Source organism: Sesamum indicum, linkage group LG8 (assembly GCF_026168435.1).
Source record: "Sesamum indicum cultivar Baizhima isolate 11 linkage group LG8, ASM2616843v1, whole genome shotgun sequence".
In the NCBI taxonomy this organism is placed as follows: domain Eukaryota; kingdom Viridiplantae; phylum Streptophyta; class Magnoliopsida; order Lamiales; family Pedaliaceae; genus Sesamum; species Sesamum indicum.
In genome coordinates, this window is record NC_142664.1 from 25528559 (window position 1) to 25657465 (window position 128907).

Sequence of the window (128907 nt, forward strand, 5' to 3'; positions counted from 1 at the left end):
AGCTTAATGGACAATGCATTAGGTTGGTGCATTTGTTGTTTTTAGTTTGATGTAATGTATCATTTTAATTGCTTTGTTCTTATGGTTGTAATAATTCTGATATTTACTGAGTATGCTATGTGCAGTTTTGACATGTGACAATCATGTTAGTTGAAATATTGCAGTAATGCTTTGGATTTTTTTGAGTTTAAAGTTGTTTAACTTGTTGGTTGTTGTTCGACGCTTTGAACGAAGCCTGCCTATAGGCATCAAGAAGAGCTTAACTATTATTGCTCTTTTGAACCAATGCTATTATTGGAGCAAAGAAGGTTGCAGCATTTCCAAATATCTTTTATATATGTAATTGTATTAGGGCAATGATTTTGTGATTAACATTATCCAGTTTCTGGATCAACCTTTCTGAAAATCATGATCTGGTGTAGCAGGTTTCTGATGAGATCATGATGTTAAGGAATATAATTTATATGTTCTAATCAGGTACTACATTTCTTTTTCAATTTTATCGACCACAAATTTGAGAAGTTTTGCTGAATGATCCCCCTTCTTGTTCCGGCTTTTCCATTTCCTTATCTATGCGTCTTTTTTTTTGTGTATGTGTGTGGTGTGTGTGTGTGTGTGTATGTGTGTATGTGCTTGTGGTGTGTGTGTGTGTGGCGTGTGTGTGTATGTGGGGTGTGTGTGTGTGGGGTGTGTGTGTGTTTGTGTAGTGTGTGTGTGTGTGTATGTTTGTGTGTGTGTGTGTGTTGGTGTGTGTGTGTTTGTGTAGTGTGTGTGTGTGTGGGGTGTGTGTGTGTGTTTGACTAGGGTGTGTGTGTGTGTGTGGTGTGTGTGTGTGTTTGTGTAGGGTGTGTATGTGTGTGGGTATGTGTGTGTCACGTTAAGACATGTTTTACTTCTATTTTAAACATAGAAGAAGAGAGGTGTTGCATTTATCTTCTACACCAACGAATACCATCTACATCTTGTTATATTTACCGTTCTCCTTTAATATCTAAGTATTCATTTCTATCTACACAACCCTTTTTTTCTCGTGTAGGATGTTATCTTAGTTTTCCAATATGTTATGTTCATTATGGGTATTGTGTGTCTTTGTGGTATATTTATGGCCTTTGTAATATTTTGTATGCTTGCATAGATGTGTATTCTCATTTTTATTTACGTGATAGGAAAGAGTATTTATTGAAACGAAGAGCAATAACAGGACAGGAGAGAGTGCATTGTCCCTCTTTTTTTTTTTCCTTTCAATATATCTCGTTAGCAAGAGTGTTTTTGGATTGATTACTTTACTAGAGAGGATATAGTGAGAGAAAATGAGTGGAGGATTGATAAAATCTGATAAATGTCTTGGGTGGTTATGATCTGCTAACCAATTCTTGAATTGGTTGCCAGCGGCCACTACAAAATGTTGTAGTTTTGAACCCTGACTTTGGTGTGTTGAGCCATTTTGATTTCCTTCCTGCTATAACGGTCTCTATAATTTTCACCTTTGAATCACATGGTAGTTTCTGTAGCATCACCTTGATTTTTGCGTACTCGCATGGAAGAATGAAAATGGTCCTTTTGCTCAGGAACAATTAATCAGTTATGTATGTTGTAGTTGATGGTTGACACATGTTTGTGCTTACATGTGGCTTACTGTTTATCAGGTAAAGAACTAATCATTCACCTGTCCAAGTTTTTGTTATTTTTCTGCCATCATGTACTTATAGACAGTTTCATACATATTTGAATGGTAACGTTTTAGCTTAATGGAGAATGCATTAGGTTGGTGCATTTGTTGTTTTTAGTTTGATGTAAATGCATCATTTTAATTGCTTTGTTCTTATGGTTGTAATAATTCTGATATTTACTGAGTATGCTATGTGCAGTTTTGACATGTGACAGTCCTGTTAGTTGAAATATTGCAGTAATTCTTTGGAATTTTATTGAGTTTAAAGTTGTTTAACTTGTTGGTTGTTGTTCGACGCTTTGGGCGAAGCTTGCCTGTGGGCATTAAGAAGAGCTTAACTATTGTTGCTCTTTTGAACCAATGCTATTATTGGAGCAAAGAAGGTTGCAGCATTTCCAAGTCTCTTTTATATATGTAATGTTATTAGGGCAATGATTTTGTGATTAACACTATCCAGTTTCTGGATCAACCTTTCTGAAAATAATGATCTGGTGTAGCAGGTTTCTGATGAAATCATGATGTTAAGGAATATAATTTATATGTTCTAATCAGGTACTACATTTCTTTTTCAATTTTATCGACCACAAATTTGAGAAGTTTTGTTGAATGATCCCCCTTCTTGTTCCGACTTTTCCATTTCCTTATCTGTGCGTCTTTTTTTTTTGTGTATGTGTGTGGTGTGTGTTTGTGTGTATGTGTGTATGTGCTTGTGGTGTGTGTGTGTGGTGTGTGTGTGTGTGTGTGTTGGTGTGTGTGTGTTTGTGTAGTGTGTGTGTGTGTGTGTGTGTGTGTGTGTGTTTTTGTGTGTCACGGTAAGACATGTTTTACTTCTATTTTAAACATAGAAGAAGAGAGGTGTTGCATTTATCTTCTACGCCAACGAATACCATCTACATCTTGTTATATTTACCGTTCTCCTTTAATATCTAAGTCTTCATTTCTATCTACACAACCCTTTTTTTCTCGTGTAGGATGTTATCTTAGTTTTCCAATATGTTATGTTCATTATGGATATTGTGTGTCTTTGTGGTATATTTATGGCCTTTGTAATATTTTTGTGTGCTTGCATAGATGTGTATTCTCATTTTTATTTACGTGATAGGAAAGAGTATTTATTGAAACGAAGAGCAATAACAGGACAGGAGAGAGTGCATTGTCCCTCTTTTTTTTTTCCTTTCAATATATATCGTTAGCAAGAGTGTTCTTGGATTGATTACTTTACTAGAGAGGATATAGTGAGAGAAAATGAGTGGAGGATTGATAAAATCTGATAAATGTCTTGGGTGGTTATGATCTGCTAACCAATTCTTGAATTGGTTGCCAGCGGCCACTACAAAATGTTGTAGTTTTGAACCCTGACTTTGGTTGTGTTGAGCCATTTTGATTTCCTTCCTACTAATACCGGTCTCTATAATTTTCACCTTTGAATCACATGGTAGTTTCTGTAGCATCACCTTGATTTTTGCGTACTCGCATGGAAGAGTGAAAATGGTCCTTTTGCTCAGGAACAATTAATCAGTTATGTATGTTGTAGTTGATGGTTGACACATGTTTGTGCTTACATGTGGCTTACTGTTTATCAGGTAAAGAACTAATCATTCACCTGCCCAAGTTTTTGTTATTTTTCTGCCATCATGTACTTATAGACAGTTTCATACATATTTGAATGGTAACATTTTAGCTTAATGGACAATGCATTAGGTTGGTGCATTTGTTGTTTTTAGTTTGATATAATGCATCATTTTAATTGCTTTGTTCTTATGGTTGTAATAATTCTGATATTTACTGAGTATGCTATGTGCAGTTTTGACATGTGACAATCATGTTAGTTGAAATATTGCAGTAATGCTTTGGAATTTTATTGAGTTTAAAGTTGTTTAACTTGTTGGTTGTTGTTCGACGCTTTGGGCGAAGCTTGCCTGTGGGCATTAAGAAGAGCTTAACTATTGTTGCTCTTTTGAACCAATACTATTATTGGAGCAAAGAAGGTTGCAGCATTTTCAAGTATCTTATATATATGTAATGTTATTAGGGCAATGATTTTGTGATTAACACTATCCAGTTTCTGGATCAACCTTTCTGAAAATCATGATCTGGTGTAGCAGGTTTCTGATGAAATCATGATGTTAAGGAATATAATTTAAATGTTCTAATCAGGTACTACATTTCTTTTTCAATTTTATCGACCACAAATTTGAGAAGTTTTGCTGAATGATCCCCCTTTTTGTACCGACTTTTCCATTTCCTTATCTGTGCGTCTTTTTTTTTGTGTATGTGTGTGGTGTATGTGTGTGTGTGTATGTGTGTATGTGCTTGTGGTGTGTGTGTGTGTGGCGTGTGTGTGTGTGTGTAGTGTGTGTGTGTGTGTGTTTGTGTGTTTGTGGGGTGTGTGTGTGTGTGTGTGTTTGAGTAGGGTGTGTGTGTGTGTGTGTGTGTGGTGTGTGTGTGTGGTGTGTGTGTGTGTTTGTGTAGGGTGTGTATGTGTGTGGGTGGGTGTGTGTGTCACGGTAAGACATGTTTTACTTCTATTTTAAACATAGAAGAAGAGAGGTGTTGCATTTATCTTCTACGCCAACGAATACCATCTACATCTTGTTATATTTACCGTTCTCCTTTAATATCTAAGTCTTCATTTCTATCTACACAACCCTTTTTTTCTCGTGTAGGATGTTATCTTAGTTTTCCAATATGTTATGTTCATTATGGATATTGTGTGTCTTTGTGGTATATTTATGGCCTTTGTAATATTTTTGTGTGCTTGCATAGATGTGTATTCTCATTTTTATTTACGTGATAGGAAAGAGTATTTATTGAAACGAAGAGCAATAACAGGACAGGAGAGAGTGCATTGTCCCTCTTTTTTTTTTCCTTTCAATATATCTCGTTAGCAAGAGTGTTCTTGGATTGATTACTTTACTAGAGAGGATATAGTGAGAGAAAATGAGTGGAGGATTGATAAAATCTGATAAATGTCTTGGGTGGTTATGATCTGCTAACCAATTCTTGAATTGGTTGCCAGCGGCCACTACAAAATGTTGTAGTTTTGAACCCTGACTTTGGTTGTGTTGAGCCATTTTGATTTCCTTCCTGCTAATACCGGTCTCTATAATTTTCACCTTTGAATCACATGGTAGTTTCTGTAGCATCACCTTGATTTTTGCGTACTCGCATGGAAGAGTGAAAATGGTCCTTTTGCTCAGGAACAATTAATCAGTTATGTATGTTGTAGTTGATGGTTGACACATGTTTGTGCTTACATGTGGCTTACTGTTTATCAGGTAAAGAACTAATCATTCACCTGCCCAAGTTTTTGTTATTTTTCTGCCATCATGTACTTATAGACAGTTTCATACATATTTGAATGGTAACATTTTAGCTTAATGGACAATGCATTAGGTTGGTGCATTTGTTGTTTTTAGTTTGATGTAATGTATCATTTTAATTGCTTTGTTCTTATGGTTGTAATAATTCTGATATTTACTGAGTATGCTATGTGCAGTTTTGACATGTGACAATCATGTTAGTTGAAATATTGCAGTAATGCTTTGGAATTTTATTGAGTTTAAAGTTGTTTAACTTGTTGGTTGTTGTTCGACGCTTTGGGCGAAGCTTGCCTGTGGGCATTAAGAAGAGCTTAACTATTGTTGCTCTTTTGAACCAATACTATTATTGGAGCAAAGAAGGTTGCAGCATTTTCAAGTATCTTTTATATATGTAATGTTATTAGGGCAATGATTTTGTGATTAACACTATCCAGTTTCTGGATCAACCTTTCTGAAAATCATGATCTGGTGTAGCAGGTTTCTGATGAAATCATGATGTTAAGGAATATAATTTAAATGTTCTAATCAGGTACTACATTTCTTTTTCAATTTTATCGACCACAAATTTGAGAAGTTTTGCTGAATGATCCCCCTTCTTGTTCCGGCTTTTCCATTTCCTTATCTATCCGTCTTTTTTTTTGTGTATGTGTGTGGTGTGTGTGTGTGTGTGTATGTGTGTATGTGCTTGTGGTGTGTGTGTGTGTGGCGTGTGTGTGTATGTGGGGTGTGTGTGTGTGGGGTGTGTGTGTGTTTGTGTAGTGTGTGTGTGTGTATGTTTGTGTGTGTGTGTGTGTTGGTGTGTGTGTGTTTGTGTAGTGTGTGTGTGTGTGGGGTGTGTGTGTGTGTTTGACTAGGGTGTGTGTGTGTGTGTGGTGTGTGTGTGTGTTTGTGTAGGGTGTGTATGTGTGTGGGTATGTGTGTGTCACGTTAAGACATGTTTTACTTCTATTTTAAACATAGAAGAAGAGAGGTGTTGCATTTATCTTCTACACCAACGAATACCATCTACATCTTGTTATATTTACCGTTCTCCTTTAATATCTAAGTATTCATTTCTATCTACACAACCCTTTTTTTCTCGTGTAGGATGTTATCTTAGTTTTCCAATATGTTATGTTCATTATGGGTATTGTGTGTCTTTGTGGTATATTTATGGCCTTTGTAATATTTTGTATGCTTGCATAGATGTGTATTCTCATTTTTATTTACGTGATAGGAAAGAGTATTTATTGAAACGAAGAGCAATAACAGGACAGGAGAGAGTGCATTGTCCCTCTTTTTTTTTTTCCTTTCAATATATCTCGTTAGCAAGAGTGTTTTTGGATTGATTACTTTACTAGAGAGGATATAGTGAGAGAAAATGAGTGGAGGATTGATAAAATCTGATAAATGTCTTGGGTGGTTATGATCTGCTAACCAATTCTTGAATTGGTTGCCAGCGGCCACTACAAAATGTTGTAGTTTTGAACCCTGACTTTGGTTGTGTTGAGCCATTTTGATTTCCTTCCTGCTAATACCGGTCTCTATAATTTTCACCTTTGAATCACATGGTAGTTTCTGTAGCATCACCTTGATTTTTGCGTACTCGCATGGAAGAGTGAAAATGGTCCTTTTGCTCAGGAACAATTAATCAGTTATGTATGTTGTAGTTGATGGTTGACACATGTTTGTGCTTACATGTGGCTTACTGTTTATCAGGTAAAGAACTAATCATTCACCTGCCCAAGTTTTTGTTATTTTTCTGCCATCATGTACTTATAGACAGTTTCATACATATTTGAATGGTAACATTTTAGCTTAATGGACAATGCATTAGGTTGGTGCATTTGTTGTTTTTAGTTTGATGTAATGTATCATTTTAATTGCTTTGTTCTTATGGTTGTAATAATTCTGATATTTACTGAGTATGCTATGTGCAGTTTTGACATGTGACAATCATGTTAGTTGAAATATTGCAGTAATGCTTTGGATTTTTTTGAGTTTAAAGTTGTTTAACTTGTTGGTTGTTGTTCGACGCTTTGAACGAAGCCTGCCTATAGGCATCAAGAAGAGCTTAACTATTATTGCTCTTTTGAACCAATGCTATTATTGGAGCAAAGAAGGTTGCAGTATTTCCAAATATCTTTTATATATGTAATTGTATTAGGGCAATGATTTTGTGATTAACATTATCCAGTTTCTGGATCAACCTTTCTGAAAATCATGATCTGGTGTAGCAGGTTTCTGATGAGATCATGATGTTAAGGAATATAATTTATATGTTCTAATCAGGTACTACATTTCTTTTTCAATTTTATCGACCACAAATTTGAGAAGTTTTGCTGAATGATCCCCCTTCTTGTTCCGGCTTTTCCATTTCCTTATCTGTGCGTCTTTTTTTTTGTGTATGTGTGTGGTGTGTGTGTGTGTGTGGGGTATGTGTGTATATGTGCTTGTGGGGTGTGTGTGTGTGGGGTGTGTGTGTGTGTTTGTGTAGGGTGTGTGTGTGTGTGTGTGGGGTGTGTGTGTGTGTGTGGTGTGTGTGTGTGTGTGTTTGTGTAGGGTGTGTGTGTGTGTGTGTGTGTGGTGTGTTTGTGTGTGTTTGTGTAGGGTGTGTGTGTGTAGGGTGTGTATGTGTGTGTGTGTGTGTGTCTGTCACGGTAAGACATGTTTTACTTCCATTTTAAACATAGAAGAAGAGAGGTGTTGCCTTTATCTTCTGCGCCAACGAATACCATCTACATCTTGTTATATTTACCGTTCTCCTTTAATATCTAAGTATTCATTTCTATCTACACAACCCTTTTTTTCTCGTGTAGGATGTTATCTTAGTTTTCCAATATGTTATGTTCATTATGGGTATTGTGTGTCTTTGTGGTATATTTATGGCCTTTGTAATATTTTGTATGCTTGCATAGATGTGTATTCTCATTTTTATTTACGTGATAGGAAAGAGTATTTATTGAAACGAAGAGCAATAACAGGACAGGAGAGAGTGCATTGTCCCTCTTTTTTTTTTTTCCTTTCAATATATCTCGTTAGCAAGAGTGTTTTTGGATTGATTACTTTACTAGAGAGGATATAGTGAGAGAAAATGAGTGGAGGATTGATAAAATCTGATAAATGTCTTGGGTGGTTATGATCTGCTAACCAATTCTTGAATTGGTTGCCAACGGCCACTACAAAATGTTGTATTTTGAACCCTGACTTTGGTGTGTATAGCCATTTTGATTTCCTTCCTACTAATAGCGGTCTCTATAATTTTCACCTTTGAATCACATGGTAGTTTCTGTAGCATCACCTTGATTTTTGCGTACTCGCATGGAAGAGGGAAAATAGTCCTTTTGCTTAGGAACAATTAATCAGTTATGTATGTTGTAGCTGATGGTTGACTGATACTTGTGCTTACATGTGGCTTACTGTTTATCAGGTAAAGAACTAATCATTCACATGGCCAAGTTTCTGTTATTTTTCTGCCTTCAAGTACTTATAGGCAGTTTCATACGTATTTGAGTGGTAACAGTTTCCTAGTAATGTGGTTTTGGTATTGTTGAAACCAGGATATTAGACCTATAAGTTGTTGAATCTGTGGTGTTGCTTGATAAATGACACAGTTGTTCCTGTGGCTCTTTTTTGTATAATGAATGATTCCTTTACTGAATTGAGATACTAATTTTAACTTTTTGGAAGAGAGGTAAGTTTTATGAAGTAATCAAAATCCATTACAAGTTTTTGTGCTAACTATGTTAATGGTTGAGGCTCTTGTGTGATTTATATTTTTTTTACGCTTGGGCTTTTGCTGAGATGTCTTAGTAAATACAAAGCTAACCAGTACTAATTGCTTTCTGTTAACCATCCCATACATTCATAGCATTTTGGATTTTGGTTTCTGATCTCATGTTGGTTTTGAGCAGTATGGGTAGTTGGATTACCTTAAAAGTACTTTTCTATTTATTTTTTATTTTTCTTTTTAAGGAATTGAAGGCACTTTTCTGAATCCGGTAAATTGCAGGAATTGAAGCGCAAGCGAAGAAAGAGGAAGTGTAGGAAGGAGAAGAGGAAGAGGAGGAGTCACCATCATTCAGATGATGATTGTTCTAATGATTTTGCTGATCTGCGGCATAAAAGGAGGAGCAGGAAGGCATATTCACACTTTGATTCTGACGTCAGTGCTTCAGATGATTCGCGAGTGGGTAGGGGCAAGAAGCGGTCTGAGAAGATGAGTAGGAAACATCGCCATGAAGAGGACTAGCTTCTACAATAGGTGATATGTCTTGTGCTTTTAAGGTTCCTCTAAACTGCTGCTAAGTGTGCTTTATTCAATCTTTAATCTGGTGGTTGACGAACTTTTCATGAAACCCACTTTACCTTAGTGGATAATGCATTAGTTTGGTGCATTTGTTGTTTTTAGTTTGATGTAATGTATCATTTTAATTGCTTTGTTCTTCTGGTTGTAAGAATTATGATATTTACTGAGTATGCTATGTGCGGTTTTGACATGTGATCAGTCATGTTAGTTGAAATATTGCATTAATGCTTTGGAATTTTATTGAGTTTAAAGTTGTTTGACTTGTTGGTTGCTATTCGACGCTTTGGGTGAAGCCTGCCTGTGCGCATCAAGAAGAGCTTAACTATTACTACTATTTTGAACCCAATGCTATTATTGGAGCAAAGAAAGTTGCAACATTTCCAAGTATCTTTTATATATGTAATTGTATTAGGGCAATGATTTTGTGATTAATATTATCCAGTTTTTGGATCAACCTCTCTGAAAATCATGATCTAGTGTAGCAGGTTTCTGTTGAGATCATGATGTCAAGGAATATAATTTATATGTTCTAATCAGCTACTATATTTCTTTTTCAATTTTATCGATCACAAATTTGAGAAGTTTTGCTGAATGATTCCCCTCCTTGTTCCGGCTTTTCTATTTCCTTATCTGTGCGTCTTTTTTTTTTATGTATGTGTGTGGTGTGTGTGGGGTGTGTGTGTCTGTTTGTGTGTGTGTGTAGGGTGAATAAATTTACCAAATTAAACCACAAACACCAACTTGATATAATGACAATTTCGTAATTATTACTTAATATTTTGTTACTAATATTATACTTTTCTGTAGTGAATGGAATGTATATAAATTGATTAAAACACAAAAAGCATAGTTACTTTGCATGATAAAAGAAGAGATAAAGAGGGATGTATAGTATGGATCCCTTCTGCCAACATTTTAAATAATTAGGGGTATTATGAAATAATTGAAATTTTATGTGAAGTTGATGTAACTTTTTTATTATAACCTTTTCGTGTTTAAATATTGGGTACTCAAGGTGCACAATAGCCCAGGACCCAAAAAGGGCCAGTTCAAAAAAGCCCAGTCTAGGATCAGTCCACTGCTATTCATGGCGGGTTTTGGAGTCATCATGAGCCCCATAATTGGATCTATTTTTAAATCTAGATTTAGCTCATGGATCGGCTCGATTAAGGCCCAGATCAAGCCCACATCAAGTCCGAATGTGCTTATTTTATTATTTTTGTTAATAATATTGAGGTTTTCTTATAAAAAATTACTAAAATTATAATCTTCTTATGAAATAAATAATTAATAAATTAAATCATACGAAAATGTATATACAAAAAATAATAGTTAAGAATATATAATAAATTTAAATAATAATTTGACTGACAAGCTTACAATAATAAATTAAAAAGGACTTGAAGTAAATTCTGAAAAGAAAAATAAAAAGTATTAATGAATTAAAGTATTATAAATTTCAAAGTAGAACCATAAAATAAAAGTTTTTAAAGTTTCAAAAGTGTAAAAGCACTATTAGAATAGTCAACTTAAAAAAATAAAATAAAATAAAAATTATATGTCATACATTATTAAAAAAACACCCCGGCTCAGGACCGATTCAGAACTAAATGGTTTTGGGCAATTGGAGTGAGTTAATCTCAGAAATTAATTCGTAGGACCGGTTCAGTTTCAAGCAGTCATGGGCTGAACAAGTCCATTTCTTTTATTAGTTCACGCTGATCTTAGGGTTGGATTAGCCCGACCCACCCACTGTGCATGGGTACTAAAAATACAAATCGGGTCGGTCAACTTAGTCCGGCTAGTTTGACCCGTTTCTGTTTCGGTTGGCATTGGCCATAGTTATTTTCGTTATTCAAGTGAGAGAAATCCACTTGAAAAACAGGCTAAAACCCTGCAGAGGCAAAACCCTAGTTCCCCTCTTTCAGAAGCGAAACTGAACGGTATCGAAGGTGAGTTTTCTTGCTGTTTTTGGATCAATTTGATGTTCTGAATTCCTACTTACTCGCCGTCGATTGGGAACATGAAGTGGAATTTTGTGAAAGAAAATTGATGTATGTTAGTTACTGGACAAATATGCAGCTGAAGAGTGTAAATTAGTATGCTTTTTGGTTGCACTTGACGCAAGATCTATGCTTGGATGTTGTGATATGTGGTGAACGAATTAGTCATGGATAATAGCATGTTATAACAATTTTTCTGATATATTGCTTTGAATTGATCAGTTTGGTTGTTTGTGGCGGAGTTACTTCACTTTTGTCTCAGAGATGAATGCGCCATCTCCAAACGTTGACGAGGATAATGGAGAAGAGGCTTTTCTGGATGAGAGCGACATAATTAATGAGTATGATGTTGATGAAGAAGGTATACACATGTCGTGGTAGAAAAGTTTATGCCATGGCAGTTATAAGTTACTCTCTTTTCTGATTAATTGTGGCTATTATGATTTAATTTTGCCTGATGGTGATGAAATATGTTCAAGACTTGTATGGTCTTTAGTGATAATGATTTATTTGATGATCCCTTCCTGTTTGTAAATGGGTTGCCGGAACTGATCTGATGTTTTGTTATTTGTTCGCAACAGGCTGCCTTAATTGATATTTGTGTTATATAGGAAAATGTAGATTAGGTTTATAATGTCTAAGACTGTAAAAGTAGTGATTGATTTTTAATTACCAGCAGAGGTGGGATGGAGTCTGAATTCTCTTAATTTGTCTAATCAGATACTGTACGCTGTTGTACCTTTTCTCAGAAATATCTATTCAGAGTATATGTCTATCTGTTTGTGCTTTTCTGTATGTTTTATTGAATGATTGTGGCTACAGACCTCCCAGATGCAGATGAGGAAGGAGGCTCCGATGGAGAAGAAGAATTTGGTGCGTCAATTTATTGCAATTTTCTTTCACCGATGATAAAGTAATAATGTTTTTATTTCTCATTGTTTTATATATGTGAATTATATATATAAGATACATACGAACACGATATGCATCTGCTGCTTAATTGCTGATTTTCTTACATAATCAAATCTGTAAAATTAATGGACAAAAGAATGGGAGATGAAACTCCTTGCATGTGATAGCAGCGATGATAAGCTGATTCAGAGACTTGCAGTTTCAATATAAATGTTAAATTGTTTCAAACAAGTATGATTTCTTTTTTAATCTTTTTGTTGTTGTCGTTGTTGTAATATATTTTGTGAGGACATCTGGGATATTGCAAAATGTGAGTGCACTCAATGTAACACTCAGTTATTTCATGTAAAATTGAACATCATGGTTCAAAAATACATTTAACAACTGGAAACTTTGTACTCTTGAATGAGAGAGGAGAATTGATGGCAGTCTTACATGGACATCAATTATTGTAAGCATGGATTTTGAGGCATTTAGTCTACCTCAATAGTGTCAAGTAACTGGGATTTGACTAAATTGTAAGTTCTCTATGGTGGTAAAGTAACTTGCTTCCACCACTGATTCTTCATTAGCAAATTGGATGAAATTGGATATTGTCACATGAGTTTCTCTATCAGTTTGGTTGGTGTAATTGGATGGAAGATTTACTCTAGAGTCTAGCGCAGGAATTCATGCAAGAAAAGAAAAAACTATGTCTGTGGTCTTACCCTGTTATGACTGATGATTGCAGGTGGGGTTGATGATTCAATACATATATTCACTGGTCATACAGGTGAGGACTGTATCTCTCTAACCAAGCTTATGTTTCATTACACCTTTTATTTTAGCTTAAATATATACTGATTGTTGTTGGGGTCTACAAAGATGTGTAACTTAATATAAGAACTTGATCTATATATTTAATTGGGGAAGGTGATACTGGAGGAAAGATTAATGAAGTTGCATTTTTAATGGTTCTTTGTGGAACCAATAGAGAGATAAATACTGGTTAAGTTGATGAGATTTTTTCTCCTTTGCATCATTTTGGTAGTAAATTTATGGGGGGATGTTTTGGAAATTGCCTTCATAGAATATGTTTGTTGATTATTTTCATTTCTTCACTTCGTCGCTGAATATCCCAATAGTTATTCTGAGTCAAGATTAATTCTTTGGGGTCCCTCCATACTCTATAGTTTGTTTCCTTTTTAGTTGTGTTTTTCTCAGAGGATTGTGGATTACTTCCTGAATGAAAATAAATGCCTTACATAACTTCTGGTGCTATATCACTCCATAGATGTTAAAAATGTGAATGACAGTAATTACATTCGTGGGAACATATTATATTATGAATAATCTTAAAAGCGGCATCCTTTGCCTTGTATAGTCAAGTGCGTCGTCTTTTTGGTTATAAATATTACTGCTGTTAATAAGACCACCCGCATGGTTGATCCTGCAAATTTTTTCCTCTGCTTTATGCTGCTAAGAATGATGCTTACATTATTGCTTTGTATCTAGGTGAACTATATACTGCTGCGTGTAGTCCAACAGATGCTACATTAGTGGCAACTGGAGGTGGAGATGATAAAGGATTCTTATGGAGGATAAGTCAAGGAGACTGGGCTTTTGAGTTGCAAGGTATGGAATTGACCTTTTGTTCATAGTTTCTGAAATGCAGAAAGAAAAATTGTAGTTCTTGATTCTAAGATCAATCCGAGGAATCTGAATTGTTCTATATCTTTCATGTTCTGAATATTTGGACTTCAGAATGCAATATAAGAACTTGATGACACAAGACATCTTTGTTTATTAAACAGAAGTTTTGATGAAAGAACTCCTATGAGATATTGTCGCCTTTATAACCTAAAAGTTGAACGATAATACATAGGCCAATTACTGGAGTTTGTTGGTGCAGTGGAATGAGTTTGATCTTATAAGAACTTATTGTTTAGCAAATATATTTTATCTTCCTATTGTAATTTTCTGTGAAAACAGAATATAGAACAATCTCTGAAACATCAGTACTTTACAGTTGTTGTAGCTGTAATAAGACAGTAGTATCTATCCCACAGTATTAAGGCCCAAAGGAGATTTTGGTTATACCTAATATGTAGTAATAGTTTACTCCCCATTTTGTTTTATTAAAAGTTACCAGTTGAAAAATTACCTTGTGACCTGTTATTTGAGTACATTTTTTTCACATTTTGCATATTCTTCCGACTGCAGGTCACCAGGACTCTGTGTCCAGTTTGTCTTTCAGTGCAGATGGACAATTGCTTGCATCTGGAAGCTTGGATGGAGTTGTTAAAGTATGGGACATAACTAGAGGAGAGTTAAAATGCACTCTTGATGGTCCTTCTGGCGGCATTGAGGTGATCTTTGAGATATTTGGTTAATCTTCTTCTAGTTTATACTATCTAAAACAGTAAGTTTCTCAGTGGGTCAGGTGGCATCCCAAAGGACATTTGCTCTTGGCTGGTTCAGAGGATTCCTCTGTTTGGATGTGGAATGCTGACAGAGCTGCTTTTCTTCAAGTTTTCTCTGGTCATGGGAGTAGCGTAACCTGCGGTGATTTCACGCCTGATGGTACTTACTTTCTTTCATGAGGAAGATCTGATGTTCAACTTTGCACTATTATTTTGTACTTATGCAGAATCGTTATCTGTTATGATTTTCTCTTTTTGAAGGTAGAACTATCTGTAGCGGCTCTGATGATGCAACTTTGAGAATTTGGAACCCTAAAACGGCAGAGATTATCCATGTTGTCAGAGGTATGTTTTGCTTCAGTTTTTGGTTATTTCCAGGATTTCGTTGGCTCTACTGAATACTGAAAAAAAAAAAAATGTACTTTGTATTGCAAGGTCATCCTTATCACACTGAAGGACTTACATGCTTGACAATCAACTCGGACTCTAGTCTTGCACTTACTGGATCCAACGATGGTTCTGTTCATGTTGTTAATATATCAACTGGGAAGGTTTATTTGCTTTTTCCTTGTTTAATACTTATATTGGGTTGCTGTGGATTCTTTCTACTGCTGGCATAGAAAGGCAGTTTTCCTAAGGTGTGAACAATCTTATATTGTGGCAATCAACAGGTCGTTAGTTCTTTAAGTGCACATTCTGATTCTGTCGAGTGTGCTGCTTTTGAAGCAAGGTTTGGCCACTTTGTCCTCTTCATCTTCTATTTATTAGAATGTCTCTTATATTTTCTTCTAGCTTTCAAGATATCTGAAACCCTATTGGTGTAAAATGTACTTGCAGCTCTCGACGGGATGGTTGGAGAGCCGCAACAGGAAGCATGGATAAGAAGCTTATAATCTGGGATCAGCATTCATCACCTCGTTGCATATGCGACCATGAGGTTCACCGAATTACTCTTTTTCTTTTTTGTTTTTGATAATACAAGTATTCATGATTGCAAATTCTGATTTCCTGGAGATTTAGACCAGTGTAAACAGTCCCGAAGGAGGCTGTGCTGGCCTGTTAAATAGGTAAAGGACTTAATGTTAAAATGCAAGACCAGAGAGCTTCAGCCTCCATGAAGCAAGCTAAATTTCTAGCATTTCACGAGTTTCAGTACTTTCAAATTGAGTACTTTTCTGAGACTAAAGTGCTGGCAGTAGAGCAGAAATAGCTGAAATTATGAAATGAGCTCTTGATGGATAAAGTTAAAGTCAAAAGCCTTATGTGAAAGTTGGAAATATTGAAGTGAAAGACTTTAGAAACAGTCTAGTTTTAGGAGGTTATATATCCTTTGGAGTTCTCATTGATGGCCTCTGTGTTCGTGAGAATTGTTCCATAGACAAATCGGTATAGTTGTTACTTGGACGACTGATTAGACTAGTGACAACTTCTGTTTTTAATAGTTTACTTTTTTTTTTTATTATGTCTGTGAAATTAATTGAAATCATATTAAATCTGTTCCTATTTGGTGGGGTATGGGCAACAGCAGCAGCAAGTTCCACAGCTGCCATTTGGATCTCTTAACGATAGAAACTCGGAGGGTTTTTGTAGTCTCATCGACTATATATTCCTACTAATGTAATTTCCATTACTAAGGGGCAGATATAGTTTTATCTGCCGAACTGTTGAATGCTGGAATTAGACCAACAACCCAAGGCAGTTGGTGATATCAAGTTATGAAGAGGTTATATCTTTTTTAACAACAATACAGATACACTTGAGCTGCTATCTTACCTCAAATTAGGAATTATGGACGCCAACTTGCAACTAAGATTTTGATACATCTAGTCCTCAAGCCACCGAGTATTCCATTTCAATCATGTGTATTCTTAGCATACTTAATGTCAAAAATCTTTGGCAGGAGGGAGTCACATGTCTGCAATGGCTTGCCGGTTCTAGATATATAGCCACCGGCTGTCTTGACGGAAAGGTGCGAGTTTGGGATAGTCTCTCTGGAGATTGCGCAAAAATATTTAGTGGACACTCTGATGCAATTCAGTCTATCGCCATATCCGCCAACGGAGACTTTCTAGTATCTGTTTCACTTGATGGAACAGGTCGGGTGTTTGAGATTGCAGAATTCAGATAAAATCAGAAGCAGCTCAGCCATAAGTTGTGAGTTTTCTTTGATGCTCCTTTTGAGATGTCTTTAATTTATTCCAAGTTATGAGGTTCTCTCATGGTTTGGTATAAAAAGAGAGTCCTCTTACAAGTACTTGTTGATTGATGGGATGAGAGTATTGAACATACTTTGATCCATACATCATAATATCTGTATTATGGCAACTTTTAATGTCAGCAAACATAACTTTAAGTTTTACATCTGGTCATGCAGCCGACCAATTTTTTTCCTCATAAATCATAATTAATTCTCACTTGAGTCATCCGTGACTTCGTTCTTGCCACTCTGCTAAATATATGTACGGAAGGGTTGCCCTCATCATACACAACCCATTTCTTTCCTAAGGCCATGTTTACCGTCTGGGATGGGATAAACATGTGATAAATCACATCAAGATAAAATTGCGATATGTTGGGACAGAATCAACAATATGTTTACTACTCCAAGACAAATTGCTTGATTATTTTATTATCATAGCAGACAAATGGGATTAAAATGCGAAGTTACTTTTGTACTAATAAACAAAGAATTATGTCAAATGTCACCTCAAATTTTACTTCTCATTACTGAGCACATTTCTAAGTTATATCCGGCACCAAAATCTCAAAAGCATCAACCCTTTCTCCCTATTCCTGTCCATGGCATTCTCTTTATTCCTGAGCCTTATGGCCTAGACATCCAAGGAGAGATGTCTGCAGCAAAAGCTCTTAAGGCCGATTAAGGTGAAATGTGGCCATTGCGAATGTTTCGGGAAACTAGCCTCAGAATTTGCATGGTAGACATCCAAAATTATGTGAGATTTATTTTAGTGTGCTTTTGTCGCTAGTTAATATAATGTTTGTGGAGGGAATGCAGTTCACATGCAACGAATAATCACATATGATAGGCATGTATGAAATTGTTATAAATTATGGGGCTGTTGGATCAACATTTCCGCAACGGAGAGAGATAAAAATAAGAGTAAATTTACATTGACATTTCTTTAAATTAGGTTTAATTACACATAATTTATTTTTAATACAAATTTATGTAACACATTTGAACATTGTAGTTGCAATTATAAATACATTTTCTATTAAATGATGAAGATTTACACAAATACCTCTTAAAATATATTAGACGAACAATACCTCATAGAGTTACTTATTTTTGCAACGGATAGTCAGTGTGTGGAAAGTAAAACCCGCAAGGTCCATTCGGGCTTTCTGCATTTATATACCAGTGAAGCCGGCAAGTGCAAGTTTTTCCATGTCATGAATAGTTCCAGAAATGGAGAGGCGGAAATAGTATCCGCAATTCAGTTTCATCCATTTCAAATGTGTGTTCGCTCCTGTTTACTGGTCCCCACCATCGGCATCCAGTACCAATATGTCTGCATTAAAGGTTGTATTTACGATCTTCTTCTACATGTTCCCAATTGAAGTTGTAAAACTGGTTCAATTAAGGTACCTTACTTTCACTTATAATGGAAAAGTCCCTGCTTCCATAACCAAATTATGGAATCTTCATTAGTTGATTACCCGTCAACATCTAAGGATCCTATCTTCTGCGGCTCGTTGCTCTTATCCGTCCATTGAGATATGGAATATGCAAGAATTGAGGCATCTCCAAGTCATGAGAAAGGAAGTAACAATTCTTACTTCGGATAATGCTAGCTTGCCAAACCTCTTAACACTTTTAGGTGTTAGTGCTCACAGTTGTACCAAAGAGGTCCTCGAAAGAATCCCAAATCTGAAAAAACTAGAAATTCAAACTGAATTAGCATGAGATGTTGTTGAACCACTATGTTGCTTTGATCAACTTTGGCATCTCCACACACTTGAATCACTCAAATATGTCATTGTGAATCCTAACCTCTCAGCTCTCAGTTGTCACCCCTGAACCGCCTGCTGCATCAATTTTTCCATCAGGTACTAAAAAGTTAACTTCAAGTGTGGTTTGGATTGCCTTGGGAACACATGGGCAGTATTGCTGAATTGTGGAATCTTGAAGTGCTCAAATTGCAATGCTATGCTTGGGAAACTTAAGAGGACAATTTGCCAAGACTTAAGTTTCTGCTACTTGAAGACACTGATATGGAGTGTTGGAACGTAGATTTTACAGCTTCCAAAGGCTCGAGCATCTAATCATTCAGCACTGCAACATATTCAAAGAGACCCTCTGCTCAATTCGATACAACAGCTATCTTAAAATGATCGAGCTAGTTGATTGCGATCCTTCTCTTCTGGCTTCTGCCAAGGAAATAGTAGAGTATCACATGCGCTCTGGAAATTATTTGTTTCAACTTTGTGTCAAGTCTTCAGAGGATGATGCGAACCTCAAGTCATGAGTATCAAATTGGCTCAAAAGGCAAGTCATTTTCAGTTTTAGTTAGTTATTCAGAAGACAATATCTCATGTATGTGTGCATATTTGTGTGAATAAACTACATTGGAAGAACTACAAAAACCAATAAAACTTTATACTTCCTTAGGGGTATAACTACCTGAAAGGCCTTTGGGAAGTCCCGCCTCAAACGCTAGTACAAACAAGTTTAATATTTTGCCCCTGTTGGATCTGTCATTGAGAAGATGTCATCCCAGTGGATCTGTGAATCAAGTAAACGAGAAAACAAGTTTGATACAAACAGTTTTCAGACCATGTTCTTTAACACGGCCAGGACGTGTTCTTCCCGACTCAACCGTGTAATTTTTGTATCCTTTCCCATGTAATACACGACCGTGTTCTTTGGCTCACAGTTATTTTTAACACTTTTTTTAACAGTTGGACACAAAACATAAAAACAAAAAACAAAAAAAAACAGGGGTAAAGATTAAGGATCAAAATTGCGGCAAGGGAACATTAGAAACCAAAAGCGAGTAAGGGGCTATATATAGGGACACAATATGTAATTAGCCTCATTTTAAATCCACATTTGTCTCATTCATTTGTATTTCTGCCTAATTTCTCTTTCTCTCTTGGTCGACAACAGGCACTAGCTATCAAAAGCAGACTAATGTTTGCTTCAAGAGTGTCCCCATAACTTGGCTAGTTGACTGGAACTGGGAAATGCAAACGGAAATCCCATTCTTCCTAATCCTCTACCAAGCATAAGGTCAAAATGACAGGCCAAATTCACCTGCATAGGAACAAGAAACATGAACAAAAGCCTAGTAGTTGGGTAGCGTCTACACAACGTACTAGAATAGGAGTTGCATTTGAGACGTCGAACTCTTACGCTGCCCGCTTTATGCCCACAGAACAAGTGAGGAGCTCATATAAGTCATGCAGATATGTTTAGCAGTGGCCTGAAGAGAACCGGAACACCTTATAGTGCAACATACTCCTTGTGCATGTTTGTAGTAGTACACCAATCAGGAAATATTGCACAGTAGCTACTATCCAGTTTCCACAGCTTGTATTATGCCCTTCTGTCACCTCTCTATCTTAGTAGTGGGGAAGTAAAACTATATACCTCAGACATGTTATCTGCTACTCCGAAAGCTAAGACATAAAATTAAGACAAGCACCAAAATGTCCTTTCACAAAATTTACAGATTTATAGAGTTAACATTTCACTATTACTAATTTATACGATAAGGTAAGATATCCTCAACAGCACCTAGAAACTTCAGAAACAAGTAGTCAGCTTTCCATTTGCTCAAATATATGCAGCCAAAAATGAATCGTAAAAAAGGAAAAACCTTCCACTTCGTTGAGTAAATTTACAAGGTATAAGCATTATACCTCAAATGTATAATAATCTATTGAACAGTATAACAACAGTCAAGAAACTCGCAACAAAGGCTACACATGGATCAATTTTCTAAAACAGTAAGTACCTATAAGAAACCACCCGACAAGAGCGAAAATGAAGATCGCCAAATAAGCGAGAAAGATCTCCCCTCCAAAGACAAGCCCCAGGCCAAGTACAACAAGAAATGGTACATAGGTCCGAAGAAGTGCTAATGTACTAACATACTGTCCCTTGATGAAAATAAGAAGAGCCAAGTTTACTACATTCCAATTGCCACCCTGAAACTTCAACTTGTTCAAAGAATTGGCCACAAAAGAATGGCAGTTGCAAGTTAAGATGTTGTAGGACTCATGTTGGTACTCCTGTGTGCTTTTACGTAAGGCATCATCCCAGGTCCTAATATCTCTTATCTCACTATTTTGCATCAACTCATCTTCGCTGTCGTGTGCAGAGGAGTCAACAAAAGTCCAGCACTGCACAATTTAGATGAACATAGATCAGCAAAAAAATCATGGCAAAACGCACCAGTAAGCTATTCTTTCAACAGAATTATCAAAGTAGTTAACACATTAGTAAGTTTAACCAATCTATGAAATCAGACTAGTGCCCTTGTGTAAATGATGTTCACAGGTTAGACCACATACTTTTGCAAAAATCATAGCATAAGCATCGATAAGCCTTTTTGCCTGAAGTACACAAGTGATCTAATCAACAAAATAGTAAGACTCATCATAACAACAAAATTGGATCGGTGCCTTTCAAGTAAACAATGTTTTCATGGGGCATCAAAATCAAATTGGAGTTTGCATTAATCAACTCTACCTGATCTTTGCTCAGTTGAATATATCGGGTTGGCGCACCAAAAGTAAAATTATCAACGCAAACGAAGTTCGGCCCAGCGAAATCCAAGATAACTCCATCCTGCCTGCATATCCCAATATGACCAATGCAAGGAAAAAACCATGACAGCAAAGGAAGAGGACTCCACACAATGCAGCACGGAAATCGGCTTCTTTTTGGATCAATTTGCGTTGAATCAACCTCAGTTTCTCCAATCATCAAACTATGCTCTTCATTTGATCCCATTGCCTAATCTGTACAATGCTGATAAATATCCCACGATCAGAGAAAACATCTATTTGAATTAGCAATATTTTTCACATCAACGCATATACAAATGTAATGAAATCCGGAACTGCATACGAACGTCAGAGGAAAGAAGATAGCATCAACGATTCAGCTCTATGACAAATCAAAAAATAATTTTTCAAACCCTAATCTTCTTCCAAACTTAGAAATCGAAAAATTGATTTCGAATCGAGAGGGGGAAATACCTTAGGCGGAAGCGGAAGGACGGCGGAGTGCCTAGGGCGTTGGATCAGCTGAAACTCGGAATTCAGGGGTTGTTGGAATCAGCAGGAATGGGGAGAAGAACTTTCTGAATTTTCTTAGCTCTGATTTGCCTGGAAGTAGCAAAAAGGTACTGATCATATGGTCAGAAATTACATTATTTAATATTTTCCCTTTTTCACCCCATCACCATCACCAAAATACAATTAACAAATAATCAAAAATTTACTATCAATTTAAAAAAAAAATAAAAATCAACTAACATAATATACCTAAATTACAGCTATCTCTCATAATATTTGATATAATTATAAATATCCCATCATTATTTAAAAAATTATAAATTTTCTCCTCAAATAAAAAATAAACATGTAACGACAAGATCAAAATTACCACTTTACCCTTACTTTTCCCCACCCTCCGTTTGAATAAATATAACAAAATCTTTGGGTAGATAAAGTAAATAATTCATCGAGAATATTAGTCCATACAATATTTTAAAAAATATAAAAATTATAATCTATAATACAAAAAAATATTTTGAACGGCTTAATAGAAAAAATTGAATGAAAATAATAAAGGCTGATAGAATAAAGTGGTTGTTAGACGAATTTTAGTATTTAGAAAGTATTTATAATTTTTCAAATATTTATTATGATATCAAATATTAGAGAGGTGATGGTAATTTACCTTTAAATAAATGATCAAATTTTCAATGGTTAGTTAGATGCAATTACAAGAGTGCCCTTGGAAAGACCTTTCAACATTAAGAAACAAAGCCTAAGAGGCATCTGCATTGAACAAGCTCAACTTGGCATACGACCCGATCCAATAGGGTATGACCCATTTAACAACTTTGATGACCCAAAATTCTAATTTTTTAGGATTTTTTATTTAATGTATGCCAACTACTTTTTGAAAAACATTCTATTCATTCCTCATAAAGTTATTACTTTTTTTATTTTATTGACATCATACTGATTTGATAGTTGGAGCACTCGTTTTTGTTTTATAAATTTTTCGATATTTTCTGTATCAATCTTGTATTAATCTCAACACTATATTTTCTCTTTTTAAAAACTCGTAAACACCATCGTCAATTTCACTTCATAGAGGATTATGGGTCCGTTTGTCTAACAGCCCCGACCATCTAATCCCATTTCCCAATGGATTGCGATCTAAATTGTTCTGATATTGGCTCGACTATCCAAGTGTTAATTACTTTATTTTAAATATTTCTTATTATTTTCTACATCAACCTTGTTATTCCTCAAACAACGGTGCTCCAAAAATGCCAAACATCAATAAGTAATAATCAAATTTTATGCAAGGTCTTTGCAAAAAATCAACAGTTAAGGATGTCCAACGTTACTTTCCTATTTAAATATCTCATAGTAAATATTGAGAATTATAGTGCGATGTGGACTCTAATTACTTACACGACATGATTTTTACTACTTGATCTGAAAATAGTATAGCGTTCGGAAAACACTCAACATGTGTGTAAAGTAACGACCAAAAATAAATATTACAGTATTCAAATACAATTATATAACTTTTATTTATACACATTATTTGAATAAATAAGTTCAACAATAACCAAGAATTTAGAGAGGTACAATATATTTGCAGCTAACAAAATAAATAATTAGCCAATATATTTTTGCTAAATTAATACTTTTGATTTCATGTCATTTTTTTTGAAAAAAAACTAACTGCATCTCAAAAACTATAGAACTTTCCAAATATATACATATCTATATATATAAATATATATCATTATTACTAGCAGATGTAAAGGTAAAAGTCCACTCAAAACTTGCATAAAATATAACATTAATTAGATACTAAAATGAAACTTTTGATTGCAAATCTTGTACTGTGATTTTCTTCTAAAATTGAGGGGTGTTAGCAAAAAGTTATGCTTTACAAAAGTGGATAAGTGATTAAGATATAAATATTAAAAATATTTAAAAATAATAGTTATGAGTAGAAAAGAATTCGAGTGGAAATATTTGGTATTTCACCAGTTTATTTATAAAATTACGAATTATGTTAGTAGGTGGGTAGATTTTAGTCATTATTGAGATGGGACGGTTTTAGAATGTACAAAAGATAATTATGTCAATAAAATCATAAAAAAATTAAGTTTATTTACAAAAAAAAAAAATGACTAAAGTTGTAATAAGCATCTTCTCATTATCTTACAGTTTGCTGCTTAATTTAAATTATAAGCAAAGTACTTAATTTAAGTATATAATTTGAAAAGCATAAGCAGAAGTACTTATTTTTAGGTTTGTGAATTAAGAAAACATAAGTAAAATTTATTTTTTAGACCACTTCAAAAAAGAAAATAAGAGAAAGTAAAAAAGCAAAATATTAAAAGATCCTGTGACGATATTGTCTTTTGTTGGTGATATATATATATAATATAAAAATAAAAAATATAAAAAATAATAATATTTTTAATAAATTTATATATAATATTTTTAAATCAAAATAATTATATAAATATATCATCTTTAGATAATAATTTCAAGAGAAAATTGCACTTTTAGTCCCACACGATAAGATATGTTGCATTTTTAGTCCCATAATTTACAGGCTTAGCATATTAGTCTCATAAAATAAATATTGTAGTATTTTTAGTCCTACAAAATAAAAATTTAACACATTTGATCTCATATGATAAAAAATATAACATATTTATGGTCCCATAGGAAATAAATTTTATATCTTGTGGAACCAAATGTGCTACAACTTTATATACTTGAGATCAAATGTGCTATAATTTTTATCCAATAAAATCAAAATACTATATTATTTTTTATGAAACTAAATATACTCAACCCATAAATTATGGAATTAAAATGTAACACACGCTATTTTATTAGACCAAAAATACGAATTTCCCTAATTCCAAGCAATTACTCCATCAATGTTCAAGTAGAAGTGTAGAACACCGCCCCCCCCCCCCCCCCCCACCCTTCCCTTTGGGGGCCCCATATCTTGACAAATCCGATGTCTCTTCTCATGTAAGTTATTCTTCTCTCTCTCTCTCTCTCTCTCACTCTCTCTCTGTCCACCTTCTTTGTAAAGAGTGTGTGGCCCCAGCAGATCCAGAAACTCCAATCTCCTCTCTCTCTCTCTCTCTCACACTAAGGGCCTTTTCTCCTTTTCTTTAAGCCTTTGCTTGTTGACAAATTTAAGCCTCCTTTCATGGCTTCCTTTCCCTTTTTCCAAACCACTGAATAGGCCTCCACCTGCTGCTTTTCTTTCTCTAAGTGTCAGCTTTCTCAAAGTCCCTCAGCTCATTTCTGTTTTCTTCATAATGGGTTCTCTACGCTTCTCTCCTTTTCGGCCTGGTTTTCTCCGATGCTTTTCTTTCTTTCCCATATCCTTTTCTCCGCTTTTAATGTGAGTGGGTCTCCTGAATTTTGAATGCTAAACGACAAGTTTTTGGAGTTGTGTGGATTATCAGTGGATTGTGTAACTGGATTCTTGAAGCAGTGGATTTGAGTGAGCTTTTATTTGTCTCTTGCCTGAGGTAAAATTTTCTGATAATCTGAGTGGGTTTTGATCTTGTGTCCGTTAGCTCATCTGGGCTGTTCTCTGTGTCAAAATGTGTCTGTGTCAGTGTCGTCTGTGCGTGTGTGTGTTTTCCTTTGGATTTTTTGGTCTGTAAGAGTTTGAGATTTGGATGGTGGGCTGATAGACATAATGCTGCGATCCACGCATTGTCAGAAGATTTTGGTTTTCTTTCTTCTTTTTGAGGCTTTTTCAAATGTAACTTTCTTGAATATTTCTCCCCTTTTCATATTGTGTCTCTTTAATGTTTCTCTTTTCTTTGTAAGTTTTCAGAACATTTAATCTGGTGTTTACCATCTCCTCATCTTATTACAACCTGATTGTCTGATAAAGTTTTCGGCCTAATGCATGTACAAAGAATCTTATTAATTAATGGTTTCTCTTGCTTTCCGAACTTCTTTATCCTGCTTAGCTGGAAAATTTGCATTTTGATCTTATCCGGGGAGAAAAGACATTCATGAAAACTGTTTGTTAGGATTGATGGATATGCATTTTGCTAAAGATGCTTTGTAGATTTTCCACAATCCTTAAGAATCTTGGACTGTTTTCTTATCATATTATCTTCTCCCAAACATGTTGATCTTTCTACTACCATCTAAGGTTTGAACTGAATGTATGTCTAACTTGAGTAAGTCTAATCATTTTATCTTCTGACTATGTAGTTTCAGAATTTGATCTGGTTGTTCTTTAACTTCTCATCTTTTCTCCAATTTCTTAGTATTCCTTTTAGATGCATACTTAAGTGATTAAAGTTGAACACACCTTTGCAATTGATTGATCTGCTTAAGTGTTTTCTCAACAGGTAATCATTATATAACTATAAATAGGTTTAAATTACTTAGGCATGATTCCGGTTGGAAAAGAGAGAAGATTTTATGAAGAAATAGAAAAGAACGTGAATATCCACTATTCAATACAATCTCTCTGCATTCTTTGCTTAGGTACATATAATTACATGTGCTTTTGACTTGTTAGATGTTGTAAGATTTCTTGTTAGCGTAGCAACTGCTTCTCCATCTATTGAACAGCATTTAAGGGTTTAAAGGACCAACTAATCATGCAACTTTGGCATTGTATAATTCGAAAGATATAGTCAGTATCAGGATCAAAGTGAATTTCACTATTTTCTAAAATCAGTTTTATGTACTCTTTTCATTGATGAATCCTATCTCTTAGTCAAGAATTTGACTGTGCCTGATCATGGATAATACTGAAAATCATACGTTCCCGTTTCAGGTAACGTGGAGCAAATATGCAGTGTACGAGCTACATCCCTGTATATTACCATGCGAGGGATCTTAATGTAGGTTCAAGTGGCTTTTCTTGGCCCCCATTTAATAGTAATCCTAGCTATGGAGAAGAAAGAGGCTTCCACAGTTCTTTGACACCATGTACTATGGACCAGTACTTAGGTTATGACAAGGAGGTGCTGAGGCAGATAATACAGTATCATGAAGCCACATTTAGATATCAGGTATCTACCATCTGACCATTCAACTTTTTTGGAACAGGTGAACGAAACACTACGTTTGCAGGAATTATGTTCTTCATTTTGTTTAGCATGGATGAAAAAAGGTCATGTCTCTCTCGATAGACTTGATCTCCATGCTGCAATTTTTTGCTATACAGCTTTGATATAATTATAATCATCAATGGAATTTGGGTGGAATATTTTGGGCACTTTCAACTAGTATTATGTGTCATCACTTTTTTTCCAAATTAAATTTGACCTTATTGCTAACTGGATGTTTTGAGTTTTACATCAATCTTCTTTTAGATAGATTTGGCACTTGTACTTGGTCTGAACATCTGTCACAGGGTTTAATTACTTTACGTTTTCTGTTTCTCTCAAAGGTCCATGAACTGCATCGAGTATACAGAAGACAAAGGGAGTTGATGGATGAAATGAGAGTGAGAGCAATCTTTGCACAGCATTTACCATCACAAACTTCAGAATCAGTTTATTGTTCATCTCATGCCTGGTCTGATGTTTCTCAAAGTAAGTCACGTGCAACAAGCTGGCTTCTTGGAGATCATTCACATTGTAAGTTGCCTGAGCTAACAGCACACAACATTCAACGACCACCAACTTTTGCAGCAGAGAACTTTCAAGAACACGCAACAGTGTGTCCTGGTCCTTCCATCAGAAAAAACAGTTATATTGAAGTCAAATTTCCAGCATCCAGCAACCAAGGAAATGAAAAGAGAATTTTGGATCTTGAACTTCCAGCTGATATGTACCATGAAGAAGGAGGCAAGCAGTTTAAAGAGGGAAATCTTTCTGAAGCACCTGAAATAACACGTAATACTCCTAAGAAACTCTCCAACATTCAGCCTAAGAGTGATTCAGAAATTGATTCTGATGAAGCAGGGGATTTGTCTAGTTTTCATTTAAATAGCCGGAAAACAAATTGTTTTATTGATTTGAATGAACCCATTCAGCTTGAACCACAACCTTCAATGTCCACTGGTCCTTTTGAAACTTACACCTGCCCTATGGAGGTTATGCACAATGGTCCGTACGTTTCTGGAGAAGTAACACCAGAATCTGTAGTTCCCAAAAATGCTGCACTTCTAAGCAGTGATGACAGTTTGAATGGTATAACTTTCTCAGTGGATATTGATTTGAATTCTATGCCTGACAGCTGTTTTTCAGAGACAGAAAGTATTCTTGAAAATCTCCGGACCATAAATAAAGAAACTACATTAGTTCCCGGGTGTAGCTCTGTCTATGATCATGCAAGGAGGAAAGCGGATGGTGTTGAAGGGAATCCTGTTGCAGACACTGGTGACAAGTTCTTGAAGACAAAAACTTGCACTGACTTGAACACTGGCACAATTGTCCATGAGCCTTCTCCACAACCATCAAATACAATTGTCCTGATTAAATCTGCCGACTTGGAGGGTCCAGTGAGCCCAGAGAACGAGGAGTGTTCTCCTCCGAGAGGCAAGTCTGAGGATATTCAACTGGAGACGCCTCCTCTTTTATCTGAACAAAGGGAGGGAGAACAGTCCATGAAACTTGATACCATTGCTGCACAGACTTTAGTGACAATTTCTTGTTGTAGAGTCCAAGAATATATGAAGGCTGCAATCCCAGAGCCACTGGAAAGCTTCAGAAACCATCTCTATTGGTTTGCTGAAATTGTTTCTTCCACCAGAGATGATCTAGAGAATAAGGTTACGAAACTCCAGAACAACACAACTGATACTGCTGTAAATCTCTCTCATGTTGTCAAAAAAGAGAAAGAAACAGGTGATTTATCCAGTCGGTCTATGAAGGGCCATCCTAGGGGGACAAGGCAACAGAAGGACATCCGAACAGAAGTCCTACCTTCCCTTTCTTCTCTCTCCAAAGGTCTTCACACAATTGAAGGATGTCCACGAATAGGGTCGTCCAAGAGAAAAAATTCAGGCAAAAAAACTCATGCAAAACCAAGAAAATATTCCAAGTTATCGACGAGCTCCATTATGAAGCAGCATGCTACTCAGACTAGAGAAGGTGTTCTGCAGGGTTGGGGAAACATAAGGAAACGGCAAGGAGGTCGTAGACGTAGGACTAGTAAATTTCCCGTTATTAGCTCAGCTCAGTTCGTGGGAGCAAAGTAAGTAATTTTTCTTTGTATCCTTGTGCGGGATCTTTCATACAGTAGCATATTACGTTGTCCCAATCAGTTTGTGGAGCTGTTTGTGATTATGAACATTCTTGCATACATAAAATTGATCTTGTTCCAAAGTTTGTCCAGATCTCCATAAACTGTTGGCTTTTACATCCAGATGCTCTATGGCTTCTTTTTTCTTTTTAAAGAAAAAAAAAGGGCAATGGATTAATTTATGATCGTTGCCCAGCTGAGCAACACGAAGTCCTGCATGAAGAAACTTTTTAGGAATATCTATACTCTGCAAGAAATCCTGCAAACTGTTTCAAATTTAATTAAAAGGTCTTACACATTAATATTGAGGATTAATTTGCTTACCTTTCTGATTATTAATTATTAAATTACCAACTATTTTCTCCCTCGTTTAGTTAAATCAAATTTTCTGCAAAAAGATTCAGAGGGGAGACAGAAGTTGATTGCCTTAGGTGCAACTTAAAAAAGAAGTCAAAAAGTATAGTTAATTTACTTAATTGGTTAATATTAATATATTTGGGAATGAGCATATATTTCTAAAGTTAATAATCTATATTTAGTAAAACCATTATTTTCTATTCAATAATAGTTTCCAAAAAGTTTAATAGTAAAAGTATTATGCATAACTTGTCAATATTAAGAAAATTGTTCACAAAGATAATTGGTTTTGTTACTAATGATAATTACCAACACATAATACTGATAATAAAAATTATCAAAACAGTTTGTAATAATATTTGCATTTCATGTTATTACTAATTACTAATTCTCACATAACAACCTCGGCACATTTATTGTTATAGTTACCAACAACTTGTTGGTTCAATAATAAGCGAACTGAACTTTACGGTGAATTCTTGTCGATAAGTAGGATTTGAAAACTCAGAGTCACATTTGTTATGAAGTTTAACTTTCTTCCTCCCGACACAGAATTAGTTTCATCTTCAATGTGGGATGAAGACACTTCTATGAAATATATATATATTGTGACCATGAAATTTGTGAAATATTATTAATCATTTAGAGTCTATTATTAATGGCAATTTTAATATTAATACTTGATATTTTGTTATTCACGTTATCTTTTTGCTGCACTCGCTGTGGCTAGATTGGAAAAAATAAGACGACATGCACATGTATTTGAGCTCTAATACATATACGAACTTATTGAAACAGTTGCAACAACTTGATTTATTTTATATATTTTACTATGTGAATAGGTAACACTTTAACTAAATGAAAAAACAAATAGATGATATCATATTGTTACATTACATGCTTATCATAATGCACCAAAAGTTTAAAATGTCTTTCAATGCATGCTCGAACACATATCGAATAAGCAATTTACGTGTTTGAAAATTGAAAAGAAATGCACAAAGTCCGACATGGGAAGTACAAAACTGATGATGTGTTCGACATATTTTAAATATAATAATTTATATTTTTTATATTTATGTACTAAGGGCTATACAAGTTAAATATTTCTTAGAATTAATCAAAAAGTTCATATTACCCCCATTTGATTTAATTTTACCCTATTTTCTTTTCATTTCTTTAAAACTGTGTTGTTTATTTTTCTTTCAATAATATTATAATCTATAAATAATATTTGCTTACATCTATCACCGCAACTAAAGTGAACATACTTCTCATGATAGTTGCATCTATATTCTTATAAATTATATACTAATTAGAAATCGTACTTATACACATCTGCATACTTATAATTACGTATAAAATTTATAGAATAATTATGTCGAAATCATACCACATCCCAAAATTTTTATATTAGGTATGATCACGTTCATATCAGATCACATCCATATCACCGTGTCTATATCCATACGCTATAGCTTATCATAGTATACACTAAAAGTAGGAATCTTGCAAGAAACCCCAAATTCCCTTTCTTGTTTTTTATTGGCCTTCCTTAATTTCCTCCACATCTCCTTTTCTTTAGATAATACTAACAACTGTTCCTTCCTCCACTTAAAATATGGTGTCAATTTCCATCATTTTAGCATTGACATTCAATTGATAAGAAATAATTGTAGGGAGGGAGATTTGTGTTCCACCATTTTCTGCCAATTCTTGTCTTTGAAAGGTAAAATTCTTTGCTAACTCATCATTTTGTAAATGCTTTTCTGAATGTTATTGTTTTGGCAGGTTGAAGGGTGAGTTGAGGGTAAGAAGAAGTAATAAAGGAATAGAGAGGATATCAAGAAAGAGGTATTGTTTTCTGCAAATTCCTCTCCTTAGAATTTTCTTATTTGAGAAAACAACACGTACAAGAACGCCCCTTTCACTATATAAACATATCAAATTCATCCCTTCTCAAATATAACATTACAAATACATCTAGGGGCATATTGAATGTTTAATAAATTTAAGATAAACTACAACAAACTCTCCTAAGGCTTGGCATAATTACGAATACTCCATCGTTGTTTGAAAAATTACCAATATCCCCTAATTTAAACGATCGTCTAATAATCAGCCCAATCCGTTAGGTGTTCATCTATTTTTTGTGGTGAACTGACCAAAATGTCTTTGTAGATTAAAAATCATAATTTTATTTATTTTTTTGAAAAATACTTTTTTAGGACTAAGTGGATAATTTTTTGTAATTTTTAAATTTTTCCATCCATCCCGTTCGATTTTTTTATAAGTTCTTAATTTTTTTAAAAAAAACAGAAAAATACAGTAAGAGCCAAATTGATATTTCATACCTTGGATGGCTTATATAATTTCATCAAACATCATAGAGGTTATTTGTAATTTTTCAAAGGATGAAGGGATATTCATAGTTATGTCAAATTTCAGGGTAGGTTATTGTAATTTACCCATAAATTTATTATTCAATTATTAATTCTAATTTCTTTAAATCAAGACTAAAATAAAATTTTCACCAGTTCCGTTAGAATTTACAAATGGAGCATTCTAAGTATAATTTTTCAAGGTTTAAGGTGATAAAGTGTAATTATGCTATTTTAAGAGGGTCTAAATGCATTTAGCCCTTTGACATTACAATCATTCAAAAATGAAGAGTTGGGAGGGTATTTGAATAGATTTAATCTTTAGCCCCCTCATCTTCATCTGCAGCTTTACAAGTTGTGATTGTTGCACAACAATGGCTAAGCTGTCCATCAATATCCCAGTAAACTTGCAAAAAATCGGGGCGAAAGGCAGCCCTCTAAGAAGAAACTCAACAGGCAACTCAAGCCTCCAAACAAATTATCTCAGAGCCTCAATAGGTTCTTGCCATGATTTCTGCAAGTACGGCATCAAACGCAGTTTTCCAGCCAAGTCAAGGCCTCCTCTCAGTCCAAAACAAAATAACAATGTAGGCATCGTTCTTGGGAAGAGATCACAGGAAAATAACAGAGGAAAAAAGGCGTTAAACTATGCTAAATTAGTGTCTACTTCTGCAAGAAAACAGCCTACCGAGTTGAAACCCAAACCTTGTGCAAGATGTCATAAGGCAGTAACGAAACAACCCAACGGAACGTTCTTGAAAAGCTCAAGTTATATAAGAACAAGTCGGAATAATGCAAGTAAGGAGATAAGAACATCAAAGGTAATCAAGAAAAGCAGTTATCTTTCTCCTACTAATTCATCTTCTCAGCGATCGGCTGTCAAGGTTCCAACTGCAAAGAGTAGAACTCGCAAGAGCTTACCGAAGAAGGTCACTAAGTCCAAGTCTGAGACTGAGAAAACCAGCTATGAAAACATTCCAGAGAAGATAATACATGTTATTGAACCAAAGGAGGAAAAACAAACTCAGGGTCTGGCTGAGGAAGACTCCCCTTGCACTGCTCCCACTCCCAGTTCAAATTCAAATCAGAATGCGAAACCAGATTCAGCTGCAGAAATCAAGAGCAGGCCTATAAGGATTAAAAGAGTTGTCCAAGAAGAAAAGGATTCTTCTCCCAGAAAGCTCAAGTTCAGGAGAGCAAGAGTTGTTGAAATCCAAAATGGAAATGCTGCTTCCTTTGAGAAAAGCATAAGGAGACTAATTTCTGATGGGGAGTTCATGCATAGAAGAAATGATCCCGTCAGAGGTGCTTTTCATCGTCAGGCTGCGGAACAGAAAAATAAGAACCCGGGCTTGATGAATTCTGTAATTGAAGAGACTGCAAGCAAACTGGTTCAGATGAGGCAGAGTAAGGTGAAGGCCTTGGTTGGTGCTTTTGAATGTGTGATTAACATTCAAGATTCAGAAAGTCCAAGAAACATCTAAGACAGCCTGATATACATGTGTCTGTGTGTATATAAATGTATATGTGTATATATACGTAGAGGTCTGCCAAAGTTATTCAGTTGTATAAGGTTCTTGGCCTCTGTATAGAGCTGAATGCTTTAGGCCAGACATTTTATATAAAACAGAATGTACATTGGTGAGTAGCATGGAAGAAAAGGAAGACCTTTAGGGAAGATTAGAGCATATCTGTAAATATTCAAGGGGGGACACAAGTGGCCTAAGGCCAAGGAGACGTGAAGCACAAAAGAGCTTGCTTATTATGTATTTCTGATATCAATAACATACAAATACAGTATTCAAGAGATGAATTGTACAAATTTGAGCACATAATCACAAAGAAATTCTAATTAGTTACGGCATTTACTTGCAAAAATTCCTTGGTTGCAGCAAATTCATAGAGTATTTCCCAGACTTTTAGCAAGTTAAAGTTTCAGGAAATTCCACTCACTCATTACTTAATTATAGAAGACCTATGAAAATATCACTTAATTACAGAATCTTGCAAAGCAATTTACCTTCCGAGATAGGGAGCAAATTATTTCATTTTAATTAACACAAAGGGATAAATTGCTATATTTTTCCAAAAGAATAATTTACTCATTTACAATATCACACGGGTTAAATTACATTAAACTCGTTGTTCTTATAACCAACAATAGCATTGTTTCTAAGTCAAAAGATAAAGTAGATATTTTTCAAGGCCCCACTTTATTCCTTAAGGAAGCATTCAGATTTGACAGATGAAATTGGAGAAAAAGTTCCAAATAACTTAATTGGAAATGAATGTCAAGTCCATCAATATTAAACAAAAATAAAATTCGAAATTATAATTAAAAAATTTGAAATTATCTAAACAATTTTTTTAAAAAATTAAACATTTGAAATTCATAAATTCAAAATTTTGAATCCAAATGCAATCGGAAGGATTTCATGAATTTACAGTGATTCAACAAATGGGATTGAAACTGCCAATCATCAACTTATCCACAACCATGTGTATACTAAATATCACTGATTCATAATGCTTAGACTGTCAACAGCAAGTGGACCATCCCATGCAGCAATTTGAGCTACATTTCAAATGTCACATTAAATATATATTCCCATAACATTGCATCTCACTATTATATATATATAGTTATCCAACTTGTTTTAGCACCAATCATTCACTACTCTCCTTCCCTTTCTCCCAAAACTATGGAACTCTCATGGGAGTCTAGTGTCACTGATTCCATCAATGCCATTTATCTACTCTTTTCAGCTTATTTAGTCTTTGTCATGCAACTAGGGTTTGCAATGTTGTGCGCGGGCTCCGTTCGGGCCAAGAATGCCATGAACATTATGCTCACCAATGTGGTGGACGCTGTTGTTGGTAGCCTATCTTATTACTTATTCGGATTTGCTTTCGCCTTTGGGGAAGGCCCGAATGAGAACCCATTCATCGGGACGAGTTACTTTGCTTTGAAGGACGTTCCCACGAGTTCTTATGATTATAGCTTCTTTCTTTACCAGTGGGCTTTTGCTATTGCTGTTGCTGGGATTACTAGTGGATCCATTGCTGAGAGGACCCAATTTAGTGCCTATTTGATCTTCTCATTTTTCTTGTCTGGGTTTGTTTACCCCATTGTGGCTCATTGGGTTTGGTCCTCTAGTGGGTGGTTAAGCCCGAGTTCGGGCTCATTGTTGTTCGGGTCGGGTGCCATTGATTTTGCTGGGAGCGGGGTGGTTCACTTGGTGGGTGGCGTTGCCGGGCTTTGGGGCTCACTTATAGAAGGCCCAAGAGTAGGCCGATTCGATGCCTTCGGAAATCCCGTGGCAATGCGTGGACATAATGCAACTTTAGTGGTTCTTGGCACATTTTTGTTATGGTTTGGATGGTTTGGTTTCAATCCTGGATCCTTTAACAAAATTCTTGTACCCTATCCCAACACGACAGACCAAGGGAACTGGACTGCAATTGGTCGGACAGCCGTCACGACCACGCTAGCCGGTTCTACTTCAGGAATCGTCACTCTATTTAGTCGGCGATTACTCGTGGGCCACTGGGATGGCCTAGACGTTTGTAACGGACTACTTGGTGGATTTGTTGCGATTACCTCTGGATGCTCCGTGGTAGAACCCTGGGCTGCAATAGTTTGTGGATTCTTCGCTGCCTGGGTCCTCATCGGACTCAACATCTTGGCCCTAAAGCTCAAACTGGACGACCCACTAGAAGCGGCTCAATTGCACGGCGGATGTGGAGCTTGGGGCCTAATCTTTACCGGGCTATTCGCTAAAGAGGAATTTGTGGTCCAAGCATATGATGCGGGGCAAATCGGGGTACACCGATCATACGGGCTCTTGATGGGAGGTGGGTGGGGACTTATAGGGGCCCAATTAGTTGAACTTTTGGTGATATTGGCGTGGGTTAGCCTTACCATGGGGCCATTGTTTTACTTGCTTCATTGGCTCAGAATTTTGAGGATATCTCCGGATGAGGAAGTAGCAGGGCTTGATATATCCAGCCATGGAGGTTATGCCTACACTGCTCCTCCAGAGGAAACTGGTCCTCAATTTTATGCAGAATATATGAGAATGCAGATTAATTCATAGTCTTCACATTATATTTCTTACTTTAAATTGTTTACAAATTTGTAATCCCAATTTATCAATTTCGGTTGTGTGTATATTATGAATCATCATATCTTTGTAAATTAGCATTCAGAGAACAATTTTCTCTTTCTTGGGGGGTGGGGGAGTGGGTTAACAAAATTGATATCTGTGACTAATTTAGGCTAGAAAAAAATGATTTTCAAATTACGAATAGTTTAAAAACTACAATTTAGTGAATAAATATTTTTAATCTAGTGGCAAATCAAAATCTCCCAATACGCAAAAATAAAATCCCAACACTCCATAATTGAATTTAAGCTCCACCTACCACTACCAGCATCCACATTTATCCAAATATCCAAATATATTGTTAATTAATATCCAAATATCATTATGTACTCAGCTGGCTAACTCCAACAGTTTGAAATAATTAAAAAATAAAAAACTACAATTTGAATAGTTCTTGGAAAAATGGTGAGTCAATAACTCATAATGAATCCAATAGGGGTCCGGATTTCCCTATTAATCATAATAAACTAAAATAATACTAGTCTAAGTTCTCAAAAAAAAAATTTAATTTCTTTTTGAGTTAATTACATTTTGTCATTCAAACTATGACAATTTTACACTTTGGCATCTAAACTTTTTTTGTGTCAATTTATCATCTCAACTTTTATGAAATTTTGCATTTTACCATTTATAACTGCTTTCGACCAAGTTTTTTATCGAAAAACCACCACATGCAATGCATATGTAATATTTAAAGGTTATGTGATGTGATATTTTTCGCGTATTCGCATGTGAAGTTTTTTCTACAAAAAAATCAACAAAAAGACGATCGTATATGGCAAAGTGCGAATTTCGCAAAATTAAAATGGTAAGTTGATGAAAAAAAAGTTTCAGTGACAAAGTGCAAAAACAGACATAGTCCAATGGCAAAATGTAATTCATCGTTTCTTTTTTTTTTCGGTCAAGAAACTTCAGCTCCGTTCAGCATCACATGCTAGGGCATGCTCTTGAAATCATAGATTACTTATGAGTGTATTTACATATAACCCACCAATATAGTTTTCGTAGCAAAGATGGGACCTACAACCACCGAATTGGATCCGCTCATTCTTATCAACTGAGTCAACCAATGCAAATCTAAACTGTCAATTTAGCACTACCAACTTAACTAAAAGCAAATTTTTTGCCTTGGTCTTACCTTCATAATTTTCCACCACGAAACTTATCAACACTTACAAATTGCCCTTTTCTTCCGAATGCCTGCAGACATAAATGCAAACACCACAGGTGCTCTCTTCTTCATCATACAACTCATATACCAAGGTAAGATCAATGCCAAGTAGTTCTATCAACAACACCTGAAAAGCTTTCTTTCAGGATTTTGAGATATTAAAGGGCACATCTATAGCATCAATAGAGGGACGTAATGGGAGGAAAACATGCATACTTCAACTTCCTTAACACTAACACTTCCAGTTTCCCCCTGCATATGTAGGCAGAATAACTCTTCTTGTCCCAGAACACTGCAAACAGCTATAGAAATTGCCTGCATAGATCCTTTTGGCACCTCAACTTGCAGGTGATTAGCGACTGCAGTTTAAAAATGTAGCCAATTACTGGCCAGTCAAATATATTTGAGGTCAATATTTCTAGAAGCATAACTACAAGTCGGAAATATCAACTAATATTTGATTTGCACCAAAACACAGTTTGAATAAAACCCATTTATTGAAATGCATCTAACACAATTTTAGTAGGGAAAGCTAAACTGGGGTTTCTCAAAAACAATGTTCAACCCAAGTTCAAAATCAGAATCTATTAATTGAAGACAAGCTCTGATAGGTAGCCATATGAGAAGCCAGGGAGGTCGTGCATATCAAACAAATGTGACATAATGTATACTGCAAAATTCAATAAGCAAACCAGCATAACCAAAAAGGTGCAGAACTCTAAATGTCATCCAATATTTGCAGCAGTATTATATTTCTTTAATTAATACAGCAACAAAACATGAACTGTGATGGTCAACAGCCGTAAATTAACAAACCGCATAATGTCACCACAGCACCTGGATTGGCTAGTGAGAAGCTCAAACTTTCATGCAAAGCTTCATAAACACCAGTAGCACCAGGTTAACGAGTAGAGAAAACCCCATGCTCATATACAGTGAAATACTCGTAACCCCTGATATTATGGTATTTGGCCACAAGAATGCTTGAGTGGATAAGAATTCTCCAAAGAAATGTACTGCAGAAAAACTTGTCTGAATCACCAAAATTTAATGAAGTGTAGCGATTTATGTTATATTCATATAGGAATCCACCAACTGGTAGGTATGCATTGAATGTCGAATTTAATTTAAGATTTTCACTTTCATGTGGTAGGCAAAACTAGATCTATTTGTACAAATTTTCTTTATATGCAGGATCTGACCACCCTATTTCTAAGAGACATCCATTTCATATAAGAGAATTAATCAATTGAATTTAAACAAAAATATCAATCGTGCATTATAGTACCAAAATGCAACATATTATTACTCTGTCCACTCCATAAAGGATGTTAGAGTTGACATTTTCTACGAAACAGTAAATTCAGCTTTGTAACATTACTTTCAAGTTTACCCTTCGATATATTATACTTGACCAGAAAAGAATAGTGAATTAGCATAATATCTGAACCTTGGTTAATTTGAGAAAAACTGTACCTCTTAATTAACATTATTAACACCTAACAATAAGAAGAGAAATAGGAATCCGCGTTATCAAAGGATTTCCTGCGATTATTTCTAGTATGGAATGAGTCAATCATCCGCTTTGGTATCTTATTGAACAAAAAGGGTGTTCCTCCATTGATCAAGAATTTCGATTTTCGGGAAGTATCATGATCATCCAATAAGAAGGGTTTCCATTTTTTCAAATGAACAATTTGAAGACCTATTGATTCTAACAACTGATTGCAGAGTTGATCATTCGGACCTTTCAATTCAGAGATGTAGATCTCGGACCTATGAATGGGGATATTCCTGAAACTCACACAGAAAAAAGGAAGTGAGTTAGACAAAAAGAAAAGCAACTTGAACAAAAAAAGAAGTGACTTGGACAAAAAGAAACGAAGTGGCTTAGACAAATCCTTATATTTCAGAAAATTAGTTTCACTTAGAGAAGCCATCATCGAGTTTCTAATGTGTCAAATATAAACATTTACTACTCAAATGCACTATGGCAAGAATTATTTGTTTTCCATTGCACAAATGTTAGTTTAGGATATAACTCGGCTATTTAAGACAAAATTGCTTCTATTTAAGGTATAGAGGACAGATTTTGGGACAAATAAAAATAGACAGGTAGACATTCTTTGTGGGAAGAATGGAGTACAGACTTACTCAATACTTATTACTAATTATGCTTTTGCTGATTACACTGGTTTTCACAAGAAAAGAAACCGTATCCCTCATTTCACAAACTAGCCACAAGGAATACTAATAGTACTTCCCTATAGCATAGAAGTTTCTGTTAAATTTTGTTCATATATCTTTTTAACATGTCATTTAGAATAAGATTTCTAAATCTGACCAAGCAAATCATCTTGCCTTGTCATCCTTGCTCCAATGAGATAAACGTTGAAACCATTGCAGTGCCAACTTTAATATTATCTTGTGCTCACATGAGGAATGAACAGAATTGGTCCTTAATACTAAAAAATTATCAGGATGAGATTTTTAAAACTATCATGTAAATAATACATGACAAGGATAATGTGAACCATGGAAAAAGCAATATAAAGGTCAAGCAGGATCTTGTAAATCGACATACCAGATTTAACTACTTCCGGTCACAACCAAATTGTGTTTTCTTACTTCCATAGAGATCTTCCACTTCAGAATCACATTTAAGGGAACCAAAATTCATCTTGGGGAGGTGCTTTGCATGCAAATGAAGCATCTATGGCACCCATTATCATCATTCTCCTTTTCATCTGCAAAACATATGTATTTTATCTGTTTCTCCAATCTCAGATAATGAAAATTCTCAGTTATTAGAAATCCATTTGTCTTTAGCAACTACATCACTCTTTCTCATATAAAGGTCAATGCACAGTCCACCAGCTGCTGTACAAGTCCGGTACAGGAGCTTCCTCATCAGCAAAGATGACACAGAGAATATTTTATATCTTAAGTTTTCAGCACACATTCTGAAGGAGTCAAAGATAAACTAGAACCTAACATGCAAATGACTTGTTATAGCAATAAAAGTGTCCTCTGTCCTGCCAACATGTTGCCATTAACCCCGACAGGGCAACTCCATCTCTAAAATGACAAATACAGTTGATATCTCAAACACAATTTCCCTTGATATAATATATGTATGTGGCAGAATTTTAGATATGAGAAGAGAGAAACAAAATAAGGAGATTTCCATGGTTCGGTAAGAGACAAATGCCTAAAGAACAAAATTATGTTATTCTCTCTTAATTTGAGGATATAACTTTTGCCTATATAAATAGGTGAATTACAAATGTCGACATAGGAAATGGAAGTAATGTCTCCAAAATCAAATCATATAAGTATCACAAGAATCACGTAATATTGTAGTTCTCTTGTGATTTTACAAGTATTTCGATAATAAATTCATGATTCTCGTTGACAACCTAGCATTGCTTATGATATTTGGCGAATCAATTCATGATAGGGTAAATCTGTAATTTTCAAACGAGGGAATATTCATAATTATGCCAAACCTCAGGAGAGGTCATTGTAATTTACTGTTCATAATATTCTTTTTCAACAACTACTCGGCTTATTAAGTGATGATATAACGCCACTTACTTTCAACCACTACTTTTGAGGCATAATATAAGACACAAAAATGTATATTTTCAACTCTCATCTAAAACTCTTCACCGCATCAAATGAAGTAATTTTTCTTCAATTCAGTACTATTTAATAATTTCTACTTATAAATATAAATAATGCTAGGTTTTCATTGAGAATCATTAATTGATTCTCCAAATAATTGTAAAATCACAATAATATCTAAGTGATTCATGTGTTATTTATATGTTTTGATTTTGGAGAGATTTCCTCCATTTTCCATTATAAGTATATGTAATTACCTACATAAATAGGTGAAGGTTATATCCTCAAATTAAGAGAGAATGACATAAATTAGCCCTTTGAGCATTTTGGTATCTATCTCGTGGATGTAGGCCATATGGGCGAACCACGTAAGTCTTCGCCTTGTGTTTCTCACTTCTCATATCTAAAATTCTGACACGAGATCAGGCTCCTTAAAAATAAAACAAAATGTGTCTCAGTCTCGCTTTCTTGCTTTTGATAGGATAAACCTTCCACTATTGATGAAGTTCTACACCTAAACTATATGCAGGTCTCCTTTTTTGATCGAGTAAGTGCGTAAGTACCTTCTACAGGTGTTTTGCACCTAAAACAGGTTGTTTTACACTACTCTAGATGTGTGTCCATGGAATCCCCTGACTAACCCAAGAGTGCAGAAATTTTCTATTCAAGAGCATGTGCGACATGGGCTTGACCTCTGGTCATCTCCCCCAATGCCGCACCGACAATGTGTCTATTTCTACAATTTACTTTAACTTCTATTGTTAACATTCCAATCAGGATGAATCAAAAGAAAAACTCAACTGAAACTAAAAGCAGAATAAAAACTTAACACCACGCATACATGCACTACTTAGTTTTAGGAAGTAAGATTTTTATTCACCAAATCATAAGCAAGCATTAAAAAAGCAAAAAGGATTCTTCACTGGTTCTCCATTTTCAGCCAAAATACAGGGTCAAACTGGATCATTAGTTTTGACTCAATCATGTCGGTTCTTTAAACTGGTTGAGTCAGCCAGTCAGGTACGATTTTGAAAACATGCTTTCTCCACTAAATCCAGTATTCAAATGGAAATGCAAGAAAATTGGAAAAAAGGAGAACAGGGATATTGGATTAGAGCAGCAGTAAACAACAACAGAATATTGGACGAGTGCAGCAATAAACAATAAAGGCCAAATACAAACCATTTGGAGCCTGGCCGGATTTCTATCAGTAGATGTCTCACGTCAGGTCAGCAGAACCAACCAGTGACAAAGATTCAGATTTTTACTTCCTGGGTCTCTCGCTCTTTCCTCCAACAAGGCCAAGTTCTTTGAATCTTTTTGGACTCTGGTCTTAAATGTCCCCTCAAATCCAGGAAGAACATTATAGCAGGCTTCTCTTTTGACATTTTGCAGAGGAACTCTGGTCACAGCACCTGTGTTGCTTGAGCCAGAAATCCATCCCACCACCGGAGTCATTCCTAAAGTTCATATGTTCTTCTCTAAGAGTTTCATGTCGAACTGGAACTTCCATCTTTCCCACATTAACCCCACTTAGCAAGTCCATATCCATATGGACCTCCTGGTGATCATCCCCCTGATTGCAGCCATAATTGGCGTTGAGCGAAGGCATCAATGAGAATTTGGCTCCCCTATTACCCAGGCAGGCAGTAGAATCTTGTTTAAGACGATGAAATACTCCCCAAAGGAAGTACTTCCCCTCCCAACCTGTAGAACATTCAAAAATCCAAAATTAAAGCCATAAACATTGAAGTTCTTGAACATTTGATAATCACAACAAATATTACATGAGAGACCAGAATGGAAACAATAAAATACAATATGATAGTCACTGTAAGGGGAAAACAGCTAGATAGATCATATTATCAGTATGTGTGAGAATCAACCATTTTTGGCACATTCATTTCCAACAAAGCAAATATAGTACTCTTTCATCTGAAGACAAAAGGAGTATGAAACAAAGACCATACACGAAATAAAAGAGAAACCTTTTTAAAATTTTAATTCTCTCCTTCTCATGTTAATCCACAACATTCTTGCCTCCAGGATACCATATAAGACCAAGGACCAGAGAAAGAGAATGAATATAGAAACAACAAGAATGGCATACATATCTAGAGACACAAAAACTCACGTTGACAATCCACAGGCAGAAGTTTGGATGTAAAAACAAGAAGCTCCACGTCATCAAATTGTTTCCTCAATGCCAAATTTTCCACACTAATAGTCTCCAGCAATGAGATATAATCATCAGACCTAAGGAACACAAATCAAATAGTATGTTATATTAGTATAAAAAAGTGAAATCACGAGTTGGAGAGGAAGTGTCTGCTCTAAGCCATGAAGGAAAACAGAGGCACACCTCTCTCTGTCACTTGAAAAGAAATACAGTCCAATGTCTCTTCCATCTGGTAAATACTCCTGGAAAAAAATCTTCCAGAAAATTTTGCAAGAAACCAATTCAAAATGAAGTACTTCAGGCATTTGCTTTGAGAATCTGTAGACCTTTCTACGAACTTGGGAGGGAGAATGACCTTCAATCTGAAGGTTCAGTTCTGCATGTTTAAGATCATCATGGATGCAGAAACTTCCCCTAGTAAAGAGGAAAAGTTAGTTGGTGTTGAATATTTATATAATATGAACTAGAAATGATGCAGACGACAACATACTATTGTATTGCAGGAATGAAATTAACATGGCCGGGTATTTGAAAGCAATTATGGTTGACAATTTTTGTATTTAAATTCAGAACAAGTCGACTATCTCTTGGAAGTCAGAGATAAAGAATACTATATCCAAAAACCACTAATAAAGGTCAACCATGATGCCAAAGGCTTGCACATTGGTCTCATAGCATAAGAACAAATAAATTTTTTCTAGTCAACAGTAAGGCTCTTGAGGATGCATGCTTAAATGTACAAGGCCCAGAGATAAAAGACCCCTCGCTAATTCTGTTTCCATCAGAAATTGGTTGAGAAGGGGGAAATATAAGGTTAAGGCCTATAGCTCAAAAAACTCTCAGTGTTCTTATTTATGGCCCTTGTCCATGAAATACACGACTTTCTGCTGAAATAACTGTGAATGTAAAACACAAAAAACTAATTTTCCTTTCATAACTCTTTTATTGTACTAAAGAAGAGGATGTACATATATACTTCCTTCTGGATCGTACCAACAAACTTCAGACAAAAGCACTATGCTTCCCCCATGTAGGGTAAGTTATGCTCTCTCCCTTCCCCTTTTCCTTCCTCTATTCACTCATTGAACCAAACAAAGTCTTAGACGACTCAAGATTCCTGCACATGTTTTCCCAAAATCAGTTCTTTTCTACACTTGATTCTTACACCTATTTCCTTCCCCTTGCTGATGAAAACATGACATGATAATGTGTTCATTATTGTTGGAAAAAGGTGACAAGTAACATAAGTAAAAGAAAGTACTGCTAGGTTCTGTTTGCTACTGCTAATAAGTCTCCAGTCGAAAGTAAGTCTGATAGTTGACAGAAGAATAAGAAACTTACTTCCATGAAGTGCTCAAAGCAGGAGTCCATGAGTGTCTTTCAAAATCAGACCTTAGCTGCACAGGAGTACATCCATTACCACCTAAAACCAAGATATACAGTAAGTATGCAGCATTATGAAAATCATAGATTCATAATTCAGTTCCTTTAAATACATTCAACCAAACTCAAGCAGCTTAAACTGTAGAGTTGTGAAATGAAGGCATGAAATTATGCAGGTGTAGATCACAATATTTTTTCTCCTTTTCTGGTAATTTTATTTATCTTGCCACATCTCATGTGCGCTTGTTCATGGAAACTTTGACTTTTTTTCCATATCAAACTAGAAGGCATTACTCTTCTGTGAAGCAACAATACTTGAAGTTAATACAATATTAGTTAGACAAGTTTATTCTTTAACTTTCATCATAAAGTTCAGTTGTTAATGAAATCTTATTTCTACATCTGTTAAGAAGAGAAGAACTAATATTTTTCATAATATAGTTTCTTCCAAGTTCTATTTGAAGGATTCGCAACTTTTTTATGCAGCCTTAATTGAAAACATGACAATCACTAAGCATCATATTGCATGCAATAAAATTCTTAGTATTTATCCCAGGGACCATAATATGACCCCTTGCAAAAAACATATGGAGTCCAATTAGTATTCATAAATTCAAAAGTCTCTCTCATTAACTCATAAAATTATAACCGACAGGGATTCCTTAACAGGATTATTCAGAAAAATGGTATTCCATATCACATCATAAAATTAATATTCAGACAGAACTCCCTATTAAACTGCAAAATGAAACTAACTCCAGTTCATGCATAGAACAAATATATAAAAAACTTCAAGCAAACAGAATTAAGAAGTGAATGGCCAAATGATCAATCATATAATGGTAACTGGTGGAACATCGGGTCATGGAGAAGATGCATAATCAGGCTTCTTTGTCACTCTCTTGCTTTTGTTTGGGGAATTTATGTTCTCCAGCATTCTCGTTCAGCATATGTATATTTATGGGACTAGAGCCATTTGGAGACGGTTCACCCCCACCAGACTTGCACTTTTGGTGGAACCACGTAGAAGTTCACAAATATTTACTATATTCTAAGACATGATACGCAACTGAAGCACTAGACCAAAATTCATAGGAACTTTTCTGAAATATATAACAAAGCAACAAATTCCATGTATAAATGTGGGTAGTTGTCATATACTTATATTTATACATTTATTTGCATATATATATGATGGTAATGAAGATTTTCCATCGAGACACAACCAAGGCGCTTCTCGAGTCCCTATAAAATGTATTTATTTTTATTTTACTTCATTAGGTTTTATATGTTGGCACAAGCAAAAGAGGTTGCTCCAATGGAAGGAAGCAAGAGTAAAAGGAAGCTAAGGCAAAGTGCCAAAAGATAAGAATATCAAACCTAATATTCATGCATATCTATTTACAAATTGCTTATGGCTTCAAAAGCATCAGAAATAAGTTAACAAAGAATCTGTGTATCATCAAATATACTGAAATACAACACAATTATAAACTAAGCATCTCTAGTGTCCTCATTCTTTTATATATTGCACTACCTATCTGTGCATTATGCATGGGTATAGTGCTAGTTGCACAATAACTGATGGATGATGGAATCCCGTAATTGATATTTTCATTAAGCTCATCTCAAACAGCAGTTAGCAGGCTTTAAAACAAGATAAATCAAGTGAAACAAACCCTGAACCCTATTTGTTTCAGAAAGGAAACAAAATGACTATCTCAATTGCATCATGAGATAAAGGTAACAATAAGCTGCTATTCTTTTAATATTGAAATCCCCTCCTAAAGCTTTTTCCAGAAACAGAGAAATAATACTGTGGAGAAGGATGCAAGTATTATCTTTTCCACCCCCTACATCCAATAGTTTATGTAAATGTGTAATCACCTGTGAGTTTTTTGGATTGTTGCTTTTGTAGTTGACAGATCTCCGTATTGCCAAGTCTTTGAGTCTTTAATTTTAGAGAAGCTCTCTTATAAAGATCCTGCTGGGAGAAACTTATATGTTCAGTTAGGGGCCTGATAGAAGATCTACGGGATCTATTTCCCCCCTTAGGTTGCAGGAGGCTTGAGCGTTGAGAAACCTTCAAATTGGACAAAGATTTCATAGCTCCTGATGAGAGTTTGATGGCTTCTTCAGCCAAGATGTATTTAGTCTTCCCAGTTGCCACCTTCTTTTCCCAATCGGAAGAAACCTTCCTTGACTCATTCAGCCATTTTTTAGCCCGGGCATGCAGTATAGCACCATCATTCACTTCCACAGAGTTGGCCAACTTTGATAGGCTAGGCAACTCTCTGGACAGAGTGGATGCTGCAGACCTTGGTTTAGAGACAGATTCACAATCTTCACAAAGCCAGTCATCGCAGTGCTCCTCAAGAAGGATTTTCATACAATACCTAAGATGAAGATTATTAATTATGCTGTGGAAAACAAATAAGAAACTGAAACCGACAAAAGGAAAAAATTGACATAACACAAATACACCAGATAACCCAATACAAGCAAACAGATTTCGCACCCATGCCAGCATGCTACCCAAGACATCTCTGCTTCTATATCGACCTAATAAATTAACATGCCAAAGCAGACATAACCCCACAAACAGATATCCAGCTAGCAACGGACAGAGGGAAGGAGAGGCACTGAGGAGGGAGGGTGTAGATGCAAGAGAGACATAAAGTAACAGACAGAGTGGAAAATCTCACATATGCTCAGTACTACTTTTACACTGAGAGCAGGTAATTATGGCTTCTTGTACACCAATGTCACCACATACGTCACAGTATTTTTCCTGCAGATATAAGATTTGGCATCAAGCTCCTTATAAGTGAGTTAACTTTATACATTATTTATAAAGACAAATGACTATAGGAAGCTAGTTATTTGCATCGACTGTTGTGCGACTATTGGATAGATCAGAAAGCAATAAACAAACTCTTCTGCATCATCTAAAATTATCAGACACAGAACTCCATCACTGCAAGAACTAATCAGGAAAACAAAAGGAACTAATTTACTGCGTAAGAGAATTACCAAACATGAAAAAGGTAAATGCAATGACTGGCAAAACCTAAGGTAATAATTATGATGATGAAGTAGAAATTGCAAAAGGGAAAGAAATTTGATGCCTTGTTCATATAGTATAGCACGGACAAATGTATCAGATGATGAAACCTAGTGACATCCTGTAAGATGTGGAATCTAGTGCACAAATTAACCAACCCAAAATCAGCACTTATAGTAAGCAATAACTTGAATGGACTATTGTTGTCATTTGCAGTCATGAATGTAAAACTTAAGCTAAATCCTTTTCAACTCTCTAAGTTACAAAAAGCTGAGTCCTAGACAGTTGTGGACAACCAGTTGGTGAGGCAAGGGAAGAGTTGTTGACAAATCAATAAATACTTTTGGAATCAAATTAACATCGCCCGAGTGCAGAATCACAAAAGGATGTAAAGGTCCTTCACAAAAGTGGATTACTGATCCATCCCTTTCAGAAGATATCTCTTCAGGACCAAAGCATCTATAGTTACTCACAATATGAAGAGCCAAGCATCCTAAATCAAAAATAATCTAAATTCTTGTTCTTCCCAATGCTTTCCTTTAGATAAAATAAAATGTCAGATCACTTCAGATAGGACATGAAACAGAAGATATAGACATTGTAAGAAGCACACAACAACGTGATTATCTCACTTTCCCTCCCCACTTCAGATGGAGGAAGCAACTCTTGGATGGCTGCACTCAGAAAAATGGGCATAACAACCTGAAAGCTGCAGTACAAATAACTGATGGGTGGGAAGGATCTCCCCCTTTCATTTTTTATGAAGCCTTCAACGGAGGAGAAGTGAAGCAAAATTGCAAAAGAGATAGTTCACCAGGTAAGCCTTTAGTTACAGAGCAAGAAAAAAATGTGGACTTGCACATTATAAAATGTACAATAGTGTCAAATGTTCTTTGATAAAAAGGATAAAACACACCTTGTTTGGCAGTAAATGCAGACACAAGTTGATTTGCCTACTCTAGGTTCTGTTTTAACTTCTACTCATTAACCATAAGTGATTTAATATCACATCCACAATCGATTTGATCATGTGGTGTGCATCTAGAATCATTTTAAGCAAGTACATTAGCTAAGTTTCACAAGCATAACTCATTGAATTTTTAGTATAGTTCTAAACAGATTGTAGGAAGCATGCGAAACCTTTTAACATTTACTACATGCACATAAACAATAAGAAAGAAGAGGGGGAGGAGGGAGGCGAAAGAAGGATGAAACCGCACCATGCAGCCAAGACAGACATACAAGTCATTAAAAGAATAAGTGCCAACTGTCAAAGCACTTCTGTAGCTTCAATGCATGTGTTTACATTCGAAGTGTAATTAAGAACAATAACCAGCAAAGAGTCTTGCCTATACCAGTTATGTCGAAGTGGTTGGTAGTCAAACTCATGGGAAAGGTCAGCGAAGATATACATTTAGGACCCGTGCATTTGGCATGTTTTACGAGATTCTAATTACAAAATTTCATATTATTTTGTTTCGTAATATTACTTCAAATTTGGGAAAGGAAATATATTCCTATAAGTTGGGACAATTCAACCAAAGTCCGGGAATATAAATCCTAATATTTTTGTGCATTCTTATTCCTAGTCCTTGGGATAATACTAATATAGACTTTTTTCTTAATTTTCTTTATCATTTTATTTCTTTAATCACAATTTGTATTTGTATTATATTTTACATTTTATCTGTTATATTTATATAATTCAAAATATGTTTGTGTAGGTACATCCAATCTAAGATAGATATTTATTTATATTTTGTATGCAAATATGCATTCAATATATTTTAGATTATTTTGATAATATTATATATTAATATTTGCATAAATGCATATACATATAGATATATATTATTTGTATACATAAATATGTATGACAAGGATATTTTTCTCTACTTATCTAAATATAATTCTCGTTCCCTTGTCATAAATGGTGTACCAAACATTTCTAAGAATTTTAATTTATACCAAATCCAAACACTTGAAATGGAATAATAAGATGCTTAACAATCAAATTTCTGAAATTAAATTTTTTGTATGAGATTCCATTCCCCTAAACAAACGTGTTGTTTTAATATTAAGTTGGCATCACCTATTGCACTACATAGTTGATGAATAGTAACATGAAGTCTGCAAACCAAGTTTAACCCATATACGTTGCACTTGGCCTACGGCTCTATAGAACCATGAAATGATTTTGATTTCCTGAATGTGGATGTACAAATTTGTTTTAAAGTATGAAATATTTGAACAACACTTGAGATTAGCATTCGACATGGAATTTAGGTAAGAAAGACCAATATTAAAAATTCCTCAAGGTAAACCATAATCATGCATTTAGTTAAATCCACTCTACAGTATGTGCTTTGTGCACAGAATGCATGAATAATTGTAATACCCCTCATTTTCAGAAATCAGGATATCTGTCAACCATCAAATTACCTAGTCTCACTAACATTTGGTGTAACATTTATAAGACCGTATCCACATGCATATTGCCAAAACAAAGAAAGAAAATTTGACAAGTGCTAAAGGATATGAACATTGAAAGAAGTACATTTTGACTTGCAAAAAACATTGTCTATCTAGAAAAAGAAAAACCGAAACAAAAGAAAACTAATATTAATAAACATGTTAGTGAAGGTTGAAACATCCAAAAGTGGCTTGCAATCCGCCACATCATGTCCATTTTGAAAAATTACAAAGCCAAGAAAGTACAAGGATTAACACATACTGATACTCTTTTTCCTTCCAAAATCACATACTGATATTACCCATTTGCTTATTAGGTTATGTTTCTCAAGCATGAACATTATCTATCAACAATTCCAGAAATGCGCAAATAAATATCAGAAGGAGAAGTAATGAAATTATACAACAACTGAATAATTAGTCCATTTTGTTTTCAAGAATCAATCATTTCAATACTTTGTAAATCAAGGTGCAAAATAAAGTCATTTCTTCATAAGTTATTATAAATTTCTTCAACATAATAATTAACAATTATTTACAGAACCTTTAGGTCCCACCCAACCCAGTAACTTGCTCAAAAGAGAGAGAATATATAGCAAGAGTGTGCATTCGATATTATCATACTAAACAATTATCTGATTGAATTCCCAGTGAGGTTCAATACGTTAATTAATCAAATTAAATGAATGTAAGAAAAAAAATAACCGTAAAAGTGTTATACTTTTAAAAAGTGTTAAACATGTATTACCACTTTCTTAAAGCGTAAAACTACAGTACTAAGTATTATCTATACCTTATTATTATGTGAGAGCACTATTTTGGTGTCTCAATTTTTTGGTCTGCTAATTTATATAATTTTTAATATTTAATTTTATTATTTACTTGTTAACTTTCCACCCTCCCACTATTCTACACCCCCAAACCATTCTTCTAAACCCCCCACATTGCTCACTCTTTTCAACTTCCACTAACTCTTTATAACTCTTTTTTTTAAATTTAAATATTTTTAATTTCTTCAATTAAAATATATTTTTAAAAAATATAAATTACTTTTTAAAATTTTTATTTAATTATGCACAAGCTTTTGAAATACACTAGTGTATATATATATAAAGAAACAATTTGACATTTCGATTCGATTAACTGGTAACCGAATTCAAAATCGAACAAAATGTCAAAATTTGAAAAACTTCTACTGATAACAAATCAATCACAATTTCGTATTCGGACAAAAATCGAAATTTTTCGATATCAACAACCCCCGAAAACCCATCTCATTATCTATTTCACTTTGCATCCAGAAGGCAAGAAAAGAAGATGACACAAACTAGCAATATAACCGCACTATTTACCAATACTAATTATGTTTTGGATCTTTAATTTATTAATAACTATTTTTTAAATTAATGTTTTTATTTATATTCTACAACTCCCATTTTTCTTTTGGTTCTCTCTCTTCAACTCCTCCTACATGTTATCCCTTGTCATAAAAATTTGTTTCTCCTCCAGTTATGTCAAGTAATATCTCTCTCTTCTTCTTCATTTTTAAAAGAGTAAATACATAAAATACAAGTTTGTGTAAAACAGTAATTAATATTTTTTAAGTTTTGTATAATTCATGCATATTATTCATGGGTGCCACACCTTAATCTATACTATTCAGGGTCTATTGGTATGTGTTTTAATACATTGGCAGAATTACCCCTATTTAAAAAAATAATATCAAATTAGTTTTTGTCTCTCTCTTCTTTTTATTCTTTTCCTTTTTTCACCAACCTCAGTGTTTGTTTATTTTGTCCTCCTTTATCTCTCATCTCACTTTTATTCTCAAATTTTTTTATTTTTTATTTTCAATTATTTACTTTATTTTATTTTTACTTATTCTTTATTTCACTTATATAATTCAATAAATATTTAAATAACTTTTAAGAAAATTATCCAATAACAAATTTTAATCAATTTTCATAATGTTAAAATTTAAAATTAAATAGACGCACACATCCAGTGTACAGATGATGCTAGTATATATAATTAAATAAACATACATCTACATATCTACAAGCATGCCACCGTATTCAGTGAGATCCATATATAGCAATCAGTTAAATAGTAAGGTCATGATTGGTATGAATGCGGTGGGAATGAAATTGGCATTCCCAACTCCATCCCTATACATATGATTGGTATATCTAAGGAAAGGAATTGGTGATTCCATAGGAATCCTTATTCCCTTAGGAAATGGAATAGCGATTCCATCCATACACCATGGTATTATCTATTCCTATTATGTTGGGAATGGAATTATTTTTCCCTTGATAAAATTATCCGTATAAACCAAAACAAAACCTACCTCTTTTTCATCTTTCACTTTCTCTCATTGTCTTCTTCGTGTTCCAGTTTCTCTCACCATCTTCTTCTTCTTTCGATTTCTCTCATCATGTTTTTCAAGTTATAATTATCAAAATTATCAAGTAAATTTTATTGGCTTTCACTTTTTGGTATTTATTTTAATTGTTAAATTATTTATTTGATCAAATATTGAGACAATATAGTAGATCGTTGTAATTATATTTTACACATTAATTAATTTGGTTGTTCAAATCAATATAATACCTTTTTGCAGAAAAATATTGTTTATATGTTCTAAGTAAATAAATAATTTTTCCCATAGATTTTTTATTCACATATTAGATGTTTTATAAATGTATTCAATGTTCCCAAAACAAAAATATATTAAACGGGTAAATTTGATTACCAATCATGTGAATGGAATTAACTAAAGAAAGATCATTCAATTGCCTTATATTTCTTATTTACCAATTATAAAAATGCTATTTAAATATGATTCATTTCTCAACCTTATTCCATTCCTAACTTCATACCGTTCCTACTCAATTCCATTGTTGCATAACAATCATGCCGTCAGGGAAACAAATCTAAACTTTCAACAACCCCACCACATTACTTTTCTAATGGCGGATAATAGAAAACCCGTCAAAACACAAACTACATTTGTGTGTGTATATATATAAGCAAACTAGGGCTTCTTTAGGGTTTTCTCACCTTGATGTGGGCCTGAGACATTGAAAGCGAAAGTGTGTGGCGCCGGCTTTCTCTGAAAATGTGTGGCGTCCAAGCCCCCTCAAATCTACTAATTAATAATTCTTCAGCATCAGTGACTGCATGTTCGTGAATATGTCTGTGACTGTGTTGTGCGCGCGCGCGCGAGAGAGAGAGAAAGAGAGACTGAGAGTGGGGTAAGTCTGAGCTGTATACGCCGAAAAGGACAAGACTCCCACCCTCTCCGAGTACAGACAATTTGTTTTTGTTTTTTTATATAATTACATAAATTCAATCTATACATCAATATAAATTAAAAATAAATAATATAAACACTCAAATTAAGTGGAATAAATTCTTATACGATATTCGAACTCATAATTTTAAACTTGTTCATTAGGCTTCAACCTTAATTTTATCACTGGACTGACATCATTAGTAGACAAATTGTTTTTTTTTAATCGACTTTTGTATATATTTAGTAAAGGCCGAATGTCCCTAATTACACAAATACTATATCGATATTTTAAAATTAATCAACATAGAGTTAGAATATTTAGTATTCAATATATCATGAGTTATAAATTAATCAACAATCTCAAAATAAACAAATACTACAATTAATAACAGATTAAATACCCACATTAGTATGACTTAAACTTACGACTTCACGGTGTTCTTTATAAATCACAAATACCATTATGTAGAAAGTGTCGGTGTAAGTTATCAAATAAAGTGTACATGTAAACCAATAAAGTGTATGATATAATCCACATACTATATCCCCTGTAAAATTAGTAAATTATGGTCCACTCTCTTCGCTTTATTTTTCTCTCCTCCAATGTGTTTTATTTCTTATGTAGAATTAATAATGGACGAGAAGTCGGATTCGACACACGCAATTTTTTATCAAACTTTTATGAAAAAATAATGAGAGAAATCAAATTCGACCAATTTTAAAATAAAATCCACCCAACCTAAACAACAGGTATTAAATTTAAATTAATGATATAGTTAAGGGACTAAATGTGAAATTACCCCATATTCCTCACTATTATTTATAAATAATAATGTTATTATTAGTATTGGCCCAAGAATGTCGTTGATGGGCCAAAACATACTTATAAAAAAATTGCTGATTTCCCACGCGCTGCCCGCTGCCCGATGTCAAATGCCCAAACAGGATCTCTGCGCCGTAAACAGAATAATATAAAGTAATCATTTTTTTCAAGTGCTTAGTGCCTTTGCTTTAATAGATTCTGTTGACCTGTCAGTATTAAGTGCCCACTTAAACATCCGTACATAATTAATTCTACATTTTACTTTCATTTTTATCTATACCTATATTAATCTATACTTACCAATACAAAAGGAAAGTAGCTTTCGTACTCATAAAATAACTAATATATTTATTTTTTCAAATTTTATATTAATAAAGAAATTATTTTTTAAATATAATGTATTGATTTATATATTTTATTTTTATATATAATATATTTTAGAGCGTTAAAAAAAATTTATTATACGGACTCAAAAGCAACGTTCCAAAACAGCTAATTAGTATAAAAAAGAAAGTCCCACCACACTTACAAATTACGATTAATAATATTGTCGCAGCACTTTTTTTTTTTTTTTTTGAAGCAAAAAACGTCCTTCAATTGATAACATAACAAACACATTAATTTTTTTAAATTTGACATTAATTGATTAATTAATCTTATTTTCTTCATTTCATTTTTTTTATTGCAATGTATTATTTTATATATTTTATTTTTATTTGTAATATATTTTAAAAAATAATAAAATATTTAATATATGCACATAGGGACGGCTTTCCATAACGATTAATATTTTTAAAAGAATATATATATATATATTAATTGAATAAATAAAAATATGTAAGTATTCAAATTTGGTTTTTGAAGTTCAATTAAAGAGTAAGTATTAATTTATCTTTACTAATTGCTATGAGTTATTAATTAACAATTGTTGACTCCTTGTGGTATGATATCTTAATACAAATATTTGACATGGAAACATTATTGAAAAATTATCGTCATAACCAAATTCACTTGTAACGAAGAGTCATCTTTTGAATACATAACCAAACTTTGACCTATCAAAATGAGAGAATCTCAATTAGATTAAATATCAAATTTAATTCTTTAATGTAATGAAAAGAGAAAATCTATCCCCAAACATACCCTCAATTATTGTGGTAGAAGATTACGTTAGGAACTAATTGAATGGATAGCACAAATAAATTGAAGACGCACTAACATAGGACTGAGGCATAATAGATGTTACAACATAGTTATGGTAACATAAAGCCAAGTTGCAAGCATTATGGTCCTAAAGACAAGACCCCAGTACTGACCTGACAAACATCCACTACATTACAAATTCAAAAAGAATCAAGAAGCCCATCATCTTCCACTATGAGAGGGTTGAAAGAAGAGAACAAAAAACAAAGGTTGTCTCAAGATCATGATCATTTTCCTCAACATCATCATCTTTTGACATGAATCTTGAAACAGCCAAGCCAACCACAAGTTCCATCCATCCCTTTCAAGCTCACCAGAAATGAAGGGATGATAAAGTGAGGATCATGGAGGAGAAGAGGAGGATGTTGGTCGGGAGCCGAATGCCTCCTTCGCTCATGTCGTTGTTCATTCCCGATGGGCCTAGGCCGTTGTTAGCACCTCCTAGAACACCTGTGTTAGGGGTGTTAACGATGGGGGAACCGCCTTGCACGGTGGTGGTGGGCGTTCCGGAGACTGTGGTGGTTGGTGTTGTCGTTCCTGGAGTCGTGGTTGTAGCACTGGAATAATCAAGAAAGAGTTAGGGATTGATCGTTTAGTGTTATGCCGTGATGTTATGGAATGGGGCTCGAAAATATTTAAGTTATATTATAATTATAATTTTCATGTGATTTATCTGATCCAATCAATGTTGATTTGGGAAACCTTTTGTAAAGGAACTACTAAGCTTATTTGCTAGAAATTTTAATTTTGTGATGTAAAACTCAAGTGTGAATAAGTACTATGTTGACACAAGGGGAATGGAGGGGCTACAAAATTCTATTAAATTTTCGCTAAGACCCTTTAAGAAAAAAAAACTCAAATAGGGGAGGGGTAGGAGTACATTTGTCCTCTCATCACTCATTCTCTCTCTCCATGTTCCCCTAAAGGTGGGTCCATCACACATCCCCAAGTACCCCTTTTACCTATTAAGCCCAATATGACACCCTTTATCAATTAAACCTAGTTGTCTCCTACCCTTTAACAACCATCTAAAATGACCATTTTACCCCTAACCTTTCAAATGTTAAACAGCCAAGCAGACAACATTTCCTTGGGCAACATATAAACAACAGTTTCCAGTGTCATTCTCAAGAGATCCTAAGACTTTGAGCCTAAGACAATCACAACCATTCATGTACGATGAATATATCATACACTAATAATTGTAATTGTCCAATATCCCAAATCTGAAAACCTGCTAAGAGTTACTCAACATTTCATCTATTACAAGTGAAATCCATTATCTAGCAAGTAATTATTACAATAAGTTCTAGTGCCTGCAAAGACCCTGTTTGGCTCCCTCTATGTGGAAAAGAAAGATAGGCCTAATTGTCATTCCCAATAAGTCTTCAAATATCCATCACAACTTTTTGACCTTAGGAACCATTAAAGTACTCTAAAGTGTGAAAAGGGTCATAAATAAAGTAGCTAAATAGAGAAAAGTACAATGGTATCTTTCCATAAAGTGGTAGATTCAAATTTCAAAAACCTAAGTTATTCCCACAAATTTACCCCTGGCAATGAACAAGAAAGAGTTAAAAGATAACATTGGATCCTCTCCATGCCAATTATGCATTTGCACCATCTTTTAAAGATTGTGCAAAATATGGATATTTGGTTGCAATTATTTAGCCAAAGACAAAGTGAAAGACATGCATTGTGTTTGGATTTGTAATTTGAGTGTTTTGTTTTGTGTTTTGGAGATAGAGAGAAAAAAATAGAGATAAATAACTGTGTGTTGAAAATAAATGATATGTTTGGGTTTGTGTTTTGGGGTAATTTAAAATATTTTAAAATAAGTGGTGTAGGTTTGATATAGGTATTTGGGAGACAAAAATCACTGTTCATTGTCAAATTATATATATTTTTATATATAAATATTCTATGTTTACTATTGTATTTTTGGAAGATAATAATTATTGTTTATTGTTAAATCATGTTTATTTTATATTATGTATGTATATATTATATATAGAAAGTTGAAAAACAGAAAAACAGGCAGATAAGGTATAAAAACACAAAAACAAACATTGAGTGTGTTTTATCTTATTTCGAAAAATGCAAAAATACAAATCCAAACACAGCCGATGAGGTCCTTGTTTCCTCTATGTAAAAGTTCAAGATGAAATTTCACTTCGTTTTTTGGATAAGAATTTTCCCAATCGAGAATAAAAACTTTAAGCAAAGAGATAATGACTAAATCCAGAAGATTGAAAGATTTCTTGTATGATTACTGTGAATGGCAAGACATCACCAAAACTAAGGACAAAAAGGAAATCCCATTGATGATATCAAAAGTGATAAAAGACACTTCGTGTATATTGATAATGCTATGCAACTCAATGAGGTAAAGAAATCACAATGAGGATGCGACTGAAATCCTTCACAAAGCCAATCTTTATGAAGGATATTTGGCTCATATCATGCTCTCCCAACTAAGATATGCTAGCAGAAAATGCCTATCAGAACAAGAATCTAACATAAAAAAAAACACATAAAGCAGCTAACAGTCTAACACAATAATCTTAAACATTGTATAGAAAACTAGAAGGAAAACGAGTAATAAGAAATGATATCTTTACAAGTAAAGTTTTAATATAGCAGTTGCTGACAATGTTGGTGAAACCAACACATTAACTGTCAGTGATCCACGTCAACTGTATGTTTAAAACCATTTTTTATACACACCACACGTATATACAGATTGCAACACGAGATGCAGCAACTAATTTGCAACAGAAGATCCGGGACTGCTCTGTTATGGGTCCCGTTTCCTAAAACATGAGTTACCCATTTCTCCATTCAAAAACACTGTTTCACTTAGAGTAAACGTGCAACCAACATAGCAACTCTCCTTGGTCACTACACTACTTTAAGGGGTAAAAGTGCAAAAGCACCACAAACTGTCTCATTCAAGATGAGGAATTCAAATTTGAAACTCCAAAGTGAATGTGGTGAAACTTAGAAGACAGAGAAAGCCAGTTGATAAATGTAGTCTTGGTAAAACTTCAGACATTAAAGATTGAAATTTGAAATGAGGTGGGCCATTTTGGACCACAGCTGGAGGGCAACATTGGTATGACAAGAAAAGGGTCTCAGAACCAACAGTGAAATGTCATATTCACGGATTGATATACCATTAATTCACTGCTCATGCTACAGGTAAAAAAGTAAAACTTTTTTTTAACCATTGCCAATTTGCAAGCCAAATTATATACAAAAAGTTCTTACCTTGCAGATGCAGGATACATACAACCAGCTGTGCCTGTAAATCAACCACATAAAGAAACAAAAACAGAATTAGAAACTATGAACCAGATCTACAAGTGTACAGATTTCAAGATTTTCAGTGGGAAAAAAGAAATGAAGTATGGAGAAAAGACTCACTGGGATCAGAAGTAACAATGGTGGCAGTGCCAGCGAAATCACAGGCAGTAGGTTGTTGGCGGTTTCTCTGGAAATAACTGTTGACAGCATAGTTGCAGTGAGCCTTGACGGTATTCGGGTTGAAACAGGGTCCGTTTTGATGGATCGGGTTGCAGTCCGCCCCAGCTCCACATGCATAGTCCAGAGTCTTTTGCAGGGTTGTGTCACTCAAACCCTCCTTGCAAATACACCATGTGGCACCTATTCACATCATAAATAAAAGAAATATTTCCAAGACTTCATTTTTTAATCCTTTGTTGAGAAACAAAAGCTATAAACATTTGAGAAAACAACAAGAAAACTTAAAACTAAATCCCAGAGACTAAATCCTAGACGAAAGCGACCAATCCAGAAATGCAGAAAGAAATGTAGCTCTGATGTGAAAGACGAGCTAGTCAGGCCATGATTAGCTGATTTCAGCTGAAACAGTTAATCAAACGCAAGAACAAGCTCTTATCTTGAAAGCCCACAATCTTTTTCTTGAAAACAAAGAGTGTGAAAAATGTCGGATAAGACTCAAAATGCAAAATATAAGCAAAAATCTTGCAGCTTTGAGCTGAAACAAGAAAGGAAATGAGAAAAGGGAGAAATGGGCAGTGAAAAAGCTTACTTGAGTGACCAGCCATGGCCAAAAGGAGCACCACAAACACCAAAGCAGCCATTGAGAAAGAGGGAAAGACTGAAATGGGATCAAGCAGAAGAAGACTCAAGAAAATGGCACTGCACAAAAATGATAAGGCCTGGAGCAGCAGCCGAACAGCAGAAGATAATTGGAAGTGGAGAGAGTGAGTATAAGTGAGTGAGAGAAGTTCCTTTCGGTGAGTGAGTGCGAGAGAGAGAGAGAGTGAGAGAGAGGAAAAGCAATTGGTAGAGAATGTATGTGTAGAGTGGGTGTGGAGATGAAAGTGGCCCAGGCTGGTGAGTTGGTGTCGGCTTGTGAGTGAGGAGTACTTTTTTGGGGTGTGTGTTTCCTTTTTTTTAACCCTTTGTCTGTTTTTCTGGTTGCGCTTTTCATGAATTACAGTGCTTTGATTTCCTGTGTGTTTTTTGATAAGTACAGTGCTTTGATTTAAATTTAACTCTTTTTGTTTGGTTGTGAAAACATGTGTTGGAGAGTTTTGATGAGAAGATGCTTCTAGGTTTTGTTTGAGAATTAGAGCTAAATGTATGTGTGATGGGAGTAATGCTATATATTACAATTTCTATAGTGATGGATTTCCCTTCTCCTTTTATTTGAAATTAAACTATTGAGTAAAAAATTTAAAAAATTTCTTTGGGGCATAATGGCTATATGTACCATTAGTATAGTAATTTGATGGTTAAGTTTCTAGTTCTCGATTAAAACATCATAACTTTGAATTTTATTAAAAAAATAAATTGATCACTTTATATTAGTCCATTATAAATTGATCATAATTAATTTATAATATTTAAAAAGTGACGGTTAGACTTAGTATATCTAGTGTCTCACTGGTGCTATGGTGATCAAATTAGGTAATATATCCCAATGAGTTCTTGCAAAGGTATAGTTTGCACAATTAAATTCCCCTTATTCAAAACCCAATCTATCTTTCATTTACCAAGACAAAATGTATATTGTATGGTGATTAGATTTTCTTAATGGGCATACATTCATCCTTAAAAGATTAATTATTGAGGAGAATGAATGTCACACTATATAAAAACGTTCAGGATCCCTTTCCTAACGAATGTGGGATGCTAATTGTTATGTTCTCCATCACCTAGTTCATACATACTTTGTGCAGTATAAGAATTAAAGGGTAGTGGTTGAAATAAAAAAATAAATAAATGCTTCTGAAATAAACTTAAATAATGAAGGATTATTTTGTCTCTATGTGTTGAAATAATACTAATTTTTGCTTAATATTTACACTTATTATTTGTTAATATAATTATATTGTTATTTATATTAATAAATTATTGCATATTTATGCCTATTGCAATTAGTTTTTCAAGTTAATAAATAAATAAGTCATAATTCAAATTAAGGAGTCATGTCCCATTCGCTCAGCCTAACAGAGCCAATCCCTACTGAACCAAGTACATTTAACAGACCATAATAGTATCCAACCCAATCCAGTTGTCTTCCTAACGAGGTAATGCCCAAAAACAGTCATATCAGTAGACTAGTATCGAACAACAAGCCTGCCATGTCAGTCGTATTCTACACATCATAAGTCAATCACCATAAAAAGTGTTGGTAGGTTGTTTTAGCCATTTTGGATTTGAGTGATGGAAGCCATATGTAACTAACCCCCTATATTATCAGTTAACTTGGTAGATCTCTTGCTCGAAAACTCCAACAGTTGGATTAGCATCATCCTTAAAAGCTAAGCATCCTAAAGATTTTGAGAATATCTTAAACGTCTCCAACCAAATCTCGAATCTTTCAAAATCTTTTTATATAAATAAAGGTCTATGTAAGTCAACAAGTTAACCAAACTAATTAGACTTCTCAAACAGCAAGGTTGCTCGAATTCTCTAAATTTTTCACACCTTCCACATGAATTTTCACACTTTCAGCACTCCATCCCCGAGTTTACAATTCATTTCATCACAATCTCATGTTCAAATAAGATCAAAGCGACAATTAATTTTCAACCACAATTAATCAATATCTATCCTTAAATAGCTATAATAAAAAAATTATTGTTACGATTTTTATCTATGATTCTTGTTTGGGTCACGTCTATAAAAATCATAACTAGTAGCCATTGTGCAATCATAGTTAAAAGTATTACTCATAATTTTTACTTTTAATTATAATAATTAATCGATATTTCTTATGTGATTCTTATAAATTATTTGTCAAATTAATTGTTGGAGGGAGATCTGTTGACGTTTCGTCGGCATATGGGTTTGATGAACGCCCGTTTCTTCTGTCTGACGATATAGGATTAATAAAATAGAGCTCAACTATGAAACAAGAGCGCCCATGGCCTAATGGATAAGGCGTCTGACTTCTAATCAGGCGATTGTGGGTTCGAGTCCCACTGGGCGTGAATGCTGTGATTTGAATTTTTTACTCTTCATACTGTATTATTATTTATGTGTGCAAGCATCTTTATATCTATGAAAAATAAAATTAAATTATTATCTCAAGTTAGATAAATGAATCATTCCAAAAAATTTGTCTCACAATATAGCCCCTAATTTTGCTTTTGGTCGTGTATGGTGTTCTTATTGAATTATTTTTTAAATTTGAAGAACATAAAAATACGTGCATTTGAATTTGAGGGGGGATTTCAAGAAATAATTTTAAATTACTCGAGCTGAAAAAAAATTTGAAATCCATCAATATTGAACAAAACATAATTCAAATCAGAATAAAAAGATTGTAAACCCTTGAAATTTAGACTTATCCAAATAAATTTAAAAGATTGCTTTAAGAATTTGAAATTCATAATTTCAAATCTGTCAACATCGCTTCGTATTAAATCTATATTTATATAATTACAACTTCAAATTGGCATTTAATTTTGTTAAGTGAGTACATAAATCATGAAAATAATACATACAATATGGAGGTAAAATATATCATTACAATTATACAAATAATAATATTTTTTTAATAATTATGTCAAACTATTGTATTTAACTAAGCAATTATTTGAAAGGAGTGGAAGTCCTCTAGCAAGATGCCATGAAAATCAAACGTTGCTTGCTGGTGGAATTGATGGTGTTCTTGCCACATTGGATAAGCAATCATAAGAACAGACTTATTTCCTAAAAAAAATAAAATAAACTCCACCATAAGAATAGACTTTTTAATATTTGGATAAAAATGGCTTCACCATTTTGTTCACCAAAGTAATTAAAAAAAAATGCCCTTCTCATTATCAAAACTTGGATACTTTTTTTAATTAAATGCTGATATAAATATATATAACTGAAAAGTCATATTTGTATACGAATATATAACATTCAATATGTATAAACTTGATTTATCACGTACTTTTAATATTTTGTATCGATCTCTTTTGACTGTGGTGGCTAGTATTAATTTATGTAAAAATAAAATAGAAAATTTAAAAAGAAAAAAGAAAAAAGAAAAAAGGGGTTATGTAAAAAGGATTAAAAAGCTTCTGCGGCCAAATAAGTCTCTTGTTTTTCTCTTATAAGTGGAGAATCAAAGGCAGGTAAAATGTATATTGCTAGTGGTTCTTTTTTTCTTCTTTGTCTTCATCATATGTGAAGATTCTTTGGTCTTTTGATTTAATCAAAAGTCAAGATTCTTTTTCATATATTTTCAATAAATGTTCTATATTGTTGATGTTTTATATTTCGGGTACATGCTTTATTCGTGTAACTGTTAATAAACTAATCACTATGAGTTATATGAAAATAGCCCAAGATTAGATTGGACATAATTTACATAAAAAGGTTGCGGTTTAATCTCGGCTTACTTGGCTATTCGGATAGCCCCTTACGAACCAATTCGTCCTTATTGTTACTGTTTATTTTAGGTTGTATTTGGATTTATATATTTAAAATTTATAGATTTTTAAAATTCTTAATAACAAATTATTCGAATTTGTTTGGATAATTCTAAATTTAAAGGATTTCAAATTCTTCGATTCTAAATTTTTAAACTATATTTTGTTGCATGTCCATAAATTTAAATTCTTTTTAAATGAAGTCATTTAAAATCCACCCATTGAATCCAAATCGTCAAACCAAATGCACCATTAGAGAATTAAGTTTTATTTTCTGCTGGCTGTCTTAGATGGTGATGTTTCAAATTCATCTTGCTACTTGTAACGGCGTCAATGTTGAGGAACATAAGAAGATTTTATTAATATTGTAGTCAGAGTAATAACAATTATCGACGACTAAAATTGAAAAGCATATATCTTAAATCTTTCATTCAAATTCATGGGTAAATTATATTGGTATTCTATGATATTAGGTCAAATTGTACAAAGGCCTTATGTATTTTGAATGATTACAGTTACACTCCTTGAGGGGTGTTAGTGTAATGTTTTCAATGAGTATTTGTGTAAGTTTTATATTGAAATAGGGGTTGTAGTTGCAATTACAACTATAACTTTATGGATATAGTTATAATTTTATAAAAGACATAGTATATTTATGTCGTAAGGGGAAGGAAAAAGAGAAAAGTTTTACGTCTTTTTGTCATTATGAATGATAAATATTTTTTGAATTAGAGCAATAATAAAATTGAAAATAGAGAATAAAGATAGACACACTATCATTATGTTTGGATTTGTGTTTTAGTTGTTTTGTTTTTGTGTTTTGAAAATAGAGAGAGAAAAATAGAGATAAGTGAGTGTGTGTTGAAAATAGATGATATGTTTGGATTTGTGTTTTGGGAAAATTTAAAATATTTTAAAATAAGTGATGTAGGTTTGATATTGGGGTTTGGGAGACAAAAATTACTGTTCATTGTCAAATCATATATTTTTATATATATATAAATATTTTATGTTTAATGTTGTACTTTTGGGAGACAAAAATTACTGTTTGTTGTCACATCATGTCTGTTTTATATTATGTATATATATAAATGTGTATATATATATTATATATAGAAAGTTGAAAAACAGAAAAATACGCAGATAAGGTGTAAAAACACAAAAACAAACATTGAATGTGTTTTATCTTGTTTCGGGAAATGCGAAAACACAAAACCAAACAAAGCCTATACTTTTTGGATCTACACAGATAAAAAATAAAATTCTATGAAAATAGCTTAGTATAGATACAGATCGGGTCGAATTTTTTGTTGTAAAGTCTATTTCATCTTCTACTACATTCAATATATACACGCATATATTTAAAAGTATTTCCCTAAATAAAACATACAATGCTATATTTATACACGTGGCATGTATATGTTGAATGGAATAAAAGTTGAATAAAATTTACAACAAAAAATCCAATCTGAATATCGAGCCCGTGAATATCAGTTATACTCTATTCATTATTAAAACATTGAATTCTGTAAGGACCCGTTTCTTCTCTGAGATGGGATTAAAATGTGATTTGATAACTTTTGTGATATGTACGAATATGATAATATTGTATCATATTTTAGACTGGATAATATTGCAAGTGTTTGAATAGAATAAGGATTTTAATTGGGAAATTAATAAAAATGGATCATTACAAGGTCTCTTGGGTCCCCAGTGGATTATTACAGTGGCTGTGTTTTGAAGCATATATTTATACAAGACAAGATCCAAGCTTCATTTGAGGTTGACAGCAAGTGCCTTAACCAGGGTATTATCGTATTTTCATTCGTTTATCATTATATTAGCATGCCATATTTTTTGTCAGTATTCAATAAAAATATAATTTAAATATAGAATTAAATATTTTTAAATACTTTGAATTTAAAATGATTCAAACAAATTAGAATAATTTTACTATTAGGAATTTTAAAGCCAATCGATCCAAACGTGATCTTAATTTCGAATAAGTCCACTGGGCCGAATCACAAGATCCATATGCCCAAACCCGCTTCACAAATCTATAAGTACAAAACCCCACAACACTCGGAACAGTCTTACCATTTCTTGGTCTGCACACACACGCCCAAATTATACCAAACATGTTGCTGGAGCTTCCGCGGTTAACCAATTCTCTTCGGCTACCTTTTGATGCTGATCAAGCCTATCTCAACCGGAAATCCTACCTGCGAAACCTCAGTCGCCATAGGTATGTATATGCATATGTAAATGCTGATGAAAATTAGAGTATTTGATCTTTTTTTATTTTTTATGGTTGGAGAGGTGATCGTTCCGATACTTGATTGACGTTTGAGTAATGTTTGGTGCATTAGCTCTGCAGCTTCTCCGGGAGAATGGGAGCTCGCTCGTAAGATTATTTATCGATGGGATGAAGGTAGTACTGCACTCTCTTGAGCTGTATATGATGAGTGTCTACTTATTTAGACGGTTTTGGGAATTTAAATGGATTTTTGTTGTTGCTGTTGGTTAACTGTTATTTATACCTCGTGGATGAGGTTAAGATATGAGTTTTAGCATGTCATCTTTTTTGTCTATTTGTATTAGTTATGTATATGTCATGTATATTGTTCTGCAGCTACTGTAGAGGTGCGGCAGTTGTACAAGCAATTTATTGCAGCAGTTGTCGAGTTGATGGGTGGTGAGGTGGTGTCCGAGGAGTTTCAAGAAGTGGCATTGAATGTTTATAGACTGTTTAGTGCGGCTTATGGATCTGAAGAGGATGACGGTGACAAGAGAGTTTTGGCAAAACGGTAAAGTCATCTTAATTCTCTGTTGATAGAAAAATTCAAAGTTGACAATGCAGCATATGATATGTTTTTCTTTAGGATATAATGATAAGAGAATCAGCATCCATAGATATTCTGTTATGGTCCTCAGTTATGACAATGCAGTTATGTCATACAGGTGACATGGTTCCCATGCATTGCTACTTTTTCAGGGTCATTCAGATTTTTCCTAACTAAAACTTTAGGACTTTCAAGTGGCTTCTAGGTTTAGTGAACTATGTCTGGAAGAAGAAAAAGAGCGAAATGAATGGTATTATTTGAACACAGACTAAAACTTGATATTCAAAGTTGAGATTCGTCAATCACGTTATTTGGTGGTATGTTTGTTGAGTCATTTGCAATGCCACTTTAATCCTTGTGCTCGCAATATACTTATACATGGTTCAAATCCTGTTTGGGCATTTCTATAGAACTTTGAGTATTATAATAGTGATGTCTATAATACATATGTAGAATTTTCATGTGATTCAGGTTTGAGCTGCAAAAACTCATTGGTCATACTATTCCTGATGCAAACATATTGAAAGTTGCATCATTGGTGGAGAGGCTTTCTGCTTTACAGAAAAATGAGCATGGGACTGTTTACTTACCAGAATTGGTGAGTGAAGGTAGTGAGGACTTGGAATTTGGAGCAGACCTTGTATTCCGACCTCCTGCTCGCTTTCTAGTTGAGATTTCTTTGGAAGATGCAGAGAATTTGGTGGAGGAAACTAGCACATCATCCTCTAATCATGACAGATGGTCTGATTATGGTGCCTCTGCAAATTTCCATCCTTCCGATTGCGAAGGGAATTTTGACCTAGAGTGGTTGCGGGATACATGTGACAGAATTATCAGGGCAAGTAGTTCACAGCTTCCTCGTGATGAATTAGCAATGACCATTTGCCGGATTCTTGATTCAGAAAAACCTGGTGATGAGGTACACCTACCATATTGATTATAATTTGCTCTCATCTCTCAGCTGTGCTGCCTTTTTAACATATGAGTCACCGGGTTCTTACTTAATTATGATTTAAATATGGAAGATTGCTGGAGATTTGCTGGATCTTGTTGGTGATAGCTCGTTCGAAACTGTTCAAGACCTTGTCATGGTATGGATAATGATATAAAAATTGCTCGCTTACTTGAATTATCTTTTCTTCTTTGGCGATATCCCAGTTCCTTTCAGACTGACCTTTCAAAAAGTAATAGGAATCTGAGAACTTATTGTGTCAATGCTTCTAGTTTCTGGGAATGCAAGAATTTATTTTGTCAATGCTTGTAATTTTACTTCAAAAACATTGGACTTGATATCCTATTGATACAATTTCCACCACAATAAATTTCATCTCTATAGTCATAAAGATCATTAAGCAATCTGGTGCAAGATATAATCCATGTAATATATGCTAGTAAAATGGTATAAAGTAATCAATTGAATATAGTAGTTCATGCTGCTTTAGGGAAGATTGATATTTTGTTTTATTTTCTGACACCCCCCTCCCTCTCTTGTGGTACTTTCAGCATAGAAAGGACCTTGTTGAGAGTATCCATCGTGGACTACTCGTACTCAAATCTGATAAATCAACATCAAACACGCAAGTGCGGTTGCCCAGTTATGCTACTCAGGTAATAAAGTATTTCCTATTGTTTGTTGCTTTTGAACTTTGATCTTCCATGGTGATTGCAATATTCAATTAGACATGTAGAATTAGTTTTCCATGTATTCAGGTAACTGTTCAAACGGAGTCTGAGCGGCAAATTGATAAACTTCGGCGCAAGGAGGAAAAGAAGCATAGACGTGGAACTGATCATGGGATTGAGAATGAATTGTCTTCTTTGTCTTTTAGTTCCTTACTTCAAGCAAGTGAGAAGAAAAATTTCCTTGATGACATTGTGGGGCATGGAGATGGGACCCAGTTTGCTGCCACAGCCCTTCCTCAGGGCACTGTGAGGAAGCATTACAAGGGATATGAAGAAGTCACTGTTCCTCCTACACCAACGGCACCAATGAAACCTGGGGAGAAGCTGGTATGTCTAATCAATAGTTATGCAGTAGAATATTTTCACTAGAAGGGTGATGGATTCTCATCTAGTGGTAATTGAAATGAATGTTATTTCATGCTTGTTGTGCTTTTCTTTTGCTTCCTTCTTTATTCCAGACTGTAGGGGCATATGCTTGCTTCACAAGTGTACATATGCACTACATGCATACATATATACATATATGCAAACCTATATATATATATATTATATTGTATATAATTGTATTGTGTACATATATTTGGTCCCGTGTGAATCTTTTTCTCTTGTTGTATAAATTTTAGAGACATGTGCATGCAGACATTTATCTATCTGCAATGTCTACTTGTTAACATGATTCAGCTTAAATATATAGTTTTCCTATTGGACGATTGCTTGTTTAGATATGGTGCTCAAGTCTCTGGTTTAATTTAAATTCACTTTCTAATCCTGAAAAAGATGACATGTGGTGGAGGTTTCAATGTAATGGTTCAATCATTTAGTTTCTATATATTGATGACAGATTGAGATAAAGGAGCTAGATGACATTGCACAAGCTGCTTTTCATGGTTACAAGTCTTTGAACCGGATTCAGAGCAGAATATTCCAAACAACTTACTATAGTAACGAAAACATACTGGTGAAGCAATCTCCATGTTATATGCTTTACTTAAATTATTCCAGCACAGTAGAGCCTTTTATATCTCAGGAATAAAAAATCATTTGCTTTCAGGTATGTGCACCAACTGGGGCTGGAAAAACAAATATAGCTATGATTTCTATTCTACACGAGGTACACACAGTAGTTCTTCCTTTCTCCTCTCCTGTGATATATGCCTTTTGTTTGAAAGGTACTTTTATCCTTTATGACTTCTACACAATTAGGGGGAGGGGTGAGGGGGAAGGAAATGGGGTGAGTGAAATGTTCCTTAACGGAAGCAGATAAATGATATCAGACAGTAGATTGATTAAATACCAATAGTCCACAAGAGAAAATGAAGGACAAAATTATATGGTGCAGCTCAACAAGGCTTCTGTAAATGAGAAAATGCTGAAGTATAATTAATATCTGGGCTTGATTGACTTCTTCTAGTTGTCTAATTGATTATAAATAAGCGGGAATTCTTTGGTGCCTTAGTAACTTAAATTGACTTCGATTTAAGCAATTTTTCTCTCTGCTAGTTGACTTCCATGTGTCTTGGAGTGCTTGTCAGCCTCGCATCTGCTATTCTGGATTATGTGCCTTCTTTTGTCACTTAAAGGCCTAAGGGAGAAGAAAGCTACTGGCTAAACATACACCATTCAAACGAATACTCTTCTTTTCTTGTTCCTTATGTACATGGGATTTTTCCTGTATCTTTGGCTCGCTCCTCATATATAATCAAATATGATTTTCCACTTTTTTGCACTTGGATGACTTAGGCGAAGCGAGTTCCACAAGCCTACTTGTATTTGATCTTTGCTTGATAAATTTGCTCCTCAAAAAAATTGCCTTTGATAAAAAATGTGAACAGATTGGACAACACTTCAGAGATGGCTATCTGCATAAAGATGAATTCAAGATAGTTTATGTTGCTCCTATGAAGGTAAAGTTTTTCATATTTTTTATCAGAATCTTCTATAATTGCTAATATTTGGTCGGTCCTTTCTAGGCATTAGCTGCAGAGGTTACATCAACCTTCAGCCATCGATTATCCCCTTTAAATGTAACTGTGAGAGAACTTACTGGTGATATGCAACTCTCCAAGAATGAACTCGAAGAAACTCAGGTTGTATGTTATTCATGTGAATGCATGTGTGATTATATATATATATATATATATATTGGCAATCATAAGTAAAAAACGTTGTATAATTTTGCTTGAATAATCTGTAGGGTGCACTCATATACTTCTCGCATTTCTTTTTCTTTTAATGAGTCAGATGATTGTTACAACTCCTGAAAAGTGGGATGTAATTACTCGTAAAAGCAGTGATATGTCACTCTCAATGCTTGTGAAGCTCCTGATCATTGATGAAGTACATTTGTTGAACGATGATAGAGGTCCTGTAATAGAAGCATTAGTAGCTCGCACTCTTCGTCAGGTAAGGCATGGTATATCAGTTGGATTTTGTTAAAATTGTTGTAAACTATAACTGATGTCCCGATTCCTTCCTGCATTAAACCAAAAAAATTGCTACCATGAAGCAGAAATTTCTTACATATTCCTATAAAAGACAATGTGTCCTTTTAAGAACTTAGAGAATTTCGGTAATAAACATTCTGCTTTTCTTATTATGAGCCAAGAAGGTAAACTATATTGTCCTTTAACTCTAAGTTCCTATGGTCTTTTCTCGAGTGTGGTTATAACTTAAACCCAGTTGTATTCTTAGATCAACATAGATAAGACTCTTTGTATTTGCTGGATTTCGAGGCTTTATTGATATAATCAAGTTTTTTGTTTGATGATCAAGGGATTAGGAGTTCCAAGTTTTTTCTCCTCTTATTGTCACAATTCGTGTTAAAGTTACACAAGTGTCACATTTGGAGAATAATCATATAGACATTTTCATGTAATTTGCTTTTCCTATATTGAGAATAATCCGATGATTATTGAATTTTGAGCCCCTACATTGCCTAAACTATTCAGAGGGGTATTGTTAGAAACAGTGGTCAGTTATATTTGTTTTTTCGAGTTTGTTAATATTTGTTCTCATTAATGCATATGTTTACATATTTTTCTACCCTAACTTTTTGCATCTGACCTGGATGTGGGATTAGCAATTACTGATCAACAAGATATAAAGTTGTAGGACGATGGACCTTATTTGTGTACAAGATGTTACCAACTTTGTTTGGAGTCCTAAAATTGAAGATAACCTTTTGATATTAATAGTAATGTGGAAAGCTCAAAGGTTGCAGGGTTTGCTAATTCTAAAGCAGAAATTATCTCAATATTTGCCCCAAGATAAGACTTTCTAGAAAGTTACTAAACATAGCCACCTTATGATGCAGAATAAAATTTTCTGAGGAAACGCCTTGCTTTCAATCATTTGGACAAAGTCGAGTTGGCAGTTTAACACATATATGGTCCTACTATTTCCTGGATAGTTGAGATCATACTGACAGTATTATTATAAGGACAGTTCTGTCTGTGCACAGACTCTTTTTGTAATTTCTATCTTCTCTAGGTAGTTCATTCTATTTCTAAGTTATTTCAACTACTTAGTTTCAGAAATGTAATCAGGTATATTGCCCTTATTGTCTCTCGTAAAACCATGGTTTTGCACCAGTGCCAGCCACATATGCTCCTGTTAACCAGATGATGCACTCTGTGGATAGTCGAGAACATATCCAGTCAAATAAAATCCTACCAGGAAAACAAACCACTTTGACTGCCAAACTACAGGAAACGAAACTTCTTGGCAAACATATAAGAAAAGGAAAAGACAGCAACATTACAACTTTCAGGTTTCCAAACTAGTTGAAGAGAAGGGAATTTTAAACTTACAAAATTTATTAAAACATAATCAATGATAAATATTTTATCTATGTTTGTGCTGTCGTATTTTGTGTTAAGTTAATTTATTTTACTATTTTTCACTACAGAAAAACTATACGAGTTCAGTACTTACAAAGAATATTTTGGACAATTAAAACACAATCTTTTCTTATGTCAAAACCGATTAACAAGAACTATCTATAATTATCACAGACTAGATTTTCCCTAATCACATTTAGATACTAGAAACAATATGTTAATGATCACAATTCACAACTTAAAATAACAAGTAATCTTTTAAATAAAATATACTCATATGATGATCAATGTGAATGTAGATTAAATTTGTTGGGCGTATGAACTCCATCAGAACCCAAAATCCAAATCAATACATCATTATCTCGCCACACTTTTTGTTGGATCCTGAAATCTTATGCTACTTGTATCATGTAAAATTGTCGCCCCAAGCACCATAAATTACATTGTGTCTCTGTGACAATATTTGTCATTCCTAGATTTGTAGCTGTGTCAGATTGATCATTGGAACCTTTTCATTTGATTCCATATCCCCATGTCTCCTTTTCTCTTTGGACTCTTTTTTCCTCTGAACTCTTCCACAACACATTAACTACTGAACTAAATATCTGCAAATAAGTAAATATGAATATCTTCAACATTTCATGATTAAAAAACTGCAAATTTGGTTTGTATATGTATCTTCGAAAGCTTCACATCGGAGCATCCTCTTTCGAGGTTCAGTTTTCATATTACACATTGATAACACATAAGGGTGGTTATCAAACTCTACTATCTCTAGATATCTTATTTGGTCCATCATGCATATATAAAATAAGTGGTTTCATATGTTTGCTTTCAGATACTTGCTAGTCTCCTTAAATAACACTACTGTTTGTGTTTCGTGCAGGTTGAATCCACACAAAGTATGATACGCATTGTTGGCCTTTCTGCCACTCTACCCAATTATTTGGAGGTAGCATGCTTCGGCTTAGTGTAATTATTATTTAAGAACAACCATTTGGTAGAATAAAATTGCAAGTTGTTTTCCACTTATATGGATTAATACTGTCCTTCCTCATGATCTTTATATATATACACTTTTGCAAAAGTTAGGTTGCACAGTTTCTGAGGGTAAATCCAGAAACAGGCCTATTCTTCTTTGATTCAAGCTATCGCCCAGTACCACTTGAGCAGCATTACATCGGGATTTCTGAGCACAATTTTTTAGCTCGTAATGAGTTGATGAATGAAATATGCTACAATAAGGTTGGATTTACATGATGAATTGCTAATTTGCAATGTAATAGCTGGTAGCAGGTGTATCACTAGTGTTGTACTTTTTCTTCCAGGTTGTTGATTCACTAAGGCGAGGACATCAGGTCATGGTTTTTGTTCATTCACGGAAAGACACGGGGAAAACAGCTGACAAACTGGTACATAACATTGTTTCTCATAAATTCTTTGAAAATGTCATGCTAGTTTTGGAACTTGGATTTACTGAATGGAACAATCAGAAGCTTTTTTTTTTTCTTTTTTTCATATTTGAATTTGAAGAAAATTAGAAGGAGATACTGATCATGGAAGTCATTTGTTGATTGATATATATTTCATTTCTCTTTTTGTGATACTTCCGTTTAATAAGTTTTGTGGTTTGACAATTCTGCCCAGAACATGAAATCTAGTTCTGATGCTTTTCCTTTCCCATTCAATTCCTAAATCAACACGGAGCTTCAGTTTTAAGTAGTCCTTGATGTGGGCAAAATGGTTGGAGAAAAAAAGAATGAAAAGGATTCATTTGGTTGGAGGATCTATGTCATTAGAGTTGAGAAATTCCACTGCCTTAAGAAATTTTAGGAAGTTTAAAGTGAGAAAATAAAAGAACTTGAGAATACATTTCTCAGCCAAAAATCGCTTGTGAACTTCATTAAGGGGCTTTGCTCAGAAGTGCCTGTCATTTTGGATTTGCAGATAAAATGAAATGAGGTAATTCACTAATGGTATTATAAAACCACCCTTTACGGGAAGGCACATGCATGTAGGGCAATAAAGGTTACTGTTGAAGAATGATATGGTCGAGACATAAAGGTTACTGTTGAAGAATAGTCCTTCGGGTCCACAACTAAAGGCGCCTCTTTCCTTTCTGATAGCATGGACAGTGTCTTAAATTTCAAAGTAGCAATTCGTTTCAAAATGTATCCTAATTTACAGTGACTGCCTTTTAGTTTCAGCCATAGTAGTTAGTGGCGTACGGCGCATAATGGCGCCAAGGGCTCCTGGAGCCATGCCGCATGGCGTGGCGCCCGCCTTTTCGAAGGATGGTGCAAATATGAGAAATAATATATATATTTATATAATTAGTATTATGTTGACTAGTTTAATTTATAAAGAGTTAAATAAGACATATAAAACAACAAATTCAACATAACAAAACTTCATAAACTAAACAATACATACAGCCTTATAGTTGAATTACTGAAAGTGTGAAACTGAAATTTCATAGCATACTTATATCATTAAAACATATGAAAAACTGGTGATTTTAATTTATATGTATACTTAATTAAAGAAGTAAATAACATAATCATAGACTACTAGTCTACAAACAATTACATAATTAAATCAAAACAGTAATAGTCTAAAGTTCTAAATAGAGAGAAAAAAAACCGGAGGTCCAGTCACGCAGCAGCAGCTCAACTCAACAGTGAACAGCAGCGGCAGTGGCAGACTACTATGGAAGAGCAGAACTGAAGAAGAAGATGCAGCCGCAGAGGAAGAAGAGAACCGAAGAAAGAAGAGGCGCGAATGAACAGACTCATGCATGCAGAATATTTATATCTGCTGAAATCCCCTTATTTATTAGAGTTTTTTTTTTTTTGATGGGCCCAGGTCGCCCAACCAGCCGCCCAGGTGCGCGCCATGGCCGCGAATGGCGCGAGGGCTGCGCCTCGTGCCATGGCGCGCGCCGTAACTACTATGGTTTCAACCACTAACTTGGGAAAAACTTTGAAGATCCATGTGAATCTTGTATTTGAACTCTTGTAAAACTCATTCCAAATTAAGACTTCGAATATCCAATTTAGGAGAATTATTAGTCAACAACTTCTTGGAGATGAATGCAATGGAGGCTCTGTCTTGTCTTTATACAATGCGTCAAGGTGGGCGTCAAAACAGAAAAGAAATTCCCTTGTCGTCCAATATCACGTTTTTGGCAACTTATTGAACAATGTATTTGCAGCTACCTAAAAAGATTGTGTTTGGTTCCATTTCCCGAGTGTTTTGTTTTGTGTTTTGGAGATAGAGAGAGAAAAATAGAGATAAATAAGTATGTGTTGAAGATAGATTCTATATTTGGATTTTTTTTAGAGGTAATTTAAAATATTTTAAAATAAGTGGTGCAGGTTTGATGTTGGGAATTGAGAGGCAAAAATCACTGTTCATTGTCATATCATATTTCTTTTATATATAAATGTGTATATATATAAATATTGTATGTCTAATGTTGTATTTTTGGGAGACAAAAATCATTGTTCGTTGTCATATCATGTCTCTTTTATATTATATTTATATATATAAGTGTGTATATATATATATTATACATAGAAACTTCGAAAACAAAAAAACACACAGAGGTGTGTCTTGTCTTGTCTCAAGAATTGCCCAAAATTGAAACTGAACATTATGTTATGTTGTGAGCCTTGTTTTCCCAAATTGGCCACTGTTATTATGTTACTGTGATGTCTTGTCATTTTTATTATAAGGCTTGGACCGGAAAGAATTGGTTTGTCAGGTCAGAAGACAACTCTCAACATTGTGAAATCACTTTTGCAAGAAGCATACAGTAAACATTTAATAAATGATCAAAATCCATTGAATCAAGGTGGCAGCTTCTATTATTCCAAGATGTAGACAGAGGTAGTTGGAAGTTAGTGATTAGTGGGATCAGATTAACACACTCAACTTTAATGAGATGGGCAAAAGCAAATCTTAGCAAAAAGAAATCTCTGCATCTGTTTTAACAGAACTCAAGAAAATTTACAAAAAATAAAAATTGCAAGGTCAGCAGGGTTATCTCAACTAAGAAATTGAACTGTGAGTACTAAACACTATCTTTACATGCATAATCCAACAAACATCTAGCCTCTTTACGTGAAAATGAGATAAAAATAAATGGTAGACTAGTTATAGAAATGAGTAGAGTATGGGACATTGCAATTACTGCACTATATTTCAATTAGTCTTGGATCATAAAAGACAATGTATCTATTCAAATGGTCCTTTTCAGCTTTAATAGGCTAGATTTTGTGTGGAACTTGTGTACTGGTTTGAACTGTTCCTAGGTTGAATTAAATTCCCAGAATCAGGAACTAGAAAATTAACTGGAGGTACATCACGGAAATGATCACTGAGTTAATATTCCAACTATGCTAGCCGATTTTGGATGTTATATGAAAAGTAAGATGCTGTAGGTTTTGATGAAAAGTACATCTGACTTCTTTGCCGATTATACATCTGCATTCTTAGCTGTTAACATTACTTTGAGGTTTCTCCACTGTGTTGGATCAGGGGTACAATTGTAAAGTTCTAGTGGAACCTAGTGAGCAAAAGTCGTCCTGCTTTTATAAAGAATTTTTTTTTCATGTAGCTATAGCTGATTATCAAACCCATTCCTGATGAGTTTAAATAGTTTTGGACATAATCTTAAAGATTCAACTGGACCTTGCATATTACAAATAAAAATTAAAAGAAGTTTGTAAATGATGATATCATTTTTTTTTCCATACAAACATACAAGTTTATGTATGTAAGTGAGCAATTTGTTATATATTATTTGGAAGGACACCGTAATTAATATATAGATATGCTGTTTTATGAGCTCCTTGCATGGCATATTGTCATATAGGTCATAGATTGCTTCTGCTTTATAATCTTATCGCGTGGCATGATGCACAGGTTGAAATGGCTAAAAGACATGAGGACTTTGATCTTTTCACAAATGCTTCACATCCTCAGCAGGGACTTATGAAGGCAGGGGACTTTCATTGTTTTGTTCCATATGAAATCCTTCCTATGTAAAGTAAATGTTTCTGTTCTAATATTCATCCTTCTGAATGAATTCGTGCTATTCAGAAGGAAGTTTTGAAGTCCAGAAATAAGGAGCTCGTCCAACTTTTTGAATATGCTGTTGGCATTCATCATGCTGGAATGCTACGTTCTGACAGAGGCCTCACTGAACGACTCTTCTCCGAGGGGCTTTTAAGGGTATGTTGCTCACATTTCAACTATCTTCTTACAATTTATAATTTTCTTCATCTAAAGTACATTTTTTTTGTTGTTAGGTGCTTGTTTGCACTGCAACTTTGGCATGGGGAGTGAATCTGCCAGCTCACACTGTGGTGATTAAGGTTGTTCCACTTTGAATTTTACTTTACTGATATGTTTGCTGCTATCTAACCTGGTTATAGACGAGAGTATAGCACTTCTGCCTGCAGTCTAGGTAGACTGATATTTCGCTTCTTATCATAGTCTCTTGCCTAGTTTCGTCCTCTTTCTCTCTCTTGGTGGTTTCATGGAGGAACTGTTTTCTTGGTTCCATGAAATGCTTGTCCAGTCCCCTTGAAAATTAAGTTTTGGCATGCATCGTTTTCACTTCATGTGTTGTAGACTAATTTTTCCCCTTTGAACTTCACCAAAACGATCAATCACTTCTGCTAGAGTTGAACACGTCTTTTGTAATGACTCAAATTTTAGTTTATTGTGGAGCCCTCAGCCCTTTACTGGTGTTTATGCTTGTTTTATACCAGGGAACTCAAATATATGACCCAAAGGCTGGTGGGTGGCGAGATCTAGGCATGCTTGACGTTATGCAGGTAGGATCTACCTGATGTTGCTTTACAGATGTTTTTTCAAATACTGCGATATGCTCTTCTGAGGTTAAAAACCCTTCTATAGATATTTGGGCGTGCTGGAAGGCCACAATTTGACAAAAGTGGTGAAGGCATCATAATTACTAGTCATGACAAATTAGCCTATTATTTGCGACTTTTGACAAGTCAACTTCCTATTGAGTCTCAGGTAAATGACTGCTTGTGTCTCTCCTTTACTCTGAGATTTTCATTTGTTAGTAATGTCAATCCTGAACTTTAAACCTGTGAAGCTGCAAATCAATAACATTTGAATAAAAACACTTTCACTTAATTCAACAAAATAAAGAAGGGACTGATATATTCATAGAAATTCCAATTTATATTCTGCTATTTCAGTATAACTGAGCCTAGTTCATGAAGTGGAAATTACACTTTTGTACCCACTATTAGGTTAATTAATCATAATTTAAGAAATTTAATGGTAGAATGAATTGAAGACCATGTTGATAAGATAATGATTCGCCTTTTAGGGGATATCCACTTAGCTGATGGGATCCACAAGCTCTCATTGAAATCATGGTTGAGTCCAAATAGTTTCATATCCCTGACTAATCAAAAGGGGTAATAACAAGGAGTTCAGAGAATGATTTATTTCCTATAATCAAAAGGGGTGATAACAAGGAGTTCTCAGAATGATTTATTTCCTATAATCAAAAGGGGTGATAACAAGGAGTTCTCAGCTGGTTTGTTCATGCTAGATTATTTATTTTATTTCCTAGTTCTAAGAATCAAACCCAGCAGTTTTGCATCATAGTTCTAAAGATGCAGGATGAAATTAATTGCTTCAAGGAACCTTGCATAATCAGTTACTGATCAATAGATTCATCATATCATTGATTGAACTTCTGCTGTCATAAGGAAAATAAGATAAACGGATACTCTTCTCTTTTCATCTATAAAGTTGGACATGGCTTCATTTAGCAAAACCAAGGGTTGGTAGCCCTTTCTAAAGGTGATTGCTCATCGTAGATGTACTATCATTAAGATTGTTCTCATCCAATCTATGATCAAGGATTTACTTCCTAGTCTGTTGACCAGATTCTCCATCCCCTCAAAATGAGACAAGTGAATGAGAAACTGCCAGACATCATTTTGTGTAAGACGGAGTATTTTGATTAATAGAGGTTGCTTAAGATATAATTTGACCTCCTAGACCTATAGACTTTGCAAAGGCTGTTATTACCAGATTGCCATGCCTTTTATAAAGTCAGATCTATCATATGTAATAGCTATATATATTTTATCTTTTCATCTTGTCATAAGACACTGGAAACATTCAATACAATTTGGAGCAAGAAAACAGGTGAGGGACTAGGTTGATAAGTGAGAAGCTCACGTGACGTTCGGAGGTTTTATTTGTTATAGTTATTATCCTCTAGTCCAGTAATTATTGATAAAATTCTGTTTCTTATTATTTTGAAACATTAGTCCTCTGATTCCTTTGGTTCATGTAAAATGGACCAAGTGGCCAACCAGTGCACAAAACTTTATTTGAATTATATTTGATGTAACATTTTCCTAATTCCTACATCTTATTCCACAGTTCATCAACTCCTTGAAAGACAACTTGAATGCTGAAGTGGCATTGGGCACTGTGACAAATGTTAAAGAAGCTTGTGCTTGGCTAGGTTACACATATCTTTTCATAAGGATGAAAATGAATCCGCTGGCATATGGCATTGGATGGGATGAGGTATATTCCAGTTTCATATATTTTTTTTATTATTATAATTAAACATACTTGTGTGCTGTCCTTGTGATTGTTCATCTCTGCTCTCCTCCCTTGGAGGCCATTCTTCCCGTCCCTCAAAGGCAAAAGGACAAGAGGCCAAAAAGAAGAAAGGCGATTGGAAAGCCAGTGATATTAGTCCTTAATCAGATAATTTGTGTGTATATCATCGAGCGGTGCAAGTTAGTGATTTCAGTTCTCTTAAATTATGTGCAAACAACATAAGATCTGGTATAATCATGCTAAAGTTTGGTATTACTGCTACCTTGAAAAGGATGAGATTTGATTTCACTTCACTATGATATTCGCTTATTGCTGGAGGCTTACACGAGCCACATTAAAAGATCTCCTTCTAATTTTCCAGATTTTCTTTGCTTCATTAACAAGCTTAATGTTTTTGCTAGAAATATCCTTCTGTTCTCAAATTGGTTTCATTAGCCCCTAACTCCAGGCCTATGATCATATCTTCATGCACCTTATCCATTTGTAAGGGGTAGGTTTTGATTAATTGATGATTTGTTCTATTGTAACTAGTTTGGGAATAAATTGCTGCTTGGTTCCAAACAATGAGGATTAGTTCTTAACTGAGGTTCTCCAACGGCTAGAGTTGACTTTTACTTTAGATTTCTCTTCCATGTGCTAGTGATATGTTAGCCCCAGTGCTAGCAGTAAGTGCTCCAAAATTGGCCTGCTTGTTTGCTTAAATGTTTGGCTGCATTCCAAACTAGTGTTTCACACTTGAAATATCATAGAATATTACCCATAAAACTCAATAAAGCATGTAAAAAAGCTGATCAATAAATGCAAACAGCTTTAGGATTGCAACCTCTTGGCATGTTGAGTATATTAAATAATAGGCTATTATAAACATCAAATGACATATCATGTGATCCTAGAGAGTGCCTTTTCTTACTATATCCCTCTTAAGCTTGATACTGTTCATGCTACTCCTGAATCAGTTGGCCTTTACAATTTCTCAATTTCTTTACCACATGGAGTGCCATTCCGTCATGCTATCTATATAGTGTTATAGAACTTTTGCCATCTCACTTCAAATGGGAACAGGAAAATTCCTATTTTCATTGTTTCAGGATTACAAATATCTATATAAACATTAGAAAATTTGGATCATGATTTCATAATTATCGCGAAGGGTAAGCATATGGTATTTAAGTTTGCTCCATGGAACCTCTGTGTCTCCATCTGTATTGATTAAATTAAATTACGAATATGGCAGGTCATTGCAGATCCTTCATTGAGCCTGAAACAAAGAGCTCTGGTATCAGATGCTGCGCGTGCTCTCGACAAGGCAAAGATGATGCGCTTTGATGAGAAAAGTGGAAACTTTTATTGTACTGAGCTTGGTCGTATTGCTAGCCACTTTTACATTCAATATTCTAGTGTTGAGACTTACAATGAAATGTTGAGACGCCATATGAATGATAGTGAGGTAATTCATCACCTTGTCTGGCTTTTTATGCATCATTCTATGGCCAAGAAGTTAATGAACCATTTATCAACTTGCTCCTTTATTACGTAAACTTTCTATAATTATTTTATCTGGTACTTCTGTATTTTTCCTGAATTTGTCATATACTGTGTTTGTAGACTCTTTTCTGTTTCTTTTCAAGGTGTGAAAATACTGGGATGAAAGATCAGTTAGCCCTTATTAGTGTAGTTTTACACTGTGCTGGCCTTCAAAAATAAGCTAGAAGGGTCTCATATGAAATTGGGGTTATGGAGACACATTGGAGAATATATTGAATTTGAGTATTAACTTCAGACGCCCTCTTGCTAACATTTCTTCTTTTATGTGAAAATATGCTTAAAAGTAACTGTCATTCTAAAATTGTAGACATGCTGTATAGTGTAAAATGTATTTTTGTCTTTACACATCCTTCAAAGAATTTCAATGAGCTTATCTTTTTCTGGAAGTTGATTATCATCGGTGCTTATACCTAGTTTTGAAATGCCTATGTAATTGATTCAAATATAAAGATTACATTATGGTTGTTTATGTTCAAAATTTTTTGAAATGCTGGACGCAAAAGGCAAAAAATTGTTTTGGATGTTTACAGCTTTGAACAAGTCCTGGAAATTTTCACCATTTAAGCTAGATCTTATTTTTCTTATTTTGCCCGTTCAAATGTAAACTTAGCTGTAGAACTGTGTAGGGTGATGGGATCTTTTTCTCTGCACTCGAATTAACAGCTGGCTTGATTGGTCAGAATTACAACGATAGAGAAAATTAGACAAGCAATGGCAGTCTTGTGATGAGAATGTTCGAATGATCTTGGCTCAATTGTCGTATCACATTTCTTTCTTTTCTTCAGCTAAGCAGAGTTGCTGTTGGCAAGCATTGCATCCCAACGGATGCCACTGCTTTATGGATTATTTCTTTGATCAAAGTGTATCATTTTGGATAACCCAAGTGGTTAATTTTTCTTGCTTGGTAGGTGATTGACATGGTTGCCCATTCTTCTGAATTTGAAAATATTGTTGTTCGAGAGGAGGAACAAAATGAGCTGGAAACATTGACTCGTACATGCCCCTTAGAAGTTAAGGGTGGTCCATCAAGTAAACATGGAAAAGTGTCGATTCTTATTCAGGTTGGTGGCCCTTACTACCTGATAAAACATGTACTTGAAGAAAAAGAGACCCTTATACTATGATTATGAATTAAATTTTTTCTTGCAGTTGTACATATCCAGGGGTTCAATTGATACTTTTTCACTAGTTTCTGATGCATCATATATTAGTTCAAGCTTGGCTAGAATTATGCGGGCCTTATTTGAGATTTGTCTGCGGAGAGGATGGAGTGAGATGTCTTCCTTCATGCTGGAGTACTGCAAAGCTGTGGATCGTCAAGTTTGGCCCCACCAACATCCGCTCAGACAATTTGACAGAGAAATTTCAACAGAAGTTTGAACATCACCTCTCTTACTTTAGGGTAATTTAGGTAAAATTTTCTGAAAAAGCTCTTATTTTACATTCCGTTTCAGGTACTGAGGAAGCTTGAAGAAAGAGGTGTGGACTTAGATCGCCTATATGAGATGGAGGAGAAAGACATTGGAGCTTTGATTCGCTATGCACCTGGAGGAAAGGTGCTTTTGTTACTGACTTGGATTAGATTTCCTTTTTGTGTCAATTTATTGAGCACAAATTTTGACTTCCCTTTACATTGTAGTTGGTCAAGCAATACTTGGCGTATTTCCCAATGGTCCAGTTATTTGCTACAGTAAGTCCAATCACAAGGACTGTTCTAAAGGTAATAACAAGCTGGTAACATTTTGAATTTTTTTTTCAGAGATCAAATATTTTGTAAACCCTTAAATTGTCAAACTAAGCAACAATACTGCTTCATGTTAGGTTGATTTGACTATTACTCCTGAGTTCGTCTGGAAGGATCGGTTCCATGGTACTGCACAGCGCTGGTGGATTTTAGTTGAGGTGCTTCCTTGCTAATTGGATACTTTTTATACTACGGTTACTTATCTCATTGTATTTCTATTACGATAGTTAGATACTTTTTTAAAGTATGCCTTTTATATTTGATTTTATTTCATGGTCTTTTCTCCTATTAGTTTGTAACATCTTTTTTTTTTTTTTTTTTACAAATTTGTAATATTGCTCTCGGTCTCCCCAATCAATGACTCTTATTTTCTTTTCGGGATGCCCAACATCCCAATGTAAAGCTCCATTCCTAAAAAATGAAACCTTCTTCCCCAAAGCTATCCTTCTATTTAAAATAATATGTGGGACTACTAACTCTTTAGGACCAATACCATAAAGATTACAGAACTTTTACCTTTTCAACTCTCATCTAAAACTTTGTGCTGACGCAAACAGAGTGATAATATTGGAAAGAAGGGAGCACGTCAACTTTTAAAAATATGAAAATTTGACAGTTACGGGGCGTAATGTCTCATGTTACGCCTCAAGTTTATGAAACCCTACCCTCCTGATGCTTTATGAAACACTGTTTGCGCTTCTTGTAGTTTAATGATGTGTTGCATGGGAATTAGATACTCTCTCCGTGAACATCAATTTATTAATTGATGTTTTAATAAATTTTCATATATAATTAAATTAATTTAATGAAAATTTAAGTAATTTTATCTATAAATTTAATTAATTAAATCAATATAAATAGCCAACATTTTCTATTTGATTATTTGTCAGCTAAGAATGGCGTTAATCCTTATTTTATCTCTCTATGTAGGCATGCTTTCACTTAGTCCATTGGTTATCAATTTTTTAAGTTAGGGTTGTGCAAGGATGAGATAGAAAATCATTTGACCATATTGTTATGCCATCGTCAATAAAAAGAGTTACTAGGTAACAGAAGCATATAGCACAATGACATTAATTTAAGGAAGCGGTGTTAGTCTAGTTGTCAAATCTGTTCTCAGGGAGCTAGGTAACAATGGAGAACTATATATGAAATATTTGGCAAAATGTGGATCCTTTAAATTTTGTAAAAGATTGAGAAATGAATAATATTTAAAAAAACACTTCTCAAATATGGTGCGTTTGCAAGATTGGAGCAGCTTGACATGTTTTAGTTGACATAGAAAGGAGAGGCGTTGTCAAGATAAGTACTTATTTAGGGTAAATTACACTTTACCATCCGAACTATGCCGTTTTGTGTCAACTTACCATCTCAACTTTGTGAAATTTGCATTTTGTCATATATGATTGTTCTTTTATTAATTTTTCTGTCACACAAACATCACATGTTGTGCATATATGAAAAATATCACATCACATGACCCTTAAATATTCACGTGTGCATTGCATGTGATTTTTTTTGAAAAAAAAAAACTTTAAGAGTTATGAATGGCAAAGTGCAAAATTTTATAAAGTGAAATGGTAAGTTGACCAAAAAAAAAAAAAAGTTTTGCTTGCCAAAGTGTAAAACGGTCATAGTTTGGATGGCAAAGTGTAATTAACCCACTTATTTATCTTTTTTGGAGATAGAGTTGTCTGTTCATGCGGTTTGTTTGAGATTTCAGTTCATTGTCTGATATAGCTCATGGCATCACAGGCTTTTGGCAGTGATTGTGTTTTGTTTTTGAACTGATGATTTCTGATCAATTTTGTTTAGTCTCACGCCTAGTTTACATATTAGCACGGGAAAATGGTGATAGATAAAACTGGGATTAAAGTAGGGATAGGATGGATTTATGATTTGGTTTTTTATATGATGATAAAAATTGTGATTGGAACAATTTCATTTCTACCATTTTGGATAAAAAATTTGGTTGCAATAATTTCATGTTTACCATTTTGGATAAAACATGTGGCAGTTCCCCCTATTACCAAAATGCCCTCACATGGGAAAAAAATTGCACGTCAAATCAGCATTAATTTTACGAGAAAGGTGTCTTGAAATTTTAGCATTCACGAGGGCATTCAAGTCTTTGGCGCTCTTATGTATGAATTTTGCCCAAGGCAAATTGGGACCTTTGCCCTCACTTGGCTGGATTCTAATTCCCCCAAAATGTCCTGGATTACGATCACACAATATCCTGATTTCACATGAACAGGATCAGTCTTTGCTTACAATCATGGGATGACACTTGACACATTAAAAAGTAACCTTCCATTGTCCGGGATTGGGCCTGGTTCAGTCCAATCCACCTCAATGCATAAAATATTGTTTATCTTGGAACATGTCTTGGTGCATTTTCCTTGAAGTTCATATGCCTACATGTCAATTTTTTAACTGTAACATGTCGGTTATATTTGTTAAAATTTTTAGTTGATAATAGCATTCTTTCCAAGGAACTGAACTAATGACTGGTCATTTACTGCTTTAGGATTCTGAGAATGACCATATATACCACTCAGAGCTCTTTACGTTAACAAAGAAGATGGCCAAAGGGGAGCCTCAGAAGCTATCCTTCACTGTTCCAATATTTGAGCCACATCCTCCTCAGTACTTTATTCGTGCAATTTCAGACTCGTGGTTGCATGCAGAGTCTTTCTACACAATATCATTGCAGAACCTTGCACTCCCAGAGGTGGTCTTGCAGATTCACTTGTATTTTCATTGAAGTGTGTATAAAGATTCTTGCCATCAGGCTTTCTTAAATACTAAACATGATCCTTCAGGCACATACAACTCATACTGAACTCCTTGATCTGAAACCACTTCCTGTGACTGCACTTGGAAATGAAACTTATGAAGCATTGTATAGCTTTACACACTTCAACCCCATACAGACACAGGTTTTGCTTAAACTTGCCTTTTCTTTTTATAGTCTTTTTTCTTGTTTTTTTTTTTTTTCGTTTATTTCTTACATGATTCCCTGTTACAGGCTTTTCATGTACTATATCATACAGACCAAAATGTTCTTCTAGGAGCTCCAACAGGAAGTGGTAAAACTATATCAGCTGAGCTTGCCATGCTTCATCTGTTTAATACTCAGCCGGATATGAAGGTATTCCTTCCTCTAACTCTTGGTCTCTGTACCTTCTTTTCTCTCGCCCTTGTCAATTTCTGAAAATTCTCTTTGGTGAAATACTGTCATTGTCAATCTTAAATTATTAAAGCATTAGGTATCAGTTCCCAGCCTGTAGGACAGCATCAGAATGTAGGAAACTATTCTGGAACAATGACTTTAGTTTGCAGTAAAGTTGGAGTTTTTTTTAATGTAACCCACGACAGCACAAGGTGATTATGCTATACGAAGACAAGAGGTTTAATACGTCTGATTGGTAACTTAGATGTTTAAGGAGTGAAGCAATGTGTATTTTGGCTAAAAAAAAAGAAGCTTTAGAGCTTGATCCATTATATAACTTCTGAAAGGGTTTTTCTACAAAACCAGCCACTTTTCTTTGTGAAAACGCCGTTTTGTTATGTTGAGGGATTGTTAATAGATCCATAGTTACTGTTGACCCAAATCGCATTCCTGATTTCTTATATATGTTGCTTTATCAATTGGCTATTGTTGGTCTACTTGTCTGATTTGCACTGCCAACTTTACTGAGAACTTTTACAATAGGGTGTTCCTTGTTTTATCATCTCTTCTACTGTCAAAACTTAGATTTGTATCATCCAATATAAGTGTGCCAGAAGTTAACACAGTGCAGAAAGTGCTTTCTTCCCTTTTTTTTCTTTTTCTTTTTTTCTTTCCTTTTGGAGTAGGGTTGTGGGGACTCTTCATGACAGATCACTGTTAGGGTATCAATCTTGTTGGTGAGGTACCAAAAGCTACAGCAATTTGTGAGCAAGATACAAACTTTACTCTATGAGGTTTCATCTTCTGGGCGTACACTGAATTAATTCTGAGATGCAATCCCCTTTCATTTCTTCCTTCTCTCTGGGTCTCAGTCCTGCCTGCTAGAGCCCTATTCAGAAATCTAACATATACAGTAAAGACTAAGTCACTGTTCTATGGAAGAGGCACCCGTGCCCAAACACATTTGACATGCCCACCACACACACAAGCAAATAATAAGTTACTTGCGAGTCATTGATGTAGTGGAGCTATATGTGCCTGGTCCAAACCTTCCCATTACATCATGTAATACTAAATTTTTGGATTAAAACTGACCTCTTGTGTACTTATTTCACTAGATGCATCATTCTTTCTTTTGATATTATTGACAATCGAATTCTTGCATTAGTGCAGGTCATTTACATTGCACCTTTAAAGGCTCTTGTGCGAGAAAGGATGAATGATTGGAGGAAACGTCTTGTTTCCCGGCTTGGGAAACATATGGTACTTACATTTTCCTCTTTGTCTGTGCACAATTGTGCGAAGTATAACTAGTCTAATGCGACTTCATTATTAGGTGGAGCTGACAGGTGATTATACTCCAGATCTGACGGCTCTATTAGAAGCTGACATTATAATTTCTACTCCAGAAAAATGGGATGGTATCAGTCGTAATTGGCATACTAGAGGCTATGTTAAGAAGGTTAACTATATTTTCTGCATCACTTCAGTTGGCTAGAGATGTTTCCCTTTTTTGCTTGTCTTAATCCTTCTCTAAGGTTCTGAACTTTAATTCAGAGTTTATGTTTTGAATCCAACCTTGCCCTTTATTGTCTATTGCTGTATCTTCATTCACAATATTTTTTCCTTTTTCTTTTTTTAAATTACCAAATGTCATCTTATGAATTCAAATTTTGAGTTTTGAAAATCTGAAAAAAAATATTTATAGGTGGGACTAATGATATTGGATGAGATTCATCTACTTGGCGCTGATCGTGGACCCATATTGGAGGTATGCACTATGCATTGCTTGGACGTATGTTATATAACATTCCTTAGATGTGTACTTGAGTAAATTGTGATTGTTGCTTGCTACACGACATTTCTAGTAAATTTACCTCTTTCAGTGTAATTAAACTTGGATTTAGTGATAAGTTCAAAACATTCGTTGAAAAGATGGGAAGCAAATAAACAATCAACAAAGTATACCCCTGCAATCTCAGCACTCAACAGTAAAGCGTAATCAACACATGAGTATGATACTTTGGAAATCCGGTTGTGTTTGCTATTACTTTCCATATCTAGGTAGAAAGAATTACATGTATCTTTAGGGACTATTATTTGAGTAATAGTTGCATTTGGCAAAAAATTAAAGACCTTGCCTCTCTCTGGTGCAAGGCATTAGTCTAGTTATGCTCTACCCATGGGTCTTGCCAAAAGATTTGCAAGGTATGTTTTCTTTGTCCACTTCCTTGCAATCTGTTTCTTTCTTGAAGAAACTTGCTTTTAAGATAAAAGAACAAAAAGAAAACAATAAATGAAGCACCTATGATGATTCTAAGGTATCATCGAATTCCGCATCAATCACGTAGAGAAGCATCATCATTTTTTATGAGACCCCAAAAGCCTCATGTAGGGTAGGCTAACTATAGATCCAGGTAGATTGTCAAATTCCTGGACTCTGGTAAAATCCTAAAAATTGAAAACAGCAAGTTCTTCCTGTTACTTTGCCTTCACCTCATACAATCTAAGCATCCCGTCCGGTGTCCAGCAGGCTTACTTAGATGCGGTCGTGCCAACGGAAACAGATTCCAGTAGAACAGTTTGCAGCCACTGCCAATGCTCTCTCATTTTCATGTTGACCAACCAATCTCTTATTTATCTGAAAGGAAAAGAATACAGAACTTCAACTTAGCAAGTTTGTCCAACTCTTATCTCCACTCAAAGTCCCTCATAATATTCGAACTCTTTTGACCACAGCTTGATTAAAACTATAGAAAAAAGTAAAAACATTACTACAGCCCAAATCAAATCCTTTCCATCTAAAACTCTTAACCATCCATTTATTTGCCAACTATAGGGGGATGTTTGAGATTGCATCCAAAGGGTTATCTAGGTAGTTTTGAGTTGGACCTGAATGTGGTTCGCATATTTTGCACTAGACTGTTCGTTTGTGGTACTTAGTTTCAACCAGTTAGCCATTCCTGGGTAAAGCATTCCAATAATGTTAGTCATATCTTTTAGAAAACCCCACATCCAGTAATTCTTTAAAATTATCATCACGCATGTGTCGTGAATTCCTTTTAGTCTTCTCATTATTAGAGGTGATAAAGCTTCTGATGGGAGCACTTTGTGCTTGGAACAAAATATATTATAAAATAACTGAGTGAGAATGTGCTTATACTTGTTTGGATTACAAGCTTCTTAACACATGAAAGAAAGAGCTTATCAGGCTCCCCTGCCTTGTGTCTATTTCTTGCAAATTTTGGTTCTGGTTTTGACTGGGTAAGATTCTTATACCACTTCCACTTTGCCTATGAGTATCATGATTCTGGATAACTATCTATGTATTTGTTAAAGAACATACTTGCATTTTGCCATTTTACTTCTTATTTGTAAAGTGAAGCACTTTATGAAATTTTATAGATCCTGCGGCATTTGATAGATATTTATGTTCATAGGTTATTGTATCTCGAATGAGATATATATCATCACAGACTGAGCGTTCAGTTCGCTTTGTTGGGCTTTCAACAGCTCTGGCGAATGCACAGTAAGTTGTTACTTGTCCAACTTTTTGTCGACTTAGTGTTTATTTGGATTTTTATTCATTGACCTCTTCATATCTACTATATGACTTTATATACTTTAGTATAAATTGTGAGTGTCCTTCCACTGCTCAAGTTGTATACCACAATGGATGAGTCTTTAACTAGAGTTGAAAATTTTCCAAATAGATAAACAGTTTTCCTTCAATCTGCACATGATCCACTAGTCAAGATCTGCTGATGGTGTACATTTCATTGCCCATGCAATTTAAGACCAGGTTTCACACTTCAGGCATAAAAATCATATTATGTAATTAGGTAAAGAGAAAAGGCCTGGGCCATATTACTCCTGACAAATCAACAATAAGTGTTTCTTGCTTGCTTCTACGAATAATTACTACAACCAACCATGAACCACAAACTAAAATCAATCTCCTCTTGGTGATGCCCAAGAGAAAACATAAAGGAAAGATTTAGGGCAATCACCTATTTTCTTTTGGGTATAACCGTTGTGCAATTTTGTTCTCAATTAGGAGTTGTGTTGCATATATATAAGCATTTCAAAAAAATGAAACAACATAACTTATATTAGGAATTAGTATCAGAACCAGCAAGATCACACTCAAATAAAATATCTATATTGCATTGACACTTTGAAAAATCATCCCTTGCAGTGCTATGTCATCCGGTTCTCTTTCTCTATCTTATCAAACATCTTTTCTAGCTTTTATTTTCCCAAAACCAACCACATAATAGCCCACAAATCATACGAGTGCACGTCCTACACTAACCGACATGAAAATTTCTTTATTCTTGCCTGGATGTCTCGATAAATCCATAACCAACTACATGCATAGATATATTGATATTTAAAGTTCATATGTGCATATTTATTGTCATGTTTAGTTAGTCTTTTTGGACAGTTGGGTCCTAAAATTTGAAAAAATGATTATGGCCCTTTCCCGTCTGGGCCCTTGCTACTAATAGATATCTAATTTGGGTTATGAGGCCGTAACTGACCTATGCACAACAACTCTTGCAGGTCTTTTTTCTTTTCATTCATTTTAGTTACTCTTTTCTTTTGTTGTTGATCCAGTGATTTGGCTGATTGGCTGGGTGTTGAGGAAAATGGCTTGTTCAATTTCAAGCCAAGTGTTAGGCCTGTTCCTCTTGAAGTCCATATCCAGGCAAGTTATGTTCCTTTGCATTCATAATATTGTCTTCTTAGAATATTTCATCCAAACTATTGATGTTGTATTGAACCTGTAAGAAGACATACATATCCAGTCCACCATTGCAAGAATTCAGTCATGTCATGTTCAGTCTACTGTACCCTGTACTGTTGTTAGTTAAAAGCTCCATTGACATTGACTTTCTTGTCAACCAGCCATGATTTAGCCCTTTCTTTATCCTACCTCCGTCCTAGAATTGAATTTCCCCACAGGTATTAGTCCATAGTTTTAGATGAGAGTTAAAATGCATGTATTTTGATGTTGCATTTCACTTTTACATTACAAAATAAATCCCCAGGAAGCTACACTTGAGATGTTGTATACTTTAAGGAAGAGTGAAAATGAAAAGAAACAATAGTTTTTTGGAAAGGCGACACTATTTCTGGACAATTCATAAAGGAAAATTGTATCTTCAATTCCAGGATGAGTATGTTTTATCCTTTGAGCTTGAGGAATGCTTTTTTCTTCTGTCATATGAATGTATCAGAAAAATGGCTATTGTGGAGTACATTTTGGAGCTGAACGGTTTATTTATAATAGCTGCAGATTTTCAAATTTTGATTATTCTCTATATTTGAGCAGATACAGTGTTGAAGCCACATTGATGTTGTATAATTTAACGTAGTGAGAATTAATTAACAAGTTAATAACATTTTATTTTTCTTCACAGACAGAATCTCAGATACGCCCACATATTAAAAGAAGAAAGAAAAATTAAATGAAGAGTGGTTTCATTTTCGAGAAACTGGATAATTTGCAAGCTTTAACTCCAACATACTTAGATTATAGCTACTTTCTTATAAGTATTTCAGTGGTTGCTATTGGCTGATACTTTGGACACCATTACCCATTTGCTATCTAATGCTCCGTGATGCCTGGAGTTATTTCTGAACTCATGCTCACATAATTTCTCTCATCAGGGATATCCTGGAAAGTTTTACTGCCCAAGAATGAATAGCATGAACAAACCCACTTATGCTGCAATTTGTACCCATTCACCCACAAAACCTGTTCTTATATTTGTTTCATCACGTCGCCAGACTAGGCTTACTGCATTGGACCTCATTCAGGTCAGAATCAATGTCACGCTCCATTTGTATTAATTCTTCTTTTAGCACTTAGCTTATTTTTCATTTCTGTTACTAAAGTATGCAGCTTCAGATGAGCACCCAAGGCAGTTCCTCTCTATACCAGAAGAATCACTTCAGATGGTACTTTCCCAAGTAACTGACCAGAACCTTAGACACACCCTGCAGTTTGGTATTGGGTTGCACCATGCAGGATTAAATGATAAGGATAGATCTCTTGTTGAGGAGCTTTTTGCAAATAACAGGATCCAGGCAATTATCTTTTACTAACTCTGGTTGCTCCATCAAAATAGCCTTCTAAACCACTAACTTTTTTCTTAATATGATACTGCATGTCCTTTCAGGTATTAGTTTGCACCAGTACATTAGCATGGGGTGTGAATCTTCCAGCTCATTTGGTTATTATAAAGGTAAGGCAAGATCGCCGACAGCTTGCGGCATCTGCATTCTTCTTTGGATAAATGACTAACGAAACAATTTTCTATCACTTGTATATCGTTTATCTTTCTCCCACTAACCCTTATCATATCTGCTTATTGATTTTTCCCTTGCTAGACTTTTGGGATAAGTCCCTCTTTCCATATAAGTGAATCATGAAAAAAATTATCAGATGCCATTTATGCTTCCTGCTTGTTAATCCAGGATCTCTTGGAATTGACTGTGACTTGTCTTTTATTTTTATAGTCGCATAATCCACAGCAACTGGTTATTGGTGGCGATCGAGATGCATGGTGTTGATATTTTGGAGTCAGTTATTAGAGGATCCTTTAAGTTATTTAATGCTTAGTATTGCGAGGAGAAACTCAGAAGAGCAAGAAAACTTTTGTATCTTAACAGGACTATGGACAACTAGGAAACACTTACTATACAATGAAATCAGACTCACAACACTATAAGCATTGGAAACTGAAATTGGCAGGTTACAAAAACCTCTCTTTTTTCTTTATCACCTTAAAAGACCAAGTTTGAAAATTTTATGAACAACATTTTTATTTAAAATAGTGTGTCATTTGCCATCTTACACGATATTACCTTATGGATATTAGATAACCATCTAAGATTTTTACTCACTAGGATATTATTTGGGAAAATAAAAAAGCAGAAACAAATGTTTGGCGTTGTCTCCTTCAATTTTTAGCTCTTGCAGTATAAGCTTCCCTGTCAAAAAATCTAAACATTTTATTTCCCACATTCATAACTGCCTAAACATACTTATCTTTCCAGGTTTTTCTTGCTATCTGCATACAAATTATTCAGCTTTGCATTTCCTTACCGTTCATTGCACATAAATTTGTCCTGAAAAGAGGTGATATTTGTGAGGTGAAATACTGAAAATGTTTAGCCTATCAAGGAGTCATAATCATGTTTAATCGGTCATGTCGTGATTTTGTATAAAAGGTTCTTTCAATTATCTCTTCACTCATGGTCTAGCATTGTTATACTCTTTGGTCGCTACTGGCCTAACTATCTAATTTACTTAAGTTTATGAAAGCCTGCGAAATGTGCTCCTCAGGTACTAATTTGGCATACTAAAAAATGTTTGATTAGTTTGGGAGTTGATTCAATTAGTTAGTTTATTTTGACGGTGTCAATGTGTTCAAGTGAATTTCTTCCTTCTTTCAATAGTTCTAAGATTGGGGTAGCCTTTGAGGAAGAATCCATGCATGCACTGTATTTCAGAGAAAATGTTTTCTTTGGGGTTGGCTATGGTTTTATTGGTTTTAGCATGTCTAGTATCTTCGATGGTAATTTGGTATCTTTCCGTGTTTTCAATAATTTTAATACGGTTTATGAGGAAGAACCCATGCATGCCCCATTTGCAGAGAAAAAACTTCCTGGGGGTTGGATATGATTCTGTTGATTCAGAATGTGTATTATCTGTTCATAGTTGAAAATAATTAGTTGTGTTACCCGTCTTCATTTCTGGAGGAGGGGAGAAAGTGAGAGAAGACTGTTACTTGCTGGAGCTGTCTAGATTAGGTTAAAGATCTAGCCTTTGTCCCCTTCATGTTTTTGTAACCAAAGCTTAGGAGTCTCCGGTAGTTTTGCATGCATTGACCCTTTGTAGACTGCTACGGGGAGGTTGCTAACCTAACCCAGTAGTAGGTCAGAGAAATCTTACTTATTGTTATATTTGCTTAATTTGTCCGGCTTGTATTTTACGATCAATTTTCTTATGTTTAGGTTTCATTCACTTTTCACTATTTTGTTAAAGTAATGCTCATTATGTATCTTGCCATCAGGGAACAGAATATTTCGATGGCAAAGCAAAAAGATATGTTGATTTTCCAATTACGGATATTTTACAAATGATGGGTCGCGCAGGACGGCCTCAGTATGATCAGCACGGTAAAGCTATTATTCTCGTTCATGAACCCAAAAAGAGCTTCTACAAAAAGGTATTAAGAACTGAATTATTTTATATATGTCATTACACAGCTTCTTCTCATTAACTGAAATAAATTGTTTTGCTTTTTCTTTTCCAGTTTCTCTATGAACCATTTCCAGTTGAAAGCAGCCTGAGAGAACAGTTGCATGATCACATCAATGCTGAGATTGTTTCTGGAACAATTTCTCATAAAGAGGATGCAGTGCATTATCTTACCTGGACATATTTATTCCGTAGATTGGTATGCTTTTAGATATTTTAACATTTGAATATGACATGCGTCCTATCTAGGCTGTCTTACTGGTTTTTAGCCTCTCACTTGTCCATTATCAGTACTTAGAAATACCCTGAACTATTGTTGGTTGCTTGTCATTCTTTAACTTTCCGTATCTGTAGGTATTGCCATATTGATGAATCATCATTGAACGTGACAAAATAGCTAGCACTTACTGTATCCCACAGAGGTGCCATGTTTCAATCAAACTTGAATGTGGTGAAAAAGAGGGTATATGCTGACATTAGTTTTATATTAGTAATATTATCTCAAAAAGCTAAAAGAATTGATTTGATTGGAACTTACATCAGGCTTTTAGGAGTGCGAAATAAAATACCACTCACGGGACATGGCTAAATTTTGAATTTAATATATGATAAGTGCCTGTTTGAAACTTATATTTTTGTTTACGTTAATTATCTTTTGACGTACATATACACCTGTGCATGTCATCTCCAAATGAAAAAAGTGGTTATGTCTTTCTCTGTTAGAAGAATGACCTTTCTTCACATGTAAAGAAATTGATCCTGGATCATTACTTCTAGACTATGTTTTTTGATGCTCTAAACGGTATGAAGAGAACAAACTGGAGTTGGGCATGGTGGTTTTAAGGAGTTTGAGCTTCCCTTTTGGGTGCATTTTTTGAGGGCCCTCTAACCAATATGTAGTAATAAGTAAGACATTATGGCATGTGTATGTTGCCAGCTCATAATTGTTAAAGGAGTTATTTTTATTCAAAAGCTCCTGAGCTTGCATCAGTAATTAAGAGTTCTATTATTTTCTCAACAGGTGGTTAACCCAGCTTATTATGGCTTAGAGGATACAGATCCTGGAACACTAAGTTCATACTTATCAAGGTGACGAGTTTATTTGAATGCTTATATGGGAGCGTAGTTATGCCTGTTCGCAATTCTGTCTCTGACTACTATCTCTTTTTAAACAGCTTAGTGCTAAGCACATTTGAGGATCTTGAAGACAGTGGCTGCATTAAAATTGATGAAGATAGGGTGGAGCCAATGATATTGGGTTCAATAGCATCTCAGTATTACCTAAAATACACAACTGTATCAATGTTTGCTTCAAATATAGAAGCAGACACATCACTTGAAGTTAGTTAACTCACATGAGAGAACCAATTCCTATAGTCCTTTCTTTTATATATTCAATTTATTCTATATACTTATATTGTTTTCGTTTTAGGTTTTCCTCCATGTATTAGCTGGTGCTTCTGAGTATGATGAACTTCCTGTACGACACAATGAAGTAAGTTACTAAATTTAATGATCAAACTGAGAATTTTAGAAGTCAGTGGACTTCTATAATAGTGTACAGAGTTGGTCTTCTGACAACACTAAGAATGTTTGTTAGTATGCTGCATTTTTCCACTTGTTGCCAAGCTTTTATATTTATATGCTAGACCTTACCATGATTTAATACTTTGTGAGGATTTCTCAAATGCCTGTCCGTGTTACTCATTTATTACTCGTTCTTTGATTTAGTTATGGATCTTTACTTTATTGCAAAGTAGCAGAGAAGTTATGCCCACCAAAGAACACCAGCCACATAATTTACTAACATTCTGTTGACCATTTCAATGGTTACTGGTTTAGTTGTTCCAACATAAAGATATAAGATTAAACAGTCTTGGACCATGTCGTTCATGCACCTTACCTTCATCTCTTTTGCTCTTGATATTATCATCATTACGCTTTCTTTTAGTGATTTTAATCTCTCAATTATTGAATTTGCTAACATGAAAAAGACCGTAAACCTTGTCTGAGTATATTCCATTTAGTCTGCAAGTTGCTAGAACTCTTTTAAGACTTTAGCAACCAGCAGGGCGTCCAAGACTATTTTTATTGATATTTGTAGCGGACCTTTTTCTTTTACAACTCTTGGTTTGTATATTTGTCACAGAAGCACTTGATTTTGTTTGCTCTGTAGGAAAATTACAACGCACAACTCTCCAATAAGGTTCGCTACATGGTGGACAAGAATCTTCTTGATGATCCTCATGTAAAGGCAAATCTTCTTCTTCAGGTTAGTACCATCATTCTTTTTGCCTCATCAACCCCAATTTCTGTTGGATGCCATAACCTATAGATTCTCTACTTGATTTCAGATTAGATTGGCTAACTTTCTTAATATGCACTTTTTATATCTTTTGAGATTGCTTCTGTTTTTGACATATATTTTGATGGGATACAGGCACACTTCTCCCGAGTTGAAATGCCAATCACCGACTACGTCACAGATTTGAAGTCAGTGCTTGATCAAAGTATTCGAATTATCCAGGCAATGATAGATCTATGTGCTAACAGTGGATGGCTCTCTAGTACCCTTACTTGTATGCATCTTTTGCAAATGGTCATGCAGGTAGTCTATATAGTATTATTAGAACAATAGGCATTTGTCATGATTAACGTCACTATTTATACTCTTCAAAGTTTTGAAAATGATTTAGCTGAACCTGCTAAGTTGCTGCTTTTGATGTATACTAGTAAAAGATCGTTGCCTTTTCTAGTTTCTTCTTCTTGTACTTTTCCTTCTTTTCTTTCTTTTCTTCTCAAAATAGATGGTAAATTGCTGAAGCAGTACTATCTTCACACAAACAAGACTTTTTCCATTCAAAAAAAATTGTTTGTTATATTGCAGGGTTTGTGGTTTGACAAAGATTCGCCGTTATGGATGCTTCCCTCCATGACTGATGAACTTGTTACTACATTGAGCCAGAGAGGAGTCCGAAACGTCCAGCAGTTATTTGATCTTCCTCCCTCAACTTTGCAGGCTCTCAGTAGAAGTTCCACTACCTCGAGGTTACATGAGGTGTGGTTCTCTATCATTAAAGCTATTTGAGCACACTGCTTTATTACATCTGCTGCCAATTTGATATCATTAATGCTTTCCAGATTTACTTTATCTTAAGATTGCACTATTTTTTGGTTTTCTTGGGTATCCAGTTTGTGTCTAATTATCTATCTGTTTATGTACATAAATATAGTTTTTCATACTCTAAGGATCCACGAGAGGTGGTTAGCATTATCAACAATGGCCAAGCAATAGCCAACTCTCTTAATTATTAAGGTCATATTGATGAGAAGAAGTTATCAAAGTTCTTATGAAGCAACCACACTGTTCTTCAACAGATGATGAAGGATGGTGCTAATGTAAACTGGAACAGTCCGGTACTTTACATGTGATGAGTGGCATACTTGATTTTCCTTGTTTACACATGAGTAACACTACAAAAAGCATTTATCTCTCTTGAGAACTTGAATGATGTTTAGCCTTTTCTTCACCACATGGCACTAGCCAATTTTCTTGACAACGGATTTGCCTTTGTACAGAACACGAAGGGAGTGAGATATGACTTATTCTCATGTTAGATTAAGAGGGGGATCCATTGATGACAAATTGCTAGAGTGCCATTTGGGACACAGCGTAGAATTACTGAAGCTGCTAGATTCACCCACAATGGACTATTTTCACTGGGGTTAGTAAACCTAGAGAAACTGGTACTCGTCAACCTTTAATTACATGGTCTAAGGAAAAAGGACAAGGATTTAATTTTTATGCTTAACTTTAGATGTGGGTATTGGTGTAACACAATGGAAAAAGCGGATCCATGTAGGGGGCCTTAAACATGATAAAGTTTGGTGTAGTTTCAAGGTTTCTTCCAGGCACCCTTAGAGGTGTCACTCGAGAATAACAAGATTACAAGGAAAACAAATTCTCTGTAAATGCTTGTCCTGTGTAATGTGTCCTGTCATTCCATCTCAAGAACTGATTGTCGCTGAGTCATGGGTATACTACTGCTATATTTCAGAGTCTTAGGTGATATCCGTTTGCAGAAGTCTTATTAAGTTATTCAGTTGTAGATGGGGTGGGGTGTATTATACGTGTTGGCATTAGTTTAATAGCTGCCTTCAGTTTTCTTAATTTTATAGTAGCAGCCAAAAGATTCTGATACAATCTGTCTATGTATATGTTAATTGCGGAATCCATATCAAATTATACCAAAAACTAATAGTGCATGCCGTAGTTACTTATTTATTTGTAATCAAACCTGGTAAGCCAGTGTTTTGTTCAATATTCAAACCTTGATTGTTATACATTTACTTATTCTACTATTCATCGACTATCGACGTAAGAGCCCATTACAAGCTTTTAAGCTTATCTTTGTACAACTATTTTGCTCATCCAATTTTTACACGTCTGCTATTTTTCCTGTTCACAGGAATTGCAGCATTTCCCTCGTATACAGACACGAATTAAAGTTCAGAAACGAACTGCTGGTGATAACCCTAGTGTTAGTCTAAACATCAGATTGGAGAAGGCAAATAGACATAAGAAAACATCCAGAGCTTTCACTCCTCGCTTTCCTAAGGTTAGCCTCATGCTCTGCTGGTCTCATCGAGCATTAAGTATAACAAAAGCTGACAGTGCTTTTACAGGTAAAAGATGAGGCATGGTGGTTGGTCCTTGGAAATACTTCCACCTCCCAACTCTATGCCTTGAAGAGAGTGACTTTCACGGACGTTCTGCAGACACACATGAATATACCATCAAATGTGAATGATTTCCAGGTAAGAGCAGATTGAGCTTCTTCAGTTTTGCTTTGGACCTTTTTCTCCCAACAGAATGAAGATAAATCACGTACTCATAGGAATATGCCGTCCTCCAACATGTTTTCCGTGCTTTCTCTTTCCATTACGTTATATTTCACTCATAAAATTACAGTGTCGCGTTCATTTGCTTTTTACTTTATATTGCATAAATAAGATCTTCACGTTGCATGCGATGAATATTTTCATTTATTATGATTATCTTTTTTCATTCAGTTTTTTTGTTTCTTTTAATTGGAGAACTTTTTGGTTGCTCAGGGTATGAAGTTGATTATAGTCTCGGACTGTTACGTTGGTTTTGAGCAAGAGCACATTATTGAGAAACTTGTTTGACTCTCCTGCTAAATAAGTACCCGAAGAAATTGAAGTTTTAGTGGTAAACCTTCACTTCAACCTTTTGTAGACTGAACTACTTTTTTTTTTCTTTTGTGAAAAACTGTTTTTATTAGTCAGCACACAGGCGTGCGTTTATCATATTTTTGTGGTCTTTTGATTCAGTTGGAATCTACAATCAGTACCTATGTAATTGTCTCACGTTACTTGTTTTTCAGCTCTCTCTCAGACACATACACATACAGCTGTTTCTTCTCTTTATATTAACTTTTGTTTGCCTGGAGATATCAAAAGAGAGAAGATTAGTGGTTTGTCAAAAGTATCCGATTTTACCTCAACTTGTTTAATATTTTTCCATCCAAATATTATTTTTCAATCGATCAAATATGTGATTGCTTGTATTTTCTTCTTACCTAACATCTTTCATATAACTTGTAAAATTTCTTTCAGAATATCATATTTCACTAGTATATATATATCACACTAACTATAGTTATTACATTTCTTTTTAGCTTATCTTACATTTTTAGACACTATTGACTGTCATTTTTACTCTTGTATATCATATTTAATGGCATACTAAAAAGGAAAGAAAAGAAAGAAAAGAAATTAACGCAACCAAGTTCATTTTATTATATATTTTTTCACTGAGATGCCATGAAGTATCATTAATCACATCCTTAGATTTCGCATTGTGTCCAGCAAGCTGGGAAACAGTTACAGCTCTTGATTAACTATTTCACATCTTTGAGGCTGCAATTGCATCCACTAGAATAACTAGAGAAAGCCTCATGCACGAGTTAATGTTGAAACAACTGCCTTCATCCACTTACACATGATCTACAAGTTATTCGACAACCAAAAATCAGATCGTATAATGGCAGATTCCATTCCAATGCATCAGTAGCCTTACTGGAAGTTAACCATAGCATCTGCATTAGCAGAAGGTAGACAATCTGTTCAGGCAATTTCACACTAAAGACCCTAATACTCGTCATCTCACTTCCTAAAGAAAATAAGGTCAGACTGGGCTTGTGGCAGTGAGCCCGGAAACTTTTGCCCTGCTCCCCTCCTTACATTCTCCAACCATCCTAACCATGGGAAGGTAGGCCGTATTCAAGTGTAACATCTATATTGGAGTGGAAACAGACCTGGACACCTTTTGTGCGGATCCAAATTCATATATTAAGACATTTACAATTCCAGTGCCTCGATGCAGGGAGGGAATATACACTACATCTCAGTTTTGCTTCAGAGCTGTGCACTTAACAGATGCAGTTTTAGGTTACATTTATTTACAACCCTACCTGGAGGCCTTAATTTCCCATCTGCATCGCGCATATCGACTAATCCCACTCAGTATCGAAAAAACCAGCATCTTTCATCTCTGAGTAATATGCATTATCCAAAAGCCAATCTTCCTCCTGCAAATATATTAAAGTCGAAAAACTTATTTTTACAGAAAGCAAATGCATTCCATCCTCTCAATTGACTATAAAAGCAAAAACAAGTACCTGGAAGAAGCCAGCCAGGAAAGTTACATACAGGAATGAAAGATAAAGGGAGTGATGGCAGATAATTATAACATTGTAGAACCTGACAGAAGAATCACGGTGAGCTGAAACAATATGAATTCCTTGTATTAGGTTGCACATTATTCTAAATGGTAAGGGGAGAAATACGTACCAAAGTCCAAGCCCAAAACCATTTCCAGCCAGTCCACTAGCAAACAACCCCAGAGCATTTATTATGAACATGACAACTACGTAGTTGTAGAATGAAGGCCTTGCTGCATTTTGTTTGATTAATTCATGGACCCAGAGCAGTGACAGCAAGTTAGCCCCAAGAAATAATCGACATGAAAGTAGTAGGACTCAATGTTAGAGAAGGTTTAACTCACGTGGCAACTTATCTCTCCACTTTGAATAGTGAACAAACAGTATGTAGCAATAGACTGCTGTGAGCACCAAAGTATGAACAAACAATACACCCCACTTCCCCCAATGTGAAGCATCAGCACTTATGAAGAGCGGCACCCCAAACCCAAAAATGAAGATTGCCTGCGCAAGGCCAAACGAACTCATGCTCTGTTGCATGAAAAAGAACCAGAAAAAGCGAATTCCACATATTTTTGTAACTTAATCCTCTAAAGCTAGTTCAATAGAAGAAGATTATTTTGCTCCTTAAGCATTCAGTGGTACTATGAATTGGATCCTAGGGAGAGGGAACAAAATTACAGAAACTCCATCGAAATCTGGAGAGCATAGTGCTGCCTCATTGCCGTTTGTGGTTTCCTTCATGTGATTTTTTGTAATAAGTCCAATCGCCTTCCTCCCAGCTTGTCCTCAATTACAAGCCAGTTGTACTTCTCTTCTCATCCATTTTTCCATTTCGGTTTGATGATGAAATGCCATTGATAAATTTTAGATCTATTTAATACGTACTTCAACTAAATGCATATTCAGAATGGGGGGCATTCATTACCTGGACAAGTATGTCAACTGCAACAAAGGAACCTGAAACTAGGAAAGTATGCGCCAGTGATTCCAATCCACTAGCATAGTTCTCCTGGAGCAGGAATGCCACTATGCTAATTTCTAAAGATAGCATTCCACATTCTGTAAATAATGACAACAGGTTCCAAGAAATCGCCTTCCCGGGAGCACACTGCCATCCCTGTTTTTCCATCACAGAATCAAAACAAAATGCGGACACTTTGGAATCTCCTGACCTATGACCTTAACAGTATACTGACCAGTTATACACACATATATCAAAGGAGACAAGTTTCTTCAGATCAGACAGCAGGCAAATTCTCTTAACAAGAGAAACCCACAATGTAAATCTTTAAAAGCATTTGTCGAAGCCAAGTTTCTCGTTGTTCTGTATTCATCAGTTAGGACAATGAAGGTAATGCAAAATAAAGGACTCTACTCCAGGAATATAAAAGGACGGCGAAACTCTTAAACTCAGGCAAACAATAGACATATCGCAACTCTGAGAAAAACTTTTCCCCAACAAGTTAAAAGCCGATAATATTTCATCAAACTGATCCAACAGAGTCAGCATCTTGCTTGCTGATTCATTCACTGCTCTATATCCATAAATGATTCTGCAATTCAATATATATAAATCTAACTGGAATTTACACAATTACACAGGATCAAGTTCAATGTGAGTCCATCCCTTGCTAAAAAATAAAAAAGAATCAATTGAGTACTTATATGAATTTATATATAACTCGCAAGGAACAGACTTCAAATTTCTTAATTCTAAAGCTACAAAATGATGTCAGAGATACCAGCAATATGATTCTAGATAGTTAATATCTCAAAACAAGGGATTAATTCCTCAAATCCGGAACAAAAATCTCTAGTCAGGATGTAGGAGAATTAATTAACCAAACCCCTAATTTTTCTAAAATTCCAGCAATGTGAGTTGCTAAACCAGCAAAATGAGTTTCTAAAAAGCACATACAACTTGAATTCTAAATACCAGCTCAAATTCCGAATTCTAAAAAATCCAAAAAATTGGAGACAGAATTCCACCTGAAGAAGAGACCACGCCAAATTGAGAAGAGCCGAGAACCATAGGAGCGCGTAGTACGCAATCATTACGTAAGACTTCCGGTGGCTGAGCTTCTTCAGATGGCGCCTGGCCTGGAACCCTAGGTACAATACCAACAAAGCCGACGGTACAACCAGGGCCGCATCGCGCCAGAGACTGCTGCAGCCTGCGCTTCCGGCGCTGTACAATCCGGAAATCCTCCCAATTTTGCTCCGCACAGGGGGATCCATGATGTTTTGCACCGAAGCGATCGAGAGGGTTATATTAGGGTTTGACATTCGTCGAATTCAATTCAATTTTAAGGACTAACAAATTTCCAGTAGTTCATCACATAGTCAAAGCGAATTCCCCATCAACCATCAAATGAAATTCGTCCCAGCTGTGAATTTCAGCAATTAGTACGACTTTTGCATGTGAGGAAGATGCATAAATGAACGACACTGACGTTTTCTGGAATTTTTTCGAGTTTCTGAGGTTATAAATTTTGCCCTATAGTAAGGTATCTTGTCAATTGGGCCCCTATAAATTTGACATTTTGTGCTTTCAAATATTATTATTAAGAGACTGTTTTTAACTTAATTCTTTTAGCAAATTAGTTTATAATCTCTTTTAACCAAAAAAGAAAAACGAAAAACTAATGAATTGTTAACTTACCTTTTAAAAATCTTTATTCTTTCCGATGTAATTGTAAATTTATCATTACCAACATTTACACAATTCATAAATTTTATTTTATCCAAATACTTAATGAATTTATTATTAAATTAGATCAATCACCTTATAAACTCTGATTCAATCACCCGCTGGATTTTCAATTCCACTCGGAAATGTTTGGGTTTTATTAAAATTATGATGAATTAATAATTATAAAATTGTTCTATGTTATTTTGAAAAAATTATAAATACAACCTCCTCTAAAATTATATTTAATTGTATAATCATACTATATTCTTTGAGAAATCACCCACCTCCAGAATGTCAAGGTAAATTTTTGCATACCAAAAAGTATGTTGTCTTGAATTACAAGTACAAACAGCTCTGAATCTTTTGATCAAGAAAAGAACACACGTTTGATTCTATATGAAAATAATGAAGAAAAGGAGTCAAAGATTGTATTAAGTTGTGAACACTTGAAACAAAATACAAGATATTACATACATAGTTATTTGAAACACCAAAAATTTTATTTCAGCCACCAAACACAAACAAAGTCAGAAACTATTTACTCGTCCATCTCATCGTCATCGTCTATTTCTTCAATCTTCATCCTCTTGACGGCTTGGGCAGCATCCGCACGCACCCCATTTGGGATCTGAATCAGTATATCAGACTTCTCCCCAGTGGCAGCATTGAATAGTCCCCCATTCTTCTCGACACGGTATGTCAAGTCTTTTCCGTCTAGTGAAGCATCTATGTACACAGTTGAGTTTTCATCAATTTCCTCTCTTACAAGCATTTTGGATAACTCGGTCACCACCCTCTTCTCGAGCCATCTCCTTATGGGACGTGCACCATATACCTGAAAGCATAGATAGGTATGGTCAGCTTTCATTCTAATCCAAGTAAAAAGAGAATGAGAAATCAAGAGTGGTTCGGACTGTTGAACTTACTGGATCATAACTTTCGGCTAGGATAACATCCACTGCTGATTCAGTGACTCCCAAGGCAATTCCCCTTTCTGCCAATCGGCTTGCAACGTCTTTCAACTGGAGGCGGCAAACTTTCCTCAGCTGGTCATGGGAAAGTGGATCGAAGACCACAATTTCATCTAGTCGATTGAGCAACTCGGGTTTGAAGTGCTTCCTCACCTGGTAAATGAAAAGGTTAAGCAACAGCTTTTACCAAAAAACTAGCGAAATTTCAAGCGTATAGAATATGATGTGAAACAGTCAGTTTACCTCTTGCATCACCATCTCACGAGCACTATCCATGGTGGATTTGCCCATCAGCCCTCTTAAAAGATACTCAGCTCCAAGATTCGAGGTCATAATGATTACAGTATTTGTGAAGTCCACTGTCCGACCTTGGCCATCCGTCAGCCTCCCGTCGTCTAAAACTTGTAGCAAGGTATTGAACACTGTGGGATGCGCTTTCTCCACTTCATCAAAGAGGATGACACTGTAAGGTCGTCTTCTCACGGCTTCTGTCAGTTGCCCACCTTCCTCGTGTCCAACATAGCTGAAAATGCACAACATCAATTGCCAATCAGTATTATGGCTATACAAATAAACAAAAACTCCAGATTAACTTAAAAAGAGCTTGAACTTACCCAGGGGGTGCTCCAATCAATCGAGCAACAGAGTGTTGCTCCATGTACTCAGACATGTCGATCCTGACCATCAAGTTGTCATCATCAAACAGCTGCTCAGCCAGAGCCTTGGCAAGCTCTGTCTTACCGACACCTGTTGGACCCAAGAAAAGGAATGAACCAGTTGGCTGTTGAGGCCTCCCAAGTCCGGCTCTTGATCTCAACACAGCCTCAGCAACAGCAGTAACAGCCCAATCTTGTCCCACTACTCGTTGGTGCAGCCTATCAGCAAGGCCAATCAATCTTTCCTTCTCATTCTGGCCAAGACGGGTAACAGGTATACCAGTCCAGCGGCTCACAACTTCTGCAATTTGATCTGGTCCAACAGTTTCCGTAAGCATTCCATTCTCATTGGCACCAGCTTCAAGCTTAGCAATGGCAGCTTCCACTTCTTGAATTGCTCCATATCTCAAGTCTGCAGCTCTTGCAAGATCGTATCTCCTTTCAGCTTCTTGTAAGGCATACAAGAGCTCATCCCTCCTTTGTTTTAGTCTCCTGAGCTCATCAATTCTTTCCTTCTCTTTCCTGTATCTCATCATTAATGGTTGTAGCTTATCTCTCAAGTCGTCAAGTTCCTTCCGCACCTGAAAATTTATACAGTGTTAAACCCAGCAGTTAAACATAATTCAACATTCAGACACATCTTTATAGCATATAACAATGATTATGAAAAAATACTCACTTCAATGAGCCGAGCTTTACTAGCTTTATCTTTCTCCTTCTCAAGAGCATGAAGCTCAACCTCCAACTGAATTCTTTTCCTCTCCAGATTATCAATTTCTTCAGGCTGACTGTCAAGCTGGACTCTCACATTAGCACAAGCTTCATCAACCAGATCAATTGCCTTGTCTGGCAGATGTCTCCCTGCAATCAAATTCCCAAAACATCAGATATTTCAACAAGAAACCCCGCCGAACTCATGCTCAAGACTTCTTGCCTGGTGGGCTAAAATCATTTTTAGAAAGAAAGTAGAATTTAGCTGATGCATACCAGTAATGTAACGAGCTGAGAGTTGTGCTGCAACTACAAGGGCTCGATCCTGAATTTTAACACCGTGATGCCCTTCATACTTCTCTTTTAGACCTCTCAAGATACTGATCGTATCAGTGACACTTGGCTCAGCAACATAAACCTGCTGGAACCGCCTCTCAAAAGCAGCATCTTTTTCCACATACTTCCGGTACTCCTCAAGAGTCGTGGCACCAATACACCTCAACTGACCCCTTGCAAGCATTGGCTTGAAGAGATTGGCAGCGTCCATCGATCCCTCAGTCCGACCAGCACCCAGAACCAGATGGATTTCATCAATAAACAGAATCACCTTTCCTTCAGCCTCTTCTACTTCCTTCAGAACAGCCTTTAGTCTCTCTTCAAATTCACCTCTGTATTTTGCTCCCGCGATCAATGCACCCATATCCAATGCTATAAGCCTCACATCAGCAAGATTACTTGGAACATCCCCACTAACAATTCTCTGAGCTAGTCCTTCAACCACCGCAGTTTTACCCACACCAGGCTCTCCAATGAGGACTGGATTGTTTTTAGTCCTCCTTGAAAGAATCCTGACAACTCTCCGAATCTCTTCATCCCTACCAATTACAGGGTCAAGCTTTCCAGCCTGCTCGACAAGGTCACGTCCATATGTCTTAAGCGCTTGAAATGTAGAATCACCTGATGCACTCTCCACCTTCCTCCCTTCTTTTCCTCTCAATTTCTCAACTTCCGCTTTCACCTTAGAAGTAGTCACACCAGCCTCTTTCAATAGGTCTTGGATTTGAGAATCCTCCAGAAGGCCTAAAATCAATTGATCAACTGCCAAATGGGTATCACCTCGCGATTTTTGCAAGGATTGAGCACGTCGAATGACCTTGATCAGAGAAGTACTTGCAGGGATTTCATCAGGTGGAGGCGACTGCGAAGGCAGCTTTTTCATAGCTTGGTTGATAACCCTCTCGACTGAATTTGCAGCTTCATCACCACCACCAGCACCGGCAATTGCTTGTCGAAAGATGCCATGGGGATCAGAAATTAAAGCTGCAGCAAAGTGAAGAGGGGTGAACTGAGCATGGCCAGCGCTCATAGCCAGTTCATGAGCCGCAGCAAGGGCCTCATTGGTCTTGTGGGTGAACTTCTCAGGATTCATCGCCAGGAATACTCCTAATAGATTCTGTCAAAAGACATCAACATGTCAGTCAAATATCAAAACTAATCGAAAAACCTACAATAGTTTCAAGGATAAAAGCCCATTCTGATCTTGATGCATCCGGATGAATTCTACTGAACATACATGTACGAGTCATTCCTAAAGTAAAAATCATCAAACAGCACGAATTTCAGACATAAACAAGTTTATGTCCAAAGAACTAACTGAACATTTGACATCCAGTTCATACTGCATAGTGAACAATGTCAATGTGCTCAGCGATGATGTATCAGTTTCTGTTCACCTCTGTTAATTTTGCAAAGAAATGGGAGCACCGATTATGTGGAGAATCAATGATTATTCTCCATCAGAAACTTATAATGAATCAGAAAACAAGTTGCTGATCATTAGCATTCCAGTTCACGTCAAAATTCAATAGATCAAATGTACATTGACAACTGATCATAATCAATAACCAACAAGGGAAAACACCACGGACATGCATTCATTCGCACCAGAAAATATTAGAACACTTCCAACCAACTCAGCGAGCTATCCATTTCGATTCCTTTGATCAAAACAACAAAATGGGCAACAAAAACTGAATCCTGAACCATCTCCTGGCTCAATAACCAATCACCACTCGAAACAACTAATGTCACTCTGTTTTACACTCAAAACAGAGCATCAAAAAGAAGCGACACCCAGAGCCCAACAACAGAAGATCAGAAAACACAAACCACAAAGCATGACCCCAGAACGCATGCAAAAATCTTGAAAACAAGAAGAAAACACAGAGACAATGCATAATACGAGTCATACCTTTATGGGCAGTGGAAAAGTAGAACACGAAAGTCTGCTTCAAGAAAAAGAATTACAACGGTTCTTGAAAAAATCAAGAATCCTTGTGTTAAGAGAGCTTGATTCCCAAAGAACGAGAGAGAATATTGATATCTGCTTGCTAGAATCGCAATGAGAAGATTAAGGCCTGACGGGCTACTTTTGTTGAGCGAGAAGAGGTGTCCGGAAGTCCGGAGGTTGCACTAGAAACTACTAGAATTTTCAGGTTCCTCTGTTTTACGATATTTGTTCTTGCCTTTTGTGGTATTCTGGTGAGTTCTTATTTATTTATTATTATACTTTCTTTTTTCAGGAAAAAATAAAATTATAATTTATTTTTAAAAGTAGATATTCATATCTTTTAAAAAAATATTAAAATATTTTTTAATTTTTAATTTGAGAAAAAATCGATACTTTAGACGTTTTGTTTTATATATTAAGCTCAACTATTAACTTTTACTCTATTTTTAAGTAAAGGCATCCTTGTAAAAGTTCTTTCATTTTTCCATATTCAATTGTAAAATTAATTATATTCATTATATTTACTTATTTATAGTAAAGTTTTTATAAAATGTAATTTTCAACTTTGAGATTTAATTTTTCAGTTAAAGAATTTAATTGTCTCTATTAATTATGATTTATTCTCGAGAATATACGAAACAAAACCTCTATTGTTTTTCTCATGTAATTAAAATTGATTTTGATTTTTTTATAATGACTTCTAATTTAACAAAATAAAATATTGCAAAAAAAAAAATTTAATATTGTGTAGAATAAATCATATTAATAGATACAATTTAAAATTTTCAATTGAGTGATCGAAGCACAAAACTTTAAAATATCAAAATTACATTTGGTAAAAATTTTAGGAGAAATAAAATAAATAAAATTCAAAGAAAACATATTTTAAAATTGAATATCAATAAATATAATTTTATTTCGGAGCATTTTCCAAAAAACAAATATATAATAAACAGCGATTTAAGCACAACTCATTTGTTTTTGTTTTTTTCACTTTTTTATATAAAGGGTAATATTTTATTTTTAATTTTTTTCTGAATTTTTTATGATGACCATGTATAATTTATTAGGGCATGATTACTGTTAAATTCTATTTTAGTATTTTTATTTTATATCCCTAAATGAAAATTGTAAGTTTGTCATCTTCCACAAGTTCTTATAAGAGTTTTGGCAATACAGTTATGAATTAGTTCATATTCCCATTGTTGTGAATTTAATCAATAATTTCATACATACTAGAGTTTTGAAATAATAATTAGATATAATAATAATTTTTGAAACATAAATTACAAATAACTACGTTGAAACAAATAAACAGTAAATCAGTTAGAGACGTTGTTTTAACTGATAAACTTAAACCGAAAACTTACAGTGAAAATTGTATCGTAACAACTTTCGGTCTGAAAACTGTAAACTAACCGATCGTAGAATTTTTCTCTTTATCTTGAAAAAATTATACGTCCCCTCTAAAGTGGACTTGGTACTAGCAACTTCTTATAAGATAAGACGGTTGTCATTCGTTCAGTATTGCACTTGTACTGATGAATATAATTGTAACTAAACATATATATAATTGTGATAATATTAAAATTATCATTCAATTTTCTTTTTTTACTAATTTTCTTTGCTTTTTATTGACTTTTTCTCTCTCTCTCTCGGCCTCTCTCAAATTGGGCAGCGATTTAAGCTTAATTTTCAGTAACGAGCTTCTGAGTGTTTGATTGAAGTGATCTTTGTTATAGTGCTAAAAAAGAAAGAACTGCAATCGTCTTAATCTGGAAGATATTACGTTGTACCCGGTACACTTCTTAAAACGGACGTATATTTTATTCAAAGCAAGCAGTGAATTCTGCTATTCGATTAAATATATGATTACCATTGGACTAAGAATTGTTACGTCATAATTCTCGTTGTAAGTTTACTATTTAATTTACTTATCGTATAATTGTGTTTCTGGTTGTTATATATTATTTATTCCAACGTGGCTTTTATTACTTTTGATTTCTAATTTCAGAACATTGTTTCAATTACTGAAAATTGAAAATTTTCTCAACAAATTACACACCAGAAATGTGATAATATTATTTATACAAACCACCCGTTTTTTAAAGTTATAAAGTTACTCTTTTAATTATTAAAAAAAGTTACAAAATAACTATTTTTTGTTTATCATATGAGCGTGAGAGAAGTTTTTTACAAATGAGGTTTCGACACAATATTTGCGTAAATTACACTGAGCTCTCTTAAAATTTGTATAACTATAAATAACTTCATATTATTTAGAAAATTATCAATACCCCATTGATTTTATTGGCCCATCCAATAAATAGCTCAATCAGTTAGTTTTCGTTAAATTTATATCTATTTTTTGTAGTGCACTAATTAAAATACTGTTGTGAACTTTGAATTAATATTATTTTTATTTGAAAATTTTATGAAAACTTTTATAGAATAAGTGGACAATTTTTCAAAAATTTCCATCCACCTAGTTCTTGTTTTCTATAAATTTTTATTTTTTTTAAAACGAAAAAAATACGGACAAAATTGACAATTCTAATTTTTTGTTCAAAGGTTGTATAATTTTATTAAACATCAAATGTATTACTAATTTTAAAATAATAAAAAAATATTTGTAATTATATCAAATTTCAAGAGCTTGTTGTACTTATTGGAAATATTTTTGTGGCACGAATATCAGATGCGAACACGAAATGTGTTTTTAAATACTATCTACCAACCTATTTTTGTAACGCTACATGGCGGAATCTCATTGGCGGACCACGTATTCCTCGTGGAGTCCTCCCCAATCAAGCACAGCCCCAGCTTCGGTGCTCCCGAGTCTTAGCCTCGGCCCGAACCTAATTTCTCTCTCGCAGTTCGTTGAAAATTTCGCACACTTTATCTTTCTCACAGCATGCACTTCACCTTTCTCTCTCTAGAGCTACCCCGTAATTCTGCTCGCCGATTCAAAACCCTAGAACAAAGTTTCGCCGTATTTGAAGATCGATTTTTATCTCCGTTTTTCTGCGGTCACGTACATCTCAATTATAACGTAAGTCTCCGATTTTCTTTAATTGTTTCTCTTATCTAATTGCAAACCCTATTTATTTCATATGTATATACATGTATATAGTGTAAATGTGTGTAGAATAAGGAGGGGGTTGGCGGAGAGGGTGTATTTTGTGATGCTGTACGCGTATGGCATGAAATTGGGGTAGGGTTTTGCTATTCGAGACGTTTGAAAGGTCCGTTTCCAGCTTGTATTGGTACTGGTTCAATTATTGAGTAATTCTGCGGTTCTTGTATGTTGATACCATTATTTCTTCTCTATTTTGTTTGTGAGATTGTGGAAAATTTTGTGCTTTGGGTTGGGATGAACTCCGGTTGATAATCATTTAATTCTTTTTGGGTTGTTTATTTTATTTTGTCAGATATGGGAATGGTTTGGTTCTTGGCAGGTATTCTAAGGGCATGCATATTTATATGCAAAAATGTGGTCTTAGTGGGCTGAACACTGATGGGAATATATAATCATATTTTGGGCCTTTTCTTGTATACAATAAAATTCATGAGACTTATTACCATAGCCTAGTTTAGCTTGAATTTAAGTCTGTACCGTTTTCTTGTTTGATGTCCTCATATCCTTCTGCATATAAAATCTGAATGTCTAACTGTATAGGTGTTTCTTCCTTGTTGCAACTTCAATTTTCTCTGTGGTGATTCTTTGCTTTGAGAACTGCATTGCTTAAATATATGATGCTCTATTTAGCATTATAATGGTTAGGAACCTTCTCCCTTGGTCACTGTCTGTGGGGCCTATGAGACTTTCTTCCCAAACTTTCCTTTTTCCCAAGCCAATGACTGAGGAAATATTATGAATTTTCTTTAGGCTGAAGATGGGGTTATGATGTTATTGATTGATGAAGTAAGAAAATGCATAACCCAGGCTACTGAAGAGATAGAAGCAACTTTCTTCTGTAGGAGGAGTCTGTTTTATTGGAAATGCCCATAGTCTCGTTTGTATCTATGAATATAATAACTTTCAGGATAGGCTGATTGATCTCATGCGACGCTTGACGAAAGGATAGTAATTAATATGTACATAAAGACTTACAATAGTGGTTTGAGGGGGGAATAGAGTCATCTTCTGAGTAGAAGTATTTTGGATTCTTCAGTATGTTTATCCTATTTGCTTGTCTAAATTACTGAAAGTCAATTGGGTTTCACCAGGATATTGATATTTATATTTTGGTCCTGAATCCAGTAGCTCCTGTCGCATCGTATATTATTAAAAAGAGATGCAGTAGTTTCTTGATTATGCTCCAATCGAATTATTACTTTTCTGGAAAAGTAAATAAACACTAAGGTTTCATCAGCAACTGTTGTTCCAAATGGATCCATTTGATAATTTCTTTCTGGTAGACATTTGTTGTTAGATCTTTCTTGTGGAAATTAGTATCTATGTAAGGAAGAATACTAAGTTATAAGTCGAACTGATTAAATAGTTACACTGGAATAGGACTTGTTAATTGTCTAATGCAAAACAACAAATTTAAGTAATCAACAACTGCATCATGGTTGTAAAATTTGGGACTTAATTGAAGATACTGAATGAGTAGGACTTAATTCTGATTAGAGAAAACTGCCTTTTGGACTGGGAAAGTGTGATTTGGTCATTTAGAAAGTATGATTTTGCGGTTTTGTCCAAATATATTTTCACTCTGCATTCAGGTCACCTTACGAGCTCTATCTTTCTTCCAACTTATTTGGAGGACAAGTATTTTGGGGTCTCACAGAGATTTCTTTTTCTGCAGTATATGTGTTTCTAAGATATACATCTGTGTGTTTCTTTAAGCCCGTCTGGGCATGTGTGAGCTTGCACAGACTATGCACACGCACATGTGTAATTTCATCTGTTACAGTGTCTAGATATTGGGTGTATTGACAACTCCTAGTAGTTTTTATACATCACTTATTTCTCATAGATTCAAAGATTTGAATTAGTGCCTTTAGAAACAACTTATCCTTTCCCTGAACCTGTACTGGCCCAAAGATTGCCATTTACCCAAATGATCAAAGAACTGCGCTTGCTGTTCCCTTATATCCTTTTTAATGATGTGGACTGCTGATGCATTATCAGCATTGTATGAAAAATAACTGGCTTGTGGTTAAAGTTCTTTCATTATTCACCCATGGTCATTGATGGTTGTTGTGCATCTTACCTGAATTTAACTTTCCGTACTGATGCATATTTACTATCCCTTCCCCCCCTTAATAGTGCTTGCATTGTGCTGTTCTTCTTCAGGAGGCTGTCTCATGGTTGAATAGTTGGCACAGGCTGATGATTAAGTTTGAGGAGAATTGGGTGTGAACATAGTTCTTGTTTTAACATATATATATATATATATATATAGAGAGAGAGAGAGAGAGAGAGAGAGAGAGAGAGAGAGAGATTGTAATGTTGTATAGATCCCAGATAAGAAGGAATTTGATTTTTCAGAGGTTAATTCTTTATTTATCAATTTAAATAAACCAACATTGAACAGCTGAAGTTTTGGGTGCCAACCATCTATGCCTGGCAACGAATTTGGAGATAGGGTTCACAATTTCTTTGCACAAGACAATTCGTCACAGGGACAATCACATGTTCTGGGAGGAAATTGGTCTGTGCCCAACAACAATTTTTGGGTTGGCAGCCCGAAGCAAATTGATGTACTGAATTCAAGTAGCAGCAATTACACTTCCCAAAGCTCAGGTATGGCGTTGCTGCTTCAGTATCAAGTTTGGGCATTTTTCTTTCAGTTTACTTATATATATGTATATACACATATTTTTCATGTTTTCTGATGTTCCTGAATTTGATGTGTGACTAATTGCTCGTTTGATATTCTTTGGTTTCACCAGCAGATATAGATAGAGGGCAGTGCAGCTATCCTGTTGACTCAACGCATGGCTTGAACTTTTCTCAATCAAATCTGAGGCCTGATTTTTCTAAAAGTCAGTCCTTAAATGAACAGCCATATTCAAATGGCTTCTATGGTAGCCAGTTTTACCAAACTCGTCAGAATGAAGCAAACTTTCTGGCAATGGATACAGATACTGATGATCGTCATATAATAACCTCAAGAGGCTTATCGTTCCATGAATTACAGCAAGGGAGTTGTCCTGAACAACAAGAAAAAGCTTCAGATGGTCTGCAAACATCTGTAGCTCCTGTAAGTTTTGATCTATTTGGTGGTCAGCAGCAGATGAACCATCAGCAAGCAAGCATGCTGCAGGCATTCCAGCGACAGCAATCTGGCGTCAACGACATGCAGCAACTGCAACAGCAACTAATGATCAGGAAAATGCAAGAGCTTCAAAGGCAGCAGCAACTTCGGCAGCTTCATTTAAGGTCTCAAAGTCTGATCAATCAGGCTCCCTCCTTTATTAAACATGCATCTGGCAGCCAGTCCTCTACTCTGGTTAACGGGACTCCAAATTCTGAAGCATTACAGTATCCTTGGATGTCTGAGACAGGTACAAACTGGCTGAGCTGTGCTTCTTCAGCCATGCAAGGCTCCCCAAGTGGACATGTTTTTCCTCCAAACATGGGCCAGACACAACGTTTGGTGGATTTGGTGCCTCAACAGGTCGACCAATCTCTTTATGGAGTTCCTGTTTCCAGTTCAAGGGGTTTGGCTGTAAACCAATACTCTCAGATGGGGACACAGAAATCTTCAATGCCACAAGTGTCAACATCTGGAAATTCTTTTCACAGTAACCAGCATAATCTTTTGCCTGATCAAATTTCTGCACAGGAGGGGACTTCCATTTCTAGAGAGAAGTTTCAGAGTGAAAATATGTCGGGACATGCTTCTAGTCAATTCCAAGATACTGGGATAATGGATGTTGGGGCCCCTCAGCAAGCAGATTCTATACAAAGAAATGCACCTCTGCCTGACTTTCTGGGTAGACGGGGGCTAGCTACTCGATCGGAGACCTCACATGAAAGACCCACAAGGCATGTTACTTCATCCGAAGTTTCCCTTGATCCGACTGAGGAAAAGATTTTGTATGGTTCAGATGATAATATATGGGCTGCCTTCGGCAAGAGCCCCAACTTGAGTGGTGGTAATTTATTCGATAATGGTGGGTTATTGAATGGGTCTTCATCTATTCAAAATGGTAGTTGGAGTGCTCTTATGCAGTCAGCAGTCGGAGAAACTTCTAGCAGTGATATAGGGCCACAGGAGGAGTGGAGTGGTTTGAATTTTCACAATACTGATGGTTCTTCAGCAAATGAGCCCCATTCCATGCACAGTGACAATGTTAAACAAGCATCTTTGCCTAGTGACAACCTGCATATTCTTTCAGGATCGAGTTCTGGATATTTTCCCCCTTCTGCTGATACAAATAAACTTCATGTAATGGGATTGAATCAACCTGGACATAATCAGAATGAGCCTGGTCAAAAAGGGCCAACTGTAACGTCTCAAAGATTTGGGCAGTCTTTGGAAGAAGCTAGCAAGTGGTCAAATCGCAGTCCGCTACAAAAATCAGTTACTGAAGGGAATCAAATATATGGAAATGCCAAGACCATTTCTGCAACTTGGGCCTCTGGACAGAGTGGACCTGGAGAGCAACCAAATGGTCAGAATGCTCCCGCAGCTGCATCATCTGGTAGAGATAGAGCTTTCAATAGTCATGAGGCTGATAAGTTGTCACAAAACTCCCAAAACAATCAATTGAAGGTAATGCAAGGAGATGTGGTGCAGGGGAATTCTTTGTGGAAGTCCAATTCTGTGTCTAGTTCTGCTCTTGAGTTTGGGCCTGTACATTCTACAGTTGGAAATCGCCAAGCAAATAAAGGGGTTTTGAGTTTGAATGACTCTGCTGCTTCAGTAGCAAACTCGTGCCATATGGGGAATGGTGAAGAAACCAGTGCATTTATTCAGAATAATTATTTAATCAATCAGTGGAAGAATGCTTACCCTTCAGCCCAATTTCAAGGGGGTGAACGCTCGGGGAGAATAAACCAGGTTAATGAACACAATCAGGGTTTGGACTCGTTGAATAGCTGTGACAAAGATGAAGTTACGAGACACAATATAGAGAATTGTACTACGACAGAGAATTCTACTGATAGCCATCGCTCCAACTTATCTCAGCATGCTTCTGGTGTCTTCAGAGAAAGTGGGGATGCGAGTGATTCAAAATCTGTGCCCTCTGGGAAACAAAAGTCAAACAATCAGCTTGCTAGAAAAGTTTCTGTCCCTCGCAAGTTTCAGTATCATCCCATGGGAAATTTGGATGAGAATGTAGAGCGTACCAATGGGCTGAAGCAGCCTACCCAGGTACAGGGTATGGACCTGCAGCACACCCATTTTGGCCAGTCAAAATTGTTTGGTCAGGTTCCTAGAAATTCTGCAGTAAAAGAAAAGGTGATTTATGATTATACTATGTTGACATTGAACACTTACTATCGATTAGCCAGAGATTATGAATGTTGTTTTATCTACAGGGTGAGCTTCAAAATGACAATAATGCCCCTGAAGAAGAGCCTTCCCGTGGCAGCTTTTCTGGTCATGCGCGTAATGCATCTGTTCCATCTGGTCGACCGTTTGATTCATACACACCAAACAAGGCCTCTTCACCCAGGTACTTATAGTTTTCATTTTTATTTCCTGTGTTATGCTAGGATATTTTGATTACTTTCATAATGTTCCTATCCAATCCAGTCAAAACATGTTGGAACTTCTTCACAAGGTGGATCAATCAAGAAACAGTGGTTCTGTGCTGCACTTAAGTTCTTCTGAATGGAATGTATCATCTCAGCCACCTGAAGCAGAAAAAATTGATGGGCCTGCTGGTCGCCTCCAACGTACTCAGTCTTCTGTTTCTCAAGGTTTTGGGTTACAGCTTGGTCCTCCATCTCAACGCCTGCAGACTCCTGACCTTTCATCATCTTCTCAGAATGCTCAAGACATAAGCAATCCCATGCGTGCTAGTCGTGCTGGTGCAGAAATGGGAGGTAAAGGCCTGCTGATGGGGCCAACTTTTCCAGCCCAGTCGTTGCCTTTTCCTAATGAAGAAACTCAGAGTGAATTTAAAAATGACAGAAATGCAGTTCCAGGACATCGTGGCAAGGGGAACTCTCTGTATAAGATGCCTGGAAATTATGATCCAGCTTTCATTTCGGGTACTACTTATTCGAGAAGTCAGCTTCAAAATAATCAAATAACAGGATTAAGTGGAAAGATGGAAATGAATCAACATACTGACTCCTCTTTCACCGGTAGTGCTGCACGCTCTGGGCAAAGAGGATCTGCACAGACTGTTCTACAGAATGCTTCTGATAATACTGAAACAGATAATCTTGCCGCGTCTGGGTTCGTGACTCAACAATCTGGTCCTAATGATGTACAGGAAAGAGCTCCAGCTTCAACTCCATCAACCAGGGATCAAATTGAAAGTTCTCAGCAATTTGACACACCTGGAGTTTCTCATCAGGGAGCTTCCGGCCAGCTATTGCATAGCATGTGGACCAATGTCCCTACACAACATACTTCTGCTGCTCTGTACCAGAAAGCTCCATCAGTTTTTTCAGAGTTCCCTCAGCCTAATATTGTGGAATCGAGTTCTCAAGGTCTGGATGTTAGTAAAGGGGGTTACTCAGTATCACCTGTAAACGTTGAGTCAGCTCAAAAAATGGAAGAGTCTTTGCGGCAAGCATCCTCCATTAGGTATCATTCAGATGATTCTCCTGCTAGTTCTGTTTCAACACAGAAGGATATTGAAGCTTTTGGTCGAACTTTGAAACCTAATAACTTGTCTAATAAAAAGTATGCCTTGCTAAACCAAATGAGGACCTTGAAGGATGTGGGGACTGATCCGAGCATTAGGGTCTCAAAGAGAATAAAAGGACCAGATAATGTTCTTGATGGTCATCAAGTAAATTTGATGGCAGGACAGCAAAATGAGCATAACATTGGTGATACATTGGGTTCGAATACTGTATTTCCTTCTGAAGATTCCAAGACTGTGAGTGCCTCTATGCCATCTGATATCTTGCAAAGAAATCCGTCTTTACATGGAAATGTTGCTGCAGAGGATGTTGTGGCACTTGGTCTGCGTGGGTCTGAAAACAACCCTTCTGCCGATTGTACTACTTCTGTTAGAGTGGAGCATCATCAGGTTAGTCCCCAGATGGCACCGTCCTGGTTCAACCCGTTTGGAACTTTGAAGAATGGGCAAATGGTGCCCATTTCTAATGCACAGGAAGTTACATCATTAGGACTAGGAGAATCACCATTTACTCTTGTGAAATCTTCTAGTATGTTGGATGCTCCTAATCCAGAGGAGAAACGTACTGCTGCTCCAATTGATGCATGTCAAGTTGGTGGCTCTGTTCTAAGTTCTACCCCCACACTAGTAGCAGATCATTTGTCTTCTCCTCAGTTATTGCAGCTAAATATGACTAATCCAAATCCAGTGCTTTTGAGACCCAAGAAACGGAAGAGTGCTACTTCTGAACTCCATCCTTGGTATAAAGAGATATCAGATGGTTCACAATATCTTTCGACTCTCAGGTAATCATAAATAATCAGTTTTGTTTTCATCTGCTGGTGTTTATTCTCTTATCGGTTTTTGTTCATATTGATAAGTGAAGTAGCTTGATTCATGGAATTTAGGAGCAACTTTCTGCATGTGTCACTTTTAATACTCTAAGTATTTGGCTCTTGCTGCAAAACTTCATTGTTAATCTGCATAAATTTTGCTGCATGCAGTGTGGCAGAAACAGACTGGAATAAGGCAGCAAATCGTCTTACTGAGAAGGTATGATGCGGTTGCTAGTATGCTCTCCTCACTGCCGAATGGGCAATTCTTACAGGGTTGTCCGACTTGTTATCTCTTTTCCTGTATGGCAGGTTGAACATGATGCTGAATTGATTGAAGATGGACCTCTAGAGCTTAGATCAAAGAGAAGACTTATTCTGACAACACAGCTTATGCAGCAATTATTTCAGCCTCCACCAGCAACTATTCTCTCCACTGATGCTTGTTCGAAGTATGAGAGTGTCACTTATACTCTATCTAGAGTAGTGCTGGGAGATGCATGCAGGATTGCTTCATGCTCAAGTGATTTGGCTTTGCCCCGTGATGACATGAACCTGTAAGAACTCATCTGGATATTTCTGGAGTTGGTTGAATCATGCCAAACACTTGATATTTTGTATTTATAGCTCTGGTTGTTGCTTTGTCGTTCTTTTTCAGTCTAATTAACTATTTTTATTTGTGAAATATCTTCTAGACATCCTTCTGAGCGCAAACTAAATGGTAATCCATATTTTGCAAAAGTTGTTGAAGAGTTGTTGGGAAAAGCAAGGAAGCTGGAAAGTGATTTCTTGAGGTAAGTACCTTTGTCTTGATTCTTCTGGTTTTTTGTTGTGCCTGGATGTATATCTTATCTTGATTTGTATTGCTTTCTGTGAGATTCTCTATGTCAGTCTTGGTTTAAATTGAAAGATTTTTTGGTGGAAGAGAGAACTGAAATATATGTGGCATGGCTTGTGTACTCCACATCATTACTTTATTAAAGAAATCTATAGAGTTACTATCTCAAATCTTTGATTTATTTGTGTCCATAATTGCTTCATATTCATCTCATTATTACTCCACATAATTTGTTGTAGCGCATTTTAGAACGCACCGTAAGGTGTTGCCTTTACCCCTTTTTTGCTTGCTTCTCTGTTCCTTCACTTTGTTATTCTTCTTCTTTTTGTTTGCATTCTCAATCCATTGTGTTTTTCGAGGAGTGGCAGGAGGGAGTGAAGAGTGTTTGCTTTTAATGTAGTTTGTGTATACTTTCACCTTCTATGGTTGTCTTCTTGTATTCATCTTTCCGATTGATATATATATATGCATTTGAATGTGGCAGACTGGAGAAAGGTGCATCAATTTTGGACTTGAGAGTGGAATGTCAAGATTTAGAGAAGTTCTCTGTTATCAATCGCTTTGCTAAATTCCATGGCCGGGGGCAAACTGATAGTGCCGAGGCAGCATCAAGTGATGCAGTGTCAACTACTCAGAGACCTTGTGCGCAAAGATATGTTATTGCTCTGCCAATGCCAAGAAGTCTCCCCGACAGGGTACAATGTCTATCACTATAATAATTGATTGATTTATTTTTTGCATTCGTGTGGTCAATGGTCTCTGGTGATTTATTATCTGGCACTTCCGCCAAGATCAGTTGAACCACATGATGGAATTGCAGAAGTATGGGCATGATATTGTCTCCTGATACCAGATGGAGGCTGTTTAATCTTTCGATTGGGTTGATGTCATCATTGAGAAATATAAGGTTCAGTACATGTACATTTCTATGAAAATGAGAGGAACTTGGGTCCCCTTCATTTTTGAGGAAAGAGGGGATAATGAGTTCGACTTGGTATTTCAAATATATCAACACATTGGTAGAGGATTCTTCTGATATATAGATTAGTATCTATTTTTCGGTTATCAATATGTGAAGCTTATTCTGAGCTGCAAATTCATGGGTATTTGTGAAGCCAAGAACTGAAGATTGTATAAGTTGGATCTTCGGTGTAGGTATCCAAATCAATTAACATGTTGGTTTCTTCAAATCTTCTTAAAATGTGGGATAAACCCTTGCTAATGATTTTTCAACACTATCCTCAATGCTTGGTGTTTGTAGTGATCTAAAAGGGATCACATCATTCCAGTCTCTTGTAAACTCCACTTACCATCTCATATGGAAGTTGCGAAAGAGTTGTTGCTGTAATACTTGACCAGTGGCTACAGTTGTTTTCTCAAGTTGCAAGGAATAAGTTACTTTTGCTATTTATTGTTTGGTTAAAATGTTCTACTGGTACCATACCTCCTTTCTACTATTTTTTGGTTGTTTTCTTTTCCTGGAAATTTCATTTCCTGTATGTATTAGCCGTTGCTTTGATAGTCTAGTTAGAAACCTGTGAGATAGTTCGTTGATGTTCTTTGTAGCAAAATTCTTGTGTATCATTGAGTGGTATACTGTAAACAGTGAATTTGAGCGATTTCACCACAATCTCTCACAGCACTGCAGTAGCCCGTTTGTTGTGATGTTTTTCTTTTCTGTAGTTTCTAATTTTGTGCTCCAATTGGTAGCCATGGACAACGAGACTAGCATGAACGGTAAATATAGTACCATCAGTTTTGTCGACTTTGGGGACTGAGTATTCTGAACTGTTGTATTTATGTATCATATAGGTCTGTCTTGTCTTTCTGAATATGTTGAAGTGACCTTTTCTCTCTGTCTGTATATCTAAGTTGATAAGCACATCAGGTTTGCAGTATCATATCGTGATTTTTGATATTTGAAGTGTATCAGTCTTTGAACAGATTGAAGGCCTGATGTTATTTACATGGTATGAGTGATGAGATATACAATCTCACTTGTATATGCAAGTGGTGGGATTGAAAATATATTCGGATGGATCAATTTTAACTTTTCCATTATTAGAGAGAGATTATTGAACAAGTGGGAGTGAGATACTACTGATTAATATGCCCCAACCAGATACAGGATGATAAAGCATTTTGGGACTCGTCGACGGATCCTAGACAGCATGGTTAATGATATTCAAAATATGTAAAATCCGCATCTGGAAGTTGGATTTTGATGATTGGATGAATTAAGGTAGCTGTTGCAGCAGATGTTTTGATGGAAACAAAGAAGCCTTCTTTATTACTCCAGACAACCTACCTTACTTTCCTATTATTAGAGAAGTAGTATTCCAACTAAGACAGGGTCTGCCTGAGCTTCAGGAAAGTACTGTTCATCTTTTGGCTTTAAAAAAATGTTTTTCAGGTGTTTGGAATGTAATTTTTGCTTTTGAAACTGCTGAGAAAAATGTTTTTAGGTTAATTGGGGTTAGAAGCTTCTAGCTGTTTTGGTCTTTTTATACATAAATTAAGCTTCATTATTTACTGGTTTACTCTCATTATAATAATCTTAATTCAATTTTACTGTTTTTAATTTATTTTTAAATATTTTTAAAGTTGATATTGAAATTTTTAAATAAATCGAATTTACACTTTTACATAGTAAGTACTTTATAATTTTTATATTCTTTTGTTATACTATTTGATTGTTTTATTACTTTGTCATTAAAAATATAAGTTAAATAGCTATGATTAATTAAGAAAATAATTTATTTTTGCGTTTATATAAGTTTAATCATTGTGTATAAATCAACAATTATATTATTTATTAGAAGTCTTATTAAATTAAACATTCACTTTCTCTATTAATATTTCAGAAAATTTAAATATGAACTATATTAATTAAAAGAAAAATTATTATTCTTTTATGAAAAATAATTATGTTGATAAATAAGTAATAACAAATGCAAATGCAAGCAATTTTTAACAGATGTGGACAAAATGATGTTTAATAAATTAAGTTTGTTCTGGAAATGATATTTTCCAAACACTGCGTAATTTAATTTTTGTTTATCTTTTATTTTTTATTTTTACAAACACTATTTACTTTTGATTTTACTATAATATCAGATTTTCTATAAAAATCACATTTTTGTAAAAGTAAAATTTTTTGTAAACATTCGCTAAATTGAAAAACTTATCAGTTTTTATGGTAGAATTGCAATTTATTCTATTTTAGACTTGCAAATATAATTGATGCTCATTACTTCACTATTATTGAATTTGAGAGAGCAAACAAATGTGAAATACTTTATATATATTGACATATGCTATAGAATCATTTGTTTGAGATAAAAGCAAGTCCGATGTGATATTTGTAATATATAATTAAAATGTTGGTCGACTTAATTGTTATGATATTATTTATGTTAACCGCACGTCTATGTTTATTCTTAAATTACGCGATAATATTTCTACATGTATCAACGCATATTTAATTTACAAATATGATATATAATTATTTATATTGTAAATTATTAGAATTTTCATTTTTATCTATGTATATATTTTCTTTTAGGTAATTTTACCATAATACTTCAGGAACTATTATAATTATTTAAATAAAATATTAACAAGTATGTTGAAATACTTAATAATATACATAGAATATTAAATCACAAGCATATCATTGAATATCTTGCAAAGTTAAGAATATATATACATATATATAACCAAATCAGGTGTAGTCGAATTGAACTAGTCATACACCTACCAAGTACTCCATTACTTTCGATTATTATAGTATAATTGTTATATGAGTAAATCAGTATGATCCGACATACGTATAATATAACATATTCACATACATTAACAAATATTTATCAACACGTATAAGGAGCAAGCAGTAGTGCACGTAGAGACAGATGAGTTGAGAGATCGATGGCGTCTCAATCTAATGATCCCCGGCAACCATCGGCGGCTCGGCCGTTCAGGCCATCGATGATCCCCCCACAAGACCTCCCCATCGATTACTCCGGCTTCGTTGCCGTCATTTTCGGAGTCTTTGGCGCCATATTCAGGGTACGTTTGTCTTTTCTCTCTTTACATCTCGGATCTAGCTAGCTACATTCTTCCATAATGCAGTTTTAAAATGAAGTTAGGGATTTCATGAGATGATTAGGGTTGATTTTGATTGGATGGTGGGTGATGGATTTTTTGCAGCACAAGGTTTGTTCGTGGCTGGCAATTATATTTTCTGCCCAATCGCTGGCGAATATGAGGAGCGTTGAGAATGAACTGAAGCAGACATCCATGGCCATGATGTAAGTTCCAAATTCTAATTCTTACTACCAATATTAATGCTACATAAAGATCATACGCACCATTTCGAAGCTGATGTTCTTTGAAGATTTCTGTAATTAATTTTTTGGTTTTTGTGTGTGTTTTAACAAATAATAGTAACAAATGGCATATTTTTTGTCTCTCGTTTATGAGACTTTTTATGTTCCCAGATTCAGTTATGGGATTCAGATACATAAAAACGCGCATACATGTATATATATATATATGTATTTAATCGTCTATTGCTAGATAAAATGATAAAGATTAATATTAAAAGCACTAAATGTATTATGAAACTAAGAATGTTAAAAGAAAAAAGTATATTTGACAAAAAGGTTTATATATAAGTCAGAAGCTTTTAAAGTATTTAAAAATATTTTTGAAAGAGTTTTTGGGAGTTTCTCACTACAACATTAGATTAATCTTCATTGTTCATTTGTAAAATCAAATGTATAAATATTGGGCTGGAGTTCATTTTTCAATAATCAAGTTTTGTATTAATATTTTCATCAAGATGTTTTTGTTAAGATCTTTTACTTATTTACCTATTATTCCGAGATGGAGAAAGAAAACAAATCAATAATGAAAAATTAAAACTTATGTCTCACGGGCATTACACGAGCATTTTACTAGTGTCTAAAAGTAAATATATTATAAAAAAATCACCTTTTACATCGGGAGAGACAAATAAAATGTATTGTTCTGTAAAAAATAATAAAAATCACTTATTCTACACATAAAAACCACATCATGCAAAAGATACATACAACTTGTAATTCTTCTCACCAAAATAAAGAATTATTATTCTCTATATATCAAGAATCATTAAGAGATTCATATATACATAATTCGGTAAGAGATGAATTTTTCGCATGCATATGCGTAGGCATGCGAGAAAGTCTTATTCAAATCAATTTTATTTGCAATGAACCAGTTACAAGGCAACTGAAACTCACTCTTGTTGATCTGTATACTATTTATATAACAAGTACAATTCTTACATAACAAATGTGATTAGTTCAAGTTCACCAGACCTGGTCAAACTAAAAATTTCTGTAAGTATGCACGCGAGAGATCCAAACAATTATTATTGCATAACAAGAATTCATTCAGAACTAGTAACTTAGGTACCGACGGTATTAGGAGGGTTGTTGTAAAGCTCGGTGCATCAATGTCCTTCACAACTTGACATGTGATCTGAAACACACTTTTATAAGTTCCTAGATTTAGTTGTGAGATTCACATACTTGAAAGCATGCCTATATATATGAATTTGTCATTTATTGCTAGATAAAATGGTGAAAAGATGTACTGTTCACTATGATATATTAGTTGGGGCATATTATTCACTAAGCTTAGTGTATGGCAATTCTTATACTTGACACCGGCTCAACGATTCTCCTTGTGATGTCAACCAACATTATTGAGTAGGAAGAAAATTTTTGAGCCGTGAAAAATGAGGGGTTAATTGCATTTTTACTCTTTTTAAAAATAATAATAGGCACATAATACGTTCCAAAAGAAAAAAATGAAAAAGGAAAACGACATTTGACCTCTGAACCTTTCCAAAAAAACTTCATTGCCTCTTGTGTTAATGGGTTGCATTACCCTTATTCTAAAAGTTCAAGGATATTATTGCTTTTTTATCTTTTTAGATAGATTCTATCCCTGTTAATGTTTTACATGGAGTTTGTTGCATTTGATCCAAAATTTGAGCACCCAGAATGTAGATTAAAGAAAAATAATATTGGAAAATGTGAATATATGAATTTACGATGCAAGAATGGTGCAAATAGTTAATTTTTTCGTAGTCCTGTTGCAAATAAGGTTCTTTCACTCACAAATCTAAATTCCTGGCTGCAAAGGTCATAGTTGTTTGCCTTCAACGTTCAATTTCCGCATCACATCGTGTTAACTATTAGCATGTTTTCTGTTCAAACTACCAACCTCCATTTTACCAGTCAATACAATGATTAGGTGATTGGCAAAGAGGTGATTTGTCCTGTAAATTCTCTTTATTTCAGCTCCAAGAACAATTTTCTATTCAGTGTCTCTGATAATTTTTATTTATGTCATTCTTTTCAAGTCTCAACCTATCAGTTGTCCACGTACCTTTACAATGGTTGAAATTGTGTATAATTTTTATTCTCGTCGACCAGGTTTGGTATAATGGGATTGGTAACAAACTACATGGGCGTAGCACCTCGGCAGAACCAGAAAAAATAGTATCTTGGGTGCTGTATTTCCGGAAGTTGAAAGCTTTCACCCAACTTATGCCTGCAAGCAACAACAGTCTTTCACTTTGCAATTCTGCAATGGCACTGAGACTATTTTTTTGTTTTATAGTTTGGCTTACCTTGTTCTAGTTTAAATCTAGTAATATCTTAGGTTGGATGTAGAGAGCTGAGTGGAATATATTGTCGTATATGTTACACACAAATGGGTAATAAATCATTTCTTTCAAACACCTTCTCATGGGGGCTCCCCCAAAACTCCTATGGATTATACAACAAATGGTCACAGTGGGAGCAAATGGTGACACAAATAACCACATTCGACGTGGATGCCCCTAAGTAAGCAAGTCAAAGGGTATTCCTGCACCACCGGTCGCAAAAAACTAGGGACCCCCCTCGCAAACCCAGCGGGATATCCCTCCTTAGTGGATCCCACGTCTGGAACGCCTGTAAAGAGGCTTCCAAGATGTCCAATACCAAATGGAACGCCCTTGGAGAAGCAGCAGGTTATCCCCTTCAATGAAGAGATCATGGCAGATGAACTCCCCCTCAACTGGTAGGAGCCCAACCTTCCGAACCCAGCGGAACCACAGATTCGTAGGAGAACCTCTCCTACTTTGAAAATGTTGCCCTTCTCCACCATTACACCCCTGGGGTCAAATGCCGTGTGTTCGTAATCACCTTCACATGGTTGGCCCAATAGTGGTTCAATCAATTGCCCTCGGGGATCCATCCACTCATTCGAAGAATTTCGCTCTCTATTTCTCCAATAATTTGCCAATAGTTAACGATGTTAATGGACAATCATGAGCCTTTTCTCTTTACAACAAAGATAAGGGAAATCACCGAGGGACTATCTTCAACGCTTTAATTTAGGCGGCCCTAGAGGTCCCTACTACAACATTAATACACTAATTTGTGCTTTTACTCATGGATTACAAGATGAGAATTTCTTCAAGTCCTTAACTAAGAAGCTCCCTCGCAATTTCTACAATCTCCTAGCACTAGCTAAATGATACATCAACTTGGAGGAGGCTAAAGAGTACAAGAATGTTGTTCTTGATGAAAAAAAAAAGGAACAAGAGGATGAGGACTTATTCCACCCGGACGCCTTCTAAGAATAAGCCCTGCTCCCAAATAGGCATCCTTCACAGAATAAGACTTGCCCCTAACCAGACATCCTCCTTAATGGATAAATTTTTACATACCTGCTTCCCACAAGTAGTATTTTTTATTTTAATAATTTTGGAGATTATTTACCACCTTTGATGTGTTAACATATGTTTGCTTGTAAGGATTTCACAAAAAAGACATCACTCTCATTAAAAGTCCCATCTTCCACACAAGCACACCAACATACAGGCACCCCAGTCCTCTTCGGGCAAGCACTTAGGTCCTTTTTTGGGAGACTTGTAAGCTCTGTCCCGTGCAGACACCTAAGCCCTCCTCTGCGGAGGCATCTAAGCCCTGCTTCCCGTGGACACTTTATTCTTCCTCCGGTGAGGTTCCTAAGTCTTTTTCCAAGAATGACGCCCTCTCAAATAAGCCCCTCTCTGAGGAGGCACAATAACTTTGCTCCGTGCAAGATCTTTTCGTAATATAAATATGTCTTTGTTATTTAATATTCTCTTGTAGAAAAATAAAGCCCTACATCAAAGTAGGCACAAAAAGCACCCATTAAGCCCTCCTCTATGGAAGTACCCTCCTAAACATCCTGCTCCATTCAAGCACGATGTATGTTCTCTTCTTATTCTAAGCATGTTTATGCTACTAATATTTTTAGAAGGAGTTCCAAAAAAAGGAGAAAAGAAAAATTCATTCTTCGGACCCCATTTTTGAAGATTTCTACTCTAGTAAGTGTCAAAATCTCCACCTATTAGAGTGTGGGGCTGTTAATGTGCATAAAAATAGGATGACCCAAAAAGGCCTAAGTGATCCAAAAATAAGAAAGAAACAAGAGGCCCATAATATATTAAAAGGCCCAAAAGAATCTGACAAGTGTCTTTGGTGGGTGCCCCCTAAAAAACAAATAGGCGGAGAACCTTGGCAGGTGCCCCCTAGAAAAGCAAAGAAGCTCACGGCCTTGGCGGGTGCCCTTAAAAAAATAGACAGGTGGGTGGCCTTGGCAGGTGCCCTCTAAGAAGCAGACAAGCGGACGGCCTTAGCGGGTGCTTCCCACAAAACAGATTGACAAAGGAAGGAAGCTGAAGGCATCCCCCTACTCGAAGCCCAAATTAAGCCCATCAGCCCAAAATGGAAGGCCAATACACTAAGCTAGCCCTGTACACCAAGATTAGCCCAAGAAAGAGGCCTGGTACAAGGCCTGTCGGACCTCAAACCTACCTTCGAGGCCCAATCCAGGAGAAGGAATGCGCCTCCAAGAAGTTGAGATTATATAGTACCAATTAAGTTAATTTATAGGAAAAATTACAGAAAAACATAAAAGATTGACTCTGACGAACTTGGCTACTAAAATAAAAAAGACTTAAAGATTAAGTAAATAGATAATTAAATATAAAACTTCTTTAGATATATATACACTTTTTAAATCCATTTAATTGTTCTCCATATAATCAATTGTAATATAAACTTAAAATTTTAAAAATAGATATTCATATTAAAGAACCCTATAAAATTTTTAATTTTTTTCTGCTTTTAAATTTTAAACATTCAAACTTAGGGAAAAATATAAAAATAGGCCTGGTAAATGTTTTGCATTATTGCAATTTCTTGTCACGCTTTGTCTTAGGCTAATCTAAAACTACAAGGTCTATAAAATATAAACTAGAAACTATAAAAGAAAAGGGAAAGACTAGTCAATTAATAATTGTTGATTTTTGCAATGTTATTTTTCCTTGGGATTTTATATTACTGGGAGAGAATTCATCTAAGGACTTGTTGGACGAATAAAATCTGAGGAGGGATTTTTTCACACTCGAAGACATAAATGATTGTGATTATTTTATTGGG

General features: G+C 35.1%; 12 protein-coding genes and 1 non-coding gene across 29 annotated transcripts; 8 read left to right on the top strand and 5 right to left on the bottom strand.

The window, feature by feature from the left end:
• The first annotated feature begins 11081 nt into the window (after positions 1–11081).
• On the top strand, positions 11082–16956 carry LOC105168832 (transducin family protein / WD-40 repeat family protein). The gene is made up of 12 exons (XM_011088989.3): positions 11082–11232; positions 11506–11644; positions 12106–12156; positions 12926–12967; positions 13690–13809; positions 14398–14543; positions 14610–14757; positions 14859–14942; positions 15033–15148; positions 15269–15327; positions 15435–15534; positions 16498–16956. The coding sequence occupies exons 2-12, from the start codon at positions 11548–11550 to the stop codon at positions 16723–16725; spliced, it is 1191 nt and encodes a 396-aa protein (XP_011087291.1). The 5' UTR covers positions 11082–11232; positions 11506–11547; the 3' UTR covers positions 16726–16956.
• Positions 16957–20418: 3462 nt separating this feature from the next.
• Positions 20419–21988, bottom strand: RTH (RTE1-homolog). 2 transcript variants are annotated; one of them, XM_011088990.3, is made up of 3 exons: positions 21828–21988; positions 21316–21597; positions 20419–20966 (listed from the first exon to the last, which is right to left on the bottom strand). In XM_011088990.3, the coding sequence occupies exons 2-3, from the start codon at positions 21577–21579 to the stop codon at positions 20544–20546; spliced, it is 687 nt and encodes a 228-aa protein (XP_011087292.1). In that variant the 5' UTR covers positions 21580–21597; positions 21828–21988; the 3' UTR covers positions 20419–20543. The 2 variants fall into 2 exon arrangements, with proteins under 2 accessions (XP_011087292.1, XP_020551407.1); XM_020695748.2 differs by having other exon boundaries at positions 21316–21587; positions 21828–21978.
• Positions 21989–24931: 2943 nt separating this feature from the next.
• On the top strand, positions 24932–29167 carry LOC105168834 (uncharacterized). Of its 4 annotated transcripts, none has more exons than XM_011088991.3 (3): positions 24932–25390; positions 26668–26905; positions 27286–29167. In XM_011088991.3, exons 2-3 carry the CDS (start codon positions 26684–26686, stop codon positions 29038–29040), a joined length of 1977 nt encoding a protein of 658 aa, XP_011087293.1. In that variant the 5' UTR covers positions 24932–25390; positions 26668–26683; the 3' UTR covers positions 29041–29167. The 4 variants fall into 4 exon arrangements, with proteins under 4 accessions (XP_011087293.1, XP_088740060.1, XP_088740059.1 ...); XM_088883934.1 differs by lacking the exon at positions 24932–25390 and adding an exon at positions 25430–25629; XM_088883933.1 differs by lacking the exon at positions 24932–25390 and adding an exon at positions 25708–26059.
• A 1864-nt stretch (positions 29168–31031) lies between these two features.
• LOC105168836 (uncharacterized) lies at positions 31032–33306 on the top strand. The gene is made up of 3 exons (XM_011088994.3): positions 31032–31170; positions 31233–31295; positions 32169–33306. The coding sequence occupies exon 3, from the start codon at positions 32197–32199 to the stop codon at positions 33304–33306; it is 1110 nt and encodes a 369-aa protein (XP_011087296.2). The 5' UTR covers positions 31032–31170; positions 31233–31295; positions 32169–32196.
• Positions 33307–34468: 1162 nt separating this feature from the next.
• On the top strand, positions 34469–36020 carry LOC105169386 (ammonium transporter 1 member 3). The gene has a single exon (XM_011089781.3). It carries the CDS (start codon positions 34525–34527, stop codon positions 35917–35919), a length of 1395 nt encoding a protein of 464 aa, XP_011088083.1. The 5' UTR covers positions 34469–34524; the 3' UTR covers positions 35920–36020.
• An 824-nt stretch (positions 36021–36844) lies between these two features.
• On the bottom strand, positions 36845–53173 carry LOC105168837 (zinc ion-binding protein). Of its 10 annotated transcripts, none has more exons than XM_088883959.1 (10): positions 52948–53173; positions 47054–47139; positions 46236–46744; positions 44307–44388; positions 43149–43379; positions 42921–43042; positions 41969–42493; positions 39744–39906; positions 38907–38953; positions 36845–38175 (listed from the first exon to the last, which is right to left on the bottom strand). In XM_088883959.1, exons 1-7 carry the CDS (start codon positions 52966–52968, stop codon positions 42150–42152), a joined length of 1395 nt encoding a protein of 464 aa, XP_088740085.1. In that variant the 5' UTR covers positions 52969–53173; the 3' UTR covers positions 36845–38175; positions 38907–38953; positions 39744–39906; positions 41969–42149. The 10 variants fall into 10 exon arrangements, with proteins under 10 accessions (XP_088740085.1, XP_088740087.1, XP_088740086.1 ...); XM_088883961.1 differs by lacking the exon at positions 52948–53173 and adding an exon at positions 48045–48149; XM_088883960.1 differs by lacking the exons at positions 47054–47139; positions 52948–53173 and adding an exon at positions 46867–47020.
• A 2031-nt stretch (positions 53174–55204) lies between these two features.
• On the bottom strand, positions 55205–59559 carry LOC105168838 (PLASMODESMATA CALLOSE-BINDING PROTEIN 2). The gene is made up of 4 exons (XM_011088997.3): positions 59284–59559; positions 58635–58874; positions 58479–58512; positions 55205–55765 (listed from the first exon to the last, which is right to left on the bottom strand). Exons 1-4 carry the CDS (start codon positions 59333–59335, stop codon positions 55519–55521), a joined length of 573 nt encoding a protein of 190 aa, XP_011087299.1. The 5' UTR covers positions 59336–59559; the 3' UTR covers positions 55205–55518.
• Positions 59560–61623: 2064 nt separating this feature from the next.
• TRNAR-UCU (transfer RNA arginine (anticodon UCU)) lies at positions 61624–61696 on the top strand. Its single transcript has one exon. It is a non-coding gene; the product is annotated as a tRNA-Arg (tRNA).
• A 3518-nt stretch (positions 61697–65214) lies between these two features.
• LOC105168839 (U5 small nuclear ribonucleoprotein helicase) lies at positions 65215–99378 on the top strand. The gene is made up of 49 exons (XM_011089000.3): positions 65215–65375; positions 65500–65561; positions 65763–65937; positions 66445–66892; positions 66999–67064; positions 67477–67581; positions 67684–67983; positions 68498–68614; positions 68708–68767; positions 69489–69560; positions 69627–69743; positions 69898–70059; positions 72382–72447; positions 72588–72740; positions 72824–72907; positions 76425–76499; positions 76602–76733; positions 76811–76876; positions 77276–77341; positions 77424–77546; positions 78942–79091; positions 80365–80577; positions 81584–81736; positions 81825–82049; positions 82130–82231; positions 82315–82395; positions 82497–82577; positions 84950–85153; positions 85245–85361; positions 85451–85573; positions 86768–86857; positions 86931–87056; positions 87303–87365; positions 89035–89123; positions 90215–90305; positions 91271–91420; positions 91499–91690; positions 91783–91848; positions 93682–93837; positions 93925–94068; positions 94891–94958; positions 95045–95210; positions 95302–95364; positions 96046–96141; positions 96310–96477; positions 96757–96927; positions 98339–98488; positions 98556–98687; positions 98985–99378. Exons 1-49 carry the CDS (start codon positions 65269–65271, stop codon positions 99057–99059), a joined length of 6261 nt encoding a protein of 2086 aa, XP_011087302.1. The 5' UTR covers positions 65215–65268; the 3' UTR covers positions 99060–99378.
• Positions 99379–99668: 290 nt separating this feature from the next.
• On the bottom strand, positions 99669–103125 carry LOC105168840 (protein CANDIDATE G PROTEIN-COUPLED RECEPTOR 2). Of its 2 annotated transcripts, XM_088884138.1 has the most exons (7): positions 102608–103125; positions 101544–101735; positions 100960–101119; positions 100746–100848; positions 100574–100655; positions 100367–100483; positions 99669–99991 (listed from the first exon to the last, which is right to left on the bottom strand). In XM_088884138.1, the coding sequence occupies exons 1-6, from the start codon at positions 102902–102904 to the stop codon at positions 100406–100408; spliced, it is 912 nt and encodes a 303-aa protein (XP_088740264.1). In that variant the 5' UTR covers positions 102905–103125; the 3' UTR covers positions 99669–99991; positions 100367–100405. The 2 variants fall into 2 exon arrangements, with proteins under 2 accessions (XP_088740264.1, XP_088740263.1); XM_088884137.1 differs by having other exon boundaries at positions 99669–100483; positions 102608–103124.
• Positions 103126–103716: 591 nt separating this feature from the next.
• LOC105168841 (chaperone protein ClpB1) lies at positions 103717–108156 on the bottom strand. The gene is made up of 7 exons (XM_011089002.3): positions 107900–108156; positions 105925–107101; positions 105617–105798; positions 104896–105518; positions 104525–104804; positions 104237–104434; positions 103717–104145 (listed from the first exon to the last, which is right to left on the bottom strand). The coding sequence occupies exons 2-7, from the start codon at positions 107075–107077 to the stop codon at positions 103849–103851; spliced, it is 2733 nt and encodes a 910-aa protein (XP_011087304.1). The 5' UTR covers positions 107078–107101; positions 107900–108156; the 3' UTR covers positions 103717–103848.
• A 2674-nt stretch (positions 108157–110830) lies between these two features.
• On the top strand, positions 110831–121152 carry LOC105168842 (uncharacterized). 3 transcript variants are annotated; one of them, XM_011089003.3, is made up of 9 exons: positions 110831–110990; positions 113244–113693; positions 113843–116361; positions 116442–116578; positions 116659–118509; positions 118708–118756; positions 118849–119093; positions 119232–119330; positions 119859–121152. In XM_011089003.3, the coding sequence occupies exons 2-9, from the start codon at positions 113510–113512 to the stop codon at positions 120088–120090; spliced, it is 5316 nt and encodes a 1771-aa protein (XP_011087305.1). In that variant the 5' UTR covers positions 110831–110990; positions 113244–113509; the 3' UTR covers positions 120091–121152. The 3 variants fall into 3 exon arrangements, with proteins under 3 accessions (XP_011087305.1, XP_020551962.1, XP_011087306.1); XM_020696303.2 differs by having other exon boundaries at positions 113846–116361; XM_011089004.3 differs by having other exon boundaries at positions 113485–113693.
• A 1976-nt stretch (positions 121153–123128) lies between these two features.
• LOC105168843 (protein Asterix) lies at positions 123129–126168 on the top strand. The gene is made up of 3 exons (XM_011089005.3): positions 123129–123442; positions 123584–123684; positions 125863–126168. The coding sequence occupies exons 1-3, from the start codon at positions 123302–123304 to the stop codon at positions 125927–125929; spliced, it is 309 nt and encodes a 102-aa protein (XP_011087307.1). The 5' UTR covers positions 123129–123301; the 3' UTR covers positions 125930–126168.
• Positions 126169–128907: the final 2739 nt, after the last annotated feature.

What these genes read in the sequence shown, in the direction of transcription:
- LOC105168832 (XM_011088989.3), top strand. Translation starts at nt 11,548, where the DNA reads ATGAATGCGCCATCTCCAAACGTTGACGAGGATAATGGAGAAGAGGCT. An exon ending in TATATTCACTGGTCATACAG is followed by an intron (nt 12,968 to 13,689) that starts GTGAGGACTGTA and finishes CTTTGTATCTAG; the next exon opens with GTGAACTATATACTGCTGCG. An exon ending in CGGTGATTTCACGCCTGATG is followed by an intron (nt 14,758 to 14,858) that starts GTACTTACTTTC and finishes CTCTTTTTGAAG; the next exon opens with GTAGAACTATCTGTAGCGGC.
- RTH (XM_011088990.3), bottom strand. Translation starts at nt 21,579, where the DNA reads ATGGGATCAAATGAAGAGCATAGTTTGATGATTGGAGAAACTGAGGTT. An exon ending in TTCAACTGAGCAAAGATCAG is followed by an intron (nt 20,967 to 21,315) that starts GTAGAGTTGATT and finishes TAAATTGTGCAG; the next exon opens with TGCTGGACTTTTGTTGACTC.
- LOC105168834 (XM_011088991.3), top strand. Translation starts at nt 26,684, where the DNA reads ATGCAGTGTACGAGCTACATCCCTGTATATTACCATGCGAGGGATCTT. An exon ending in AAGCCACATTTAGATATCAG is followed by an intron (nt 26,906 to 27,285) that starts GTATCTACCATC and finishes TTTCTCTCAAAG; the next exon opens with GTCCATGAACTGCATCGAGT.
- LOC105168836 (XM_011088994.3), top strand. Translation starts at nt 32,197, where the DNA reads ATGGCTAAGCTGTCCATCAATATCCCAGTAAACTTGCAAAAAATCGGG.
- LOC105169386 (XM_011089781.3), top strand. Translation starts at nt 34,525, where the DNA reads ATGGAACTCTCATGGGAGTCTAGTGTCACTGATTCCATCAATGCCATT.
- LOC105168837 (XM_020695671.2), bottom strand. Translation starts at nt 46,878, where the DNA reads ATGCTGGCATGGGTGCGAAATCTGTTTGCTTGTATTGGGTTATCTGGT. An exon ending in ACAATCCAAAAAACTCACAG is followed by an intron (nt 44,389 to 46,235) that starts GTGATTACACAT and finishes TCTTGGTTTTAG; the next exon opens with GTGGTAATGGATGTACTCCT. An exon ending in TCTGCCTGTGGATTGTCAAC is followed by an intron (nt 42,494 to 42,920) that starts GTGAGTTTTTGT and finishes AATGTTCTACAG; the next exon opens with GTTGGGAGGGGAAGTACTTC.
- LOC105168838 (XM_011088997.3), bottom strand. Translation starts at nt 59,335, where the DNA reads ATGGCTGCTTTGGTGTTTGTGGTGCTCCTTTTGGCCATGGCTGGTCAC. An exon ending in CATTGTTACTTCTGATCCCA is followed by an intron (nt 58,513 to 58,634) that starts GTGAGTCTTTTC and finishes GTTGATTTACAG; the next exon opens with GCACAGCTGGTTGTATGTAT. An exon ending in ATGTATCCTGCATCTGCAAG is followed by an intron (nt 55,766 to 58,478) that starts GTAAGAACTTTT and finishes TGATTATTCCAG; the next exon opens with TGCTACAACCACGACTCCAG.
- LOC105168839 (XM_011089000.3), top strand. Translation starts at nt 65,269, where the DNA reads ATGTTGCTGGAGCTTCCGCGGTTAACCAATTCTCTTCGGCTACCTTTT. An exon ending in GCATGCTTGACGTTATGCAG is followed by an intron (nt 77,342 to 77,423) that starts GTAGGATCTACC and finishes ACCCTTCTATAG; the next exon opens with ATATTTGGGCGTGCTGGAAG. An exon ending in ATACTCAGCCGGATATGAAG is followed by an intron (nt 85,574 to 86,767) that starts GTATTCCTTCCT and finishes GCATTAGTGCAG; the next exon opens with GTCATTTACATTGCACCTTT.
- LOC105168840 (XM_088884138.1), bottom strand. Translation starts at nt 102,904, where the DNA reads ATGTCAAACCCTAATATAACCCTCTCGATCGCTTCGGTGCAAAACATC. An exon ending in CAGTTGACATACTTGTCCAG is followed by an intron (nt 101,120 to 101,543) that starts GTAATGAATGCC and finishes GGCCTTGCGCAG; the next exon opens with GCAATCTTCATTTTTGGGTT. An exon ending in GGTTTTGGGCTTGGACTTTG is followed by an intron (nt 100,656 to 100,745) that starts GTACGTATTTCT and finishes TTCTTCTGTCAG; the next exon opens with GTTCTACAATGTTATAATTA.
- LOC105168841 (XM_011089002.3), bottom strand. Translation starts at nt 107,077, where the DNA reads ATGAATCCTGAGAAGTTCACCCACAAGACCAATGAGGCCCTTGCTGCG. An exon ending in CTCAGCTCGTTACATTACTG is followed by an intron (nt 105,799 to 105,924) that starts GTATGCATCAGC and finishes ATTTGATTGCAG; the next exon opens with GGAGACATCTGCCAGACAAG. An exon ending in GTGAGATGGTGATGCAAGAG is followed by an intron (nt 104,435 to 104,524) that starts GTAAACTGACTG and finishes TTCATTTACCAG; the next exon opens with GTGAGGAAGCACTTCAAACC.
- LOC105168842 (XM_011089003.3), top strand. Translation starts at nt 113,510, where the DNA reads ATGCCTGGCAACGAATTTGGAGATAGGGTTCACAATTTCTTTGCACAA. An exon ending in CAAATCGTCTTACTGAGAAG is followed by an intron (nt 118,757 to 118,848) that starts GTATGATGCGGT and finishes CCTGTATGGCAG; the next exon opens with GTTGAACATGATGCTGAATT. An exon ending in CTGGAAAGTGATTTCTTGAG is followed by an intron (nt 119,331 to 119,858) that starts GTAAGTACCTTT and finishes TGAATGTGGCAG; the next exon opens with ACTGGAGAAAGGTGCATCAA.
- LOC105168843 (XM_011089005.3), top strand. Translation starts at nt 123,302, where the DNA reads ATGGCGTCTCAATCTAATGATCCCCGGCAACCATCGGCGGCTCGGCCG. An exon ending in TCTTTGGCGCCATATTCAGG is followed by an intron (nt 123,443 to 123,583) that starts GTACGTTTGTCT and finishes GATTTTTTGCAG; the next exon opens with CACAAGGTTTGTTCGTGGCT. An exon ending in CAGACATCCATGGCCATGAT is followed by an intron (nt 123,685 to 125,862) that starts GTAAGTTCCAAA and finishes CTCGTCGACCAG; the next exon opens with GTTTGGTATAATGGGATTGG.